At 44.3% G+C, this 143646-nt stretch overlaps 7 protein-coding genes and 1 pseudogene across 7 annotated transcripts; 2 read left to right on the plus strand and 6 right to left on the minus strand.

The window, feature by feature from the left end:
- Positions 1 to 6825: 6825 nt before the first annotated feature.
- On the minus strand, positions 6826 to 13464 carry LOC136519770 (V-type proton ATPase catalytic subunit A-like). The gene is made up of 19 exons (XM_066513138.1): positions 13257 to 13464; positions 12596 to 12722; positions 12431 to 12486; positions 12290 to 12346; positions 12096 to 12207; positions 11951 to 11988; positions 11728 to 11829; positions 11574 to 11630; positions 11408 to 11479; positions 11224 to 11325; positions 10912 to 11107; positions 10289 to 10395; positions 9846 to 10040; positions 9669 to 9755; positions 8953 to 9057; positions 7838 to 7935; positions 7662 to 7740; positions 7293 to 7381; positions 6826 to 7193 (listed from the first exon to the last, which is right to left on the minus strand). Exons 1-19 carry the CDS (start codon positions 13326 to 13328, stop codon positions 7079 to 7081), a joined length of 1866 nt encoding a protein of 621 aa, XP_066369235.1. The 5' UTR covers positions 13329 to 13464; the 3' UTR covers positions 6826 to 7078.
- A 3377-nt stretch (positions 13465 to 16841) lies between these two features.
- Positions 16842 to 17618, minus strand: LOC136524387 (uncharacterized). The gene has a single exon (XM_066517788.1). The coding sequence runs from the start codon at positions 17616 to 17618 to the stop codon at positions 16842 to 16844; it is 777 nt and encodes a 258-aa protein (XP_066373885.1).
- Positions 17619 to 42899: 25281 nt separating this feature from the next.
- On the minus strand, positions 42900 to 45314 carry LOC136520902 (bZIP transcription factor RISBZ5-like). The gene is made up of 6 exons (XM_066514580.1): positions 44997 to 45314; positions 44778 to 44859; positions 44276 to 44411; positions 44096 to 44171; positions 43876 to 44001; positions 42900 to 43776 (listed from the first exon to the last, which is right to left on the minus strand). Exons 1-6 carry the CDS (start codon positions 45174 to 45176, stop codon positions 43501 to 43503), a joined length of 876 nt encoding a protein of 291 aa, XP_066370677.1. The 5' UTR covers positions 45177 to 45314; the 3' UTR covers positions 42900 to 43500.
- A 3405-nt stretch (positions 45315 to 48719) lies between these two features.
- LOC136520820 (pollen receptor-like kinase 4) lies at positions 48720 to 61857 on the minus strand. Its single transcript, XM_066514480.1, has 4 exons — positions 60993 to 61857; positions 50247 to 50512; positions 49761 to 50154; positions 48720 to 49695 (listed from the first exon to the last, which is right to left on the minus strand). The coding sequence occupies exons 1-4, from the start codon at positions 61636 to 61638 to the stop codon at positions 49025 to 49027; spliced, it is 1977 nt and encodes a 658-aa protein (XP_066370577.1). The 5' UTR covers positions 61639 to 61857; the 3' UTR covers positions 48720 to 49024.
- An 18922-nt stretch (positions 61858 to 80779) lies between these two features.
- Positions 80780 to 85600, plus strand: LOC136519401 (GDSL esterase/lipase At3g14820-like). The gene is made up of 5 exons (XM_066512809.1): positions 80780 to 81097; positions 83920 to 84050; positions 84169 to 84402; positions 84768 to 85029; positions 85413 to 85600. Exons 1-5 carry the CDS (start codon positions 80791 to 80793, stop codon positions 85598 to 85600), a joined length of 1122 nt encoding a protein of 373 aa, XP_066368906.1. The 5' UTR covers positions 80780 to 80790.
- A 2857-nt stretch (positions 85601 to 88457) lies between these two features.
- LOC136519675 (SKP1-like protein 1) lies at positions 88458 to 89022 on the plus strand. The gene has a single exon (XM_066513053.1). The coding sequence runs from the start codon at positions 88458 to 88460 to the stop codon at positions 88947 to 88949; it is 492 nt and encodes a 163-aa protein (XP_066369150.1). The 3' UTR covers positions 88950 to 89022.
- Positions 89023 to 98173: 9151 nt separating this feature from the next.
- Positions 98174 to 101336, minus strand: LOC136521774 (uncharacterized; annotated as a pseudogene).
- Positions 101337 to 130429: 29093 nt separating this feature from the next.
- Positions 130430 to 135834, minus strand: LOC136521044 (probable serine/threonine-protein kinase PBL17). Its single transcript, XM_066514758.1, has 6 exons — positions 135407 to 135834; positions 134102 to 134418; positions 133673 to 133808; positions 132905 to 133041; positions 131577 to 131700; positions 130430 to 131440 (listed from the first exon to the last, which is right to left on the minus strand). The coding sequence occupies exons 1-6, from the start codon at positions 135453 to 135455 to the stop codon at positions 130800 to 130802; spliced, it is 1404 nt and encodes a 467-aa protein (XP_066370855.1). The 5' UTR covers positions 135456 to 135834; the 3' UTR covers positions 130430 to 130799.
- Between the last annotated feature and the right edge of the window lie 7812 nt (positions 135835 to 143646).

Here is a 143646-nt window from a genome sequence, read left to right on the forward strand (position 1 = left end):
TTTCCTTATAGAATCCGAAAGAGGAATACCTTTGCTTAAATACTCAACTTGCTGTACCTTTGGTAGAAAAGTACATGTGCTGGCTACAATACAAGCGATGAGTACGAAGATTGCAGGCACCGAAGAATATTCGCACGACGCCAAAGAGAAGAACCTTTGACCACTCACGGAGGGAGTCAGGGGGCACGAGAGAATGGAGAGGGAAAAACGGCTGGATCCACCTTGCAGCGAGGAGCTTCATTTCACTAGTGAAGTTATTTTTTTATTTGGCTTCAGCTTCATGAACAGCTTCACCAGTGGGGCTGAAGCGGTTTTGGTAAACTATTTGATAAAATGGCTTCCCTGTGAAAGCATGTTTTTAGGGGCCTGGAAGAGGAGCCGGGAGAAGCCACTTTTTTTGGCTCCATTCCACCCCAAATCATTGTGAGAGCATGTTTTTAGGGGCTTCACCAGTGAAGCTATTTCACTTTACCCTGTTTGGCAGAAAACAACTCCAAACGGCTCCTGAAGCCGGTGAAGAAACCCTGCCAAACGGGGCCTAACTTCTAACGGCCAAAAGAGAGAAACTGGATCTGCAGTGCATGACATCCGGGCACTAACAGAAAACGAAAGCCGTCTGAGGCTGTTCCACTTGCGAGCATGCGTCCATCCCATCCAGCAAGCGAAATTAGATGCGCTAGTGCAGGTATACTAGAGATAAAATTAGGTGGGCTGGCCTTTGGCCATGCATGCTTTCATTCTGTCTCCGGCTCTCCGCCCTCACAGCAGCTTCCGAGAGGATGCCATGCATCGGCATGCTTCCAGAGACTGATGATGCAGCAGATATCCCCTTGTCTGGCATATGATTTGTGTACGATCTACCCGCTACCCCTGCTGGTCGGAATCATCATGTGAAACAACGATCTACCCCGAACTATCATCTGACACAATTAGGCTCCGTTCGGTTACATGGGAACAATTCCCAGCGAATCAATTTCTTCACAATTAAGTTCAAAAAAAAATTCTTCACAAATTTGTATAACGCGGGACAGTTCCAGGCGTGCAACAGCCCGTTCTGGGAAAACGGAACGGAGCCTTATCCAGATAGATAGGAGATATATGCCCGTGCGTTGTATGGGGTAACGAATTTATATCATGTGTACAACGATGTACGTGTCTTATGGTTTAGACGAACATATTAGCAGATTTTTATCCATGTCTATGACGATGCACATGGCTGGCGATTTAGACAAACATATGAAGAAATGTACAAATTTGATTACATAAAGCATATTTTATGATCTTTATGACCAATATTGTGTGGATTTGGTTTTTAGAAACCTAATACAGTTGGTTTTATTTTTTAATTATTATTTGTGTGTTTTATTATTTTACATTTTTAGAAAATAATAAAAATCTAATAAATACTTTTGTATTTGGAACCCTTAACTATCTCTAAATTCTCCAGGTTTTCCTTCTTCTATGTGGATTAGGTAGACTAATGGGCCACATTATTACGTGCGGGCATGTAGCAAATCACCACGCAAGAGACTCGTCTGTTACATGCGGCCAGGAGGTCCGTCCGTTCGTCCCAGGGCACGGTGTTCCTTCGTTCCTGCTCTCGTAGGAGGGCGAGTGGGTTGCAGACGGCGAACACACACGCACAAGGCGAGCGGGGTGCAGACACACGGGCACATGTGCATGGGCATGTGCTAACGAGCGAGCGGGGCGAGCGTTTGCAGGTGCCCGTCACCGGCTAGAGCTAGGGCGCACGCGGGCGAGGGAAGTGGAGCACACCGCCAACACGTCGTAGAGCGTGGCGAGCACCGCAGCCGCCGCCAGCACATACTGGCATCGCATCGCTTGCATCCATGGCGAGACGCGCGCTACTGCGTATGCGTGACTACGCACGGCAGTAGGTCGCAGTTGCCCGCCGGCGCAGGCTGGAGGTAGGTCTCGTATGAGGCAGCCATCCAAGGTCGGAAAGCCGTCGTCCCTCCCCTTGGCATCGTCCACAGTCGGCTCGGGGTCCTTCCCATGCCCCCCTTGTTGAAGCCTCCGGACAAGAACCGCTTCATGAGGCCGTAGTCCTTGTATAGATGCTTCACAAGGAAAGCATGGTTCGGGCACGGCCCTTTGAGTAACTTCTCGAAGTGGTCCGGGGTACCCTCGGCGGGCTTTCGACCCCCATTGCGGTCGGCGGCGGCCACGAGCGAGCCCTCACGCCACTGCTTGTTCTTCTTATTGCTGGGACGGTTGGAGGCGCCTTCACCAGCGTCCTCGTCCTGCTTTGCCTTGCCCTTGAGACGGTCGAAGATCGCTCCGACCGCCTTCTCGCCCAAGGCGTGGCTGGTGGCGATGTCGAGAAGCTCCTTGGTGGTTCATGAACCCTTATGTCCCAGCTTATGAAATAGGGACTCGTAGGTGGTCCTAGACAGGAAGGCTCCTATGACGTCAGCATCGGTGACGTTGGGCAGCTCATTGTACTACTAGGAGAAGCACCGGATGTATCCACGAAGGGTTTCTCTGGCCTTCTGTCGATAATTTTTGAGATCCCATGAGTTTCTAGGACGCTTGTACATGCCCTGGAAGTTTCCCACGAAGATCTCTTTTAGGTCCGCCTAACTTTAGATTCTGTTGGGCGGAAGGTGTTCCAACCATGTTCGTGCCGAATCGGGCAGGAACAATGGAAGGTTGCGGATAATGAAATCATCATTATTCGCTCCACCGGTTTGGCAAGCAAGTCGATATTCCTCAAGCCACAGTCCAGGGTTCGTTTCTCTGGAGTATTTTGGGATGTTGGTTGGTGGTCGGTACCATGGCGGGAAGGCGGCGTTGAGGATGTGTCTGTCAAAGGCCTGAGGTCCTGGTGGGCCAGGGCTCAGGCTTCGGTTCTCACCGCCATCGTAGCGTCCGCCACGACGAGGGTGGTAGTCGTGGCTAGCTCCCTCCCTCGGATCATCGTGGACACGCCTACGGGCATCGAGGGTGTCACACGTGTCACGGTTGCGGTCGAGACACTCATGTACCAGGACCGCGGTGTGCAGCCTGCCACCTTGTGGCACCTGGTGGACTGATACGTCCTTGTTGGGTCGCTCTGAGGGTATGCGCTGGCTGGCGTCGAGCTCGCATCGTCGAGACAACAAGCTCTGGCCTGCTACGCCGCCGCACGCTCGAGTAGCGTGCGAATCTCGTGATGGGCCCAATGATCCTCGGGCATCGCGGGCCCTATAAGCCCCTAGAGTAAGGCTGCCGCAACAGCGATGTTCTGACTCGCCCGAGTGAAGTGTGGGAGGGCTTCATCATCCTCGATGACCCTCTAGTTCACATCGGGGGGCCATGGCGCATGCGCCCACCTGTCTCCGTGGTGCTCGATCTCTCGCTCGAGCTCCACGCGTTTCTACTCGAGCTAGAGTCGCGCTTCCTCGAGCTCTTGGTGCCGGGCCTTTAGCTACTCCACCCGTAGGCGGGGTGGGCCCCCCACGTACCCTTCGACTTCATCGTTGAGGTCGCTCATTTGGGTAGCCTCTTCCTCGTGGATGCCTTCGGCGTGTCCCTCGGGGGTACCTGCCATAAAACATTCACAAAAAGGGTGGTGGCTCCCCCCCGCTAGAGTCAGAGGTGGAGGATGACTCTGTTTCTTCCACGAGGAGGTCGTGGAAAGACTCTGCGACGTATTCGGTCATCTCCACGGACTCGTCGTTCGTAGGGGATGGAGGCACGCATTGTGCCACAAGGTGCCCAACGGTCTTTGCGGTGTTGTGGAGACCGAATGGGAGCGCTGTCGGGGCGCTCCGGATGAGATATGCCAGAGAGGGCGGCTCTTCTCCGGCAAGCTATGACATGACGTTGATGAACCAAAAGGTGAGGTGGCATAGGTCCTCCTGAGATGGTCGGGGTCCTAGGAAGGCACCGAGCTAGCGCTCTAACCTCCCGTAGTCGAAGCCAAGGAGCTGGTCGTTCTCGAGGGCGTAGGCCTCTGATGTGTGCAGCTGCAGCTCCTCTAGTGCCTCAGCGATCACGTCGAGGCCAGCGAAGTGAAGAGTCTGGACAGTGGCGGGAGCCTACGCCAACTCTCCTTCTGTCGTGACGATAAAGTCCAGGTCCCCAAAGCGCATGTGCATGCCCGAGACCTAGCTAACATTGTGACTAGCCATCCAAGGCCTATTGTGGATGTCGAGACGCGCCAAAGGTCCCTACCTGGCGTGTCAACTGTCGGTGTTTCGAGTTGCCACCAACGAGTAAATTTCTAATATTGCGCGTCTGGCTTGAATGGTGTGCTTAGAGGATACAAAGTTTATACTAGTTCGGGTAGAATGTCCATATGTCCAGTTCGTTGCTGCCGCTCATGTTACTAGCACTAAAAGTTCATAGTAGGGGTTACAAATGGACGAGAGAGGGACATGTCCCAAATCTCTGGTGAAAGGAGTAAACGGGTGCTGAGAGAGCTCGTTTGCTACTCAGCCGTGTGTTCAGGGTTTGATGGGTTTGTTTGGATCTGGCTTGAGTCGATCCAATGTGTTGTGATGTCCCTTATGGGACGCCCTGCTTTCTCTTTTATAGACTAAGGAAAAGCATGGGCTACAGTGGAGGAAAAAGAAGAACGAGAGAGAGAGAGCTGAAGGCCTTCAGGATTGTCGGGTCCTTCTTCTCCTTCATGCGGGTCCTGCCGACCCTGTAGATGTCAATAAGGATGGCTTCGCGTCGCGGTCCTATCCGTCACGAGCATCATGCGCCGGCGTCATATGCCAGTCATGGCGCTCCACTCCGTCCTAGCGAACGTCGTGGTGAACTGACACGCCCGTCAGTGTTTGTACGGGGGTTAGGCAGAACAACACTGGTATGCCCGATGCTGTTCTTGATGTGAATCCTTCGGTATGGCCCGTCAAGCCCACAGGTTACATCGGGGCATACCGGTCTCTTCCCTGGTGTCAGAGCTTTGACTTAGGCCCATACACTTGGACCTAGAGTGGTTGGCGGTGGTATGGGTCTCTGTTGGGCGAGGCGGATCCCATGGCCTCAGGGTCGGGCGAGGCGGAGTCTTCCCCTAGAGGCCGGGCGAGGCGGAGAGCAAACCCAAGGGTCGGGCGAGGCAGAGTCCTCCCCTAGAGGCCGGGCGAGACAGAGCGCAAACCCGAGGGTCGGGCGAGACGGAGCCCGCGGCCTCGGGGGCGGGCAAGGCGGAGTGCAGACCAAAGGGGCAGTCGAGACGGAGCGCAGACCCAAGGGTCGGGTGAGGTGGAGCGTAGACCCAAGGGTCGGGCGAGGCGGAGCGCAATCCCAAGGGTTAGGCGAGGCGGAGTCCTCCCCCAGAGGTCGAGCGAGGCAGAGCGCAGACCCAAGGGTCGGGCGAGGTGGAGTCCTCCTCCAGTGGCCGGGCGAGGTGGAGCGCAGACCCAAGGGTCGAGCGAGGTGGAACGCAGACCCAAAGGTCGGGCGAGATGGTGCCCTCTCCCAGAGGCGGGGCGAAGCGGAGCTTGCATGCTGGGGGGTCGGTTGGAGCTGTAGTCGCGCTCTTGACTACTCGGATGAGTCAATATTGATGGTCATTAGCTCCTGCTCTTCGGGTACCCTAGTATTGGTCCCCGACAGGTTGTGAAAAGAAATATGTAAGCTAATGCATGGTAGGGATGAAAACGAATCGGATCGAAGTTGATAATGGCTTCCCCATATCCTAATCCATCTTTTATCGAATTCGGAGCGGATCAGATATTATACGGATTCACATGCGAATACGGATTTTTTAGATGTCGGAAATGGTACGGATTTGGCCCGGTGATGGAGCGGAAGCGGACTTTTTTAAGTCGGATAATATCTGCTTACGTGTTGTTTTTTTATGATGAGAAACAATTCATTAACCAAAGTCATAAAGCGGCAATACAACACGAAATAATCATCATCAATCCACCAATTCGATTTAAGAGCTCACAAAATTAATACAAGTTCTCAATTTAAATTTAAGAGTATAAAACAAGTGTGTAAAAAATAAATATTCTTAATTTGGCAAAACTTTACCTTCACTCTTTGTCGTGTACTAGTCCTCCACTTTGGTAGATGATAATTCTTTCGTCTCCTGTAATTTCAATATACCAACCTATAGTTGACGAGCTTTGTTTGTGGACTTCAATATAATAATGCTTGTGTCATAGGTCAGGCTGACTTATATTCTTGCCGCTTGGGCTCCTTAAAATATTCCAATTATCCTATTATAACCGTCGCGTGTTCAATTATTGGTTAATCCATATCCGTCGGATTTCACCAATTCTATATCCTACACCGCATCCATATATAATCGGGTCGGATTATCCGTATCCACATGGATATTAAAAACACTTTCTATAGACCTAGCTAGGTCGCACGCGTATTTGTGTTTTCTAGAAATAGGGATGTGGAAGAGTTTGTTTCTAAAACAGTTTTTTTTGCCGTATATGTTTTTTTTTTTGAAAACAGTGTTTTAATCAAGCTTCTTGTTTTGCTAGAAAAAAACGAAAAAAAGGGGTCAGGCCACGACTCAGCCCAGTCTAGTGGCGCAAAAGACCCACTAGGCAGATTCCAGCCAGTAGTAGAAGACCTAACGTGGGTTGAACTTTTACATTAGGAATCCCCAAGTTTCTTAAATTCAATTTAGATCCATCTGCTTTTTTTTCTCTCTCTTGCACTTTTCCACCTAGAATCCTTCCTTCTCTTCTATTCTGCTCGGCAACCAAAATTAGGGGCCTGAGGCAGTCCATTTTTTTTACGCGGTCGCCGGGCGGAGCAGAGGCGTGGGCGCAAACGATTAGGTGGTAGTAGATATGTCTGCTCTTCGCTCCGCTGGTGACAAGATTACAAAAAAAAAGGTTGTACTGTTCAAGCTGATGGGCATCGCGCTTATTCAACTATGGACATGTACACCAGTATCTTACAATAAATAATGGTACATCAAAACAGTGCCCGTCGAGAACCCGGGGGAACAAGGTACAAAAATAACAGTGTTGGTGGGGGAAAATCTGATGCTTAATTTACATCTACAACCTCAGGCTGAGCAAAACAGACTGCTCCCGGAACCTTCCGGGGAATTTGGTCTTATTGTTGATGACACGGACTGTACAATAAATATTCACCGTGCTTCGTCTTCTAGGTTGCGGAATCCAGCCGTAAGGTCATCATACAGTTTCTTGAATTTTCCGACTAGAGCCTCTTCACCTTCAGCTGGATCCTCGAACTTTTGTGAACTGTTGTAAAGAGGGGGATATCATTAACAATCAATCGTCATAAATCATTGAGAAGAAAATCGCAACCAGTATCTTTGGATACGTGGCTCAAGTACTTACACTAGGCGATAGAAAAGATCACCGAGGCGATGCTTAATAACACTGTAGGTTATCTTTTGCCCATCAGAATTAGCAGCTCGTTCCACAGCCTGCAAAGATTATAGATTAAAAGGACTTCGATTTTAAGCTCTTTCATGAGCTATTTTTTTTTTTTAAAAGTTCCAGTAGATGCAAGTCATATTATGTAAATATGAAGTTATGAACCATTTCTGTCATGAGCCCATGGGCCATGGCTCAACATCAATATCCTTTAAAGACGGTGGAAAATTTTTAATTGAGAAAACACACATCCTTTAATAAAAACAAATCTGCTTGTGCTTGTGTGATATAAGACTGAAGGAATAGAAGGTAGAAGTAAAGAAGTATTACCTGGTTCGCTAATGTGTTGAAATGAATAATATTGCGCATCATCCAAACAGATTTGTAGAACGGGCAAAACTTATCATATCTGTTTTGAGAAGTGGAATCATGGTCAGAATTAACAACGTTATGCATTCCCAAGACAAACAATTCATACAGATCAGCCTACTTAGAGTAGCACTCACGGTGTGAATGCATTCTGCGCCAAGTAATCTTCCCTAAGGAGCTTTGCAGTCTCCAGAGTAATCTTGTCACTTTCTGCCAGTGCATCTTTGCCAACAAGCTGTTTGGTGAAAATATCAGTCCAAGTGAAGTCATAAATTACGCAATGCAAAGGACTCCAACCTTTCTATAGAACCTTTCAAGACTTGCATTAAACTAAGCATGCAAATCAAATTGACTTAAACAGATTCATTGTCTGTTCAAACAACAAATCCAGGAAAACAGAAGAGACTGCTTTTTTACTACTCTTAGAGAGACGGGGATATTGATGAAGATGTTAACCATAGAATCAAAGCAGGGTGGATGAAGTGGCGCCAAGCATCTGGTGTCCTATGTGACAAAAGGGTACCATAGAAGCTAAAAGGCAAGTTTTATAGGACGACGATTAGACCTGCTATATTGTATGGTGCAGAATGTTGGCCTATGAAAAGACGACATGTTCAACAGATAAGTATCGCGGAAATACGTATGTTGCGTTGGATTTGCGGTCATACAAGAAGGGATCGAGATCGGAACGATGATATACGTGATAGATTAGGGGTAGCACCAATTGAAGAAAAGCTTGTCCAACACCGGTTGAGATGGTTTGGACATGTCCAACGGAGACCTCCAGAGACACCGGTGCGTAGTGGAATCCTAAGCCAGGATAGTAACGTGAAGAGAGGCAGAGGAAGACCGAAGTTGACTTGGGTAGAGGCAATAAAAGGAGACTTGAAAGGATGGAATATACCCAGAGACTTAACCTTAGATAGGAGTGCTTGGAGAACAGCTATTCACGTGCCTGAACCTTGATTGCTTTTGCTGGGTTTCAACTCTAGCCTACCCCAACTTGTTTGGGACTTAAAGGCTTTGTTGTTGTTGTGTTGTTGTTCCGTGGCAATTATAGCAACATACACCCCAAAATAAGTGACTGGCTTCCATCAGATTCAGAAAAATCAGAGTTCGTACATATACATTTGCAACCCTATACCCAACATATCACCCTCAAACTGTGAGCAAATTAATTCTAAAACAGGATATGCCAACAAAACACCAGAATGGGATCCATGGCAACTGATGCATAGGAGAAAAAGGATACCTGCACAATTTCGTTAAGATCATCCTCTCGCTGTAACACTTCACGTGCTTTTGTCCTTATATCAATGAAGTCCGAATCAAACTTTTCATAGAAGGATTCCAGAGCCTTAAGAACAAAAGATAGTATGTCAGTATAACACAAAGGACCCAGGAACCATGAAGAAACCTCACTACTGATGACATGGAGAACCATATATACAGCAAAGGCAGTTAATAACTGCCTACTTATTTAGTTATTTGCCAGGTAGCAATGTCTAGTGTATACACTTATAATGCTATATTCATAGTTCATGTGATACATGATGTAAATACAAGGTGAACACAGCACCAGGAATCATTAGTTTTAGATGTTAGAGAAACATTGTGGAATAAAAATGCTAAACAAAATATCCAAAATAGCACAGTTTTCAATCTGTACTTTGAGTTATCACTCGATACTAAGGTACTAGTTCAAATCAGTTTGAAACACTAAACCACATTGTCGATATTTAAAACAATGATAATTCAAGTGAACCTAATCAATTGATGCAGTGACTTCAGATAACTCATAAAAACTACAGTTTATGGAACCATGTGATACAGGGAGCTCAATATATCTGGGGAAAGCGGTCATGGATCATGTTCCCGGTTTGCTTCTTTTCTTATTGGTTGTGCTTTCTCTTAGAGAATTCAAAGGACTGTGATTGGATTGACATCCTGGGGAAGTTAGGGAATAACCTTGGAGTACTTTGAATATGAAATGAGCCAATTCACAGACGGGAAATGCTTTCTTTGAGCCAGCTTCTTATCCAATCCCCAGAAGACCTGCACTCAAGGGCAGTTAGTGACATTAAAGTAATGAAGATGATGTCAGTAGATTGAACCGAAAGGGGAATAGTTGAACAGTTTTTTTACCTGTACAATACTAAGGGTTGCAGAGGTAACAGGATCTGAGAAATCACCACCGGGAGGAGAGACAGCACCTACAATTGTGACACTGCCAGTCCGATCTGGACTGCCAAGGCATTTCACCTTCCCAGCACGTTCATAAAACGATGCCAACCGTGAAGCCAAATATGCAGGGTAACCACTATCTGCAGGCATTTCAGCCTGGAGTATATTGATCACACTGTTAGTACAAGAAAATCACAATGCTATGCAGTAAAGCAGCATCAACTACAACTTGAATCAAGATGATGGAACAGAAATCAAACCCTCATGGTAAATAGTGTTGTCCATAAACTTACTACTAAAGCATTAAGCCATTCAGACACAACTTTTCCATTACAGCTGAGCAGACCATGGGATATAGAGAAGAAAAGAAAAGTGATAGCTGGAAGGAAGAAAAGCCATCATACCAAACGTCCTGAAATTTCACGCAATGCTTCAGCCCATCGGGAAGTAGAATCAGCCATCATACTGACATTATATCCCATATCACGGAAATACTCAGCTATCGTAATTCCTGGGTACAAAAAAAAAATGCACATCATCATTCTGTGGATACAGAAAACATCAGTCGATTCCTTTTAGCATGTTAGCATGAAATAGACATGCTCAACCACTTCAATAGCGTTAAATCACTACAAGATCTAGGGCCCTGGGCACCAAGTTCTGAACATAAACTGAACAGCAACAAGAACAGTTGGGGATATATCAAGTTATCAGCAGATGCTTATATCTGCATGTGTTAAGTTCATCTACTTTTCCAAACATTGTGTTGTTCCCATCTGTGCCAGATGGTGCTAGAAATTATTACTTACAAAAATAAACAGTGTGACAGTCACAGATAGATAATAGGTCACAAGTTGGCAAGTTATAAGCTTACAACAGAACTCATGCCTACGTAAGTGGAAAAAATCTGTTCAAGAAAAGCACTATGATCTGGTCAAGAAATGCACTACAACCTGGTCAAGAAAACAATCTAGAGACTGAACTCATGCCTATATAAGTGGCAAAAATCTCAAACACATAAGTGTACCTGTATAAATGGATGCTTCACGAGCAGCGACAGGCATGTTGGAGGTGTTAGCTACAAGAGTTGTTCTTTTCATGACAGACTCTTCACGTCCATCGGGCAATGTCATTGTCAATTGTGGGAAGTCCATAAGGACCTCAGCCATCTCATTCCCTCTTTCCCCACAACCCACGTAAACCACAGCTTCTGAATTGGAATACTGTTTTATAAGGCAATTTGGGTCAGTAAAAGAGTAGGCTTAAGGCACTTTAAAAGTCAGCATGCAGAATTGGACAACACTGGCAGCTATGGGGAAAAAGTAAATAGAAGTAAGACCTTTGAAAGTGCTTGGCTAATGACAGTTTTTCCACACCCAAATGCTCCAGGAATAGCACATGTTCCTCCAAGCACTGAGGGAAACAATGCATCGAGTACACGCTGAAACCAATTACAAAACATGTGAGACATACCAAGACTCAATAGAGCTGGACAGGAAAGTTTTACTTTATTGCTTCAATACCTGTCCTGTTAAGAGAGGTGTGTCAGCAGCAAGCTTTGATGAAACAGGCCTTGGTGAACGCACAGGCCATGTCTGCAGAGCACAAATATGATAATTATTAAGACATTTAAAACTATGGTAATATATTAACTTATTAAGACTTAAAAAAAAAGGGATAACGCTTCACCTGGAGCATAGTAAATTGCTTTTTGATGCCCTGGAATTCTAATTCCAGTACTGTATCCTGCATTTATAGGAAACAACAACAGCGAAAAATTGATCAAGGAAATTTAAGCAAAAATAAAGGAAAATGTAGCAGAAAAGGAATGATATATACTAACCTGCAAACTGTACTGACCAGCAGGGGCAATGTAGCTTATTTTCCCCATAGAACCAGGAGGAAGGGCAACATGGTGTTGCATCAGTGTATTCTCAAATACAATCTGCAAAATAGTCGCCAGTATTAGATTGTGCATGTTAGGCACTGTGTCAATGGACGGAATAATCAGAAAACTTCAGCAAGATAGTAAATTAAAAAAGGAAAACTGATATCTCTGTACTCACAGCATATAGATCTCCACCCGTGATGGCATCTCCTACACCTGAATGAAATGACTAAAATTAGTGCTCTTTCTGTACAGGATAAAACTTGAAACGAGGTATTTAGACACCGTGCTTAGCTTTTATAGACTATTCACACACAAATTACCTAGTTTCTTCGGCTGAAATTCCCACAGCTGATCTTTGTCAAGGGCAGGGACTGATACACCACGTGGTATGTACACGTCCCCGGATTTAATTGCAATTGTTTTTAGAGGGCGCTGCAAAGGGATGATAGGAGGCCATATCATCAGGAAGATGTACCCGAGTTAATACTACTATGTGTTTGTTACATTTATGTACCTGAATTCCATCAAAAATGTTCCCAAGAATGCCAGGCCCCAATTCAACTGAGAGAGGCTGCACGAAAAATAGCCATGACACATTTAGAGGAAAAAACAAGAAACCTACACAACTACGTGCAGAAATCAACACAAACAATACCTTTCTTGTTCTCAAAACTGGGTCATTAACCATCAGCCCAGCTGTTTCCTCATAAACTGCAAAAGAGTTGTCGCGATTGTGTAATTCATTGAGTGAACTTCTTTAGTGTTTTTCAGACCACATAATCAACATGGACAGGAGGATTGGGACTGCACTGTACAATACCTTGAATTGTAGCTGAGTCACCCTCAAGACGAATAATTTCCCCGATGAGGTTGTCATGGCCAACACGAACAAGTTCATACATGGCAGCACCACCCATTCCATCAGCCACAACGACAGGTCCAGAGACCTAGAGAAGGAGACACAGATACATCATGAGAGAGTCAGAATAATGATCAAAATATTGTCTAAACTAACTAAATCTCCAATTTAATTGCTAGGCTGTGTAACCTACACACTTTACCGCAAATTTCATAAATCATAATCCAACCCAACACGACCATGCTAGTTTCTCGATATGCAGGTTAACTAAGAACACAGCTGCAGCAGCCAACTCTAAGTAGCATAACAGTAATAATCCACAAAAAGAGACGGCACCTCTCCCGGTCCAAACTCCATTAGAACCTTCCAATAGAACGAATTCCCCGTGGATTCAATTTGACCCAAATATCATCACTAGAATCCCAGGAAAGTTGCATGACAAATACCGGGCAGAACATTCCCGCACCCAGATGCTCCAATGATCGGGACAACACTCAAATTCGCAGACAAGGCCGCTATGGTTCCGTGATCCAGAACCAACCTGGCAAGACATCACGCGAGCCGAGAGGTAGGGTCTAGTCTAATGATCTAGGGAGCAGGGACGGAAGAGGAGGACGCAAACCTTGCGGACGTAGCCGTACTCGCTCTCCTTCTCGCTGTCCTCGAAGGTGGTGACGCGCTCGGCGAACGCCATGGTCGCCGCCGGCTAGGGGTCGTCGGCCGGCGTCGGATCGAGAGAGGAGGGTCGCGCTCGATCTAGGCTGGACTGTGGTCTCTGGGCAAACGGAAACCGATCGATGGATAAGGGGGCCACGATTACAGAAACGGATTTTTCTTCCTTTTTCTTTTCCGAGTAAAAGTAATATTTATTGTTGCATTATTGTTTTTTTTCTTTTTGTCAACATAAGAAATAAACTAGCATATCGCAATGATTAGAAAAAGGATTGCTACCGGTACTCGTGAGTCGTGACACGTGGAGCTGGGAGCTATGCGCGATGCTTTATGGGCTTTGGCCCGACTACTTTCAGTCTCAGCTGTTAGCATATACGGGTATGAGCTACTCCCTCGTCCCATTCACTTTTAGTTTTAACTAAATATATATAAAATATTTAGTTTTATAGTCTATAATTAGTATTATTAGACGAACCGTTAAATATATATTTTCTAATAAATTTATTTAGAGATACAAATAACATTAACTCTAGTAGTTTTTGTATAGATTAATATTTTTTGTGCTTTAGACTTTTAGTAGACATCAATTTACCTTAGCATAGATCATTTGGTCCTACTAGAACAACTCTAAATACTCTCTATTTCCTTCCTAATTCCTAGGAACAGAGACTTTGATGAGAATACCCTCCAACAACTTCTTTATTTGGCTATCCAAATATACTATCTTATATTCTGGATTGTCACTACCTAAAGCTATAAAACGAGAATGACTCTCTAGAGTACACGTAAGATATAGAAAAACTGTTAGAGAACAGCAAGATATAAAAAACGACTTATTCAAATAATGATTCTGAGAATGAGCTTTACAAAGACTCCTGGAGATGCTTTAAAAAATAGTGAAGCCATATAAAACCATTAACACTGTTTGTTTTGCTAAAATTTAATTTATGTTAATACTTATCCTGAAAGGAAAACAACGTGCCTTCGCTGAAAAGTAGCGCCGTGGTAATTGTAATCCACGTAAGGATGAAAATGGAACGAAAATATCCCGAACCGAACCGCATCGTTTTCTATATTTAATCCGATTGAATTCGCATTTTCTTGTCCGACTTTACTGTTTTCGCTTTCGCATTTGAGATGTTTCGTATTTCAAATGTAAAAGTAGAAAACGGTTTAGACATTTTTCGACCGTTTTCTACTTTTCTACTTTTAATTTGAAATATTCCGAATTGAAAATTTGGTTTAAACCGAATTTGGCCAACTGCACAGGTCATACAGCCTAATTACAGGTTGTTCACCACGCAACTGCGTTCTTTCTACTGGTGGCCAGCTGCCCTCTCTTATAGACGGCGCTCAGCCTCATCTCTCTTCACCTCACGAGATGGTGCTAAATGTCATAAAACCAGCAGCATCTACACGAAAGCCCACCTGGGCCATAGCACATCAAGCTCATCGGTTTAACCCCCACCTGCAAAGTCAATCATTTGATAGTTTTTGCATCAGGCGAATAAATCTTTGTTACGCAAAAGAAAAATCTGAATAAATCTTTAAAATAAAATACTACATCTATTCTAAAAAGATTAATAAAATTATTCTGACTCGGTTCGAGTTCATGTTTCTATAATATGCACTTGTTAATTATTATATGCACTTGAACTTGATCATGTATGCACTTAGTCATGCACTTGGTCTACGGGTCGGTATTCCGTATTGAGTTTTCGTATATCGACCGTGTTCGACATAAATCCGCTCGAATTGGTTTGTTTTCGAAATTCTCGATAATTCGTAAGTTCGCGTTCGTTTTCGTGTCCGGTTTTTTCGTTTTCGTTTTCGTTTTCGTATTTCTAATATAAAAATAAAAAACAATTTAGAAGTTTTCCGACCGTTTCCGACCGTTTTCATCCTTAAATCCACGGTCCATGATCTCTGGGCCAGCTTATCCCCGCACAGCCCGGCTACAGTCGCAGGCCGCAGCTTTTATATACCGGCCCAGGTTAGCGTTTGTCGTATTCCCACTTCGCTGAACCAGAGGAAGCAGATGCAGAACCGTCTGCTTCAGCATTCTCCTCCTCCATGCTTGGGCGCGGCGGCGTAGCTACAGCCTACAGGGCTAGAAGGAAGCTCCGCAGCAACCGCGTAGCAGCCGGGAGGGAGAGCGCGCCTGTCCGCTGCTTGAGCGGATGCCACGAGGGGAAGAGGTATGGTGCTCCTTGCTTCTTAGGCCCCAACTCAAATTTGTTGGTTGTACTGCACGAACTTGCTGTGGCAGGAACAGCCATCAGTCTTGATAGCAGCCTACTGCTGGTGCGGGTCTGTTGACGGTTCAGCTTGCCCATATAACTTGTTTTGCGAACTTGTGAGTTTGTGACCGGATTCAAATTTCCAGTACACTTATTTGTCGAAGCAAGGCTAGTTTTAGGAAAGGTTAGCGCCTTATCAGCTAGCATAGTGCTGCTACCTCCATGGTGTTGATAAAGCTCAAGAGTCAAGGCCTAGTTGGAACAAGAAAACTGAAGATGAAATGTGATGCCGGTCAAAGGGAATGTAAACTGGAAATGACTAATACGTTGAATCTGCTCTAGATGGCTATGTATGAGCCAACACATGTACATGACATTCAGAGCAAAATAAGAACATCGTGTTATAATTCATCCCATCCATACAATGATATATGTATAATGGTATGTGTGCATTACCTTGCAGCTTAACTTAAACCATGTAAGTTATAAAATTAAACCCTGCAACGGCCTCACGTGAGAGAAAAAGAACAAGATGTCGCCAAGGACAACTTGCCGGGGGACAGACACCCTTGTAACAGGTTGCATATGCTCCCTTGTAACATGAATGCACATACCCGGCAAGTCATCCTTGGCTGCATTCCGCTCTCTTTCTCATTTCACGTAGGGCCGTTAGCAGTCACAACAAGCACCAAACTAAACCTCTCTAGGGTGTGCACCACAAGAAAGCCGATGTATGTATGTATGCCTAGTCATCGGCTGCTACTTGATACATATGTGAGGCTCAGTCATCTATATGACTCTATGCTTGTTTCTGTATGACCTGCTGAGGCTTCTATCTTGCTATATATAGACTTCCAAAAGTATTTGATGGAGATCTGATTTCCTCTTTTGTCATGAACTTTGTCAAAGTAGATGCCGTTTTATATTTTATATTGAGATGTTAGGTCTGATATGGCTCGATATTTTGACCATTTACACACAGATCAGTGAAGTTTACTTGTACTAGTATCATGCATTCATGCTATAGGTATGCACAACAGCACTAGTTAATTTCACTTCAACTTTCTCCAGGTGGTTATTTGCATAAGTTATGAAGTTGTTTCTTGTAATCGTATCTGAAGGTACAGAAAAGGTTAAGAGAATTTTAGAACTAATTTAGTTGAGCTTTTTATGTTTTCCTAAAGTTAATAGTTATTTGGAATTATAAGAAACACCAAAGCATTCACAATACTGTAAAAACTAATTTTAAATAGTTTATAAATACTAGGAAGTAGGAAGCCAATACAACAGAACCTCTACCTCTTATCACATTTTCTATGTCCACCTCTTATCGCATTTTCAAACCGAAAAGAATAGGCAGTACTATAGTAAGATTTTCTTGACCAAAAGCTGTATACTAAGATGGCGGCTGCCCCCTCCCCTCTCCTCCCCTCCCCTGCCGCGCCGCCGCTGGAGCAGGCCGCCGGCAAGGCCGTGTGGCTCGCCAGGATGGCGGCGGCGGGGCCTCTCATCCTCGCGCCTTGGCAGAGCAGCAGCGCAGGCTGCAGTGGGCCGGCTGGGCGCGGCCTTGCCTGAGCCGCGTGGGGCTCGGGGGAGCTGCCTGGCCACGGCTGCGGCAGCGCCGGCCGGAGCCTAGGCAGGCGCTCGGTGGTGGCGGAGGCGGGATCTCCTTCCCCTCCGCCGTCCCCTTCCTCCTCGTATGGCAGCGCCGGCGGCGACGTTCCCAGTTGCTCTTGGGCCTGGGCGGCTAGATCTGGTGCGCTGGAAGCCGGATCCGGCTCCCCCATGTCTAGGGGCGACAGCGCCGGCTTGGGGCACCGGGTTCTCTGCCCTAGCAGCTGGATGGGCTGGGGGTGCGCCCACGGTGGTGGGGCACTCGCGACCCGCAGCGGCCGGCGGTGACCGGCAGCATCGGCTACGGGTGCTAGAGCCGGCGACGTTGTGCCAGCAATGGCTTCGGTGTGCGGCAGTGTGACGCGCGCGACATTGTAAGCCCGATCCCGTGTTGCCCGGCCAGAGGGGGTGGTGACCGACGCAGCTATGCGGCTTGTCGACACGGAAGTTTGTCCCATGCCGAGGGCACACGGGCAAGCCGGAAGGGTCCGCTCGATGGAGCTGGAGATCCGTCTAGCTTCAGCGCAGGGGTGGTCGATCTTGCGCATTCCTCCCGAGACGTGCCAGTCAATTTGACCCTGCAATTGACAAGGAGAAAAAGTTTATCAGTAATTTAGGGCGGAACGTGCCGGTGTTGCCAGACAGTCCCGAATGTGCGGCTCTGAGAGCCGATATGAAAGGAGATCGACTAAATAGTCGATTCCAACATATTCATAAGAATAAATCAGTTAAAGCTCGTGGGGGTGGTGTAAGAAGAATCGGTTATTATTCAGGATGAATATCATTATTTAGACAAATATTGGTCAATGGCAATAAGATGTCAACAATAATTAGTTCATGCTAAGCCAATGACTGTGAGTAACCGAACCTCTTTTTATGTAAAAGAAACAACTCATCATCATTCAACCATTTAATAAAGATAAATCTAATGAACTTATTAGATCTCATCTATCGCTATGACCAGTGGGGCATGAGACAGAATCATGCAGGTCGTAGAAACAACAATAGACTCAACGACCCTAAATTATCACTAATATCAGTGGGACATGAGGCAGAATCATGCAGGCCGTAATAAACTAATAAGATCATGGGGGCTAACACATCTTTCAACATATCCCTACTTCAACGATTTCGTAATGTGAACTGTTCGTAAAAGCGTTCGATATCGGCTAAAATAGCCGATTCAGGCATAGCGCACAGTTAAGATCATGCCTTCTCAGAAACAGATCTACCAAACAACGATCCCTACTCCACGGTGCTAACAGTGGGGTGTGAGGTAGAATCACACAGGCCGTGATAACGGGCCATGGAACAATTTTCGCTAGCCAATAGATCTACTCAAGATCAGACATGCCTTAAACGCACGCTATGCACGATCAAGATTGATATAAAACAGCCGATAAAACATAACTCATCATTTAAAGTGCAGATTAGATCAGTTTAGATTAACCAACGATGGGCTAAACAAGATATAAAGCCGATCTAGATCAATCCCAATCGAGCGAAGTGATATTGCTGTAGTTAAATAAATAATAAAAGCAGCAAGCAATATCAGTAACTTAATGAATCTATCCGAAGGAACGTCGCCTTTGGATAGAGCCGATAACTTGACCTTAATCTAGTTCGAGAAGTGGAGGTCGACCGGGTCGATGCAGCCATACTTGAACTAGACAAGAATCGATAACTAGCTTATACCAGAGTCACTGTGGAGGTCGACCGGATCGATGCAGCCGTACGAACGGAGGTATAAGCCATGACGATACTTACAGACAAGCAGTGAAGGTCAACCGGATCGATATAGCCGTACTTGCTGAAGAACTCGCCGAGATCTACTCTACTCCTACTCCTAAGGGGTGGCTGGAGCCAAAAAAAGTAAGTAACTTGTATTTGATTGATTGTGTGTTTGATACAATAGTCGGGGGTTTATATTTATACCCTGGACTAATAAGAGTCCTAAACGATCATGACTAGATAAAAAAAAATACCAAGATACATGGACTCTAATTTCTCTTATGTAGAATCCTTACTGATGAAGCTTCCTTATTTGATACGTCCTTGTTTCTTTCATCCTAATATGCACCAGGACATCATGTCTCTCTCAAATTAATTAAATAATATTTTTTGGCTGGCTCATAAATATCCCTTAATTAGGAAACTTTCTCGCTTTTGACATCATCGGCTGATCTCATCCTTTCCAGGATAAGCTTACCAAATTTTGTTATAAACACAGGCCCCCCTAGTTCGAAGTATAAGTTTTCATGCTTCGAACTATTTTGATCCGATGGTCTTCTTTTCCCCAGCCGATGACATTTGATCGCAATCACTGAAAGCTGCATCGGCTCCATCTTCTTTTTGATCTTGATAACTTCAAAATTGATCTTTCTCTGCATCTCCGTTCATCTGCTTTAGGCGATTAGGAGTTGGCCCCCCGAGTTCGATCATAGCAATACAAGTTAATCGGTAGTACGGAAATATGTTGCATAAAAAGTTTAGGTATTATAGCCGATAGTCTTCTTCCAAGGAGCCAAGGAATTTATTGGCAACGATATTACCTTATTTCAAGCATCACCTACACATGTGAAATTTGAAGTGTCTACCATACCATCTTGGGTGGTTGAGAAATAGAACGGATTAGAATCAAGTCATCCTCGCTTCCCCTGCTCAGAAAACGTAGGTTTTTGAAAGATTTTCAAATTAAAACATAGCTTTGCTCCTCAAATGATTCTCTCAGATCGCTCAATGTGTATAGTTCCTCGTCAAAGCATTGTTTTGTCTCTTCTTATCCTACTTCTAAAAAGCTTGTGGAGTTTTAGGTAGGGATAAAATATGTAGCGTACTTACCTTGCATATATTGTAAGGTCAAATCCCGGATCTAAGGAGAGAAATGTCATACTCTTAGATCAAGATATGCATGTGCGTGGAATATTTAGTGGCTAACCTAATTTTACTATGCTCTTTGAAATACATTTCTCTCTTATGGAATATTTTTGCGAGAACATGGGCTATCTTTTCTCATCTTTTCCTTTTTCCCTTTTATTTATTTATTTATTTATTTTGGACTTCTTTTGTATCCATCTTTTATATATTTTTGCATAACCCATGTCTCTCTTTATAACAAATTTTTTGAGAGAAATATTATCAAGAACTTAGAGCATTCATTCTAATAAAACCTAATATTTTTTTTGTCTTCTCCCAGTATAGGAGCAGAACATTTTGAGGTGGATGAAGAACATATTTTTTGCGTACTTTCAGTATAGAAGTAGCACATATATGTGGCGTGTACATGATCTTGATCTTGGGAACATGATAAATCTCTCAACAAGGGTCAATAAAACTTGACAAAACTCAACACAGAGCAAGCATCTTATATGGAAGGTTTTTAATGAGACTAATATATGGCTCTGGTAAGAAATTCAACATCATTGAGAAGACAAGCTATTGATTTTGAATTTTTGTAAGAAAATTTTTCAAGTACTTTGCAAAAAGAAGCAAGGTTTCTTTCATCATATCATATCTCATTCATCAACTACTTAGATAGCATGTTTTCCCTATAATAGATTGTTTACAAGTGACAGAAAAGCATGAAATAAAGAATATGCGTACCTTCGCTTTGAACCAATGAATGCCTTTGCTTGAACTTTCTTCCAGTATGTACATATCAGCTAGACTTCGTCGGCCTTATGATCTCTGCGTTCTCAATCAAACATATGATATGGCATGATCGCACGTACTTCTAAGACCTGACTCATCCTTTTTGTGCCCACATACATCGTGTATATATATGCATGGAAATATGACTTGCATGCACTACATAAAGGGCTCTATCGGCTTGATGTCTTGATCTTCCAATCCTGAGCCAACTGCGAGCAATCTTTCATTTATTGATTCTAACTTTTAATAAGGCGATTGCCAGTTTCAGAAGTCCCGCAATCAGATCAAGTTGAGAACACAGAAAGAGCACTGTGAAAAATTAGCTTGCTGAAGCCACAAACTGCAACAAAGGTCAGGGCTGGCCAAGAGGCTTCCTGCGTTGGCCGCTGAGCGCGCTGTAGGTACATCATGGTAGTGAGACGCTCTTATTGTTGTCATGACTGTCTTTATTTTTGTTTTTGCTCTATATGCGATATGTATCGTATCAGCTTTTTCACATCTTTAGGCTTATTTTTTGAACTAGAGGCGATACCCTTCTGGTACCGTCTATTAGAGTCGATGACTAAACGAATCGGCTATCAAGTATTGATCAAATGTTAGGGTAATATTCCTTCAAATTTGTTTCATCGATTGCTATTGATAGGTTGCATCAGAACTCTTCAAACTAAAGGTTAAACGATCGATCGATTCAGAGCAAGCACCTCATCAAGTGCAACAAAACTTCGTTTAAGAAATCTATCAATTCTTATTCGCACTTAGGATTCCATTTAGTGTTCACATACGTTGACCTAAGCTCATCTCCAGGACCAGTGTTTATTCTTCTTTAATCCAATGGCCGACGTGGAGCCGTGACTATTTACTAAAACAAACTCTTAGAGTCGATCACTTGCATCGGATGTTGGCTTTCATTGCTAATTTTAATGAAGTCTCCTTCCCATAACTTGCTAGAAAAGCGTTCAAAGTCTCCTAGCTCCCAAAAGATTGGATCGGTTGTTGTGATACTTACAGACTCATTAGCACGAACCAGTTCGACATCATTTCCATGCAACTAAATCAAACACTGATGCATGGTCGATGGTACACAACAGTTCACATGAATCCAATCACGACCAAGGAGTAAACTGTATGACCATTTTTCATTGATGACGAAGAACATGGTGAGCAGAGTCTTAGACGCATTACCTCTAAAGTCCTTAAGCATCATGTCAGTCTCCATCAGATCTCCTGATCCTCTGCTAAGTTTACGAAAAGTGGTGTAAGGCATTAGATTGACAGAAGCACCTCCGTCCACCAACATCTTGTTCATCGGCTTTCCATCAATAAAACCTTTCATATATAAAGCCTTTAAGTGTCGATGCTTGACTGGTTTATCAAATATTGCTTGTTGTACAACCATCAACTTGGCAACTATCTCCTCATACTCTGATTCATCGAAATCTGAATAAACTTCTTGATCTGCCGGAGCTCTGAATTTTGATGGCAACAGAAAAGCTATTTAGATATTAGTCGATGGTTGCTTTCTATCGGCTGTTTGCTTAGTACGCCATACTTGAGGTTTACCGGATGTCTGAGCTTGTTCTAACTCTTTGTTCCTTAAGCGTTGCACCCTTCTCTTCTGGCTCCTTGTCAAACCTCCTAGACATCATTGGCCTTTCTGCTAAACATATTTTCTTTCATTGCCTTTGAAAGCATCTAGGCCCCTAGTTGGGTTTCGGTGATTAATGACAATACGTGATTACTGTGACTAAAGTGTGTTTTGCAGAGGCAATTAAGTTAGGTCACGATAATAGAGATCGATTAGGCAATCATGGTGGTCATGCCCCTACGATGGAAATCATTTCAGTTTTCAAAGGATGGACGATAAGGTTAAGGATGGACTAGTTCTAAGTGTCGTTTGAAGTTGAAGAGACACTTAAAGTAGTTTAGAACTTTATTTTTCCTTTGGCCGTACTATTAAGGGGGGTATGGATGGATAGCTTAACCTAGGTGAGTCTAGTGGGTTAGGTGTGGTGCACACTTGCTAAATCTAGCACTAGGTAGCTCCAAAATAGCCCTTAGATCCAATGGAGCAAACTTCATTCACGTATGATCGAGAGTTGGAAGTGAATAGAGGGTCAAATACTGATCGGATGCTAGCTTTGGTGTGACCAGACGCTGGCTTAGGGTCCGGTCAGTTCATTTGACCAAGGTGATATCGTCTAATGTGACCGGACGCTGAGAGGTGAAGTGATCGGATGCTGAGGGCCAGCGTCCGGTCGACTCCAGTAAGGTTCCAGAGAGGGAAAATCACGACCAGACACGTCCGGTCACACTTTAAACACTAGAGTTTGGGGTGAACTGACCGGAGCGTCCGGTCAACATGATCGGAGCGTCCGATCACCCCGCAGAGGCATATAATGGTTCGTTTTTCAGCCGGTGTTATAAATACCACCTCCACTCGTGTGTGGGGGTACTTTTGCTCATTCCAACAGCTGAGAAACACCTTTGAGAGTGCCAAGAAGAGCAAGGTCCTAGTGAGATGATTGAGATTTGAGAATCCCAAAGAGAGCCCTCATTAGTAAGATCAAGAGTAGCAAAGTGTGCATTCACCCTTCTCATTAGGCTTGTCGTGGTCAAGTGAGAGTCCGTGCTTGTTACTCTTGGTGATCGCCATCACCTAGACAGCTTGGTGGTGATTGGGAGCTTAGTGATTATCCGGAGAGCTTGTGGATGACCCAACTCAAGTTGTGAGCGGTTGTAGGTGATTCACCGTGACGGAGAGTCAAAGAATCAACCCGTAGAGAGCACTTGATCCTTATGCGGATCAAGGGGGAGCTACACCCTTGTGCGGGTGCTCCAACGAGGACTAGTAGGGAGTGGCGACTCTCTGATACCTCGGCAAAACATCGCCGCGTTCCTCCTTCTCTCTTTACTTTGAGCATTTACTTGGAGCAATTCAATTCTTGTTATTTATATTCCTAGAATTGCCATGCTAGAGTAAGATTGGAACTTAGGGTGCTAAACTTTTGTGTGTTAGATCAATAGAAACACTTTCTAGGCACAATGGGTTAATTGGGCTAACCGTAGAGTTTAATTATTGCAAAGAAATTTATAATTAGCCTAATTCACCCCTCTCCCTGGCATCTTGATCCTTTCAATTGGTATCGGAGCCTCATGCTCATGTATTTAGGCTTAACCGTCTAGTGAAAGATGTCTTACAGGGATGGACCTCCTCCTATCTTTGAGGGGGGTGTTTTTTCATATTAGAAAATCCGCATAGAGGCGTATCTAGAAGCTCTAGATGTTGGAATACTTAGACCTGCCTCACAAGGTTTTCCAAAACCTCGGGATGCCGCACACCCACAAGGCGATGAGTTGAATTACGAAAAATGGAATGCAAAGGCTAGAAACACTATATTTAGAGGTTTTTGTAAAGATGTGTTCAACTGGGTGAGGAACCACAAAGACGCACATGCACTATGGTCGGACGTTTATGCGCTCCATGAGGGAATAAAGAGTGAGTGTGAGGAATGCTATCATCTTGTCATGAAAAAGCTTAACTCTTTTGAAATGCTTCCTAAAGAATGTGCTAATGAAATGTATTCACGTTTGAATGTTCTTGTAGAGAAAGTCAATGGGCTTGGACTTACTCAAATGCAACCATTTGATGTTATAAGAAAGATCTTGAGTTTCCTCCCCATTGATAAATATAGGCATATTGTGACCGTGCTTTATCAAGGTGATCTTTCCACCGCTACACCGATACTAATCTTAGGAAAGATCAATGCTCATGAGATGTACATGCATATCACACCTCAAGATGACTCATCCTCTAACAAGAAGAAAGAAAAGGACTTAGCATTCAAAGCTAGTCAAGAGAAGGGCAAAACAAGGCTTGAGTATGAGAGCTCAAGTGATGATGAAGTTGATGATGCAAGTCTTGCTCTCATGGTGACAAAAACCACCAAGATGCTAAAGAAGCTCAACAAGAGTGGCATCAAGTTTGATGGCAAGAAGAAGAAGTTCTTCACTAGCTCTAGAAGGAAGCCAATCTTCGAGATGGATTACTACAATTATGGAGAACTTGGTCATCTAGTCACCAATACACAAAGTCCAAGAAAGACAAGTTCAAGAACAAGAACAAGGGTAAGAAAGATGACTCAAGTGATGAAGATAAGAAGAAGAAAGACAAGCCATACAAGAAGAGAGATGGAAAGAAGGACTTCCACAAGAAGAAAAAGAGTGGAAAGGCATACATCGTTGGTGATTGGCTCACGGATATTGATTCATCTAGTGGCTCATCTGATGTTGATAGTGATAACGAGAAGGTGGCCGTCATTGTTATTGACTCTTCATCATCTTTACCGCCACCATCGCCATCATCCTCTACACGCCTGTGTCTTATGGCCAAGGGTGAACGCAAGGTATCAAATGATGATGAGAGTAGTGGTGATGAACATGCTAGTAATGATGATAGCGATAGTGATGATGATGAATATGAATCACCTTCTTATGATGATCTTGTTAAATTGCTAAATAAATACTCCATAATCATTATAAAGACTAGGGCTAAGAATGATAAGCTATAAGCTAAAAATGATTCTCTTTTAGCTAAATGTGATATAGCTGAAAAGGCTAGTGTTGAGCTTAGAGAAGCAAATGAAGCTATGTCATCCAAACTCAAGGAGCTCAAATCTTCTAAGAAAGAGCTTAAACATAAACATGATAAACTTGAGAGGATGCATAAAGAGCTCATCACTAGCCATAATATGCTAAAAGATGAATATACTACTCTTAAGATTAATCATGATAATCTTGTTATTGCTCAAAAATATTTATCCAGTGAGCCATATGATGCTACTAACAATGCTGTTAAGATTGATATAGCTACATCATATGATGATTTGATCATTGAGAGCATTGAGCAAAGTTCTAGTAGCAAGGACAAGCAAGTGGTTGAGGCCGATGATTATGATGAGTTTGTTAAGCAAAAGAATAATAATGAAAAGCTCAAGAAAGATCTTGAAGAGATAAAAAATCACAACACTATTGTGCTAAAAACTCTTGATCACGATGGTGAGTTGATTCTTGAGAATGAGAAGCTCAAAGAAGAAAACAAGAAGCTCAAGGAAGATAAAAACAATGATGCTCTTAAGGAAGAGAATAAGAAGCTCAAGTTGGAGAAAGAGCATCTCAAAATTAGATTGAGCAAGTTCACTAGAGGCAAGTATCTTTAAAGTGAGCTACTAATGAACATCATCATGAAGATAGATAGAAGTGGCATTGGGTACATGGCAAACAAAGAGAAGAATGCTCAAGCTCAACAACAACAAAAGCCAAAGCTAAAGAAGTGTTTTGAGTGTGGATAAGAAGGCCACTTTGCTCATGAGTGTTAAACTCCACCATCACAACCCTTGCCTAAGCATGCTAGACCTTTTGCCTTCAATGCTCACTACATGCTTAGAAAGGATTCTAGTAGAAAGATAAAAGTCATGTTCTTAGGACTCCCAAACAAGAATAGGCCTAAAAAAATTTGGGTTGCTAAGTCACTTATTGGGAAGGTGAAGGGCCCTCAACAAGTTTGGGTTCCTAAAGCTTGATCTCTTGTGTGTAGGTGAACTACAAGATCGGTGGAAGTCATTGGGTTATTGATAGTGGTTGCATACAATATATGACCGGTAATCCTTGTATGTTCACCTCACTAGATAAAGAAATAGATGAACAAGAAAGAATTACATTTGGAGATAACTCAAAGAGCAAGGTTAAAGGATTGGGCAAAGTGGTAATATCAAATGATCATTCTATCTCAAATGTGCTACATGTTGCTTCATTGAGCTTCAACTTGTTATCCGTTGGACAATTGTGTGATCTTGGCTTCTAATGCTTGTTTACCGAGAAGAAAGTTGTTCTATCTAAGAAGGATGATGATCAAGTGATATTCAAAGGATTTAGATACAACAACCTATATCTAATGGACTTCACCTCCGAAGATACAAATTTGAAGACTTGCCTATTCACCAAAACAACACTTGGGTGGCTATGGCATAGAAGACTTGCTCATGTTGGGATGAGCTCACTCAAGAAGCTAATAAAGAATGATTTGGTGAGAGGGTTGAAGGATGTAAAGTTTGAGAAGGACAAGCTTTGCAGTGCATGTCAAGCCAGCAAGCAAGTTGCAAATACTCATCAAACCAAAGCTTTTATGTCAACCACAAGAGTGCTAGAACTCCTTCATATGGACTTATTTGGACCAACAACATACAAGAGTTTGTGAGGAAATATTTATTGTCTTGTGATTGTTGATGACTATTCAAGGTATACATGGGTATTCTTCTTTCATGACAAATATGAAGTTGCATCTTACTTCAAGAAGTTTGCCAAGAGAGCACAAAATGAATTTGAAGTGAAGCTCAAGATGATAAGAAGTGACAATGGGAAGAAATTTGATAACACAAACATAGAAGCCTATTGTGATGAAGTTGGAATCAAACATGAGGTCTCCGCAACATATACTACTTAACAAAATGGTGTAATTGACAGAAAGAACCAGACATTGATCACTCTTGCAAGAACAATGCTTGATGAGTATAACACCCCCGAAGCTCTATGGGTGGAAGCTATCAACACCGCATGCTACGCATCCAACCGCCTGTTCCTTCAAAAGTTACTTGGCAAGACACCTTATAAGTTTCTCAATGGGAAGAAGCCGGATGTCTCCTTCTTTAGAGTGTTTGGTTGTAAATGCTACATCTACAAGAAGCGGCAACACCTAGGGAAGTTTCAAAGACGTTGTGATATTGATTTTCTTATTGGTTACTCATCAAAGTCCAAAGCATATAGAGTATTTAATCATACCACCGGCTTGGTTGAAGAAACATATGATGTGGAATTTGATAAATCTAACGGCTCCCAAGGAGTATATGAGAATCTTGATGATGTAGGTGATGAATCATTGAGGGAGGCTATGAAGAGTTGAACAACTTCACCCGCAATAAAGTTTGGACTCTTTGAAGTGCAGCCAAAAGGTGAAAGAGTCATTGGAACAAAGTGGGTGTTCCAAAACAAGCAAGATGATCAAAGCGTAGTTGTGAGGAACAAGATAAGACTAGTTGTAAAGGGGTTTTTATCAAGTTGAAGGTTTGGATTTTGGAGAGACCATTGCACCGGTTGCAAGACTAGAAGCCATTCGTATCCTTCTTGCATATGCATCACATCATGAAATAAAATTATATCAAATCAATGTGAAAAGTGCATTTTTAAATGGCTTTATTAATGAACTAGTCTATGTTGATCAATCTCCCGGGTTTGAAGACCCTAGATATCCTAATCATGTTTATAGGTTGTCCAAGGCATTATATAGGCTTAAACAAGCCCCAAGAGCTTGGTATGAGCGCCTTCGGGACTTCCTCATTGAGAAGGGCTTCACCATTGGGAAGGTTGATACCACACTATTCACCAAGAAGCTTGATGGGCATATCTTTATTTGTCAAGTGTATGTTGATGATATCATCTTTGGATCATCAAATGAAGATTCTTACAAAGAGTTTGATGAATTGATGTCGAAAGAGTTCGAGATGTCAATGATTGGTGAGCTTACATTCTTTCTTGGTTTTCAAGTCAAGCAAATGAGAGAAGGAATTTTCATCTCTCAAGAGAAATATACAAATGATCTTCTCAAGAGATTCAAGATGGATGAATGTAAGCCAATCAAGACACCAATGCCAACTAATGGACATCTCGACCTAGATGAGAGAGGTAACACGGTTGATCAAACTCTCTACCGCTCTATGATTGGTAGCTTATTATATTTAACCGTATTTAGGCCCGACATCATGTTTAGTATGTGTATGTGTGCTAGATTTCAAGCTAATTCTAAGAAAACTCATTTGATTGCCGTTAAAAGAATCGTTAGGTATCTTAAGCACACACCAAGCATTGGCCTTTGGTATCTTAAAGGAGCTAGATTTAAATTAATTGGCTATTCCAATTCGGATTATGCTGGTTGCAAAGTGGATAGAAAAAGCACATCCAGATGATGCCATTTGCTTGATAGATCACTTGTGTCTTGGTCCTCCAAAAAACAAAATAGTGTGGCTTTATCCACCGCTGAAGCGAAATACATTGCCGCGGGTGCTTGTTGTGCATAAATACTTTATATGAAACAAACTTTGGTAGACTATGGTGTAGTTCTAAAAAAAGTACCTCTTTTGTACGACAATGAAAGTACGATAAAACTTGCAAATAATCCGGTTCAACACTCTCGCACCAAGCACATAGATATCTGCCATCACTTTCTTAGAGATCATATTGCAAAGAATGATATATCATTAGAAGGTGTAAGGACCGAAGATCAATTGGTGGATATCTTCACTAAACCGCTAGATGAGGTAACATTTTATAGATTGCGGAATGAGTTCAATGTTCTTGATTTTAGCAACTTTACTAAAAGATGAGCTTGTGTTGTCCCTTCCATTGCATTGTAATATACAACATGTTTAATGTTTGGTAATGCATATAGGGCTTATCTAACATGGTTAAGATTACCGTCGTAAAGCATATGAAGAAGCTTAACCTTGGATCAAACTTGATAAGCAACTAGATTTACTTTCAAGTATTGCATTGCATATGCATGAATGTTGTTTTGTTGTTTATCTTCAATTGCCCTCTTATTGCCTATTTTCTTAAAAAGAATTATAGCCTAAAGCAAAATATTTTTGAAAAACATGAGGGTTTGAGAGAGGTCACTCATATCAGTCCCAATTAGTGTTTATTTGGATCTTATTGAAGTTGGGACTTGATTGGGAACATGCAGCACGAAGGACATTGAAGATTTGCTGAAGAAAGAGTGATCGGACGCTGCACTAGACTCTGAAGTCCAGCGTCCGACCAGTTCATAGGAGGTGAATTGCTGCTGAGAAGGAGTGGCCGGATGCTGAAATTGTGTTCTCCTAGCGTCCGGTCAGAAGGCGATCCAGCGTTCGGTCAAGTGAAGAAGAAATGGTCAGGATCCACCGGACTCTGGCTGCGTCCGGTCAGTTGGGATCGGACGCGTCTGGTCGCAATTCTAGGGGATTTGGACCTCTCTGGAACTGATTGAACGCTGGGTGGCAGCGTTCGGTCACTGCCACCAGAGCGTTCGATCAGTAGAAATCGAGCGGGATTCCAACTCTTCTCTGTTTCCTTTCCTGTCACGTTGGGGGCCACTATTTAATCACGCCGTGTTCTGATCTTGACCCGTAAATCCATCGCCTCCACGCCATCATCGCCTCAAGCTCGCCTCTGCCCGCGCTTGCCTCTGCCCACACCACCGTGCTGCCTAGCTCCACGCCACCGCACAGCCTCGTCCTCTTACGCTAGAGCCGCCGCGCCAGCCTCCCCATGATTCCACTGCCCGAGCCACCGCCGAGCTCCATAGCCGTAGCACCGCCCCCGTGCCCTAGTGCTAGCGCCGCTGTGCTCTCTGCTCCTGTGCCCCAGTGCCAGCACCGCCGTGCCGTAGCTCTGTCGAAACCCTAGCCATCGAATCACTACGCACCGTGAACCCTAACCCTAGGATTCCTGGTGGTTCCCCGCGTGTCGTTTCTCTTCTTGTCGGATCGCCGGTTCATCAGGTAGCAAGCCCTCGATTCAATTTTGTACCTAATTGCTTGCTTTCTTAGGGTTTTGTATCTCTAGATGAATAATTAAAATTATTTGTATATCCTATCTATTCTATCGTGCAGCGAGTCGGTGCTGTTGAGGTCTTATTTGCAGTTGTCAGTCAACTCGGGGCCAAGCTCGCGAGTATGGATCGAGGCCAAGCCTCGGAAGTGACAGTTGGCAGTTGTTTCTTGTCAGCGGCAGTTGTTGTCTTCAGATCCTTCAGATGGCTCATGTGAAAAACACCGGAGGTAGTCCAGGTGATGAGGATCCGAGGCGTCTGCCTCGCTTGCCTACAGATCAAAAAGGCAAGGCGACAAAGAAGCTGGCAACAAGGAAGCACAAGTATCTAGATGTAGATACAGCTAGAGCAGCCGTAGTTGCAGAGGCCACAGAGCGTGTCGAGAGAGGAGGTGCTTGCAGTGGTGTTGTTATTGTAGATCAGCTTCCACCAGCGACAAGAGATGCACTTGAGCAGGTTGAGCGCCGTCATGGTGGTATAGCTGGGACTGTCATGGTTGCGGGGCAGCGAGTTGTCTTGGATGAGAGTCAACCTCAGGGGGAGTCACAGCAAGAGCCACAGCCAGCAGAGCAGACTTAGGAGGGAGAGCAGACCGAGGAGATAGAGCAGGCACCTCAGCCACAGCTATGTCGCTCTAGTCGTACCCGTGCTCCAGTCACACCGAAGTTAGATACACAGCGGAGGGGTTCTCATCCACCGCCTAGACCACAGGGTCCACCTCTAGTGACACATCTAGATCTGAGGGCCGCTATGGCCAAGCAGGTGCAGCAGCTCAGGTTTGTGGACTTTGAGCAGTGGTTCCCGTCGATGAGGGATGACAGAGCCTCAGAGGGCTTCTACACACCACTGTAGGAAGACTTCTATAATGCATATCTTAATAGTGGTGCACTATTTAGGTCACAGAGGGTGTGCAACATTGAGTCCATAGTTGCAGCAGCCGGAGAGCATATTCGCCCCTATCTTGCATATCTACCAGGGCTAACAGATTTACTTGGACAGACAGGCTTATATGTCCCATCTTGGGTCCGTCAGTTCTATGCTACTCTCTGGATTGACCCGCAATATAGATATATTCACTTTACATTGAGAGGCAGAGATTACAGGCTGACAAGCACTAGGGTCAAGGAGATTCTCCGTCAGGCTACATGAGGTTTGCTATGGACATACAATGCCTCCCAGACGCCCTCATGGTGGTATGGTACCTCCTACAGATCTAGTCCGCCACTGCTTCAAGGATCCTTTTGGCGAGGGGTTGAGCAGGACTCCCAGTGATCTCACTCCTACAACTAGAGTGCTGGATGCTATTTTGAGGCAGACCCTGATTCCGAGGATGGGGTATTGTGAGGGCCTAACTCGCATTCAGTTGTGGCTTCTCAACTCTCTAATGCAGCAGACGGTATTTGATATTTGGGATCTCCTTCTATCAGAGATGGAGGATACTATTGTAGAGGGGTTCAGAGGTCATCGACAGTTGCTCTATGCCCATTGGATCACATTTCTTATTCACAGGGCAGTTACAGTGAGGCCGCCTGAGATGCTAGCTGAGTACAGTGGTGCCACTACAGAGTTCTCTACATACAACCTGACTTAGATGATCCGCCATAGTACACCGACTATACCTAGCCAGCCACGCCGTTATCCAAATGTGCCAGAGACTGCAGCCCAGTAGGATGATACTATCAGGGGCATAGCAGCTATTGGGGAGGAGCAGTTAGATGCTCAGCAGGAGGGGATGGTCGAGAGCGACCCCAGTGACAGCTCTGACGAGGACTATGGGACATTCCTCAGATGCCTGCACATCGACATGACCATGAGGCCGGCAGCTCTAGTTTAGCTCCACCTGTACCATAGACAGACCCCGCTCTACTTGCTACCCTTGCTACAGGAGACCACTGCCACTTTTGCACAATTCCAGACTCGACAGGATAAGTTCTAGTGACAGCAGCTGGCTATGCAGCAACAAACGCATGCTCTACAGCAGCAGCAGGCCATGCATCAGCAGCAGCTCCTCATGCAGCAGCAGCTACTTGGGTTCATGCAGCATGTTGTGACAGCTATTAGGGCTCCACCGCCATAGCCTTCGCCCCAGCTTGGTCAGACTGCCACCATTTCTATGACTCCAACGTTATAGCCTAGTGGGCTTCAGAATTAGGGACACCACCAGCATAGTTTGCTTCTCGTATAGAGTAGGTGTCCTAGTGGTTTGCCTCGCCAGTGTTAGCCCCGTAGTTCACACCTTTTTAGATGGGCTTCACACCGGCTCAGACTTCCTCGCTGCTAGTGCCAGAGACTATAGTGTTTAGGAGCCTTGGTGCTTCCATCAGTGAGTTAACAGGGCAACCTACTCCTCCATATCTACATGTCCCAGGTCCTTCTACAGTTGCACCTATTACCGGGACTACAGAGACGCTCACTTCCTTAGTGGCATCATCAGAGCCAGCTGCTACAGTCATACCAGCACAGCCTACAGCAGCACCAGTTGTTGATCTGACCCAGACTGCTTCAGCATCGTTTCCAGCTATAGAGGGTCAAACTGCTTAGAGCTCAGGGCTAGATGATAATGGCACTCAGTTCCAGCTCGCTCCTCGTACCTCAGCGCCCGACTCGTCCGCTATAGCCCCGCCGACCGACCCTTATGTTTTAGTGTTTGACGCCAAAGGGGGAGAGGGATCGAGTATGTTAAACTTAGGGGGGCGACATATCTAGGGGGAGTTTAGTTTATCTATTAGTTTATCTATTATATTTTGAGTTTTTATGTGTGATACACTATTATGCATTCATCGTGTGTTTACTTTTTATGCATCAAACTTGTGATAGTGATATCTATGTGATTATGATATATGACATGTGTGCTCTTTACTTTGAATTATTTATGTCATATCACTTGTGTTATGCTCATTTGCTTTTGCTTCCACGTTTTACTCTGATGCAAATGAGCTTTATTACTTGTACTTATGCTTATTTCATATCTTTTGAGTACATCATGTTGGCTTGGGTCATATAAGCTTGTCTAACACTTTTGTTCTTATTGCCAAAAGCTTATATGAACCAAGCATGTTAAAAACATCATCTCTTTCACATACTCGAGGTGGTATTATCATCAATCACCAAAAAGGGGGAGATTGAAAGCATCTAGGCCCCTAGTTGAGTTTTGGTGATTAATGACAATACGTGATTACTGTGACTAACGTGTGTTTTGCAGAGGCAATTAAGTTAGGTCACGGTAATGGAGATCGATTGGGCAATTATGGTGCTCATGCCCATACAATGGAAATCATTTTGGTTTTCAAAGGATGGACAACAAGGTTAAGGATGGACTAGTTCTAAGTGTCGTTTGGAGTTGAAGAGACACTTAGAGTAGTTTAGGACTTTGTTTTTCCTTTGGCCATACTATTAATGGGGGTATGGATGGATAGCTTGACCTAGGTGAGTCTAGTGGGTTAGGTGTGGTGCACACTTTCTAAATCTAGCACTAGGTAGCTTCAAAATAGCCCTTAGATCCAATGAAGCAAGTTTCATTCACGTATGATCGAGAGTTGGAAGTGAATGGAGGGTCAAATACTGACCGAATGCGGGCTCCAGTGTGACCGGATGCTGGCTCAGGGTCCGATCAGTTCATTTGACCAAGGTGATATCATCTGGTGCGACCGAACGCTGAGAGGTGAAGTGATCGAACACTGAGGGCCAGCGTCCGGTCGACTCCAGTAAGGTTCCAGAGAGGGAAAATCACGACCGGACCGGATGCTGTCTAGCATCCGGTCACACTTTAAACACTAGAGTTCAGGGTGAACTGACCAGAGCATCCAATCAACATGATCGGAGTGTCCAGTCACCACGCAGAGGCATATAACGGTTCGTTTTTCAGCCGGTGTTATAAATACCACCTCCACTCATGTGTGGAGGTACTTTTGCACATTCTAACAGCTAAGAAACATCTTTGAGAGTGCCAATAAGAGCAAGGTCCTAGTGAGGTGATTGAGATTTGAGAATCCTAAAGAGAGCCCTCATTAGTGAGATCAAGGGTAGCAAAGTGTGCATCCACCCTTCTTATTAGGCTTGTCGTGGTCAAGTGAGAGTCCGTGCTTGTTACTCTTGGTGATCGCCATCATCTAGACGGTTTGGTGGTGATTGGGAGCTTGGTGATCATTCGGAGAGCTTGTGGATGACCCAACTCAAGTTATGAGCGGTTGTGGGTGATTCACCACGACGGAGAGTCAAAGAATCAACCCATAGAGAGCATTTGATCCTTGCGCGGATCAAGGGGGAGCTACACCCTTACGCGGGTGCTCCAACGAGGACTAGTGGGGAGTGGAGACTCTCCGATACCTCGGCAAAACATCGCCGCGTTTCTCCTTCTCTCTTTACTTTGAGCATTTACTTTGAGCAATTCAATTCTTGTCATTTACATTCCTAGAATTGCCATGCTATAGTAGGATTGAAACTTAGGGTGCTAAACTTTTGTGCGTTAGATCAATAGAAACACTTTCTAGGCACAATGGGTTAATTGGGTTAACCGCAGATTTTAATTATTGCAAAGAAATTTAGAATTAGCCCAATTCACCCCCCTCTTGGGCATCTTTATCCTTTCAACCTTCTTCTTCATAATCAGCCCAGTCTTGGTCAATAACTCTTTTTCCCAGCCGATTATGTACACTTCCATTTTTAAGCGTCGATCCATGTTATTATGATGGTATGCATCTTGAGCATGGATAGACCGGCGGTTGGTTTGAGATTGCTTAAACTTCCAATATTGATTGCTGCATTCTAGACAATCATATCTGATAGACAACTTCAAACATTCATTCTAGCAATGTCTAAAGAAAGGACAATTCTAATGCGATTCGGCTTGTTTCCTTTCATACGTCTCCTTTTTCAGTTGACGCTGTTATTCTTGATCCTTTAACCAACGCTGATAATCTTTTTCCTTCTGCTGCTGTCACTTATTCAATAGGATCCGAGATGTAACTCGTGGCTTTGTCGTCCCATCTTTTTACGTTTCCCCCTGCTCATATCGGCTCTTTTACTTATCGCGACGTCTTTTAATTTTCCTATATTCATTGGCCGATATTTGCATCTTGGGATCGACTGTTCTAGCTTATCTTGATTTGGTTGATGTTAGGACCTTAGTCTTTCCTTTGAGTAGCCTAGCATCAACCATGTTTTGATCACCTGGGAAAGGATTATCATCAACTTTTATTTTTTAGCCTTCCTTGCTGAATAGCCCTCTGTATATGCTGCCGAAAAATTCTGCATTCATTTATGAGAAGTAGCGTTATGGAACTTGCAAAACTTTTTATTCTTCAATTGATCAGGGGACAACATAACATGATTATCGGGCAACTTGATCTGTCCCTTCTCAAGCAAGAAATCGAAGAGCTTATCTAATTTTGTGACATCAAAGTCATAGCTCTCCTCGACTCCTTTTCCCCAAGGATTTGACGCCATTACTGTCTTTTTACCCCAATTCCATTCAGCCGCAGCAACCTCTTCCTCTTCATCTTCATAGTCGTCATCGACTGAGTATGGATTATAAGCTTCGGCCATTGTGGTACTCTTCTAAAATTGGGTATCTCTGCGTATACTCTAGAATTGGTTATTAAGTGCTGCCACTCGTTGAGCCAATTGACCTAAGTTGTTAAATTCTTATCCCAACAGCTTTTCTTTCCACATTAGCAGCATTACCTGAACGGCTAAAGCAGCTAGCTGATCATCAGCCAAGTTTAATGAGAAGCATAAGTTCCTAGTCTCTCGGAACCTTTGAAGAAACTCAGTGCCCAATTCATTAGTCTTCTGCCTTATAGTTGTCAGATCGGTAATCTTCTTTTCTCCAGTCCCAGTATAAAAATATGTATGAAATTTTTTTCCAGATCAGCCCAATTGGCAATAGAGTTGACTGGCAGCGACGAGAACCAAGTGAAGGCTGGTCCTGATAGGGATAAGGAGAAGAAACGAACTCGATGGGCCTCCTCAACTGATGCCTCGCCCAATTGTGTAAGATACCGACTGACATGTTCTATCGTGCTTGTACTGTCTTAGCCAGTGAACTTAGCGAACTCTAGTAGCCTGTAATTTGCAGAAAGAATGACCAAATCATACCATTCTGGATATGAGCGTTTATACGAAAAGGTCAGCCCTTTTGGCTTCAGACCGAACTGATTCATCATCATCTCGATCACCTTTAGCAACAACTCGTCAGCATGTGAATTTGGATTTCTCTACACCTGCTGACCCATCTGTGGATTAAAATCCCGTGTGCCTTGATACCCTGAATTTGGAATCATGTGAAGGGTGTTATAATCTATACCATAATGATACCCCTGTGGAATCTCTATCTATTGGGTCCTTTGCTGGTTTGCTGCTTGAAGTCTCTGATTGTAGACATGAGGATCTATATCTCTACGAATCCTTTGAATGGATGGTGCTATTTTTTGAGCCGACGACGATATGTGGCCTGATGTGCCAAAATTAATCACTTGGTTCTGACCTTGCTCCGTCAGCTGTTGCACATGCTGTACTAATGGTCTAGGATTATACTGTATCTGATTCGTAGTAGTACCTTGAGCTTGTTCAGATGAACCCTGAACTGTCTAGACATCATCATTACCAGCTGGTGCTGCTTCTTGATGACCGGTACCGACTTGATTAGTCCCTTGGGTCCACGGATCTAGAATGTTGTAATAAGCCAGCCCAGCTCGACCAACTGAAACCCCATGAATCGCCTCTTTCATGGCGTTGTGGAATGTGTCCAAGAAAGCTTCATTATGGCTTGATATGGCATCGCGAACAGATTTGTCTATAACTTTCATAAAGAAACGTCTATCTTTAGCTTCAACTGTATTTGTCTGTCCGCGTAATAGAACTCTTGGTAGCGGATATTTCTGAACAATTGTGTTCTCACGTGTTTTGGTGTAGGACAACAAACATTTGTTCTGAAATTATTCTATAGCTTTGCTGACGACACATTTATCTCCATCAGGTAGGTCTTCGTAATGTACCATAAGGATGTCGTTGTTGTTGTGACCCGCCGTGACGATTGTGGGGTCCCACAGGGTGTGCCAGGAACGTGTGTCGACATGGAATTTCGTCCCGTGCCAAGGGCACACGAGCAAGCCGGAAGGGTCTGCGCAATGGAGCTGGAGATCCGCCTAGCTTCAGCGCAGGGGTGGTCGATCCTGCTCACTCCTCCCGAGACATGTCAGTCAATTTAACCCTGCAATTGACAAGGAGAAAAAGTTTATCAATAATTTAGGGCGAAACGTGCCGGTGTTGCCAGACAGTCCCGAATGTGCGGCTCTGAGAGCTGATATGAAAGGAGATCGACTAAATAGTCGATTCCAACATATTCATAAGAATAAATCAGTTAAAGCTCATGGGGGTGGTGTAAGAAGAATCTGTTATTATTCAGGATGAATATCATTATTTAGACAAATATTGGTCAATGGCAATAAGATGTCAACAGTAATTAGTTCATGCTAAGCCAATGACTGTGAGTAACCGAACCTTTTTTATGTAAAAGAAACAACTCATCATCATTCAACCATTTAATAAAGATAAATCTAATGAACATATTAGATCTCATCTATCGCTATGACCAGTGGGGGCATGAGACAGAATCATGCAGGCCGTAGAAACAACAATAGACTCAACGACCCTAAATTATCACTAATATCAGTGGGCCATGAGGCAGAATCATGCAGGCCATAATACACTAATAAGATCATGGGGGCTAACACATCTTTCAACATATCCCTACTTCAACGATCTCGTAATGTGAATTGTTCGTGAAAGCGTTCGATATCGGCTAAAACAACCGATTCAGGCATAGCGCACAGTTAAGGTCATGCCTTCTCAGGAACAGATCTACCAAACAACGATCCCTACTCCATGGTGCTAACAGTGGGGTGTGAGGCAGAATCACACAGACCGTGATAACGGGCCATGGAACAATTTTCGCTAGCCAATAGATCTACTCAAGATCAGACATGCCTTAAACGTACGCTATGCACAATCAAGATTGATATAAAACAGCCGATAAAACATAACTCATCATTTAAAGTGCAGATTAGATCAGTTTAGATTAACCAACGATGGGCTAAACAAGATATAAGGCCGATCTAGATCAATCCTAATCGAGCGAAGTGATATTGCTGTAATTAAATAAATAATAAACGCAACAAGCAATATCGATAACTTAAAGAATCTATCTGAAGGAACGTCACCTTTGGATAGAGCCGATAACTTGACCTTAATCTAGTTCGAGAAGTGGAGGTCGACCGGGTCGATACAGCCATACTTAAACTAGACAAGAATCGATAACTAGCTTATACCAGAGTCACTGTGGAGGTCGACCGGATCGATGCAGCCGTACGAACGGAGGTATAAGCCATGACGGTACTTACAGACAAGCAGTGAAGGTCGACCGGATCGATATAGCCGTACTTGCTGAAGAATTCACCGAGATCTACTCTACTCCTACTCCTAAGGGGTGGCCAGAGCCAAAAAAGTAAGTAACTTGTATTTGATTGATTGTGTGTTTGATACAATAGCCGTGGGTTTATATTTATACCCTGGGCTGATAAGAGTCCTAAACGATCATGACTAGATAAAAAGAAATACCAAGATACATGGACTCTAATTTCTCTTATGTAGAATCCTTGCTGATGAAGCTTCCTTATTTGATACGTGTCCTTGTTTCTTTCATCCTAATATGCACCAGGACATCATGTCTCTCTCAAATTAATTAAATAATATTTTTTGGCCGGCTCATAAATATCCCTTAATTAGGAAACTTTCTCGCTTTTGACATCATCAGCTGATCTGATCCTTTTCAGGATAAGCTTACCAAATTTTGTTGTAAACACAGGCCCCCCTAGTTCAAAGTATGAGTTTTCATGCTTCGAACTATTTTGATCCGATGGTCTTCTTTTTCCCAGCCAATGACATTTGATCGCAATCACTGAAAGCTGCATCGGCTCCATCTTCTTTTTAATCTTGATAACTTCAAAATTGATCTTTCTTTGCATCTCCGTTCATCTGCTTTAGTCGATTAGGAGCTGGCCCCCCGAGTTCGATCATAGCAATACAAGTTAATCGGTAGTACAGAAATATGTTGCATAAAAAGTTTAAGTATTGTAGCCGATAGTCTTCTTCCAAGGAGCCGAGGAATTTACTGACAGCGATATTACCTTATTTCAAGCCTCACCTACACATGTGAAATTTGAAGTGTCTACCATACCATCTTGGGTGGTTGAGAAATGGAACGGATTAGAATCAAGTCATCCTCGCTTCCCCTGCTCAGAAAACGTAGGTTTTTGAAAGATTTTCAAATTAAAACATAGCTTTGCTCCTCAAATGATTCTCTCAGATCGCTCAATGTGTATAGTTCCTCGTCAAAGCATTGTTTTGTCTCTTCTTATCCTACTTCTAAAAAGCTTGTGGAGTTTTAGGTAGGGATAAAATATGTAGCGTACTTACCTTGCATATATTGTAAGGTCAAATCCCGGATCCAAGGAGAGAAATGTCATACTCTTAGATCAAGATATGCATGTGCGTAGAATATTTAGTGGCTAACCTAATTCTACTATGCTCTTTAAAATACATTTCTCTCTTATGGAATATTTTTGCGAGAACATGGGCTATCTTTTCCCATCTTTTGCTTTTTCCCTTTTATTTATTTATTTATTTATTTATTTTGGACTTCTTTTGTATCCATCTTTTATATATTTTTGCAAAACCCATGTCTCTCTTTATAACAAATTTTTGAGAGAAATATTATCAAGAACTTAGAGCATTTATTCTAATAAAACCTAATATTTTTTTTTGTCTTCTCCCAGTGTAGGAGCAGAACATTTTGAGGTGGATAAAGAACATATTTTTTGCGTAGTTCTAGTATTGAAGCAGCACATATATATGGCGTGTACATGATCTTGATCTTGGGAACATGATAAATCTCTCAACAAGGGTCAACAAAACTTGACAAAACTCAACACAGAGCAAGCATCTTATGTGGAAGGTTTTTAATGAGACTAATATATGGCTCTGGTAGGAAATTCTACATCATTGAGGAGACAAGCTATTGATTTTGAATTTTTGTAAGAAAATTTCCCAAGTACTTTGCAAAAAAAAGCAAGGTTTCTTTCATCATATAATATCTCATTCATCAACTATTTAGATAGCATGTTTTCCCTATGATATATTATTCACAAGTGACAGGAAAAGCATGAAATAAAGAATATGCGTACCTCCACTTTGAACCAATGAATGCCTTTACTCGAACTTTCTCCCAGTATGTACATATCAGCTAGACTTCGTGATAACGGGCCATGGAACAATTTTCGCTAGCCAATAGATCTACTCAAGATCAGACATGCCTTAAACACACGCTATGTACGATCAAGATTGATATAAAACAGCCGATAAAACATAACTCATCGTTTAAAGTGTAGATTAGATCAGTTTAGATTAACAAACAATGGGTTAAACAAGATATAAGGCCGATCTAGATCAATCCCAATCGGGTGAAGTGATATTACTGTAATTAAATAAATAATAAAAGCAACAAGCAATATCGGTAACTTAATGAATCTATCCAAAGGAACGCCACCCTTGGATAGAGCCGATAACTTGACCTTAATCTAGTTCGAGCAGTGGAGGTCGACCAGATCGATACAGCCGTATTTGAACTAGACAAGAATCGATAACTAGCTTATACCAGAGTCGCAGTGGAAGTCGATCGGATCGATACAGCCGTACGAGCGGAAGTATAAGCCATGACAGACAAGCAGTGGAGGTCGACTGGATCGATGCAGCCGTACTTGCTGAAGAACTCGCCGAGATCTACTCTACTCCTACTCCTAAGGGGTGGCTAGAGCCGAAAAAGTAAGTAACTTGTATTTGATTGATTGTGTGTTTGATACAATAGCTGGGGATTTATATTTATACCCTGGGCTGATAAGAGTCCTAAACGAACATGACTAAATAAAAAGAAATACCAAGATACATGGACTCTAATTTCCCTTATGTAGAATCCTTGCTGATGAAGCTTCCTTATTTGATACATGTCCTTGTTTCTTTCATACTAATATGCACCTGGACGTCATGTCTCTCTCAAATTAATTAAATAATATTTCTTGGCTGGCTCATAAATATCCCTTAATTAGAAAACTTTCTCGCTTTTGACATCATCGGCCGATCTCTTCCTTTACAGGATAAGCTTACCAAATTTTGGTGTAAACACGGCTGCTGCGTGCAGCCGGCACGTCAATGCCTCTCTGGAAGGGTTTCGTTGGGATGGCGGGGCAGTGACGACGGTGGCGACAACAGGATAGGGTCCGGATCTTGGTCGGATGTTTATGCTGGGGAACCCTTTGGGCGAAAGCCTTGACGACGGCGACGTCTTTGGGCGCCGCATCCCCTGCTGAGGGCGTCGTGTTCCCTAGCATTGCCTTCCACGGGTGAAAACCCGGTCCATCTTGGATGAGCGACGGTGGCGTTTTGTCGACGTCATGCCCTTCTTGAAGGCATCGTTGATTGGATCTTGTCTCAACCACGACGTTGCCTTCGGTTGATGCTCTTAGCTTCTCGGCGCCTGGTCTGCGTGTGGAGGGAGGACTTGCAGCGTGAAGTCGGAGCTGCTGCGTCAAGGGATGTGGCTCGGCAACGATGACATGAGGCAAACCACCCCCTCTTTCGTCTACTGGGAGGCTTTGAAGGTGTGGCAAATGCCGGGGGTGGGGCGGAGGGTCAAGATAGGAAGTCAGAGCTGCTCTTTGTTTTGAGCTTGGCAACGATGACCTGTTGCGGCCTCTCGCTTTGGGCCATCTTTTTTTTCTTCATTAGGCTGGTCCGTGTTTGCCATGGGAAGTCGGAGCTGCTGGTTGTTTTGTAACCACGCTCGGCAACGATGACTCATGACAGTTTTGTTTCCATTCCGCGTCGCGTGGGTGGGTCAGCCATTCGTGTGGCATGTGTTGGCACCACGTTTGGCTACCCTTCTTGTACATAATTTTCTTTTGTCTTAATTGAGCGGCAGAGCTCCTGCCTTTGTTTCAAAAAAAAAAGTGATGCCATACCTTTTTTCAAGGAGAGAGACAGGGAGAGAGAGGAAGAGAATAATATTATCATGTCCTTTTGCTGGGGGGAAAGGTGCTGTGGCTGGTGGCCCTTGGTTTCTGAAGAGGCAATTAACTTTCCTTTTGAGAATTTTATTCGGTCAACCCTTTTTGTATGATTCCTGTCATTCTCATTCTTCCATTACCCTCATGTATTTTTAGGTCTTAGGAAATGTTCTGAATTACATTCTTGAAGTAAACCAGATACAGGGGAAAGATGATATGTCTACAAATGTTCCTGTTCTATGAAAAATTATAACGTGTACGAAATCCTCATTTTTCAGTTCTCCAGATGCCTGGAACTTTTATGAGATGTATGTAGAAGTGACAATGCCGGAAGGTTTTAAATCACAGAAGAACCTCCCTAGTTAATAGTTATGCATTTTACATCATGATGTACAGCTGTAATCCCAGCAAAAAGTAGTGAAAACATGCTTGAATCTACTTGAGCTAGTGCTGCAAACCTACTAGAGGAGTAGTACTGGATTGAACATTCCTATGTATTATAAATTTATAATGGTTTCTAAACAAAATGTATCACTATTTGTTGTAAACATAACTGTCTCACCTGACCTGGAAATGGATCCTAAGTATCATTCCTACTTCACACGTTTATTCAGGACGTTCATTTACTTCTAACGTTTGCATTTGCAGCTTTGTACAAAGACAGCTTCATTTTCTAGTTGAAACTATACTGGTGCCTTGTTTGGATCCCCCTATCTGCCAAGGCAACTGCCAGTAAATGATACTTTCCCACTGGAGACATGGTTACATCAAAAGAGTTACATCAAAAGAGTGATGCATCCTATAAAGCTTCTATGGAAATATGGTTCAAGGGAATTTGTGCCAGAAGCTCTGCTCAAGCCAGCAGTTATTTGAGTTGACAAACTGTTATTTTTTTGGTGAAGCAAGCTTTGAATCTGATCAATGGCTTGAAGCTCAAGGCCAAATGTCCGCCCCGTAACTGGTCACCTCGTTGGACTTTCGATTATCCAGACTCTCTAGGCTTGCAGTGCTTTGTACAGGTGAGTTTTGTACTTGTGGAGCTGCGGTTGGACCTCCGAACGCATCACTCCCTAGTAAATCCAACCCTGTGGTTGTGAGCATATTCAAAGCTTGGCACATCTTTCTTGAGTTCAGATATGGTGCCAGGCCAAGGTCGCCTAGGCCACAAGATATAGCACTTCTCGCTACCATATCCTCTGCCATCTTTACCTGCAATTCAAACGGATTGGTTAGACTGATAGAGAGTCGCAACATTTGTGATGGTTCAGTTGTTGTGGCAACTGTTTCTGCGAGAAGCGAACTGCTCACCTTGACTCTTAACGCTTCTACATCAGATTTGAGGATTCTGTTGTCTGTGACTGCAGTACTGAACTGCTGGTTGGCCTCTGAAAGTTGCTGGAACAATGTTGCATTTTCACCTTTAAGTCGTTCAACCTGATTATGAGGGAACATATCAGTGTGCATCCCATAAAACTCACAGCATCACATCCTTAGTTGGAAGTCATTCCTGGCCAAGTGGTTATGGTACCTGTGACTCAAGTTCAGACATTTGCGCCTGTTTTCTCCGCCTAGACCGTCGCGCAGACTCCCTGTTGGACACCATCCTGAAATTTACAAGAACAATGCATCCACAACAAGACGTAAGCTCTCTGTTCAGACATTTGTTGGAAACTTGCATGATTTCTCTGCAGGCTTGATCTATTCATACCTTCTAATTCGCTTCGTTTCAATGGGTTTGTTGCCTCGCTCATATGGAACTCCCTCTGCCTCATAGAGTGATTCGCTGTCGGAGTCTGACTCGCTTTCAAGAGCATGGTTCGCTGAGGTGGTTGCCCCGAGGCTGGCTGTGACCAGGACAATGCGGCAGGTGAGCAATACTTATCATGAGCCTAATTGGATGTTTTTTAGAATTCCGCATAATTCGGATGTGATCATACTCTAAATCGATTGGACTAGCTGTTAACATATATTCAAATAGGCCTGTTTAGCAGGCAGGAATTTCCATAGAAGTTTGGACAGATGAAAACACTGAGCTGTTTAAAATCCCATAGGATTCATGTGCAAATTGTAAACGGTTGTGGTTCACATATCCAATCAACAAATGATCACAATTATCTATCATTCGTACAGAGATCAGAGCATTTGACGACATAGTTAAATTCGAGTTTGTATAGATTGCAGTTGAAGGAGCAGGGCTGTATATCCCTTACCGGAGATGGACGCCGTCCGCGACATGTCTGGGTTCATCGTGCGGACGCTCCCATACCACCAACTGCTTTCATCCATGGTGTTCTGCTCGGGCACAAGCAGATCTTTGGTTAGTAATGAAACCACAGGCAAGCGTAGCGAACTCTACCTATCTTCTTTGGAAACAGAGATGAATTTTCAGTTGCGCTGCAATCACATTGCTCGTGGCTGTCAGCGCTCACCGAGTCGGCGAAACCGACGCCGGGCAGGGCGCCGCCGGCGCCGGGCGAGAACACGCCGCTCCCTCCGGGCTCGCCTGGTCCGCCGCACCCGGGATTGCCACGCCCGGCGGCGGCGCGGGCGTCGTCGCCGCTCTCGCGGATGAACGCCTCCAGCTGCAGCTCCGACGCGCACTTCTTCATCCCGCCAGCCGGTGTACCGCGAGAGTTGACGCCGACCGCACCTGTGCCTCCCGTCCCGGCGTGGTGGTGTCGCTCGCCGTCGTGCCGTGCCGACGGTTTTTGAAGGGGTGGGGCGCGGACAGAAATCTGGTGGTACGTGGAAAGGTTAGCTGGGGTGCTGGGGGATAAACCGCCTCGTCAAATGGATGGTGACGCGGGATGACTCGGATCCGCGTCGGCCTTGGCGAGGCAACGACGCCGATGCGGGGGCACGCGCGCGCGCCCGTGGCCGCCGACAGGGGGGCCCCGCGTCCGGTGGGCCGTGGCTGTCACGGTACGGGGGTCGGATGGGACGAGGCGGCGGCGACTGTCAGCGGGGCGCGGGCGCGTATCTCGCGATGAAAGCGAGGGAGAGGGAGGCGCGTGCGTCCGAGTCGGCACGGGGCTCGGGATCTGCCTCGTGGGCCGTGGGGGGCGGGCCCCGGCCCGGCCGCCGCGTCCGCGCGGCCACACGATCCGCGCGGCCTGGTGAGTGGGCGATGATGTGGCGCGGTTGACCGGGGAAAGGGACAAGGGACGGAGACGCACTCGTGGAGCTGCGTCGGACGGGACAGCGGTTGCCGGGCTTTTCGAAGCGATCCTGCTCTAGCGGCGTGACTGAGGGTGGCCTCGGTGGTCAGGCTCTTTTTTCCGAAAGGCGGTAGTGGCTCGATTGTTTTCGTTATCCGGAGGGTGATCAGATCAGGGTTTACCGACTTACGGTCTGTTCGCTTTGCTCATATATGATCGCGAATTATAAGCTGAAATATTATTTTTTTCTCGCACCAAACTAGCCAGCAGTAAATAATCCACGATCGGCCTGCCGAACAGGCTGTTGATGTGCGATGTTAAGTGGCAGTGAAGCCGTGGCCATTAGCAACCAGGCATGCACGGGTGACACGCCATAGGGAGGTCGGTCGGTTGCATAATTCGAATGCTTCTGTTGTACTCGCTCGGTTTCAAAATATAAGTGGTTTTAACTTTTTCTGGTTCATCCATTTTATTATGTATCTACATATATTATTACTCTCTCCGTTCTAAAGTATAAGTCGCTTTGACTTTTTTTGTTCATTTATTTTGCTATGTATCTAGACATATTATTATATCTAGATATATAACGAAATTGATATACTAAAAAAAAAAGTCAAAACGACTTATAATTTGGAACGGAGTGAGTATATCTAAATGCATAGCAAAATGAACGCACTAAAAAAATTAAAGCGACTTATAATTTGGAACAGATGGAGTAGTACATTAGTAGTTAGAATATTTCCATATGCTAAAACACCTAATTAGGGTACAGATCCTAAGAGTCGTGTGTTTGCGTATATAGTTGACCCCGGGGGATTTAGGATCTCGTTTGTCAACCGAGATTGGAAGAAACTTGTAGCTATAAGCAATCTAAAAAAGTATTTCTCAGTTTCGTGTCGAATGAAATGTTGTACAGTACTTTATATATGCAAGTGTTTTTTATAGGTTACGTATTCAGATATTCAGTGTCTTATGGGTTATCTAAATATTTTATGTAATATAACAGCTCTTTCCTCATTTTGTTCGGTATATATGCACCATGCGCTCCAAGCTGGGCCGTGGTCTCTGCTCACCGCTCGGCCGAGCTGCTCGCCGGCCTCTCTGTGCTAGGCGTAATGTTCGGCGATATGGCAGTCACTTTGGGCCAGGATGGGCTTAAGATCCTGTTTAGTTGGGCTTTTAAATCTGTTTTTTTGCTTTTGCAAAAGCCAACAAAAGGGTTCAAAAGCCACGACTGCTTTAGGCCAAAAGCAACTTTTAGGCCTCGTTTGGCAGGGCTTCACTTCACTAGTGAAGCCAATTTTTTTTTTGCTTCAGCTCTACGAATAGTTCCACCGGTGGAGCTGAAGCGGTTTTGGTAAACCGTTTGGCAAAATGGCTTCCCTGTGAGAGCATGTTTTTAGGGGCCTGGAGGAGGAGTCGGGAGAAGCCACTTTTTTTGCTCCATCCCACCCCAAATCACTGTAGAGTCTCAAACGGCTCCTGAAGACGGTGGAGAAGCCCTGCCAAACGGGGCCTTACTCTAGTACAAAACTGAAAACACCTCACCTCCTACTTTCAGCTGCTTTTGGGCCAAAAAATACCCACCCGCCACTGGTTATGAGATACCAGTTTGTTTTTTTTTGTTTTCTTTTCCTCTCAGCGCCAGCTACGGCGGTGGTCGCGAGACAGAGACGCACGAGGGCTGCCCTGGCCCCTTCAACCATATAATAATTAGTTCACCATAAAAATTTCACCACAATTAGACCATAGAAGCTGCAGCTTTGAATTAATTACAAAAAAGTATAGATCTAAAGCTATAACAAAAACTTTGTACTAAAGCATACCATATTATATTTTCCTTTTAGAACCACCTATAACTGGGTCAGGGAGGTAAAATGAACGGTTTTAAAAGTTGAGAGAGGTGGTTTACCCGATTTTGAAGTTTAGGGAGGAAAACTAGACTTTGAGGATAGTTCAGAGAGATAAAATGGACTTTTTCCTTTTAAAAACCTTGGGAATTCCATTCCACGCGCACGATTTCTGACTTACTAGACTTTAGCGAAATTGGAAATCTAACTTATACAATATAAGTTATATACAACCTGTCCGCTTATTGGTTCAGTCAGGGCTTATCAGCCAGCCAATAGTGTTTTCCTCTCACGGCAAACCAACACTCGTCGGGCTTATCAGTCCAAAAACCAACCAGCAAACAGGCCGATAACCATTTTTATACGGTACAGATTCAGTGTCAAGATTCTTAGCCATGGAGGGATGTCGTGCACATTCCTTGATCAGACAACCTTTCCTCAAATGAGCTTCAAATCGACCATACTTAGAGCAAGTATAATAGCAGGCTGTAAGCTGACTAAATGCTGAGGTGGAGGAGAGAGGGGAGGAGAGAGAGGAGAAGCGGACTGTAAGCTTACAGCCGGCTTGGGCACAAGAACCAAGAAAGTCTGTGAGAGAGACAAGTGGGCCATGTATTAACTGTACAGAGCTAACTACTATATGAGTGGGCTGAGAGAAGGCTACAAAAAACCTTACAGCCAGCAAGCCGACTGTATTATTAGCCTTCTCTTATGCTATGTGTGGAGGAAGCCGGCCATTGCGGCATGGTAAGAAGAAAACAAGGATTTTCTTTCTGGAACAACGCTTCATTAATTAAGCAGCAATATTATAATCAAACTGCAGACAAGGCTGCAAGAAGGTAGGGGCCTCGGCCCAAACAAAAGAGGCTAAACAAGAAGCAGCATGTTGAGCGCATAATAAGTGTGCTACAAAATTCGCTCATCTTTTAGTGTGGACTGTGGAGAATCTGAAACGAGGTGTTTGACTCATGAGAGAACGCCCCATCAGCATTGATCTTCAAGTGCCCGAGATCCGGCAACCACCAGCGCATCACCTGCATCGCCTCCCCTCCACTCCAGTGTCCGCCTTGTATCCACTGACGAGTTCACTGTAGGAAGAAAACATGAATTTTTGTCATCACACACTTATGATTTTTGTTTGGTTCAACCATGGTAACAGGGCGGACAGGAGCGCAATGGGTTACCGATCAAATCAAACGGCCTTATTATCCTATACCACGACACCTCCCCTTTTTGTTCAACAAAATTTAACATTCAATTTACACACGCTGGAAGATGGTCCGACAAGCTTGCACTTGCACACCCCGACAATCTCCGGCCGTCACACACGTCTCTGAAGAAATTAATAAACGACGCCGCCCGCGCCTCCCACAAACGTATGCCACCATGGCACACGGACATCACACACACACACACAACGTTTGCACCGAAACCACACTGTGTTTGTCTCTATTCGGAGTGCGACAGCGGCTCGCCTGGTGGCCGCGACGCCGCCGCCGGCTCTCCGTCGCTCAGGAACGACGAGGCGGTGCTGCTGTCGTCGGCGGTGTCGCGCTCCCGGAGCTCCTCGATGCGCGCGAGCGCCTCCTCGAGGCCCCAGCGCCGGCCCACGTCGGGCTCGCAGCAGCCGAGCCCGACCTGGAGCAGCTTCACCATCTGGCCCTCGCCGCTCCGCGTCCCCCGCATGTCGTTGTCGAACACCTCGCCGGTCCACTCCTCCCGCACCACCGAGTTGACCCACCCGGCGAGGTCGGTGCCCGCGCGGCCCTGCCGGAGGTAGTTGGTGGGGAACTTGCCCGTCAGCACCTCCAGGATGAGGATGCCCAGGCTCCACACGTCGCTCTTCCGGCCCGGCCGCCCGCCCTGCGCCGCGCACTCGGGGGATTTGTACGCCACCATCACCTGCGCCGCGTGCTGCGGCGTCACCATGGGCGCCAGCGCGTAGTCGCTCAGCAGTGGCTCGCAGGTGGCGTCCAGCAGGACGTTGGAGGACTTGAGGTGCCCGTGCGGCACCATCAGCATCGGCAGCTCCTCGTACAGGTGCGCCAGCCCGCGCGCCACGCCCTTGATGATCTTCAGACGCTTCGCCCAGTCCAGCGGCGGCAGGCTCGACCTCGTACCTGCAGTTCCACCATCAGTCAGGCCGCAGCGACAATTCAGTGTATGTCTCGCGTTGCTTGCTTACCGCCATGGAGCACGTGAGCCAGGCTGCCGTTCACCATGTAGTCCGTGACGAGCAGCTTCTCCTCCTTCTTGTAGAGGTAGGCGATGACGGGGAGGAGGTTGGGGTGGACGAGCTGCCCCAGCCGGCGCATGTGCTCCGAGAAGTCCTCGCGCCCGACGCCGTTCATGTCCTTGAACCGCTTCACCACCAGGGACGGCCCGTCCAGCAGGGTCGCCTTGTACGACGCGCCGAAGTTGCCGCTGCCCAGCACCTCGGCGGAGGCACGGAGCAGGTCCTCCAGCTCGAACCGCGCCCGCCCCTCCTGGATGAACACCAGCTTCCCGTGGTCGTCGCGCCGACCGCCACGCTTCCCGGCCGCGGGCGTCACCACGCCGCCGTGCTGATCCATGCCACCCTGCAGTCACGAACGTTACTTGCATCGATATATACGGAAACGTCAACAGCAGTTTGAACCGGGCTGGCAGGTACATGCTGCCGTGTGCGTACCTTCTCGATCTTGACGGCCGGAGCAGAGGTGACCTTGGCGGCGTCGGGGCTACCGCCTTGTGTTTCGGCGCCTCCAGCATAGCGTGCCTCGTTGCGGCGGGCCTGGACCGCTGCGATGACGCCGGCAACGGCCAGGACTGCACCGATCGCGACCACCACGATGGCGATGGTTATCAGTATATTCATGCTCCCGGATGACGATTTCGAGGACTTGGAAGGGGAAGGGCATGGAGTGCCGACCAAGTCGCCACAGAGAAGTTTGTTCCCTGAAGATTCCAATGACAAGGTTTGGATCAGAGGGCATGTGAGACAAGGACCAAAGATGAACACTTTAAGAATTAGCTACATGCTAGCGGTAATATTCTGAGCTCAATTGCTCCTCTCTCGTTGTAAAATGAAATGAAATTTCAGTAGCGTTTCAGTGGGCAGTGGAAGCACCAACAGATTCACATGCTACTTCCTCGCTTCAAAATACTGTATAGGATGTACTAGGATTTTTTTTTAAAAAAATCCAACTTCATAAATTTTGACCAATATTCAGATTATATGCATCATTAGTTAATAAAAGTTACATGAGTTGATTCACATTACATGTATCTTCTATTATGATTTGATTTTGTAGCAATTGATGATACTTGCTCCGACAGGGAAAAATGCGAGTCTAAAATTCCAATGAGGAATTAATCAGAAGTGGAAAAGTCACATATCCCTACTACTGTCATGCTTGTGGGAACCAACAAGAATGGTAGATTAGTACTACCTCTTTCCTGGAATATAAGCCATCTTACAAATTCTAGAACGTATGTGATGTGACCCATCCTGGTTACCATTTTTGGGTTGGTAATAGAAATTAATGGTAGATATCTATATAAATGCTACCTTTTTAAAACTGAGTTCGAGGGTTAGTTCATTTTGATTTCCTTATAATTTGAGAGGAATTTTGAACGCTCAGATATTTCAGGAAAGAGGGAGTAGGAAACACAGGAATGCCGACTAGTGGGGGAAGAAGCGGTTTTGTGGAAATTTTCTAGATAGTCGAACACATATAAAGATGATCCATAATACCCACACTACCCACCTACAATGCCTACATTTGCATTCTTTTTGGGACATAACTTGGACCATAGAATTGCATGTTTTTTTTTTGGGGCAGAGGGAATATATTGCAGGAGTAGTTGATAGTCAAAGTATGCTTCTAAAGACTTCTCCCGACACTAACAATAGACCTTATAATAGGAAATGGGGTTATTAGCAATGAATATTACAAGCTTTAAGTACCACAAATATTCCATTTTTTTCCTCAATTGTGCTATGTTACATTCCATATATATATATATATATATATATATATAAACTACCGCTGGTAGAGAAAATTTTAAGCAAATTATGTTTATAACCACATAACTGATTTAACTATTTGGAGCTCCTTTTCTATTATCACACCAAAGGTAAGACTAGACACGGAATGAGTTGTACCATGTTGATTCTAAAGGGTGAGTTCAAGACACATATTCTTAGGCCTAGCACGAATCCAGTTTCTTGAACGAACGTTTCTAAGGAGAAATCGATTTTGACTCTGCTATGAAATAGGGGGTTTAGGCTTCTGGTCTCTAAGATGTATAGTCTGAAAAATGCTTCTAACTATGACTCCAGATCCTGGAACAATTTGCTATGAATTCTTTTGTTTCTGGAGCAAATTAGTTCGGAGAATTCTATCAAACACAAGCTTAATGTCTTTGGCCTGGGTATTTTTACTAATCCAACAACTGATTTATGGTCCATCGACCAACTGATGCAATGGTTCGCCTCACTACATAACCCTAACAATCCTTCACATCCTCGTCCTAACTCTAGAATCATGTAGAGCGACAAACATGATGCTTCTTATGCTCACAACTCGCCTATTATTGCCTTCACCAAGAGGCAATCAAGCCCCCATTCTCACTCCAACATCTCATAACCTCAAGTTGCTTTCGCCACTGTGCCTTCTTGCCACCCGCGATCCTTCCTCATCTCTAGACGCTCCTTGCCACCTGACCCATTGCTAAGACTAATCCTAGTTCGGTAGGTTGTTGTTGTGATGCCTCCACCTCTAGTGGCGAAGACACCAGCCGACGACCCAAGGCTGCCGCTTGGGCTCATCACCGAAGTGCAAAGGGATTTTTTGTTTGTATCAAAGAGAGACACTATATGTCTGTAGGTAATTATTTCTGCATAATAAGAATCGTCTGGGCTCTTAGAAGTTTCTGGCTCTGTACCTGTCCAACTCCCATGCTCAATTGGCATCGCTTAAACACTAAACACTCATTATTGTGTAGAAGAAAAACATCATAATCATCTTCCCATAAAAGTGTTCCAATGTTCAACTTATATTATTATAGTTAGGATTCCCCTTTGTAAGGAAAATGGACCCTAGGCCCATTTACTTTGGATTTTGGTGTTTGATGACCAACACAACCAAATTGGACTAATGAATTTGCAAGTGATTGTTGTGTAGTCCAATAGGGTGCAAGACGTGACTTGGACGAAGGCGACGTGATGATCCGATGATCAACACCATAAGCAAGACCCTCGAAGCACAAGAGAAGACCCAAGATATCAAGCATAGTCCAAGGACAAAGATAGGAACCAAGCCGGACGCAAGATCACGAAGAAACATGCTCGGCAGAGTGACCGAACGCAGCCCTTATAGCGACCGGACGCTCCGATCAGTTGCGCGGCAACAGAAGACGTCTGTAGCAGCAACCGGACACTGAGTACTGAAAGTGATCAGATGCACCGATGACACTGTTCATCATCCCGGCAACACACTTAGTATTGACCGGACGCTGGCGGCAAATTGACCGGACGCAGAACTGCAGCGTCCGATCGAGTACAGAGAGGTTCCAGAGCGGCAAAATTGCGACCGGACACGTCCAGTGGCATGTGGCCGGACGCCATCAGCATCCGATTAGTTGATCGCGCTCTAACGGTTGGGACGACCTGACACGTCCGGTCAGGACGACAGCAACGTCCGGTCAGTAGCAGAAAAGCAGAATTTCATCTCCAACGGCTACTTTCTCCATGGGGCTTATAAATACACCCCCAACCGGCCATTTGGTATGAGTGGAGCTGAGGAAACATATCTAGGGTGTTGATACACCATTTTAGTGATCTCCACTTGAATAGTGCTTAGTGATTCATTAGGTGATTAGCGTAGGTGCTTTGCAAAGTGCTTAGGTTGATTAGACCACCACTTATGCGCTTGCTCTAGGTTTAGGCCTAGTGTTTAGTGAGGTTTGCATACCTCTTACCATTCGGTGCTTGCGCTCACCATTGTTGTACATTGGAGGGGCTTGTAGTCCCGCGAGATCACACCAACCGCGTTTGTGGTGTGGCCGCCACCGTGTATTGAAGGGAATAAGGCCCGCGGCGTTTCGGCCGGAAGCTTGATAGTGAAGACGGCGGGGAGCATCCGGGAGAGGCTTGCCGGAAGGTACGTCGGAGACCCACTTGCGCGTGGGGAAGGCCCAAGGCTATCCATGATGTTACCCGACTGGGAGCTTGGCCCTTGCGAGGAGCTCCAACGAGGACTAGGAGAAAGCTTACGCGCTTCTTGATACATCGGTAAAAATACTAGAGTCATCGACGGGAGTTTGCATATCTCTACCTTGCTCTTTAGCTCCCGCATTTACATTGTTTGTATTACTCCTTTTACGGTAGAGATATCAACACACTAGCAAAACCATAGTTGCACATTTAGATAGTTTATCTTTTGCATAGGTTTTGCTAAGGGTAGAAAAAAAGGCCATAGTTTAGAAGTTGAATTTTAAGTTGCCTAATTCACCCCCCTCTTAGGTGTCACAGTCCCCTTCAAGTGGTATCAGAGCCGGTTGGCTCAATTTGGACCTTTAGCTTAATCGCCGTTGAGCCGACGCTATTTAGAGTGGTTGTGATGGATACCTCTAGGCCTCCGCACTTTGACGACACTTACTTCTCCTACTATAGAGCTAGAATGGCTTGTCTTCTTGAGGCGGTAGATTTGGGTATTTGGAGAGTCACTCGTGACGGGATGAAATCCATTAAGAATTCCGATAAACCCACAAAGAGTGAAGAAAAAGAAATGCATTTCAATGCTAGAGCCAAAAATTGCTTGTTTGAATCTTTTAGCATTGATGTGTTTAACCAAGTGTTCACTTTAAATGCGGCATATGAAATTTGGTTAAAACTCCAAGAGCTCCATGATGGCACAACTAATGTCCATGAGCAAAAATATTGTCTAGCTAAACAAAATTATGATTCCTTTGAAATGAATGATGATGAGCTTGTTCGTGATATATATTCACGTTTGAATCTAATTATCAATGAGCTCCATTCAATAGGATTAACAAAGCTAGATGATGTGGACATCGTGAGGAAGATCATCTCCGTGCTACCACAAAAGAAATATGCAAGCATCATCACCATCCTTCATAACATGGAGGACTTGAGCACTATGACCCCGCCCATAATCATTGGCAAGATAGTGGCATTTAAAATGTCATGCAAGATGAGTCAAGAAGAAGCCTCTTCATCAAGCAAAGGCAAAGCTCTTGCATGTAGCAAGAAAAAGAAGATGAAGGGCAAGAAAGTTGAGACAAGCTCAAGCTCAAGCTCCTCAAGTGAAGAAGAAGAAGAAGAAGATGATGATGATGATTCAAGTGATGATAATCAATCTTCCTCCTCCACCTCCAACCTTGATGAAGAATCAATCAAACTTATCAATAAGGTGGAGAAGATGATCCAAAGGCTCAATGTTAGGGGTGTGTCCATCCAAATTCAAGATTTCATCTTCACCAATCAAAGAAATGAGCAAAGAAAGAGATGATGCTATGGATGCGGTGAGTTGGGGCACTTTGTGGAAGTTTGTCCAAACAAGCCCACACCCAAGACAAAGAAGAAGGCGTGCAAGGACAAAGCCCTCACATCAATAAGATCATGGGATGATTCTTCAAGCGAAGAAGAAGACCATCACAAGAGGCGAAGTCACAAGCACTCATCATCAAGCTCTTCACATGTGTGCCTTATGGCATGAGGTAACAAAAAATCTATCCCTAGTGATAGTGACAATGATAGTGATGATGAGCTACCTTCTTATGATGAAGTTGTACAAGAAAATCTTAACTTTGCTAAAGTGTGCACTAGTCAACAAAAGAAGCTTGAAAAATTGAAAGAAAAACTAGATAGCTCACAACAAGCTTATGCTACTTTGCTTGAACAATATAAAACTTTTGCCAATCTTAATATGGAGCTATCTACTAAAATTGAGCAACTTGAGACTAGTGCAAACATAAATAATTGCACAATCAATGATGAGCAACTTGTAAAGAAAAATAAAAAACTAAAAGAAAAGTTAGCTAGCTCACAAGATGCTTATAAAAGTTTGCTTGCTAAAATGGAAACTATGTGCAAACATTGTGATGAGCTAACTAATAAAGTTGCTAATCTTAAAGCCGTCGGTTCTACCCCCACGGAGGCACCTAAAAAGAAAAGTTATATCTTTGACATGCCTAAAAAGGATGGCTTTACTTCTTGCAATGATTTATATTTAGACTCACCCTTGTGCAACCAAGTTTGTGTTGAGAAAGTTGTTGTAGATACATGCACACAAGAGATTGCAATGGAGAATGAGCAACTCAAGCAAGAAGTGGCTCGCCTCACCAAGGACTTAACTCAAGTGAAAGGCAAGACGAAGCAAGCCCAACTTCATCAAGATAACACCGTTAAGGGAGTGAAGAAGCTTGATGAGGGACAAATCATGGTTTGCTATGTATGCCACAAAGAAGGACACAAGTCCTATGAGTGCAAGGTGAAGAATGGGAGAGGAGCAAAGAAGAAAGAGAAAAAGCAAACAAGCAAGCTCTCCAACACCTACACCAACAAGGTGGACAAGAAGGCCTCCATACCATACTTGTTAAAGAAGAAGAAAAATGACAAGGTGGTGGCTATCAAGGTGAACAAGCAAGCCAATAATGGGGTCAAATGCTTTTGGGTGCCAAAGGAAATCATTTCAAACATGAAGAGCACCAAGAAGGTTTGGATCCTAAAAGGAAAGTGAGAAGTACAATGGACTTCGAAGAATTTGGAGACTTGGCAAAGTATGGGTGCATTTCATGGGGTGCATTATTATGGACAAAGTCATTGCCAAGTGGGTTAGTGAATACTATGGACCCAAATTCCCCTTCCCATATTAGGTAACTAGATGTAATTTCTTTCAATTTGTATTTCCTACAAGTGGTATTTCTTACATTTGGTATCTTTTAGCATCTAGTTACTTTTTGATGCCTAGGTTTGCATTTGCATACTTATATCTTTTGTCATGCATACATTAGGTATATCTTATGGTAGGCTTGCTCGGTTTCACTTCTAACCCTTGGAGCAAACCTACATGGCTTAAATTGTTTAGGAGCACGACACATAGCTTGTTTTACAATTGTTCATCTAATATGTGCCAAAGTCTAAATTGTAGATAATTTCTCTCGAATATCACATTCGAAAATGATTCTCACATTCATGTGATGTCATCTTTCAGAGTGGTATTTTTTATTCTAAATCAATGTGCATGTCTCCTATAAGTATTCCATACTTGTGTGCATAAATTTAGGGGGAGGTTACTCTACAAGTTAGATGCTTTGAGACTAACACCTTTTCAAGCTTATCATGTGTGTAGTAGTCTCATTGTAAGGAAAATGGAGTCCTCGGAGTTAAGCATCATACTTCAAAATATCCACCACCTATTGCAAGTGGTAGAAATCAAATTGGTTTCCACATGTGGTATTTCTAAACCGATATCATCATGTTGATTTCACTTTGGTATTTATATGCTTTCTCCATACATTATATAGATTAAACTCCCTAAAGCATTAATTTGCCAATTATGCATAAACTACATTCTCTATCATATGTATGCATATATTTAGGGGGAGCTTAGTCTATGTAATGTGAGAGTCAAATTTTGTGACCTATTCCACTCCACATACAAGGGATCACAAAGTTTGACCCTCCCTTGTGCTACTAATGTCTTCCTTTTCGGTGTTTGATTTCAAAGGGGGAGAATTTAGAGGACCAAAAGCAAGCATTAATTTATAGAACCAAAAGCAAGATCATAATAATTTACAAGTGATAATGGTCTACAAGTGGTAATAGTCTGAGAAAGGGAGGATAGTTGATTATGGATTAGTCTATGTAATGAGGAGAATTTGTAGGATAAAAAGCAAGGCTTAAATCCATAATGCCACATGGGGACATTTACAAGGGCAAGATAAGTTTTCAAAAGATGTTTACATGTGGTACCTTTTAGCTTTACAATTGGTATCTTCAATTAGTATCTTTTAGTCTTACAAGTGGTATCTTTTAGCATCATATAACATTGCCCTTTGCATTGCATCCTAGCAAGTAGATAGTTTTTAAATTCCAAATTATTATTATTTGCTTGCTTTGGTCGTGTTGTCATCAATCACCAAAAAGGGGGAGATTGTAAGGAGAATGGACCCTAGGTCTATTTACTTTGGATTTTGGTGTTTGATGACCAACACAACTAAATTGGACTAATGAATTTGCAAGTGATTGTTGTGTAGTCCAATAGGGTGCAAGACGTGACTTGGATGAAGGCGACGTGATGATCCAATCATCGACACCGTAAGCAAGACCCTAGAAGCACAAGAGAAGACCCAAGATATCAAGCATAGTCCAAGCACGGAGATAGGAACCAAGCCAGATGCAAGATCACGAAGAAACATGCTCGACAGAGTGACTAGACGCAACCCTTATAGCGACCGGACGCTCCGATCAGTTGCACGGCAACATAAGGCGTCTGCAGCAGCGACCGGACGCACCGATGGCACTGTTCATCATCCCGGCAACACACTCAGTACTGACCGGACACTGGCGGCAAATCGTCCGGACGTAGAACTGCAGCGTCTGATCGAGTATAGAGAGGTTCCAGAGCGGCGAAATTACGATCGGACGTGTCCGGTGGCATGTGACCGGACGCCATCAGCGTCTGATCAGTGGATCACGCTCTAACAATCGGGATGACCGGACGCATCCGGTCAGGATGACAGCAGCGTCTGGTCAGTAGCAGAAAAAGCGGGATTTCATCCCCAACGGCTACTTTCTCTATGGGGTTTATAAATAGACCTCCCAACAGGCCATTTGGTATGAGTGGAGCTGAGGAAACATATCTAGGGTGTTGATACACCATTTTAGTGATCTCCACTTGCATAGTACTTAGTGATTCATTAGGTGATTAGCGTAGGTGCTTTTGCGAAGTGCTTATGTTGATTAGACCACCGCTTATATGTTTGCTCTAGGTTTAAGCATAGTGTTTAGTGATGTTTGCATACCACTTACCATTCGGTGCTTGCGCGCATCATTGTTGTACATCGGAGGGGCTTGTAGTCGTGCGAGATCACACCAACCGCGTTTGTGGTGTGACCGCCACCGTGTACCGGAGGGAACAAGGCCCGCGGCGTTTTGGCCGGAAGCTTGATAGTGAAGACAGCGGGGAGCATTCGGGAGAGACTTGCCGGAAGGTACGTCGGAGACCCACTTGCGCGTGGGGAAGGCCCAAGGCTATCCATGATGTTACCCGACTGGGAGCTTGGCCCTTGCGAGGAGCTCCAACGAGGACTAGGAGAAAGCTTGCGCGCTTCTCGATACATCGGTAAAAATACTAGAGTCATCGACGGGAGTTTGCATATCTCTACTTTGCTCTTTAGCTCCCGCATTTACATTGTTTGTATTACTCCTTTTGCGGTAGAAATAGCAACACACTAGCAAAACCGTAGTTACACATTTGGATAATTTATCTTTTGCATATGTTTTGCTTAGTGTAGAAAAAGGGGCCATAGTTTAGAAGTTGAATTTTAAGTTGCCTAATTTACCCTCCCTCTTAGCCATCACGGTCCCCTTCACCCTTCTTAAAAGGGTTAATTGGAACGATGCCATTACAACTTTCATGGGTTTGAGAAACGCCATTACAATTCACCTAATATGAAATATGTTATTATAATTTTGTTGCTCCACCAAATATGCCATGTTCTACGTATAACGCAGTCTTGGGCCCAGCTGCAGGGTGACACAGTTTTGTATGGACCCAAAATAACCTTTCTTCCTCCTCTGGCCTTTCTCCGTGGCCTCTATGCTCGCCGGTTCTCCTCACCGCACTTGGGGAAGAGAGGACGGCTGCTACTGCCAGTGACTCCGTGGGCTTTGAGTCGGACCACACACCCGGGCAACTCCCACGCAGCGGTCGTCGGCGAGAGACGAGAGACGAGTGACGAGCGTAAGTGTGCTGCTTGAAGGGGGCGGAGGGGGCTCGGAGCGCAACGGCGAGCTCGGTCATCGGAGAGCGACGAGCGCACGCATGCTGCCTGGATGGCTCGGCACGCGACGGCGAGCTCCGTCACCGGCAAACTTGGTCACCAGTGAGCGACGAGCTCAGGAATGCTACTGGGGGGCTCGAAGCACGCGATGGCAAGCTCAGTCACCAGCAAGTGGCAAGCGCAGGCGTGCTGCCCGCCTGCCCAGGTGGCTCGACGCGCGCGACGGCGAGCGCAGGCATGGGCGGCACGGTCGCGTGGCCGCAATGCGAGCGTCACGCATGAGGCCGTGGTGCGGCACGAGAGTGGGGCGTGCGACACTCACTGTCCCTGGGCGAGCTGCTCCCCTTCCACGACACACGACCTTCCATGGCGGCGATGGACGAGTCCTCCTTGACCAGCTCCTCCCCCATCTGGTCCCTTCGCCAAGCTCCTCCCTAGGCGAGCTCCTAGATGCATGGGATCACGGGGGTGGAGATGAGGGTGGTGGTTGGCATGTGGGAGCTCCGTGGAGGCATGGACGCCACTGGAGCATGCAAGCACGAGAGGGAGGGAGAAGGAAGAGGAAAGGGCATCACGGTCTATACAAAAATACTGTATGCAGTTGTCCCCCTGCAGCTGGGTCCAGGGCTGCATCATACGTATAGCATGGTGTATTATAAGGAATGATATAATTATAATGGTATATTTCAAAATAGATGAATTATAATGGCGTTTCTCAGAAACACGAAAGTTGTAATGGCACCATTCCGATTAACCCTTCTTAAAACATCTAACGTTGATTCTATAAAATTATAAGCTATGCTTGATTCTGTTCAGAGTCAGGTTCGATTTAACCGATACGTTTGGCCATGTTCGATCTTTGACTTAGTGAGACGCAAAGCAACCCCGTTCGCTTCGCTGAAAAAACAAGCTGAAACATTGTTCCGTCTGATTTGTTGTGAGAGAAAAACACTGTTCCGGCTGAAAAAATAAGCTGGAAAAGACGGATTTGTTGCAATATATTCGTCTTTGGATGATGCACCATGACCTTAGAAACAACTTTATTTTTCTCAAACTTTTTTGGAGCCCATGGTTTTCTTGGTTTCTTGAGGCATCAACCTACCCACCCAGGTTTTGCTAAAACACAATTTAAATTAAAATCAGGTACCTATGGACCACAGGGCATGCATATAAATAGCAACTTAAACCCAAAGTAGTTTCCAATATTACAAACTCCTAATAAATTAATAAATCCTAGTACTAAAGTACTAATTGCACATCCCATCAGTAACACAGAGAACTCTTCAAAACTACTCCACCATGGCAAAATTTGCCAAACAATAAACAGAGAAAACATAACCATTGCATGCATCAAAGAGAAACTCATGTCAACGACTGGAAAAAGCCATGACGAATAACTCACCTTGGAGTTGGACATTGGCGCCCAACTTCCGGAGCCCTTCCGGGACGGGCCCGGAGAAGTTGTTGTTGGAGAGGTCGACGGACAGCAGATGGCCGGACGAGGCGATGGAGCTCGGTATCGGCCCGGTGAAGGCGTTCCCGGAGAGGTTGACCTTCTGAAGCCCCCTCAGCGCCGCGAACGCGCCGTCGGGTATCTCCCCGGCGAGCCTGTTCTGGTACAGGAAGAGGAACCTGAGCGCGGGGAGCGCGGACACGTCCGGGAACGCGCCAGTGAGGCTGTTGTTGCTGAGGCTGAGCGATCGCAGGCCCTGGAGCGGCACCAGCAGCGCGAGGTCCGGGGGGGCGCCCTGCAGCCGGTGGCCCTCCAGCTGCAGGACTACCACTCGGCCATTGATGCAGCGCTTCACCCCAGGCCACTGCGTCGCGTTGACGACGCAGGGCGCGCCCCGGGAGGTCGCCCACTGGTTCAGCTCCCTCGGCGGGCCGCCGTCCGCCCCCCGCAGCGCCGCCCTGAACTCGTTCAGCACGTCAGCCTCCGACTTGGCCTGAGCCGCCACGGGGACGGTGCACGCCGCGAGGACGAGCGCCGCGGCTAGGAGGAGCCGCCCGGCCGCCGCCGCGGCGGCCTCGCCGGCCTCGCCGGCCATGGACACGGCAGGCGGAGACGATGTGTGGGCGTGCGTGGAAGCGTGCGGCGCACTAGCGCTGGCAGCGACGTGCTCAAGGGGTGGAGAGGGTGCGCATGGCGCAGAGGCGGGCGGACAGCGGACACGGCTCCCGCGCCGGCCTCGTGGCGAGCTAAGAATAGGGGCGCGGGCTGTGTTACCGATGCGGGTGCGTTTGGGAGTCGCCGCTGCGACCGCAACGTCTTTCTTGTTGCCGTCGTTCGCTCGCGCAGGCTGTCAGTATACTAGTATTCGAAGCTTCTGATTTCATCAGTTGGTTCCCGACGCAAGTCTGGTGCCAGTGCCAGCTGACGAACTTGAAACCCAGCTCAACTTTTTTGGATTGGACCCTAAATTTTCACTGTCATTTACAGCGTGGAAATGGGGTACAATTTTTTACAAGCGGTTTGGAACTAGCTCACGCAAATATTAGTACTTTTCATTCAAGCAGCTGTTGTGCCCGTAGCACTGCGAATCGAGCGGTGAAACCGACGTCTACTCTGAAAGAGAAATGTAAGCATAAAGTTAAAGAAGTCGCTATATTCTAGGTGTCTGAACTTTTATGATTTTTTGGATAATAATTTTACACAATCAAATAGTACAATTAAAAAACAACTTACAAGAGATACTTTATAGTTTTTTTTTTCTATAGCCAAACAGCGACCGACAGTGGTGTGGAAATTGCCACACGAGCTGTGCAGACAACTTCTGTGTGACACGTTGTTCAGTCGGTCCTTACAGAGCTATAAAGAGTCGTCTGACCTGTGGAGACGTTTCACTTGGTGTCCGTGCATTCGCACTCGTTTTTTCAACCGATGCACACTCACCGTCTGCTACCTACCAAGCCAGTAGTAACCGACGCTAAGGTAAACGAGGACCGTACAGCACTGCACCGCACCTGCAGCCCTGCACCCATCTATAGCCCTATAGCCCGTTTAGTTGGCCGAATGGAATTTAGGTTACTGTAATACTTTTGTTTTCATTTGACAATTAGTGTTCAATCATAGACCAATTAGACTCAAAACGTCCGTCTCGCGATTTTCAACCAAACTGTACAATTAGTTTTTTTTTTGTCTACATTTAATGCTCCATATACTATCGTAAGATTCGATATGATAGCTACTGTAGCACTTTTTGGAAATTTGGGTTTGTAACTAAACCCGCCCATAGCTATTTTTAGTGTGTCCTGGTGATGGAATAAACGAGACGCGTGCACGACGGCACGGTGGCCTCACGTTTCAGGCTTTCAGATAAGCCAGGGCTTCGAGCATCGTGCGCCCGAGTCGCGGCCACGATCTCGGCGACGCGAGCGAGAGCATGCCATCCGTGAAGTCGTTATCTGCAAATCTGCATTCTGCATTCTGCATCCGGGTTAACAAGAATGCACGATGAGAACGAGGGGTGTGTCCTTGTGTTATGCGATGTATGGGAGCCGAAGCAGATGTTTTTGCCGGGATATGCCGCGAATAAAATGCTTTGTTCCCTCGCTACTATCACGACTAGCTATGCATGTTCCGGCGACATATTTATTCTACAAGGATATGCCGCGTGTACCTTGGTTTCGATCACGGTGTGCTGACGTTCTGCTAGCAAATAATATTCGTGTATACGCATTTTGTTGGAAATATCTAGGCTTAGCTCAATTCTCTGGTTGAATATGTCAAACATGTCTCCAAGGAAATTTTACGGTACATGCAAAAACAATAACAGTCTTTCGTGTAGTAAGATCTAATAGTTGAAAAATACGGTACTTGAAAAAAGGCAACAGTAGTTCCCAAAAAAAAAGAAAAAAAAGGCTAGTTTAGTAAAATCTAATAGTTGAAAAATAAGAGGAACTAATTAAAAGAAACTTAATTATGGTCCGAAAACGGTTTGTTTTCATTTATAATTAGATTATCGGTGAAAGAGCGAGAATCCTGCTAAACTCTTTGATTACTTCTGATTTTTCTAGCTGCCGTTTCAAAACTTTAAACTACCACAACCGAGAATCAAGAAAATTCTCGTGGTACGATGATTATAAGCGAAAACAAACAGGAAAGGCACTGATGATTTCACGGTTGTTTACTGAATTTGTCATCCAAGTTCACTTTGAAAGGCCCTTGTAGGCGGGCAACGCCGAGCCTCGCCCAATGGCGAGCGAGCGCTGGCATCTTAACGGTGTCTCCCTCAAAGTGGTCAGGTTGGCGTCTGGCGCTCGTGTTTTTGTCATGGCGTATCGCGTCGTGAGCGGCAGAACTAGGCAAGCGGACGACTGGGCTGCAGGCGGGTAGGCAGGGGCCACGGTCACATCACACGTGGATATGGCCTTCATGTTAGTACCAAGGAGGTATGCAGCCGACGGTCACTAGTAGATACTAAACCGTCAAATATCTCGGAAATAGGGGTGTAGCTAAGTTTCAGGCGACGGACTGTGACTGTCGATTTCTAATACAATGGCTGCCCTCTTTTCAGGTGCTATTCATCTTCCACCTCGCGGCATCACATCCACACCAGCAGCTCCTCGCCCCCGCTGCCGCCCACCGTCCCGCAGCGGCGTGGTAGGGTCTCGCTAGAGCTCCGGCGAGATCCTACCGCTCCCGTGGCGGCCTCCCTCTTCCCCTCCCCCTCCCGCCACCGCTTTCTTCTCTAACTCCGGCGAGAATGGCCACGACGCCCCCGCCCCGACTTGGCCCACCACCTCCAGGACCCAAAGCCGCCCGGCCCCATCCCCACCGCCTGGTCGGCTTGCCTCCCCCCAGAACCCCTTCTATGCCGACCGGATTTGGGGAAGAAAGAGGGGAAGAGGCCAGAGAGGGAGGCCACCACCGCCCGCCGCTATCGTCGTTGGCTTCATCTTCGGTGGAGTGGCGGGGGTAGCGCGGGCGTGAGGCACGGGCGCAGCGGCGGCGCGACTGAAAAGTGACACTAGAACAGAGGTCACGTTTCAGGCGTCTGCTCTATATGAAATGTGCGGAAATAAAGAAAAACTTATATTTCTTACATGCATATTTAGTTTCAAATGACATGTTTCCACTTGTACTTGGAGTTTATGTGTATACCGAAGCTTTTCCACGAAAGCACAAAGAATACATGTGCAAATTGCGAAGATGCTCAACTCCGATCAAACGATCACTGCACAGGCACATACAAAGACCAAAAGGCCAAAATCACTACTATCTGGCCCAACATGAGGTGGCACAACAAGATCTACAAGCGAGGCCCATAGGAGAACTGACACAACGAAGTTGGGCCCGAGAGGACCTAGGCCAGGCGACCAAACTTGGGCCTCCAAGGGGTTCGGCCAAAACCCAAGGTCTAGCTCTCAGGCCCAAACTTCGCGAGGAACTCACAACCGAGTGTCCAAGCCAAGGTGGTGCATCTGAGGGTTCAGCCGAACCCCCTGGCGCGAGCTTCCACTACAAGAAATATGGGCTTCTGTGACAGTTAGATAATGACGAGTACAACATGTTTTATGTCACTGCCTGCAAGGGAATCTTCCCAACAACATCTTCATACAATCACCTCCAAAGGTCTCCCTTAGCTATAAAAGGACAATAAGGCCCCCTCATTCCACACACACCATGCAAAAGCTCCTCTATGCTATCACATATAATCCTAGCGTTGAGTATTAGTGGAGATAGGCTTATTGAGATAGTCCTCAGCTCCCGAGTAGCTTTAGTGAATTGGCATATAGTTTGCATCTCATTTTCCCTTGTAAGACTTTGCTCTAGTTTAATGGAATATTCATCTTTGATGTATACCGTGCATAAGGTTTACAAGCATCTTATGTGTAGGCTAAATATGTCCAAGAAGCATAGAGGCAAAAAGAATTGGTGATAGTAGAGAAAATTTACCTTTCAATATATAACATGAGGAAACGAAGTTGTATCAAGTAAATTGGTGAATGCCCATTCTTAGCTTAAGTTCTTTTAATGGCTAAAACTATGACAAAAGACAATATCCATGAACGTAATCAAAGAAGATTTATCATTAAGTGTTATAACTTTTGAACAATCAATAAATGATAGAAAGAAAGTCTTATAATTCTCAAAAGAGAGTAAATGGTAGAAATGTTCATTGTTATCATCTTGTTCATGACAGAAGATGAATAAGGATCATAAGGCAATAGTGGTGGGAAACCCTTATCGATGAAGACCTAGCTTTTTAATCAATACTAGCAAATATGCACGTGCGACACACACGTGTTTCTAAAAACCATTTGAAATGCAATGAAAATGTTAATTGAATTGTCGATATACAATAAAGATAGATGCCAAGTGCTTGTTCGATTTGATCGGGTCGTATAGAACAAGGTTTAAATATGAGGCAAACAATCACCAGTACACAAAAGTTTGGGCATGGTGCATGTGCATGAACGTGTCGTGCAAGACACGTGAAGTTTAGGTGTTGGCTTCAGGTACGGCTTATGACGTGAACGCAAAATCACAGTTGGGCCCTGTTACGTCGCATGTGGCTATTGGACCAAACGACTTAAGACTTGGACACATTGGATTCATCCGAATTAGATTAGATTTACGTATGCATATAGAAAGGCCATGCATGATAACTGGGTAGGACACGATTAAGGGCTAGCTGTGACCGAGAGGGAGTCGAGCTGTGTGATTAAGTCCATTGCGCAGGCGTACGTGATCGAGAGGGAGTTGAGCCATGGGATTGAGGGGGCGTGAGTAAGATCTCGGACAACGGAAGGCTCATATGACACGGCGTCTAGATCGAACAGTTATCAATGAGGGAGAGTTGTCAAGATCAGACGGTTATGAAAGAGGGATAGCTCCCCATAAATTACTCGTTCTTTTATAGTGTGATGATATATTGCAGTTGAATAGCCTGTCATATAGTCTGTAATCATTGAATTGATTAACTGTAGATCCAAGCAAAAAAATTATTTTAGGTTCCTACCATGTACACAGATCGTCTAGAGATGTAAATTTAAAAAAAATTGTTAAGAAAAATAGGGGATATGAACTATTGTTTCATTTTCTTTCATAGAGGCATGTATGTTGTCACCAAGCACCTAGATACCACATAGAAGAGATCAACATGGAGGTGTAACACTCTAAAATTTGCTTTTTTTGAAATAGAGATGAAATGATTTAGTTATGTATTTTGTGCTCATGAAAACATAGGTAAATAATAAATTTTCATCCAATTAAAATTTATCATAAGGTAGCAATATGTTTGAGCATACATGTCGTTGCATTTGATTTATTGTGATGAGTGGTTTTGATCTAAAACTCAAAAGAGAATTCAAAACTCATTTGAAAATTGGTTTGGAAATTTAGAAAAAGAAAAATGATTTCTCTCTCTCCCCCTCTCATTTTGGCCCGTTCGGCCTGCCCCGTTCCCTCTCCACTAAGGCCGAAAGGCCCAGCCTGACCTCCACTCCCTCCATCTCGTAGGCCAACAAGCGGCCCAGCAGCCCAAGCCACGAGCGCGACCACTTCCCTCTCTCCCTTCGGCTGACAATCGGGTCCCATTCTCTCTCTCGCTGCCACCTCGGGCCCGCTTGTCAGCACCGTCCCCTACCTCTCGTGCTTGATACGGACACTGTCGGGATGGAATCTACCGCCACCCCGATCTTCTCGAGATTTGGCGTGCGCCCCACGCCTCTCCGCCCCATAAATCGGAGCCCTCGCCTCGAGCCGCAGCGCCATCACAAACCCTAGCGCAAGCCGCCTCCTCACCATAGCTTCCAGCGCCGCCGCAACCCTAAGCCGCTGCCGCCGAGCTCGCTTCGCCGCTCCGCTGTTTCTCCATCGCCGCGACAACCTCCCTGAGCGCCGCACATAGGTAAGGAACCTGTAGGTACCTCGCCTGCTCTCCCTCTCGCTCTCTATCTCATGCTTCGCATCGCCGGGGGTTCATCGGACAACCCGAGCCGCTCGGGCGAGCCCCGAGCCGTCTCCATGCTCTCGCGATAGTCTCCAACCCCATAGTCGAGTTCGCCATCTCCCTCTCTATCTCCTCGAGCTTCTTCCATGTGAAACCATGGCCTCTAGGGCCCTATCCATGTGCGTCGGCGAGCTCGTTCATCGCTGGTAATTTAGCTCCACCGTGCCCTCTACTGTTGATGGCCGGCAGCTTCTCCCTCCCTCTCTCCGATCTAATCTAGATCGTCCAATCTTGATCCGACGGCCTAGATTCACCCATACCCCTTCGTCGACCATCTTGCTAAAGAGCCCCTATCCTTCTTCTTATTTGTACCCGCAGTCCCTAGTCTGTTTTAAAAACCGTATTTTGATTTGTTTTAATTCAAAAATAAGTTCCAGAAATCACAGTTTTATCACTACCTTGTTTTCATCATATCTTCTACCTTTAAACTCCATTTTGACCCGTTCAAGTTGCGTTAGATTCGTAATTGCATAATCTACATGTTTATCCTACTGTTAAATATGTTTTCAACTTTTGAAATTCGAAGTTAGATTTAATTTATTATTTTATTAAAGGAAATCTTGTTTAATTCAGAACTTTTTTGTTATAGCTCCGATTAGCGTGCTTTTCGCGTCTATGTGTTCGTAGCGAGACATAGATTCATTTTACAAGCTTTTCGTCTTGATTTTATGGTTGGTGTAATGTTCTAATTTAGTTATATTGTTTGCTTCGTGTATGATTGCATAGATGCTTGTGTGGTACTTTATGATCATGTCCAGTCGGTGAGCTTTGCGTTGGTGATATAGAAGAAGTTGGTGATCCAGAAGAAGTCTTTTGGAGGTTACAATTCAGTAGAAGAAGGATCTGAGTTTAAGGCAAGTATAGCATGGGATCTTCCTTGTTGACCTATACACCTTTAATCGTTTAATTCATACTGCATGTGTCTACCTTGATTACCACTAAGAATTTCCTAGTATTTTGTTACTGTGTACCTTGATTCCTATGGGGTATTGCATTGGGTAGTATGATGCTAGTGCTCAACTGCAACCATGATCTTGTAACTTGACTAATGATATATGCAATACACACTAAAAGATGCTTTTTAGCAACATGGAATCAGGGGGCTAGAGCATTGGGCTATTATTATGGTGCTCTAGATTCCTCTCTGTAAGGACTTATCTGTAAGTGATCATCCAGGACTTACAGTACAACTGTGAGGGTCACATGGCTCTGGCTTTAGTCAAGTATGAGGACCTTTTCTAGCTTGTTAGTGGTTACCTTTATGGCGTAAGAAGGGCTTCGACAGGTATGACCTTTGCCTGCCAGATTGAGTGCATTTTGGTTTCTTGGTCTTTTGTCAGTCACTCCTTGGAGGGGAGTTCATGCTTATTGATGGGGAAACCTAGCACCCCTAACTTGTTAGACAAACCTTTAAAAGGCTTCATAGTGAACCCTGCTGACCTTCCTAGGTTGTGGATTAAGAGGCTAGCTACCTCGGGCGAAAGGGTAAATCACGACTCACAGTGAAAGTGTACAACCTCTGCAGAGTGTAAAACTGGTATATCAGCCGTGTTCACGGTCACGAGCGGCCTTGGAACCCTTATGGAATAGATGATGACCACTAATGATACTGATGATAAAGATGCTCATTAATGGTTAATTGTTTATGCTATTTATTATTCATGTTTACCTGATCATGTGTTTACATGGGCTTGTGAATAAATTTGTTGCCACCCAATTGCTAAAAGATAACTCACTAAAAGCTAATCGTAGTTAAACCAGTGTCAACCTCTTGAGCTTCTTGAACCCCATGTTATATTTGTTGAGTACGACATGTACTTACGCTTGCTATATTTTTCAATTATTTGGATTAAAATTCTGAATGGGTACCAGATTACTAGAGTTTGGAGGAGTTAGGCTTATAATCAACCAGTCAGTTGTCCCTGTGGAATTGGAGTCTTCACTCGAAGATTGGAGTTGTCTTTCTGCTGTTTGCTGTCTAAGGTTACATCCTTTATACTAAGTATATTATATATTAAGCATTGTCTATTGATATTACCTCTATTTGTAGCTATATGTGAGATTTGACTTCCTGGGCTCACATATGGTGTGTATCTGGTTTTGTTTTTAAAACCGGGTGCTACAGGAGGTCTGAGGCTGAGATCAGAGAAGTAACTCTAACCCAAATGACTTCTTTAGACCTATCAAATTAACAAAAACTTGTGAAGAAAATTGAAGAGAATGAGAGGGAATGTAACTGGTTTGGGGATTCTTGATTCAACTTAGGTCAAAATGGTATGGGCACATGAGAATCTGTCGTGGTGGGCTCAATTTGGGAGGAGGGGAGCAGATGAGGAAGAAGGACGATATGAAAGAATAGGCTTACACTATCGAGCCGTCCATGTGAGAAGAACGCGAGTGGCTTTTGCATAGGCAAAACATATCACACACTGGTGGGGACAAGCGTCGTGCAGGCGAGGCGGTCATAGAACCAGTAGGGCCAGTCACACAAACGCTGGCCGAGGGAAGAACGACCGATGCAACCGAACACATGCACGTTCATCAAAGGCGTAGAACGGCAGATGAGCTCTCCGACCTCCACTTATTTACTGTTGAGGAATCTTATTATGCTAGTAGACGTTTGCTCTAGTATGATCTTATTAGTATGTTGGTTAAATAGTTTACTCATGTGTTATATACAAAGCATGTTTAGTCTAGTCGATCCATGCATGTTACGACATCAGTTTAACATATCGCTGTACTGCTCTTATTTCTTTCTGGGAGAGTATGAGTAGTGTTATTTTTAGTGTAACCGTAAGCATGGTGCTTAGCCTAGTCGGCACCGTTAAATGCGGATATACCGCATGAGTTCTAGAGTAGGCGATAGTTGGTGATAGCCATGCCTATCCTTTGTAATAATCTTCCATGTTCAGGTATGACATAGGTAATTAGTAAGACTATTGAACTTAAGCATAGATGATTGTAGGAGCCTTAGCTTTCTTTTGTTAATGTCGACCTAGCTTAGTCTTATTCTTTGTAGAGGTAGAAGCTTTGTGTGTGTCACACTACCATCATTATATCTTTACCTCTATTTAGACTCTGATGCTTAGTTATGATTGAAAGCCCTAGCTTGGTTTTGAATAATTTATAAAATCTATTGGACTAACCCCTTTTCTAAGTGAATATATTGAGTTAGGGTGGTCCAAGTCCAAGTGATGGAGTAAGATGGCACTCATGATGATGGAGGTGGCGCAAAGATGAGATCAAGCGCTCCAACTTGAAAAAAAAGAAAGAGAAAAACAAAAATGGGCTCAAGGCAAAGGTATACTTGATAGGGCCATTTTTGTTTCGCTAATCAAGACACCATAGAGGGTATGATTGGGTTTAGGATAGATAGCCGTACTATTAAGAGAGGACATCTTACGGTTAATACGGTTATCTAGTGCCACTAGGTGAATTGTGTAACACCCTCGGTGTTACACCTTAAATCAATTATTAAAACATGTCATGAACATCATATTTATGTGTTAATGCATGTAATAAAGTGTGTAGATCAATTTCTGTAACTCAAAATAATCACTAAAAATGTTAAACGAAAGTTAATTCGATAGTTCATGCATATCAAGTAGGGTTTAAAACCAATTTTTATTAAGCAAAAATACTATAGAACATGTGTGTGATACTTAAATAAAGTTAGAAGTGCAAACTTTGTAGATGACAATAAAATGCTTGCTGATGAAAAAATAATATTGCTTAGTAATATTTTCAATAGCTTAGAAATGCAATTTGAAATAGAGTTCAACTCAAAAAACTTAGGAAAATTTCAAGCTTGTGCACAGCTAGACATTGCTATGTTTAGCAAATTATTTTAAGAGATTGGGTTAAAGGGTGGTGTAGTGCTATGATTCGATTTAGTAGTTCCATATGCCATCTTGAGTGTAGTGAAGCCGGTTTAGGTTTAGGAGCAATGGTTTGGTCGTGATCAGTGCTTTAAAATTTATGCGTGTCACATGTCTCGGGTTGGTTGGCGCCATGTGCGTGGTCTTAGCGTGGCCTCCCCACGGTGTGCACATGGCCGTGTCTCGTGCTGTCACCCTGTGCTGTCACGTTGGCTCGGTCGGGCCACCTAGGCTTGGCGGAGGCCGGCCGCAGCGAGCCGTTGGCCCCGTGCCCTGTTGCCCTGCCTTGCGCTGCCGCCATTGGTGCCGCCATGGCCGCGCTGCGCTGCTATCGCATCGTCATACTGATGACCAGCCACGCATCGTGACACTACCGCTGCCGTCGCATCGTCGTCGTGTCCGTACCTATCCGCTGTAACCTGCGCCGCTGTCGGCCTAGTACAAGGCCGCCACTGCTACGCGCATGTGGCCGAGTCACCGTCGCCATGTCATTTAAGGCACTGCGGCCGCGTGGGCCACGGCGATCGGATGCGCACCCACCTTGTCTGTAGCACCTGCGTGTGGGTGTCCTGATTGCACCCGCTCGCGTCCCGCCAAGGCGAGGACTAGCCAAGCCCACCTGCCGCGCCTCGTCTCTCTCTGTTCTTGTCTCCTTGCCGTTGTTGAATCACACCAGTGCCACAGCTGCGAGGGGTCACCTCTCATCAATCCCTCTTGTCCACGCCTTCGCCCTCGCATCCCCTCTCTAGCCCCCCCACCTCGCTTGATTGCGGCTCAGCCGAGCCTCAATTTTGGAGCTTCGCCCACCACTGTGCCGTTAAGACCTGTCACCACCCACGCCATGGCTAGCCTCCACCACTTCACCCCGCATAAATTCCTCTGCACAACTAGCATCGCCTTGACTCCCTCTCCACCTTGCGCTCCTTAGTCAAACCACTACTGCCTCCCCTTCATCGCTTATGCGATTGTGCCACCGCGGTGCACCACTGCATGGCTCGGCCACGCGTGGTCAGCCTTCCTCCATAATCTTCTGCCCCAACTGTCGCCTAGGCCTGGTCCATGGTAGCCTCCTGACGCTCATGCACTAATCAATTAGGCATGTAGCTACCCTATCCCACCGGAACAGTGGCGTTGCTGTCGTGGATGGCCGCGTGCCGCTGCAGCCTTCCCCATCCAGTTGTGTCACCCTACACCGCCGCTTAGCGTAGCCGCTCGGGTCAGAGATGGTGATTGACCCATTAGGTGGGCCCATGAAGGTCCTAGGTGGCCGACGTAGGCACTCAGTGCCGCTGCTCGCCGTGTCGTCGTGCACTGAGTCACCGGGGGTACGCGCGGGTGAATTAGGAAAAGACCAGGGGGTTAAGTGAGAAGTTATGAGAGATGGGGAAATAGTGTTAGTACTTAGTTGTAATTTGGAAGAAGTGCGAGGTCTATTTTGCAAAAACATCAGCGCGCGCGGGGTTTCCCCATCGTGGGCTGTCTCCGCGTGGGCCGGCGCCGCATGGGCCGCACCGCGGGCCACCGCGCTCTCACGCGCACGCTGCGTCACGTGGGCCCCATGGGAGAATTTGTTTTTCTTATTCATAAGGAATTAGAAATAGTTTTCTAATATAATTTTTGAGGTGATATTTGGTAAATCATATAAAATAATGTAGGCATTCAAAAATTATGAAACAAATTTTGTTAAGTTTCTAAAATTGCACTCTATCTGTTAGTGTACTTAGTTCATATATATGCATGTTGATACCAGGAGATATTAAATCACTTGAAAATGTTTAATATTGTTAGGAGAATTATTGTAGGAATTTTTGCGATAAATTGATGATAGATTTGGCCCTAAAAATTTTATAGCAGCATCGTGGTATTGTTATATGCTCACTGTAATTTTTGTAGCTTTAGAATAGATTAGACATAAGGGTAGTTAAATGCTCTTTGTTTCAAATATACATTAAATCATTAGTATAAATAAAGATATATCCTTCATTTGTAAAGCTATGTGTTTGTTAGTTGAACCCAACACTTTACTTGGTAAAGATGATAGTTAGCTTAGTGCCTTAGTCATTAGAGCTAGCTTAGTATCTTAGTATGCGTATTCTTATTTTAAGAGTTGCTGTTGCATAAATGCTAAGTGTTGCATCGTCATGGCATGCATGTAGAGAACGAGTTGGTGGATTTCGTGACCACCGGAGAGCAGGAGTACGAGGAGGTGATCGAGGAGTAGGAGGAGGAGGTTCTCATACAGGAGGAAGCCTCGGACCAACCGGCGACTGACTTAGCTGACACCCCGCCTGCCCAAGGCTAGCCCTGGTACATAACCCTTATTTTGAATAATCACTAGATATATATATGTGATGTGCATTTACATTACAGGATTTATATTGAAACTACATACATAGATAAACCTACCTATGAGTCCTACTAGTATAGGTCGAGTAGCTGCTATGCTTAGGCTATCGGTAGCGTGAGTAACCTGCTGTTACTCACAATATGTGACTATTATTATTACTGTCATGATAAAATGGTGAAAAGAAATGGACATTGGGCAGGGATATGGTACGGGTATTGGTGGGTGTAATAGGTTATGCCCTATGGCCAACGGGGCATAGCTTGGTTACACTATTTTTCCTGTTCGTGTCAGTTAAGGGTCGTCTGTTGCTGTGGATGGTAGTCAGGTCATAGACTTATTATCCTGAGCACATACTTGCTTATGGGAGGGGAAAGGCTCATTGCTCTCTTATCGTGGGTTCTGGCTCTTTCCGGGCTGACTAATTGGAGGCGGGGATGGTGGAGGCCTAAGCACCACACTGAGTCTTGGACTCAGGAGTAGGGGCTTAGAGTCCAAGTTTGGACGGAGACCTGGACCCATTGACAGGAGAGTGGTGGGTTGGTCTTGCTTGTGTCTGGGGTACAAGCGGGGCGTGTGTTTCGGGGTACCCAACTAGGATACATTGGTTCGCGAATCGCCATGTGATACGGTACAACTTAGCTATGGTCTAGCACCGTAGTAAGAATAGGAAGATGAAAGGGGATGAATGAATCTAATTGCTCAACTCTTGCTTGAAAGTAGAATAGGTGCTTACATAGAATGGTTAGCTAATGAACTAATCATGACTGCTAATAAAACACATACATAAGGATTCACTACTAGTAATGCTTTTCACAAAAAGGAAACCCAGCAAACCATAAAGCTTATCATATCCTTGGGAGTCAGAAAATTATTCCCACTAGTCGGGTAAGTCTTGCGAGTACATTGTGTACTCAAGGTTTATTTACCCCTGTTGCAGGTGCAGCTTGAGGAGTGGCTGTTGTGTGGTGGATTCTTCTGGTGGGCACAGACAGATCCTTGTATGTTGTCGTTAGATGTTTATTTCAATTCCGCTGTTTAAATTCCGTACTCTGAACTTGGTATTGTAATAATGTATTTTCGAGAACTCTTGTTGTATGAAATGGACTAAGTATTGTAAACTTGTTCTTATTATTGGATTCTAGATGAAAAACGTGGATTGTTTGAGTTCTCCCTTGGGGTGTGCTCTACGGAACTATCCAATGTAGCCAACTTTCGGGGTGCTTAATGTGTAGCGGAAGACGAGCGCTTCCGAAGGTGTGTTATTTTGGGCGGTTCTACCATAAATTGGCTCCATGCATTTGCGTTAGGACCCAGTGTGTGCTAACATCCCTTGGAAAACATATTTGTGAAATGCTAACTCATGTACACAAGTGTTGGAAACTTGGTGGAGTTAACACATTTGCACAAGGGATGAAGAAAGGAAGAGAAGGGGTTCTCTGGACTAGAACCGGATGGTGGTGCTGTGGGCACCGGATGCATCCGGTAGCTAACCCTAGGTGCGGGCCAGAATGCTAGCTGCACCGGACACTGGCTTAGGGAGCAACCGGACACACATGCGTCACTGTTCACCATCAGGCAAACAGAGGCAGGCTGACCAGACGCTGCTTCCGGATGCACCCTGTGTAGTTTTGGCTGCTCTCTGTCTTGAGAAATAATTCTTTGGACGCGACGCAAAGTCCGGTTGTGGTGACTGGACATGTTCGGTCAAGCTTGAGCGGCTTTGGGAGCTCTCTGCTTAGTGACCGAACGCTGGGAGCGGTGAGTCCGGTCAGTGACCGGACGCTAAGCTATAGTGGTAGCCGTTGGACGCCAACAACTTCTTTCAATTGGCTAGTGACACATGTCCATAGGCAATACACTAGATGCGGCTGGGTAGCATCCGATGCCCCTTGTAGTGCATCCGATGTGAGCGCAGATTGTTGGGGTAAGTTGGCAACGTCTCTTTGAGCCTTGGGGGCTCTATCAAAACGTGTTGACCGGCTCTTGCTCACTCTTTGGCTCTCTAACTCATTGATACATCTTGTGAGCATACTCCAACACCTCCCACTCATCTAGACTTTGATTTGTTCATCCAAAGTGAGATTGGGAGTGATCTTAGTGCATTTGCTTAGAGTTTGAGCATCTAGTGGCACTAGAGATCATGTGAGCTGCGGGATTGCTTGTTACTCTTGGTGGTTGCCGCCACCTAGATGGCTTGTAGCAGTAGAGGAGCTTTAGCACGAGTTGGTGATTGTTCGTGACCACTCCCGGTGACATTGTGAGGGGTTCTTGGGCTTATTCCCCGGTGGAGCGCCAAAAGTCACTCTAGCAAATTGCTCGTGTCAGTGAGTACCCTCATTTATGTAGGTTCTTGCAGTGCCTTTGTGTAAGGCTAGGCTTGTGACGCCTATTAGCTCGCGAACCACCAAGTGAATGGTTGACATAACGGGAACTAGCTTGCCGGCAAGCAAGTGAACCTCGAGAGAAAAATTATGTGTCAATTGGCACTTTGGTTTTCACTTGGTATTATTTGATTGTCACTTGTCGGATCGGTATATATCCATTCTATCCCTTGCGTTTACATTATTTGATATACTTGTATAGCTAGTTAACTAGAGTAGAATTTAGTTGAGTAGCTAGTTGTTTTAGTTGTTTAGTTACTTAGCTAGCTCAACTAGTTTAGTTGTAGTGACATAACGATCATAATTCATTAGTGGTGATTGGATAGGTGGCTTGGAACCTTATTAGAGCTAGAGCAAAACTTGTATTTCGCTATTTAGTTATCTAACCAAGTGCTCTAGTGTTTTTTAGAAATTTTTATTAGGCTATTCACCCCCTCTAGCCATTTTTATTAGTCAATTATCAAATCTAGTCATTTGAATATTAACAGCAGGTTGACCCTTTCTCTAGTGCCTCCCCGATGGGCAACATCGGATAAATCTATAGCCCTAAAAACCTTTCTGTATAAGCAACCCGAGAGCTCCAGGGCACCACCGGATAAGTGCGGCGAGTCCCTAGGACCAGCACTGGAGCAAGCTTTGCTCCTTTTTAATTTTCATGCATATGCATCGATGATTGCCACATGTCCCCTGGTGGAGCGCATTCTCTGGTGTTGCTAAACATCCAAGCAATGGAAAATACGGCACAATGCCCGTTCGACAACAGTGAACAGTTAGACCAACAGGGTTTGCCCTTAGCCTATTCTCCGGTGACCCCACTCTTGGGGCACCGAATAAATCCGATGAGGGTAAAAACCCTGTCCAAGTCTTCTCTCAAATGCTTTTCAAATATACTAACTCCAATTGTGTTCCAACTTGAACAGAACTCCTTTAAGCATTGAGTTAGCTTTTCAAAGACAGTTTTCAAAGCATTTTCACTTAAGCCAAGCCCATGGCACACATTCAAGCGTGTATCTCACCTTCCATCTTTTCTTAAACTAACAACAACATGTACACACAATAGCCACCTATTTAAGCCGAGTCAATTTCCTATCAATTTTTCATACAAGATCAATCCTTTATTGCACTAGCATTTGTATGGGTATAATTCATTTGCTTTAAGGTTGAACTAAGCCCAATTAAATCCAATGAAAATAGCTAGCTCATTATCATTGCCATGAGGATTACACAATAAATTATGTGTCCCATTGCAACACACGGGTATGTTTGCTAGTAATATTAAAAGCGGTCAATTTCTTTCTTTGATCTCCCACTCTCTCTCCCCGTCTGTCCATTCCTCACTCCTCTTTTGTCCATCCGTCGTCCTTCACTGTCATTCTTCTCACTTTGAGTTTTGAGGTGCAAAGCCTTCGTTGGTACCTTACCACTCATGTAATGGAGTGGAAATCCAATCCCATGTGCATCGCATCATGCATGTGGGCATGTGACTCGCTTTATATATTTCTTAAACTTACAATAAGTGTATACAGTAGACAACCATTTAAGTTGAGTCAATCTAGCTACTACCAATTTCCCATATGCAAGATTAATCCTTTATTGCAATAGCATTAACCATGGGCCTAGAAAATTATATATTATTTTTAAAGTTTAATTTGGCCAAGTCTAATTAAATACAATAAAAATAGTTAGCTCTCATTATCATTGGCGGGAGCACTAGTGCAACAAATTGCACTTACTTTCTCACCGCATCACTAGATCTAACACATATGCATTGTTAGCTCTCACCTAATGGCACTAGATAACCATATTTACCAAAGACTTCCCCTCTTTATATAGTATGACTACCTATCCTAAACTCGGGAATTCTCTTCTCTACAACACCTTGGCCGGTAAAAGCAAAGCCCTACTAGGTTATGCCTTTGCCTTCGGGCTTGCCTCCATTTTCATCAATCCGTCATCTCCATCTCCATGTTGAGTACTTTACCTCCATGGTCCTTGTCACCACTTCTCATGGCCCAACTTCACTTGTGGACTAAGTATCTATTCATCTCACATTAAAATCATTAGTCCACCTGATATTATCACTCAATTACCAAAATCAAATTAGGACTTTCGCTAGAGTTTCTAACAGCTAGTAGCCTCTTCACCCTCTATATAAGTGCTACCCCTGGTTCATTTGAAGCTGCTCTTTAGCCCAAACTAGCTAGCACTTAGAGAGAGAGGTCTGTGAAGCAATTGGAGAGCTATACCCAAACCAAGAAGTGAGATCAAGTGTTAGCTCGGAGTGTTATTGGTGTTCTTGCTTGAGTTTTCTAGAGTTGAAGCTTAATTGAAGACTTGTTACTCTTAGATGGCCTGGAGAAGCACTTGGTGACCTTCCTCGAAGGAGCTATTGTGAGGAGATAATATATACATCGTCATTGAAGTATAGACAACGAAACTTAAAATAACTCGTCAGAGATAAGAGAAAATACATATAGAGAGAGAATATTCATGCGATGGTTCTCTGAATAAAAGTATAGAGTTTAAAGTTTAGAGTGACCCTTGAACTAGACCTGATCAAATATCGGGTCGAACTAGAAAAAATGGTCAGGTAAATATATTTGTTCTAAGTCTGACCAAAAATTTTTTTTTCTACTTTTGGTCGCGTTTTTCGAGCTTCCCCATTAGGTACTTGGGTCTACCTTTGTCTGCGACTCGTCTAAGAAAGGTAGGCTTTCAGCCTCTTGCGGACAAGGCAGCCGGAAGCTTGGTAGGATGGCGTGGCCGGAACCTAACAAATGCAGGCAGGGTAACTTTGACAAAAATTGTCCTCTCATCGCAACCGGTATATTTTCTCACGGTCACTAATGCTCGTAAGGAGGTTCTACAGACCATTCATGGTTATAGGAAGCGCTTCTTGTGGGCCGGAGATGAGAGCTTAACTGGGGCAAATGCAAAGTTAATTGGCCCACGGTTGGATGACCAACGGATCTTCGTGGCCTTGGGGTTCTAGATCTTGAGAAATTTGCAAGAGCCCTGCAGCTTCGTTGGCTATGGCAAGGTGGGCATGTCCTGAGAAGCCCTGGGTCGGCTTGGGAAACCCCTGTTCAGACACAGATCGTCTCTTGTTCACGGCATCCACAACGATATCTATTGGGGACGGGGCAAAGACTTCCTTCTGGCATGCAGCCTGGGTTCAGTGTCGGCATCCTAAGGATATTGCCCATGCTATTTTTGACATCTCGAGGAAGAAATATAGGACAGTGAACGAAGCATTTGATGACCACATATGGATAAAAGGCATCAACCTGCATGCACCAATTACAATTGTCCATCTGAAACAATTTGTAGAGCTATGGTCCATTGTGCACGCAACAGTTCTCCGGCAAGGAACAGAGGACAAAATAACATGGAGGCTCACTGTGTCAGGAGAATACTCATCGAGATCGGCATATCACGCGCAATGCATTTTTTTCTTGGCTCAACATACACAATCGTGTTTGGACGTCCGATCAACTAGAGGTCCGAGATTGGCCAAGAAATGCTTCCAACACCCTTTGTCGGCATGCACCAGAGACGATGCATCACATCCTTGTTGAATGTCGTTATTCGAGGCGCGTCTGGAGCTATATCGCCAGTTGGCTATCTCTGCCTCACCTTGAGCCACAGGGATGGCTCCCTTCCACCACCGTCAAGGATTGGTGGATGTCCGTTGGGTCTTTGCCTGGGGTCCCTCAGCAGGGCCTCCGCTCTCTCTTACTTCTAGTAAATTGGGAGATTTAGAGAGAGAGGAAATTCACGTACTTTTCAGCGGAAAGAGACGTTGGCGCTGGACCTCGCCCAAAAGATCAAAGAAGAGGCAAGGACTTGGGGTTTGGCTGGTGCAAAGTTTTTGACCGCCTTGATTGTGGGCACCTAGTTTCACTCTCTTGTGATTAATCAACCTGTTCGGCAGGCCGTAAACGATCGTGGATTATTTACTGCTGGCTGGTTTGGTGTGAGAGAAGAATACTATTCCAGCTGAAAATTTACAATCGTATACGAGCAAGCCCAACCTACCGAACAGGCTGAATATGTGTTGATTAGTGTCTGTTGGCCTCTGTAAAAAGCCTGTCAGGGCTCCCTCCTTGTACTCTCCTTCTATATCAATAGAATTGGTGCACAGTCTCGTGGCCATTCCTTCAAAAAAAAAGTTAGATTGAACCATGGGGCGAAAATCATGGCCTCACCCCGACGCTGGGCCAAGCTTTTATTTTTGGACGTGTCAGGTCGGCTGGTCAGGTCAGATGGCACGTGAACATATCTATCTTGAATGTATGAGCCGTGAGACAACTAGTTTGGTCACACGTCTCCTCCAGATCGCCTAAAATAGCAACATCGTATCGCAGTACGTAATTTCATACTCTCCTTCCCACCTGCATGCATGCACACATAAATGTAACCGCTTGACCGACGGTCATCGCAAACAGCAAAAAGTCATTGGCCGGAGGGACCCACACATTAATAGCTGAAGCATCAAGCGACGGTGGATGCAACGCGCAACCACCACGGACAGCTGTTGCCCGGACATCTCTCTTCACAGCGAGCTATATATATAGCCGCTGCGACTGCGAGTGAGAGAAACAAGCTAGGTCAACAAGGTGCAAGGCAGTCAATAATGGCGTCTCCTCTGGCCTGCATGGGTCGCGATGGCTATGGTCGCTGCCAGGTCCTGCTGCTGCTCCTGGCGCTGGCGGTGGTGGTGCTTTTGCCGCCGTCGTCTGCAGTCCATGGATCAGGCAGATCCGGTGGGTACGAGGACATCTCGGCCATCTTCATGTTTGGCGACTCCATCGTCGATCCTGGCAACAACAACCACCGGCTGACGGAGGCGAAGGCCAACTTCCCTCCGTACGGGCAGGACTTCCCCGGCCGGGTTGCCACCGGGAGGTTCTCCAATGGTCTTGTCCCCGGAGACCTATTAGGTATGTTGGCGTCGGTCATATAGTGTTTAAATCTTTTCACGCATGATACTTGTTGGCTGGAGTTACTGCATGGAGTGGAAGAGGTTAAAATGGCAAATCTACCAAGAGGACACAGGACGTCGTATAGAGTTATGTGGTGTTTCAGAGGGTGCCTATCATCATCTAATCGCTATATACATGCATGGAGCATACTTAATTAATTAAGTACTCCCCTGTTTCAAATTATAAGTCGTTTCTGAATTTTCTAGATGCATAGCAATTGCGTATTTACTAGTCGTAGTCTACATCTAGGTCGTAGTGGAAACAATGTACCTAGAAAAAAGTTAGAACAAACTAATGATTTGGAATAGAGGGAGTATTTAAGAATATTGTCAAAACTTTAAAAGATGCTCAAACTAACTTTCTAAATGAATGCTATATAATGAGTCTAATTGCTGCATTTGGTGGAGCTCCGGCTCCTTCGTACACTGCAATAAAGAATTATTTTTATTTCTCTTCCTAAAATAAACTAAAATCCAAGCCTACTCGCTTCAACGTTTTCGCAGCCTAAAACAGCAATTCTACAATGCTAGTAGAGAGGCATTACAGCTGTTCCGGCCGCAAATAAGCTAGCATACTTGCATCCAAACAACTTAAATGAAGTCACTGTTTTTGGCAGGCCATGATAGAAACCTTGGATTATTAGGAGCAATTCTTCGATCTCATGATGAGGACGAGCTCGAATGTACTCCTGAAAATATTCCTATCATTCCTATGCTTCGGGAAGCTTGAACCCATGATATATTAGCCTAAAAATGATGTCTTTTCTTTTTGAAATGATTTATTTAAATTAGACTCACCTTTTTACGACCAAGTTCGTTTTGAGAATGTGTTTATAGAAACATGCATGTACCCAAGAAGTCGCAATAGAGAACGAGCACAGCGGCTCTAGCCTGCAACTACTGGGTACATATATATGAGCCTGGCCCTTAAACTAGTTTGATAAGTTCGTATATTTGTCATTTTTTCTAAAGAAAAAAAAATTAATATCAAGAGTGGGCTAGATTCAGAGTGTTGGTTACAGTTTTTCCTGGCTGCGGCTGCAGTTTCTTCAGTTCTCGGTACAGTGAAACATAGGTAGAGCTGCAGCCACAGCCACGGTAAGTGCAGCCGAACACATTCATTATTACGAATGGCCATACTGGCGCCCAAGTATGGGACACAGGGCATTAAACATAAGTTATTAGTTATTTGATGAGTCTTCAAATGATTCTAGGAAATATTTGACAAAAAAAACAGCAGAAATGTATATATAGGAATATTGTAAGGAACAAAATACCATTCCGCGTTAAGAAAAAAATGTCACGTGTTCCATACTGTCATATCTTATATTAGCATGAATAATTCTGGCTTCTGCAGTCCTGCCGTAGCTCTGTCTTCACCAAACTTTAAACGCATGATAACATGATGCGGAGGAGGTTCGAGATGATATGGCTACTAAAAGCAAATGGGCGGCATTTACTCCCGCCGGAAAAGAACCCAATTTTAAAATAGTAACTATTTTGAGTTAACTGAATTTAGATTAAAAAATATCAATATATATTACAAAAATAAGCCTCCTGTCATTAGATATATTTAATAGTATACCATTTTTGTGTTACAAATATTTATACTCTTTTTCTATAAATTCAGTCAAGCTTTAGAAAATTTGGCTAGAGATAGATTTAAAATTGCATCATTTTTCAAATAATAGAGGTCAGCCAAGAATTATGGCCGCTATGCTTATTTACATGAAATTTGAAAAGGAGGTGTCTAGGGGGATAGGCCTCTTCGGATAAAGACTGGACAATGCACGAGCCCCCACACCACCAACCTCTTAAAAATCCAAATCATGTCATTGTATCCCACCCTATCCACGTGTTCTTTTCTTCTTCCTCACAACCATGCCATCCCCGCCTCCCGCCCTATCGTGGCCGCCTTAGATGTCAACAAGCATCGTCCCCTTTTTCCCATCCCTTCCCCCTCCTCCTCCTTCGCCATAACTTGCTTGAATTTGATCCTCAGGCCTCTACCATCGCAGTTTCGGGCTTTGAAAGCGCCACAACCACGACCACTAAATGTTGTAGTGATGCTGATGAAGACCACTTTTACCTTCCCCTTCCTCGGCTTCCGCCGCCTCCACCATCCCCTCCTGATCCGACGACACTATCGCCCCTATATCTGTAGCCCTCCACCGTGCCACCATAATGGCTTCGGATCTGATGCTCCACTGACCCTCCCCAACAGGCCTCCAACACCATCTTAGCAGCGGCGCTGCCACTGCCCACCACTCCGCCGACACATCATCACCATCTGCGATCTGGCTACCTCCTTAGGCATCCCTTTAGACCTAGAAGCCAATGATTCCTTCCCCAACCCCAAAACCCAATTATGTAACCCTAACCCGAGCTAGATTCTTCACTAGAGAAGACAAGATGGTCATAAGAGAAGAAGAGGAGGCTGCCGGAGTTGGAGCTGTCAAAGTTGATCCATCAGATTTTGATTTCATATTTCTTCTTTATTCCCTCCTCTTCATCTCATTTTCTTTCCTTTTCTAGATAATCTTGATTCCAATGGTGATTTGATTTCCATATTTGCCAATAGTACTTTGTGAATACCTATGTGTACAGCACGAACTAGAAAAAAGGAGCTAATAAGGCATCTGTAGTTTTAGTTTGATCCTGAAGCATATGATTGATTTCTTAAATATACATTTTCAGAGTTAGCTCCATTTATATCCTTAATAAAACTTCGTTCTTTCTTATTATATATATATATTATTTATTATAATTATTTGTGAGCAGCTTCTAAGTTGGGTGTTAAGGAACTACTGCCTCCTTACCTTGCTGACGACCTTCAACCAAATGACCTACTCACCGGTGTGGCCTTTGCTTCTGGAGGCAGTGGATATGATCCACTCACATCTACGTTCTCGGTACCATTTCTTTTCTTTTCACATATCAAGTAATTACAATCTGAAAATAGAATTAATTGTTTCTATGAATAATATCATCACTCCATATCCATAAATCAAGGAATACAAATGCATGTAGACTGCCAGGTCGAGTGCGGAGCAACTTGAATTATTCCATGACTACAAGGAGAAGGTAGCAGCTATTGTTGGAGAGGAGAAGATGACACGTGTTATCTCTAAAGCCATCTTCTTTACAATCATGGGGGCCAATGATATTGTAAATAACTATTTTGCAGTTCCTTTAAGACGCCATGAATATGACCTTCCTTCTTATATTGACTTTCTTGTCTCTTCGGCTATCAACTTCACAATGGTAATTGCTACAATTTTGAATATCTAAATTCTTTGAGAATGAGTTATATGAAACTTTTTAATATGTCTTTTCTATGTTCCATTGTCTCTATATTCATAAAAGCTTCATCACACTTTGACAATTTATTTGTGCATTTAGACATTTTTTAATTCCCTTATGTTTTCAGTAGAATTTATCCCTGCATGCACTACACATGTTTTTATTACAACATGAACTGTGCTACACAAAACATGCAAAACATAGACTTTTTTAATCTTTGGCAAACAAAAGATTATATTTAATTTATAAGTTCAATGTGGCATGCAATTATATTAGTAAAATCCATTTTCTCAGTACACAAACGTTCATGCTCCATTTCTGTACAGACTCTGAACAATATGGGAGCTAAGAAAATTGGAGTTGTTGGTGTTCCACCATTAGGCTGCTGTCCTTCTCAAATAATACTTGGAGGAAGTCCATCAAGGGAATGCGAGCCACTAAGGAATCAAGCATCAGTATTATTTAATTCAAAGATCTCAAAGGAAATAGATCGACTAAATGCAGAATGGAATGGTTATGGGTCAAAGTTTGTTTATATTGATATATACTACAATTTACTTGACCTTATTCAGAATCCAGTTTTTTATGGTGAGTTTTATGTTTTCATTTGTTTTAATAACATGATATTCTCGCATTTACAATTTTAAATTATAAATTTAGACAACAAATCTTCTAATTGGCATATACCATCTAAAAATTGACTGCTAAAAGGATGTAGATACTTTTAGGTGAAGGAAGGTTTATTCTAACATGAAATAAGGTTCTACTCTTTGTATTAAGTAGGTATACACGCACTTAGTTTAGTTGGAGAATATATGACAAATAATAATCTTTGCAGTTGCATGATCTATGTAATAAAAATCATGTGTAATATGATGATAGTTGGTCTTTTCTCTTCTTCCTAAAGAGATGTTATGACATATTGTCATTAGAATCATTTCTGTACTGAATATAGTGTCACAATTATGTAGGTTTCAAGGAGGTCAAAGAAGGTTGTTGTGGTAGCACAGTGTTAAGTGCTGCCGTATTCATTGCATATCACAATGCATGTCCAAATGCAATCGATTATATTTTCTGGGACGGCTTCCATCCTACCGAGAAGGCCTACAACATTGTAGTCGACAAGCTCATCCAACAGAATAGGAAGTACTTAGTGTGAGGAAAAGGTCTTTGTATACGACTACTACAGAATTGTAATTGCACACTGTCAACATTGTTCTATTAATCGAATGTTTGATGTCGGTTTGACACTATTAAAACATTGTTCTCACTTGCGTATTTTCTCTATGATGTTTAAGCTTCCATGTCCTTTGGTTGGTAGATCCGTTTGGGTCTGGATCTAACCGTGCATTCTAACAGTAACATCGCCTTAGGCCCCGATGACAAATCCCACCGCCACTTCCCCAGGCGCTGACCATTAACCTGGAATTTCTGCATGTACCCCGACATGACTAACAACGCATCCATCCAGACACCACCAAGAGACAACCAACGATCACCGGACTAAGACTAACAAACCTAGCTATTGTCGACTGCACCACCACGGAGATTAGGCAGTATGCACTCTCAAGTGATCCTGGGGGAAAGTGGAGACGAGCAACACAATGGCAGATCGGGGGTCACCGGGCTAAGACTAACAAACCATGGCTATTGTCGACTTCACCACCAAGGAGATTAGGCAGTATGCACCATGCCAGTAGAGGCGACAGATCAGTAGCTAGGGCGCGGAATCTATTCCCAGCGCCCTGAGCAAGCACTAAAGTCAAGACCGCCATAACACCTAATGGAGAGAAGGGTTCTCTAGGTGAGGATAAAATCCTCCTTGCCACCACATCACCGCCAAATAGATTTGTTTACCGACTGAGGGCTTAGGTGCATAGTTATTAGAAACAGGCCGAATCGGTGGTCCGACCAGAAAAAATCGGAACCAGAACGACAGAACCCCAATCGTTCGATTCACTTAAAAGATCGATATACAATAAAACTACCAATAGACCGATGGAACCACCGTTTTTTTCCTCAAAAACCAATAAAAACCACCCCAATGAGTTGCTAACAAACCGAATGTGACACGCCGAGCGGAGCAAGTCATGCGTGGGAAGTGAAAATACACAAAAAAAAGGTAGGCCACCAAGTGCAAAGAAGAGTTCCCACCACTGAGCTACACAATCTTTTGTGTTTTGCATACATGTATTATTATTATTAAAGGCTTTGAGCGGGCGGTTCAACGGTTTGAACCAATCAAACCGTAAATTGAGATCTCAACCAGTTTGATATCTAGTCCGGTCCTAATAACTATGCTTAGGTGGCGGCAATGAGCAGGAACCAAATGGGGCAACAGGGTTGGACAGTGTCTAGGCTATATTTTCTCTAGCTCGGCAGCTATCTTCTAGATTCAAACTAGCACTAAATCTATGTGCTAGTGACAAACATTTTGTTAGGAACTTTGGTGCATAAGTAACGATGGGGTGTTGAAGTACGAAGTTTTAAATAGCGGGCTAAGCCTTTTAGTGTCGGTCTCCTCCAAAAGCTATAAAAAAAACTATAGTAAGCTATAGCAGGAACTATTTCATTTACACTGCGTTTGGATGTAGATATTTAACCACGGAATTTGGAATTGGTATTGGCTACCACTGAATGCAGCTGATTGGATGGTTTGGAATTTGAAAGTAGAAATCAAGTTCAATATGAACTGGTATTCGCAGCACCTCCATGCCTTGTTCCTCTATACGAAGCCTCACCCCAAAGTCCACGGGAGGACATGGACCGAGCTCCTCCGTCTTTCACACCAGTGATTGAGCTTCTTCGCTCTAGTCCTCCTCCGTCTCCGACGCCGAAGAACCAAGCTCTGCCACATCTTCCACCCTCGTCTCTGAAGTTAGCAAACCGAGCTCCTCCATCTCTATCGATCTGCCGGTGGTAGACGTCGATCCGGTGGTCTCCTCCTCCTCCTCCTTCAGCTCTAGCGTGTCGTCGAGGGGCCTAGCTCCTCCCCGTCGTGGCCTCCATCATCGCACTCTGCCTGAGCTCCACCCCGCCATGGCCTCCGTTGAGCTCCACCTAGCTCCAACCTGCCATGGCCATCGTAGAGGTGCCCAACTACTCCCCGCCATGGCCTCCATCACACTCTGCCCGAGCTCCGCCCAGCTCTGACCCGCCATGGCCATCGTCGAGGGGACTCCACCCCGCCATGGCCGTCGCCAGGCATCGCCCTACCATAGCCGCCGTTGACCTCCGCCCGAGCTACGCCCAACTCCACCCGCCACAGAGATCCTCGGGCGTGTGAGAGAGAGGAGAGGATTTTCAAGTCCATGCTTTTGCATCAAACAGGAAATGGATTTGACCTACTTCATAGAATTCCAAAAGTTGATTCAATTGCCATCCAAACAACAATATTTGAATTGGGGCTATTCCAATACTATGGATAATTTTGTATTGAACCCAATTCAATTCTATGGTCTCCAATGTCTACATCCAAACGAACCATTAGAGATCTTAATTACTTATGCACAGAAAACATGTAATTAAGAAAAATTCATGAACATATATATACTCAAATACATATACAGGGCTCTTGAAGAACATTCTCCTAATCCATTTTTTAGTATTCATTCAACATTCATCAACAATCAATAATTAGTCTATCGTCCATTACCTCATTTTTTAAGTAAAGAATTACCTTGATCAACATTAACAGCGCTAAAATTATTTTGCGGTCAGCCCGTCTTTCGCGTTTCGCCTTTCGCGTGGGGCGTGGCTCGAAGAAAATCTTTTACCTGACACGACTTCAAGATTTTAGCAGGGGCCGTCAGCCCGTCACGACCTGATTTCCAAATTTCGCTTCACGAGCCTCTTTTCGCTTCCCCGAGGCACGTCCTGATTTCCAATAATCCAATCTACTACTAAATCTGATTTCCAATCTTCTACTAAATCTCAGGAGAGACCAGACCACCAACTCACCAAGCCACCTATCCGGCGACCCAGGGTGACTCTGACGAGGCAACGCAGCGGCGGCGATGGCTGCCGCGGCGGACTCTGGCGGCGACGGCGGCACCAGCAGCGGGGAGAAGACGATCGTGCTCGTTAGCTCAGACAACAGCGCGCGCTTCGAGGTGAGGGAGGCGGCGGCGTTGCTGTCGCAGACCGTGCGCCGCAAGATCAATGAGGCCGGAGCCGTCGCTAGCGGCGACGGCATCCCACTCGCCAACGTCGACGCGAGGACCCTCGCCAAGGTGCTCGAGTACTGCAACAAGCACGCCCCCGCGAGCTCGAGCTCTTCCGCGGCGGAGGCCGCCCCGCCGGCCGAGGGCGAGGAGGACCTAGAGAGCTTCGACAGGGAGTTCGTGCGCGTCGACATGGGCACGCTTTACTCTCTCGTCACGGCCGCTAGTTACCTCAAGATCGAGGGCCTGCTGAACCTCACCTGCCAGCCCATTGCCGACATGATCAAGGGCAAGACGCCGGAGCAGATAAGAAAGGATCACGAGCGAGTTCACGCCCGAGGATGAGGACGAGGTGCGCCGCGAGCATGCCTGGGCCTTTTAGTGTGGTTGCCGTGGCCTCTGCTCTATGGAAGATCGATGATCCTGCACGTCTATCATCACAGTATAATTAAACCTGACTTATTCACTTCTTTTTTCATTCGGAACAGTATTTTTCTCTCACAAATTTCTCCAGCGTTCCTCCAAATCATCTAAATTCCTCCAGAATTCGTCTAGGCCCAATTTAGACGAATTCTGGAGGGATTTAGATGGTCTGGAGGAACACTGGAGGAATTTGTGAGAGAAAAACACTGTTTCGGACGAAAAAAAGAAACGGATCAAGTCGGGTTTAAGAGCACGCGAACGGGAAATATAGGAGTAAGTAGATGGCTTGTTCAGCTAGTCCGTTCGATTTGCTTTTTTGACGCAAATTCTAGTTCGTTCACACATACTGTTTCAAATTTAAAGCCGTAAGTTCTGCTTGTAACTGCTTCTCAGTCGACAATTAAGGTTGATTTAATCAAATTAGGTATCCCTTTCGAAGTTCGTTTGGCACAGTTTTGTCAAAACATATTTGTAATCTGTCGTTTTCAAATTTGTATCACATCTGTTTTCCTAATTTGCTTGTCGATTTCTGTCTTTTTGCGATTTAGTTGTCCATCACCTTGTTTTGCAGTTTCATCTCAGTTGTCCATTAGTTGAAGATAACAGACATGTAGAGCCAGTGCTGGTGTGTTGGGGGATGTTTGGATCCGGGGCTAAAGTTTAGTCCGTGACATATCGAACGTCCGGATGCTAACTAGAAGGACTAAATATAAACTAATTATAAAACTAATTACAAAGGAATAGCAGACTAATTAGCGAGACAAATCTATTAAGCCTAATTAATTTATGATTAGCACATCTACCCCACCTTATAATACACCAGTTACAATAAATCTACAGTCACACAACAAATATCTGCTCCACAGTCATAACCTATGCTACATCCACACCCATAAATGTACCCAGAAAATATAACACCATCAAAACAGATGCACCAGATTATCTCTTAGTCATTCTCTCTCAACCAAATCCAAAGCATCATGTTTAGTGTGTCTGCCCTCCCGCCAACCTCCCACCCGCATGCCCCGCAGCTCAGGCTCGCGTTGATTTCCTGGTTGCCCCCGTCGTGCGCGGTGGGGGAGAGGATGAGGTTGCGAGAGGCGTGGCTGTGATGCCGTGCCGGATCTGGGTGCCGCGATGGAGGGCGAGGGCTACGTCGTCGGCAAGGCGGCCGCCGCGGACGGGGAGAGGGACCCAGCCGCTGGCAGCGGCGATCATCAGGATCTCGCCACCCCACCGAGGACGTGGCGCTGGTCGGATCTGAGGACGCCCCAGCCTCGACGGTGACGGCAGACAAGGCCACGACACCGACCTAGGCGCCGACCAAGATGAGTTCCGTCTACTGAGTTCGGATGGGAGGAGCTACGGCTGGAGGCACGCAAGGTGGAGGGCGACGTCGATGTGAAGCTCTCCTCCTACGCGCGCCTCGCCCGTGACGAGCTGGACGCCCTGGGAAGCGAGATAGGCTTCGGGGCGGCCCACCGGCTCGCGCCCCACGGCCTCCACATCGTTCTATCCTCCCGCGACGACACCAAGGGCCAGGACGCGGCAGGGAGGATCCTGGCGGAGGCTCCTAATGACGCGGCCGTCACCGCGGAATCCCGGCAGCGCCGACGTGATGATGGCGCATCGGTGGAGGCCTTTGCGGCCTGGGTGGTGGAAAACAATGGACGACGCGCCGTCCTCGCCGCTTCCACCATGGTATGTGTCTGAACCCGCCCGCTCAAGAATCTCCAATCCATTCAATCAGTTTTTCTCGAACCTAGATTTCCTCTTCCAGCAGCCACGACACGGACCATGGTGGTGACCATGCGGCCGGTGCAGCATGCTGGATGCCACCATGAAGCAACGTGATGCAGATCAGAGCTGCCAGTAGGAGTGAATTTAAGTTGTAGGGCCGTCGCAAGCACACAAGGATCTGACTTTGCCAGGGTAGTCACTGGTAAGCAAAGCGGGCTGCTTGACCAGCCAATAGCGCACACCACTTGCTCGACAAAAGTCCTCAACGGCAACAGTTGGGTGGGAAATTGTCTCTGAGTTTCAATGGTTCTCTTCTTTATTTCACTTTGTTAGTTTTGAATGCTTTGACATTGTGTTGATCTGTTATATATTTTTTCGTTAACGATTATATTTGAACTGCTTACTTATTTAGGTTCTTGGTGAAGATAGAATCTTGGAAGAGCAGATTTTAAATGTTCTGGGGGTCCAGTAAGACTTGCTTGTCCTCCTCCCTCAACAGAAACACACATACACCAGTCAGTTCCATGTGATGCTACTCTTACCAGTTCTTTTTGGTCTTCAAATGAACTCAGGTAGTGTGATTATATTGATAGATTATATTGACTGTATCTTAGCTAAGTTCTCATATGGGCTATATCACTGCATATATATCATAGGGAAGAGGAAATAGTGGCAGATCACCACTGATAGAGCATTGTTGCCTCCATTGCAGAGGAACAACGAAACTCTTTCGCATTTACAGACCAGGTATTTGTTTTGCCAGCTGTCATTATTTTAAATCCATCAATAGAATTGGTTACTCTGTTGCTGAACCCATCGTGATATGTTTCAAATTGTGAGTTTAATAAGTGCAGTTGTGTACTCGTGGTTGGTGTCCCTTATGCTCTGAAATAACTTACACGAGAAAACCAAATGGTGGTCGTCCCCCATTGATGACTTCCACGAAAAAAAACAAATGCTCATAAACAACATGTCAATATAATCCGGAAATTAACCTATATTTTTATTATTAGAACTATTTCTGGAGATTAATTTTTTTGTGGCGTCTAACATGGCTGTAGCGTTCAATGTTACCCAAAGGTACTATAATTTTTATAGGTACTATAATTTTCATATTCTTATACATAATACATGTGCAACTGAATGCACCCAATATTGTGACATGCAAAGGAAATGCTACAAGAGGCACCATTAATAATTTCAAACTATTCATGGCCCAAGTTAATTTTTTCCCTTCTTGTGTAGGTAGATCCATAGATGCAGATGCTATCTCCTCTTGCATTCTTGTTCTTAATGGAGAAAACTAGCTGTGGGGGAAAGAATCCTTATAGACATCGAAACACACTGTAGGAAGGTAAGGAACTAGCAATGCATCCGTTATCATTCCCGGTTTCTTTTCATATTCACTGCATTACTGTTGCGCAAAAATATTAATTGTTTCCTTTCACACTATTTCTCTTAGAGAAGTTCTGTATATTTAATGAGGTTTGATTGTTAAAATTTTGGTCAAAAAAGCTCAATCTTGATGAAATTTGAGTAAATACAATCCTGGTTAGAAGCTTATATCATATATTTGACGCACAGATTTTGCAGCATATGTATGGCGCCCTCCAACAAGTGTGTGGCGCTGGGTACTTGAAATTTGGTAGGGGATTGGATGATTTAGATGGTTTTTTCAGCAATTTCTTATGTGCTCCTATCTTAACCACCTATTTTTTCATGTTCTGGTGTACTTGCAGGCGTCCGAGTTGAAGTACTCGGTGTTGACCTGGGAAGGAGCAGAAGCCACAAGAAAGTGATTAAAACCGAAATTTAGGTGTCTATAAATATTTCACATGAGATTTCCTGTTACACCGCATGAGATTTTTCATGAAATAATATAATAATCCTGTAAGTTTGAATTGCTCCTTTTTCTGTGAATCTTGAATCTATCTTATTTTAGACTGTGTTTGGTTGTTACTTTGCGTCACCTAAAATGTCACTATGACGTTAGCACGGGCAGTATACTATTCAATTAGATGAGAAAATTTGTGTTTTATTGTGTGCAGTCAGTCAAATGGATAACAAGCAGAGGTTTAGTCTGTTGGAGGATGATGGCAAGGTGTTGATCCAGGCAAACTAGGGGCACAGTATGTTCTCTGCCCGAAATTTACTCCACTAAATACTATAGTTGTTTCTACAAAGCAGCATGCATTTCGCATGTCCACTTTTTCCTTTTTAACTTTGCGTAAGATGGAAATGTTTTCTGTAGAATATTACAACATGCATTCCTATAATTTTAAGAGATGTAATATTCTTCCAAACTGGAAGACCTTCAGTGCTTAGAGTTCAGACTATGTCTATGATGGTTTGCTATGTATTTATTTGTTCAACTACTTTATGTTTCAAATTTCTTTCACATATGGGTTGAATGCTTTAAGCATAAAAATTGATATTGATATTTGATACTATCCGTACCATACACAATTATGTTTCCATGTTGTATCAGTACCATACACAGTTATGTTTCCATGTTGGACTTTTCCATACTCTGACATAACCTTCTTTAAGTGATCCTTTATAAGTTTTGTTTTCTCCTAACATTATGAGAACAACAAGGCAAGATAAACAAATGTTCAAAAACTGAGTTAGGCAAGGTAAATATCTCATGTCTGTGGTGTTGACTGCTCTGCTTGGATGTTATCGGATTCAACTTAATCCACATGTGTTGGGAAACACTCCTATCCACCCCAACACATGTGGATTCATAAGGGTCCAACTACATCCAAACAAGGCCTTAGGAATATCTCGCCCAGTGGCATCCAGGTCAGTCAATTCCATTAGTTTATTCCTTGCTGGGAATTTGAGAAGCTTCAGGGTGATGGTTAATGACGCCTATTGTGCTGCTCGGAGATTTGAAGATGGAACTACAGTGTTTAGGGAAATGTGGGAATTGATGGGAGATTTGAAGATGCAACTGCAGTGTTTAGAAAAATGTGGGGATCTACAGATGCAGTTGAACCATTGACATTTATATTTATCACATCAAAACTTGAATTTTATATTCTAATTGTTTATGCTTTGTGAAAACTCATGTAATATCGATGATTGGTTACAAACGGAGTGCTGTGAATATCATGTTCAAAGTATAATTTTTTTTGCTAGCCTGAGCCTCTCCATGGCTCGCTTCAGAGGATGGCCACGCCGTGGAGCCCCACATCACAGCTGTCGGCTGCGAGCGTCGTAGCTGACATGGGGATGCAGCGCCGGGGCCGTCAGCTTGTCGTGATTGTGGCCTTGCAGAGCGGCGCCGGCCCCTCGGAGCCACGCGTCTCTGTTGCAGCGACACCTCCACCCACGAGCAAAACTCATGGCACCGAGAGCAGAACCCCCCGCACCGAGATGTGTGATAGTGTAGATGTGATGAGTGTTTTCAGCAGTTTTGCAAGCATGGGGTGTAGAGACAAGGAAAATAACTATACAAATGATAATTATTTGCAATGACGTGAATACACCAGTGATACAAATAATTATGTGCATAGGAAAATACTATTTTTAGGTTTTTATCGTAGCGTAACACGGGCACTATACTATTTCTATAATATATTGAAAATGATGCAATAAATTGGAATCTCTCTTAATTCTTGTTGTACTCTATTTATATCACGAAATACCACCGGAGTTTGATTGTTTTTATGTGTATCCCTCAAATGAAGCCGTGGCGTTAGCACGGGCACTATACTAGTGTTTACTAATTAGCGAGACAAATCCATTAAGCCTAATTAATCCATGATTAGCACATGTTGCAAAAACCTGCTCATCCACTTATTTCTATTCTCTCGTTCCTCTTCTTGTCACTCTTATCCGCTCGTTGCCGCCTCTGAGCACATGGCCGTTGGCCCTCGGAGGCAGTCCGAGGCGCATCGCTTAGCTGCTGGCCTTGCTAGGCATGGTGTGCGCCTGCCTCTGAGTAGTGGTGCTCGGCTGCCGGCCTTGCCAAGCGCGGCGCGCTACTGCCTTCTCCAAGTCACGCGACCACGACCTCCCCACCACTTGTGCGGCCAATGCCTCCCTTCCGCGATGTGTAGCCACTGTCGTCGGCCCACCGCCTACAAGCGCCACCAGGCCACTGCCTCCGATGAACACCATACACCGACAAGCCTCCATTCTACCGAGCAGCAAGGAGATGTTGCATTGAAAGCGTATGTTGCAAGAGTATGTTTCAATTGTTTAAGATATTTTAGACGTATGTTGCAAGTATTTTATTTGGATGTTGTAAAAATAGATCGTGATGTTGCACATGTTGTAATGGTTGTACACGTATGTTGCAAACGTCCATTCCAAATGTTTCATCAACTTTTTTAGACGTATGTTGCAAGTGTGCTTATTTAGATGTTGCATATGTTTCACACATATGTTGCAAGAGTATGCTCAAAATGTTTCAGTTGTTTCAGTATTATGTTGCAATAAGTGTTTTCATGTTGCAAGTTGCAAGTGTTTTATCCGGATGTTGCGTATGTTTCACACATGTTGCAAGTGTATGTTCCAAATGTTTCATCTGCTTCAGACTTATGTTGCATTCAAGTATTTCATGTTGCAAGTGTTTTGTGTTTCATATGTATGTTCAGAGAGTGATGGGGGCACAGTCCGGGGCTAGGTGCAAGCTCTAGTTTGGTTTTGGTTAATTGATGAAACCCTAAGTACTAACCTTTGGCTCTAAGTGAATATGAAATAGGTTAGTACGCACCAAGTGATGGAGCAAAGATGAAGTCCATAGAGGTGATGATGGACATGTGTTGATGATGATCAAGCTCCAAACTTGGAAAAGAAGAAAGAGAAAAATAAAATGGCTCAAGGCAAATGTATATTTGACAGGAGCATTTTGTTTTGCAACTCAAGATAACAAGTGGGTGTGAGTGGGTTTATGATAGATAGTCATACTATGAAGAGTAGCGAAATTCATATGTGAAATGAGGTTATCAAAGTGCCACTAGATGTTCTAACTCATTGCATATGTATTTAGATTCTAATGAGTGCTAACACCCTTGAAAATGCTTTATGAAAATGCTAACACAAGTGCACAATGGTGATATAGTTGGTGGTTAGCACTTGGGAGCAAGGGTGGAGAAGTTGGAGTTGAAAAGGTGAAGTTTCAAGTGATCGGACCCTGGCCTCGGTAGGGACCGGACCCTGCTCGGCGCGTCCGGTCAGGATGAGCGGAGGTGGCGCTGGTTAGGGTTCTTGACCGGACCCTGGTGAAGAGAAGGGACCGGAGTCGTTGCTAGTACTGTTCACAGGTTGAAAACAAGTGGCAGTGAGGATTGGACTCTGGCCGAGTCCGGCCACCACCGAGCGGACGCGTCCGGTCGTGAAAATCATGTGCTGGAACCTCTCTGTGTAAAAATCACCTCGACCAGACCCAGCTCGGGGGCGAATCCGGTCGATCAACTTCGAGTCCGGTCGGTGCGCTATGCTTGCACGGGGGCTTGCGAGCGGACACAGGGCCGGTGCATTTGGTCTGCCTCGGGCATGTCTGGTCTGAACTAACTGAGCTGGTGCAGCTTACTAGCCGTTGGAGATCAACACACGACGTTGAACGAGGGCGAGACGTGGCTGCATCGGGGCGACCGGACGCTGCTGTAGCACGTCCGGTCATTATGAAGAGGCTCGTTCGGACGACGCGCAGACAACCTAGTGAGGGACATAACGACTCTATTTCATTTGGGGTCTATAAATAGGACTTGGTTGACTTGGGCTCACTTTCTTGGCCATTTCTATTGAGAATACAATCTTGTGAGCCTAGTCATTCCTCTCTAACTCATCTTGCTTGATTGATTCATTATTTGGTGAGATTAGAGAGCATCTAAATGCATTGTTTGGGTGATTGCATCTAGAGGCACTTGGTGATTGTGTTTCGCTGCGGATTTCTCTTGTTACTCTTAGTGTTTGTCGACACCTAGACGTCTTGAAGCAGCAAGGATCGTTGAGCGAAGGGTGGTGCTTGTCTCCGGCTCCGATCATGGTGATTGTGAGGGGTTCTTATGCCTTTCACGTGGGAGATCACGAAAGGCAACTCTAGTGTACTGCTCATGGCTTGTGGATCCCCATCTTGTGTTGGTTGTGCGGCACCCAGTTGTGGGTTAGGCATGTGATGTCTATTAGCGCGTGAACCTTCAAGTGGGTGAACCGCCACAATGGGGACTAGCTTGCCGACAAGTGAACATCGGTGAAAAAATCATTGTGTCAACTGGTATTCATTGTGATTGATTTTTTCGCTTGCCCGGCTTCGATATAACCACTCTATCACTCTCTTGCATTTACATTCATACTTACTTGTGTAGTGGTAGTTGTAGTTGCTAGAGTAGCTCACTTGTTTAGCTAGTTGTTTAGCTTGCTAGTTAGTTGCTTAGTTGTATTAGTTTCTAGCTAGCTCAACTAGTGTAGAGTGTAGCAACCTAGCCATTCTGTGCATAAAGATCGTAGATAACTAGAATTGTTGGTAGGTTGCTTGCCTTTTGACTAGAGCTAGAGCAAAACGTCATTTCACCATTTAGTGTATTAACCACTTGCTCTAGTGTATTTGTAGAAAATTTTATAGGCTATTCACCTCTTCTAGCCATTTAAGACCTTTCACCGGAGGAAGGGGCAGCGTGCCTGGGGCCCTGTGGACGGGGTGTCCTCGTCCTCATCCCGGGTCCCGCCTGCGTAGAGAGAGAGGAGGGGGTCAGGGGAAGGAGTGGTGGGCGTAGGACGACGGGGGTGGGTATGCATGTGTGGTGGGACGAGGCGAACGGAGAAGGACTGCAGCGATACGATGGAAGTACGGTGTGTTTGTTCGGTACCATCAGATGAAAGGGCGCTAGCAATTCCCTTTCAGAACTGCCCTATGTTCGCATCACACACCATTTACCGAATGTACAACTGCTCATGTAGCACAATACTAGTCAGGTGGGAAAACACTGAGAGAACCAAAAAAAAAATACAGCGGAAGGAGCTTCTGACAAAAAAAAAACACAGCAGGTTATGCAACTATTTGCTCTAAGTGGGAACACTTAAGACATCCCTCTATGTTTCAATTTGATTCTCACCTCAGCGTGGGCCCAACTTTTCTGCTCTCTCCAGCCAGCTTCAAAAATTCGATGGGTGGATACAAGAATGGTGTGGAATTGATCATGTTCGGAGTGAACAAATAAGCATGTAGATAGTGAACAAATAAGCATGTAGATAGGGCCAAAATCTAAACCGTATCTTGTCAGCAACCTGGAGTAACCAAGCGACTGCTTGGTTGGCTTCCAAATAAGCCAAAGATTTGACAAATCATAATTTTAGCTGTTATTTGGTTTGCTGTCACAACCTCTCACATTTGGCTTGCCAAATCGATGGCAAACTTTTTTTTACCCAACTGTTTCTTGCCAAATCTTTGGCGTGGCAAATTTTGGTCGCAAACCAAGCAGACTCCAAATTCCTCAATTGTTCAATCATGCATCTTGTATCTCTCTAACAAAAAGTACATAAGAACTTTTTTTTTTTTTGTCCCTTTTCCGAGAAACGGCACGGACACAAAAACCCAAACGCACACACTCACCCCTACAAGGAATATTTTCTTTAATCAACTATGAAGCACCTCTGTTTACTAAAATCTTCGTAACCAACATCTACCAGGCAAAAGGCCCTCTGGCGGTGCCGGAGGTGCAGTGGCACACCTGTCGGTGGCTTCCATTAACTTCAGCAAATCATCGTCACCAGCACCAGCAGCAGCCTCTCTTATGGCAGTGGCGACAAGAACCCTGACCATCTGTACATTGAAATATAGTGAGAACTAGTAGTCATATGATGATCGAGCGTAGGCCGAAGGTCACATCATAGCTTGCTGTATTACCTTGCGTAGAAATCTGTTCGCAACTAGCTCAACACACATGACCATCATACCTTCTTTATAATCCTGAGCAGAAAGGGGAAACAAAAATCAAACATAATATTTTCAGTTGAAACCATAAATATGTAGATGGTATGGAAAGTATTAGATCAAAGTATTTGATAGTGGTAACTAACAATCCATCTTTAGTCAGATATTCGTTTGTTCTGGGATCAGCAAAAAAAATAAATTTATCGCAGCAGTATTACACTGCAACATATTTGTAGAGTAACTCACAGCAGCAAACACTACATAGCTCTTCATTTGATAACTGCATTCCAAACAACAATTAGAGACAAAATAATCTGCTCTCACCTCATTAGCAGAACGTAGTTTGGCCACTGCAGCTCGGGAATGGAACATGAAACATTCTGTAGGTGGACCACTGAAAAAAACAATAGAACATCGAGAGAAGTGGTGACTTTAGTGACCTTTAGAACAAGTGCCAACATAGAGACTTGCATTTCACTAAAAGGAGCATACTGCCAGGTAGTGATGACTATGGTAGACAATTTCAGAAAAGGGTACAAATGCTGTCTCATAAACATGGGTGTGGGTGTGTGTCGTAAGGGTTCTTGCCCCTTTTTCTTCTTAATATAAGGATACATAACTCTCTTTCGAGAAAAAAAATATTGTCAATTTTCAGACAGTTCTGATGAACATCTATGTCAGGGTTAGGAAATAAAGCCTCTAGAGATTAATCTGTAAGAACCCATTTTTGTACTTATAAATGCACATGTTATGAACTTGTGATTGTAAGAAACTTACACACTTCGTGAAGCTTGCGTATCACGTGCAAACATCTTGTAGGATAATGTCTTTCCAGCAAGTGTTTTAAGAATTTCGTCAACCTTAGCCACATCAAAGCTTTGAGGTTTTACGTTGTGTTCAGATTTCTCTACTATTTTTTAGGACTGTGCTTCCCCTAAGATCAAGTTAGCATCCTCATCAAGAGGAAAAATATACATGTACCTCCTCCATTTCGCTGCAAAATTAGGATGAAACTCACGTGCAACCTGCAAATTGTATCATAAGTTAATACAGGAGCATGGCATCATTTACGGTTGAGGTCCTGGCATTCTCAGAACTTTCACCAACAAAAATAAACTGCTCTAACACTGTTGTATGATTAAATGACACAATAGAATGCATCACTAACAGCATCAATATTAAGTGCATTGGTATATTCGGCAAAAGATGAAAATATACCTCTGACACATGCAAAGGTTTTAGTTTATCTGGAGCAGCCTCATTTATTGCATCTTTTATATCTCCCGATTTGACATCCTTTCTCCATGTATCTAATTAAAAAAAAAGGAAGTGACAAATAAAGAAATGTCAACCCATAGATGTTGGATATGCTGCATAATAAATTTAATAATGTGACAAAATTAGGAAAAATAACAATGATAGTGACAGTATATGTATTCTCAAGGTTAACTAACAAAATGAGCAAACTTGCTGAAGAGCAGTCACCCCTTTGTCAGTGCGCCCAGCAACAACTGCACAGCCTTCTATTGGCAAAGATCTTGCTTCAAGTTGTTTAGCTTTTCGCTCATCAACAAATTGTCCAAGATGTTTCTCTACTAACCTGCAAATCAATAAGAAGTTTAAAAAACAGTACCCATTGATTGTTTTCCATTACCACATGCGAATGAAGTGAAGAGTAATAGGTTGAACAAAGTTACCCTTGAACAGTATTAAGGCCAGGCTGTTTCTGCCAGCCATCGAACGACCCCCCATGGTATGAAATAACAACTTTAAATGTTACTCTCTCCCATCTTCCTCCACGGTCTTTGGAGGAAGTAGTTGCCGTTGATTTTCCTGATGGTGTTAGATAATTTTTTCCAGCAGTATAAAGGGTGTAATCTTTCTGTGAAGTAAAATCTAAATGAGTTTCTCAGAATCAAAATATGTGAATAATAGGCCAACCCTAACATTTTTTCCTAGAAAAATCTGGCCTACACAGCAATCTAAATCCCAGTTGATCCTGGCGCTTCTTTAGCTATTCCAGTATAGGTACATCTAGAGTACCAGGCCATGCATTCAAATTTTAATCGTGCAATACTGGTATGGCTTGATTCAATCATCAGTCTGCTTAAAAGAGAAGATCTATTTACTGGACGACATTACAATTCGGCATAATATAGATAATTGTCAGAAAAAAACGACATTTCTCTTCCTTCATCCCTATCGAGAAAGTAAGAAAAATCACAACCTTATCATAGGGTGGCTGGTGGCAATGACAAAATGTTTGTTCTTACCTCATCTTTCCCAAATAGCTTGGCGAGCCCCGCGGCGCCGGCGCCGGCGCGCACGAGCTCGGCATAAAAGTCGACCACCCTGCTCCACGGCCGCGCGTACATGTACTCATAGCTTTCCCTGACAAACCAATCAACCAACAAAGCTTTATGGATCAGGCTCAAAGCCCTAAGTGCTAGAGGAGAAAACGAAGCGAGATGCAAGAGAAACGAGAAAGGAGAAAGGAGAAAGGAAGGGGCCATTACTTGGCTGTCCACCGGAGTTGGTGGCACGCATCAGTGTGCTTGTAGTGCACGTGCTCCTCCCGCTCCACCGCTGCCGCCGCCGCTGTGGAAGCCGTCACGGCCGGCGGCGCCCTTGCCTTCGCCGCCGTCGCCATGAGGGGACGGAACTTGGCGAGAATGTGCTGAAAGTTTGAGCCGATGTGTTCTTTCCTCTCGCAAAATGGCCCACATGTCAGTTTTTTTTTTCACTTTTCCTACCACGCCAAAATAGGACAAAAGAAGAATCGCAGAAAACTTGAGTTCTTTACAGCTCTCGCCCGGTTGATCCCTATACATAATAATAATAACTATTTACTAATAGTTATCTCTTTTAGCTGAATTTTAGCTAATAATCCCTATAGATAATAATAATAACTCATAGGCCCCGTTCGGCTAATAGAATTTTAGCTGAAACTGGCTGAAAAATACTGTTATGACTGAATTGTTGTGAGAGAAAAACACCATTCCAGCTGAAAAAAAAAGCCGAACAAGTTGAATATGGGGTAAGCCGAATGGAGCCTTGTCGATGTTTGACCACCGATAACCTGCCACAGGGGTACCCGGGATAGTATGTTCGGGCTTCAGCGTATGCGGAATTCGACGGTTAACGCAAGAGACAGTCGATTTATCCTGGTTCGGACCCTCGATCGTAGATCGAGTAATAGCCATACGTCCCGTCGGCGTTAGCCTTTGCGTTGGATTGATTGTGAAGTGTTCTGTTGCGTTGTGTCTCTAGGAACCCTGCCCTCCTTTATATAGTCAGGAGGTCAGAATCCTAGTCGGTTTACAATGAGAGTTCCTAGTAGGATTATAGAATAATACTACTACTAAGATTACGTGGGAAGAATCATAATTAGACTAGATCTTCTCCCTTCCTTACGGGGTATCCCGTGGGTCCCGTATTGACAAGCCCCCGAGCACTTCATGGTTGAGCTCTGAAAGCATCGTCTTATTCTTTCAGGTCTTGCCGAGCAGAAATAAGCGTCGTCCGAGTGCTTTCTTGAGCGAAACCGTATAGCGCTTCTTGGGATCTTCGAGTGGTGTGTGCTTTTTTGAAGAAAAAAAGTACCCCCATCTGAGTGTAGCCCCCGAGCCTCTTACTGTTTGGAACAATGAGCTGAAGAGTCTTGTCTTGAAATTACTCTGATTCTTCATCGAAGGGCTTCTGAGCATGTACCCGGGTTCTTTATCAAAAAGAACTTAGATATAGCTCGTTCCGGGTTGTTTTTGTCTTGAGGCCTTAAGGTGGTCTGTTGAGTGTAGCCCCCGAGCCTCTTGCTGTTTGGAACAAAAAGTTAGAGGGTCTTGAATTTTATGTTGTTTGAGAACTCCTGTCTTGAAAAAGCCTTCTGAGTGATGTGCGCTGTTTGAAAGAAAAAGTGCACTCACTGAGTGTAGCCGTCGAGCCTCTTGCTATTTGACACAAAAAGTTGGAGAGTCTTGAATCTGAGTTGTTCAAAGGACTGAAAGCCTTTCCTATTGCAGCCCCCGAGCATATACATGTGTTCTTTTATTCGAAAAGAACTCGGATACAAGATCTTGGCATATTCTCTGGTAGTCTGCTATTGTCAGATGTAGTTGTATGGTAGTGGTTGAGAGTAAATGTTGTTTGTTCATGAGTTGTACAGTGTTGGTATATTCTTCCGAATATGCTCATTCTAGAGTACTGCTCCTTCACGTCTGAGTCATCTTTCATTGAATTCTATCTTTTCACTGTGTCCTTTGTTAGGTTTGTTCCGTTGGTGCTCCCGGTCCATGTGCACCGCTTCTTTGGTCTATAAATACCCTCCTGGTGTGCTGTTTTGATTTATCGAGCATTTAGTTGCGTGGTCTAAAATCTCCGTAGCCATGAATGTGATAGTTTGCGAAGTAGAGCAGCCCCCGGACGTATTTTGTAGTTCTTGTGTATCTTGTCGTAGCTGGAGGGAGTCTTGTGATAGGGATTAGAGGTAGACTAATCCCGCAGCGGCATTGTACCGGGAAGTACGTGGTGGTAGTTGGAGGGAGTCTTATGATGTGGGATACGTTCCTTCATCCAGCAGTTCTAGGTTGATCCTCGTCGCCTACTCTGAGACTGTTCGATGTAGATCAACACCATATCCAGCATCACATCGAACTTGGGTAGACAGATGCTCGTCGGCCTTCTCTGCTCCATGTTGTCCCGTGCGTGCTGCTGATTTTCACCTTGGATACACTGCGTCCGTCTTTTGAAGAAAACAGTGTAGCCGAGTGCGGTTTGTTCTACCGAGTAGCAATTTGGAACACGTAGTCGTTCCAGAGCCTAGCTGTGTCCGGGTTCCTCTTTGCTACCTTGCTTGTCGTAGTACCGAGTTCGTTGGGTCTTGTAAGATGTGTAATCTTCTATCTTTGAAACCATTTATAATGGAAAGAATCTTGTCTTCTGAGTTGTCTTTCTTTTTTTTCTGTTGAAGTCCTGGTTGTTTATGAGATTTCCGAGTTCTTTCTATAAGAACCAGGTTCTTGTGTTTATTGTGAGGTAACCCTTCGTTGCTTCATAGTTGATGAGTTCTTTTTGTAGCAATATGATAACTCTGCCATGTTGCTAGATGGATAAATTCAAAATCTGGCCGTTGAACTGTACCGTTGTGTGAATTTATGTCGTCCGTCATTTTAGCTGTGTTAGTAAATAGACCGTTGCGTTCTCATGCCGTGTTTAAACGGCCTGGTGGACCGCATTTTACTATTGTAAAATCTATTTAAAGGCCTTTCTTCTTCTTTTTCTTTACTGTCTTGCTTTTGCCTTGAAACCCTAGTCCTCAAAACTCCGCCACCGCCATTGCCACCGTCATCTGAGCGCCGTCGTCTGAGCATCACCTTTTCTTAGTGCTATATTGCTTTCGCTAGTATATGGGTAGGAAGAAATCAGCGAGCAAGTCCTAGATAGCCTTTGTGGATGAGGAGGCCTTGCTTTCTGTGATTGAGAATCAAGAATTCATGGCCATGACGGCTGCTCAGAAGATCTGGCCAGCTTCGACTACAACTGAGGATCAGTTGCGCGAGCTTGTTAGCGATGGTCTGATCCAGAGCAAGGACATTGCTGATTGGAAAGCTCCGGGCGAGCATCGGGTCCCAACTCCAGGTCTGGGTGAGATTGTTCTTTTTGTCTCCTTTATCCGTGCTGGACTCTGTCTTCCTGCTTCTGCTTTTCTTCATCGATTCCTTGGTTATTTTGGGATTAGCTTGAACCATCTTGCTCCCAATGCTGTCCTCCATCTTTCTATTTTTGTTCATCTTTGTGAAACTTTTCTTGGAATTCCTCCTTCTCTTTCTCTCTTTCGTTACTTCTTCTGTCTGAAGCCTCATCCCCGCCGCGATGACACCCATGTTCTTGGTGGCTGTAGGATTCAGTTTCGCTAAGGTTTTAAGAATGAATTCTTTGATTATGACTTGGTTGATTCTGCGAGGGATTGGCGTACCGACTGTGTTGACACCGTTTTTTGCACGTGTCAAAATAATCGGAGTGGACTAATCGGCAAGGGGAAAGTTATTGAATACTTTGATAGCCGATGAAAGCCAGTTTGTAAAGATGGTTGCCGATAGCTGGTGATGGTCGATGGAAAGGTTGATTTGGACTCGGGCGTTGCCGATGAGGTTGGAGGTGTTATTGTCGATGCCGATGAAGGGAGGCTTGAGGACTACTGTCGATGAAACATGGAGTATGCCGATGAAGGGAGGCTTGAAGACTACTGCCGATGAAACAGGGAGTATGCCGATGAAGGAAGACTTGAAGACTACTGCCGATGAAATAGGGAGTATGCCGATGGGAAGGAGGACGGTGAGATTTCCATCGTAATTGAGGCGGACAGGGAAATAGATAGGAGTTGATTTCCTTTTCTATATTTGTTAGGGTATGATTCATGTAAGAGTCACGTGTTTCCTTAGATATGAGATTGGTGTCCTAGTTGTGTTTGGTTGTGTCTCTTTAGATCAGGGTATAAATATGGAGTAAGGGGCAATGTAATATATATATCAATCAATATCAAAACCAATTTTTACTCCTATTTGCATCTACTTACTTTTCGGCGACTTCGTCAATTTGCATATTTTTTCCTTTTTTACGAGTTCTCATTGATTCGGCGAGCTGCATCGTTTCAGTGCGACCTTCGGCGATTCTCGAGTTCCGCGTGAGCACCTCTTGGCCGTGACTTCCGGGCGTATCGCTGTTGTCAAGACCAAAGTGTTCGTATCTTCATCCTTGTCGATTAGCAGGTCAAATCGACTGGCACACTTTGGATATCGATTCGGGTATTAGCCCTTTGTGTTTGCAGATCCACTTTTGCATCAACAGACTGGTTTTATACCGCCAATATGATTTCTCCTCTTGCTGTTCATTCTGGATCTGGTCCCGTGGTTAATGACCGGTGGAAAAAGATTTCTCTGACGACGGCTGAGCTCTAGGGGATCAAACCGTTTCTTGAGAGGATATGTACTCTGAAACACCAAGGCTTGACCGGCTTCGGGATTATTTCCAGTTTTCTTCGCCGCCGTGTTCAACCTCTGAAGGAGCGAGAGAATTTTGGGTTTGAGTACTCTGGGGCGGAGAACCCTTCTCATATGGTCCCTGCCCTTGAGTTGACTGATGAGGAGGTGCTCGAGCGTCTTTAGAAGATGCTGAAAGGAGTAAGCACCGTCCCGCTTGTTGTTCCTGAGTATTGTGCTAACAACCCACCTCCTGCTGTGAGTTGTTTTTTCTTATACGGGTACTTTTTGTATTTCTTTTGCTGTATCCACTTTTTGCTTAATCTTCCTTGTCTTGTTGTTTTACTCTTTTATAAGAATTGGGGCATAACTTCGTTGATCTGATCCCCCTTGATGTCTGTCCTGCCACTGTGGAGAATAGGGATGGTCTTGCTGGGGCTTCTTTAACCAGTAAGTTTCAAACCACCATGATATTTTCTGGTGTTTCTTCCATAATTTTTGATGTATATGTGGAGTATGTTCCTCGTCCAGTTCCTCGAGGCCCTCGTAGTGTCGGAAAGAGGGGGTGAGCTGAAGGTTCTTCTTCTGGTTTGTCCGCTGCTAAGAAGTCTCACCAGTCGAGTACTCATCCAGGTACTCTAGTTGTAGGTAGCATGCTCCTAGGTGAGCATATTAATATGTTTTGTCTTTGTGTGGTTTGTCTGTGCCTTTAACCAAGTTCTTTTTTCCTTTTTTAGATGGCGCTATGGCTGCCTTGCTTGAGAGTGAGGAAGAGGAGGATGATGATGCACCCCTTGTCACGCGCTGGTGAGTTGCTTTCCTATTTTTCTTTTGTTGAATACCTCTTTTTGTTATGACTTTGGACTTGTTCTCTTATAGTAAGCGGCCGTCGAGCTTGAGTTCTTCTGGGGCTCCGGTATCGGCCATGCCGCTCTTGTCACAGAGCGGTGTTGATGTTTTTGCTGCCATAGTTCCTCCTGTAAGGTCTTCTTTTGGTTTCATGAAGAAGAAGATAGCTGAGTGAGTGATTCCTCGTTATGTTTCTTTGTTTCTGTTTTCCTTTTTCCTGACTCATATTCTTATCGTTGAGTTTCTTTATCATCTTGCAGACCCTCACCTTCCCTTAACCCTCCACCGACCTCTTGTCAGTCCTCTGATGCGCCTCTGTGTGCTGAGTCTAGGGAGTTGGCATGTACGGTCGGCGAGGTGGCTGTGAGGGAGACATGGTTCCCTAATGACCACACTGCTGCTGACTCAGTGGCTCCGAAAGTGACCGTGGCCACGGTAGTGGGTTCTTCTGAGGAGGTAGCCAAGGGCTTCTTAGGATATGGCCCTGGCCTTGCCTTCTTTGCATCAGGCGGCTTCTCCCTCTGCTCCTCTTGGTACCAGTGCTCGGTCCTTGGATGATGATGTGTTGCGGTAGTTCAATGCCACTCATCGTTTGTTAGAGCTGACTGCCGCCTGAGGAACCCTTGCTACTTCTTTTAGGGAAAAGCTCCAGGTAAGTTTTTCTAGAGTTCTTTCTTTGGATGTTCGTCTTTGTTTTGTTCTTATGCCTTTTTTTCTCTCTCTTTGTTCAGTCTTTTTCTCGAGATCATACCGGCTTCTTTTTCTCGTCTAAAACTGAGAAGAAGTTGTCTTCTAAAGTAAGTGCCTTAAAAGCAGAGCTTGATCTCTGTCGGGTCGAGCTGGAGACTGAGCGTCAGACGCATCAAAAGGAGGAAAAGGCTCTTCGTGCCCGGGTTGTAAAGGCCGAGAAGCGAAGGGATGCTGCGGTGGAGGCCATTAAGAATGAGTGCAATGGTATTACAGGTTCTTCTTGTCTCCTTTTGTAATCCGATTTCCCTTTCTGCTGACTTCTTTTTTTGTGCTTGTTCTAGCTCTCCAAGTTGAAAAGCAGAAGCTCTCGGAGGGTATTCAGGAAATAAAGATAACTGTTCGCAATAGTCACAACAGGGCTGAGGAGGTAATTACTCATGCTGAAGAAGAACTCACGCTTGCCAAGTTGATTAGGCGTGGAGCTGATAGGGATCTTGTGCAAGTCCAAAAAACTGTTGAAGATTTGACTGGTAAGTTGGCGACGGCTACTAAGAACTAGAATGCTTTGTGGAAATCATTTCGGTCAGTAGCCGGTCTTCTTCGGACTTCAGCGGATGATGGTCAATCTTGGGTTCAGTTCATGCCTCAAACCAGTTATAATTATCCAACAATATCAGCAAATTACCAGCCATCGGTAAGTTTTGTACCGATGAGTTCTAATAATGATTGGTCAGGACAGTTACCTGTTCAACATACAGTTCAGCGAAATCAGCAGGTTGCAGGGATTCAACAAGGTCATATGCAAGCTGGTTTCCAGAATCAAGCATCGGCAGCCCAGCCGATGAATCCTTTCCAACAGGCTAATGGACCACAAGTAACGGCAAATATGCCGATTGCTGGAGATCGTGGGCCACAAAGATATGTGGAGGGATGTCAGCAGGCACCTCCTGTAGAAATTCAACCAGTTCGTCAGCAGGAGGCTGATGCTTTTTGGGCCGATAAGATAGCAGAAATTATGAAGGATCAGTTTGGGATAAAGCCCAAGGTCAATACTTATTCTTATCGGACTCCATACCCTCCTGCATACGATTTAATTCCTCTCCCAAATCGGTACAAGGTACCGGATTTCACTAAATTCTCTGGGCAAGATGATACATCAACAATGGAACATGTCAATCGCTTCATTATTCAATGTGGAGAGGCAGCTAACAGAGATGAATTAAGAGTTCGATTATTTTCATCATCTTTGTCTGGATCAGCATTTACATGGTTCATTTCATTACCACCAAATTCTATTATTACTTGGGTTGATCTAGAAAAACAATTCCATAAGTATTTCTTTGCTGGAATCCATGAAAAGAAGCTTACCGATTTAGTAAAATTGAAACAGCGTAATGATGAATCGGTAGAGAGCTTTGTACAAAGGCTACGAGATGTAAAAAATAAGTGTTACAGCCTGGTGCTGGATGATCGGCAGCTTGCCGATCTGGCTTTCCAAGGGTTATTGCCACATCTTAAACACAGATATGCTTCTCAGGAGTTTGAAAGCCTCAGTCATCTTGTGCAAAGGATCTCTGATTAAGATACTAGGGTTTTTGAACCTAAAAAGAACTGGAGTAAAAATGTATCATTTGTTGAAGAAGTAGGAAATTCTGACTCTGATGAAGAACCAGTTATCGGCTTAGCTGAGTGGGTTAAGAACAAAAAGCCGATATCATGTCCCTTTGGTCAAAAAGAGCCAGAAAAGTTTACCTTTGATATCACCAAGGCCGATAAAATATTTGATCTTCTGCTTCAAGAGGGCCAAATTAAGCTGTCACCTAATCATGTGATCCCATCGGTAGAAGAGTTGAAGAAGATTTTGTACTGCAAATGGCACAATGCAACTTCACACAGTACAAATGAGTGCAAGGTATTCAGGCAACAGTTACAATCGGCTATTGAATCTGGGAGAATTAAGTTTGGTACTTCCAAGGCCCAGAAGCCGATGAAAATTGATCAACGCCCTTTTCCAGCAAATATGTTGGATGCCAAAGGAAAGACCAAGGTATTGACGTCAGAGGCTGCTGAGAAAAACGCGTCAGTGGACCCCCAACATCGGATAACTACCGATGATGCAAAGAGTAAGGGTTTGCTAGGAGAAAGCAGTAGTTCCAAAAATCCTCCTCGACCTAGCATTGTGATTACTCATCGAAGGCAGCAGGAGGGTTGGCGTCAACGTATTGACCGATATCAACAACAGCAAGAAGTGAGACGTCAGGAAGAATGGAATCGACATAAAGATCATTGGAGATGTCCGTTTTTCATCCATTGCTGGGAAGAAGGTATTAAATTGCCAACTGTTGAAAATTGCCCTGAGTGTAATGGTTATTACGGAGTCAATCGCTCAGAAAGAAGGTTTCAACTTGGTAATCAGGGTTTGTCTATCAATGAGCCGATCAGAGGCAGAGCATCAGTGCATGATCGGCTGGGGGGCAGACTTAGTGTACATGAGAGGCTTGGTAAATGCGCTGGATATTTTCCAAGGAATCAAGAGGAGCTTGAGGAGATGGCAAACGCAAGAGTTCCCGATGAGGAAATATTCTACAGGGACCCTAATATACGTCGTGTAGAACCAACTAGGACTTGTTATCAGCCGGTTTGGAAAACCAAGTTTCCTCGATGGTGCCCAGAGGGTCTGACAAAGACGCAGAGAAGGAGGATGCAACGTGAGCGTCAGGAGGATTTATACCAAGAGGAAAATTCCTCCAATGAAAGGCCTGGTCATCAGCAGTGGCAGGTAAAACACAAAAATAAGGGTCCATCGGCAGATGTTAATATGGTATTCATGTTGCCGATGGAGTTTTTGACACTATCTGATAATGAGGAAGAAGTTGTTCTCTCTGATCAAGTAGCTCAGTTAACACTAGATCCAATGATGGCTGTTTTTGAGAAACCTACCGATGACGAGAGACAGCATCTTAAGGCTTTATTTGTGAAGGGCAGAGTTGATGGGCAGCCTGTGTCTAAGGTACTTATTGATGGAGGGGCTGCGATTAATATTATGCCTTACGTGATGTATCGGAAACTTGGTAAGGGAGATCAAGACTTGACCAAAACCGATATGATGTTGAAAGATTTTGAAGGCAATGTGTCACCGGCTAAAGGGGCAGTGTGCGTTGAATTGACCATCGGCAGCAAAACCTTGCCAACGACGTTCTTTGTTATCAACGGCAAGGGTGCATATAATCTGCTTCTAGGGAGGGATTGGATTCATGCTAATTGTTGTGTTCCTTCTACAATGCATCAATGCCTCGTACAGTGGATTGGGGATAAGATTGAGGTCGTCCCTGGTGATTCTTTTTATATCATCGCATCGGCAGAATCAGATACTTATGAGCGAACTAAATGCATATCAGGAGAAGCTTGGGAAAAAGAGTTCCTTAGAGTTGCTGATTATGAAATTCCACCGATCCAAGCAGTCGGTTCTGAAGAGGAGTTTTAATGGATAGGTTTGCCGATGATGGAAAATTAGGTCAAGGGTTCACATCGGCAGATGATTTAGTAGAAGTAGATATCGGTGATGGTGATAGGTCAAGACCTACTTTTATTAGTGCTAAGTTAGATTCCAAGTGTAAGCAGTGAATAACAGATTTGTTAAAAGAGTATAAAGATTGTTTTGCTTGGGATTATACTGAGATGCCTAGATTAGACCGATCGATAGTTGAACATCGGTTACCTATCAAATCTGGATTTCGGCCACATCAGCAGCCAGCGCGCCGATGCAACCCTAATGTACTTCCTGACATTAAGGCCGAAATAACTAAATTAATTGAAGCAAAGTTTATTCAGCAATGTCGATACGCAGAGTGGATCTCTAATGTGGTTCCTGTTTATAAGAAAAATGGAAAACTTCGTGTCTGTATTGATTTCAGGAATCTCAACAAAGCCACACCGATGGATGGCTATCCAATGCCGATTGCTGATTTGTTGATTGATGCTGCGGCTGGACATCAAATTATCAGCTTCATGGATGGTAATGCAGGTTACAATCAAATATTCATGGCTGAGGAAGATATTCCCAAGACTGCTTTCAGATGTCCAGGTCATGTGGGGTTGTTCGAGTGGATAGTCATGACGTTTGGTTTGAAAAATGCCGGTGCTACTTATCAAAGGGCTATGAACTTTATTTTTCATGAGTACATCGGCACATTAGTGGAGATCTACATTGATGATGTAGTGATTAAGTCTGGAGATATCACAGCACATTTAGCCGATCTGCGAAAGATACTGGAGTGCACAAGGAAGCATGGATTGAAGATGAATCCTAATAAATGTGCATTCGGTGTATCGGCAGGACAATTCTTGGGTTTTATGGTGCATCAGCGGGGCATTGAAATCAGTAGGAAGTCTATTGATGCAATTAACAAGGTGATTGCTCCTGCCAATAAGACTGAATTGCAATCTTTGATCGGTAAGATTAATTTCATTAGAAGATTCATATCTAATCTGTCGGGTAAGATCAAGGCTTTCAGCCCACTACTTAAATTGAAAGCTGATCAGGAATTTGTATGGGGAGTTGAACAGCAATTAGCCCTTGATGAAATTAAGAAATATTTATCAAATCCTCCAGTGCTAGTTCCACCTCAACATAGGAAGCCTTTCAGGTTATATTTGTCAGCTGATGATACAGTTATCAGTTCAGCTCTTATTCAAGAATTTGAAGGGAAAGAACGTGTTATTTATTATTTGAGCAGAAGATTAGTGGATGCTGAGACGAGGTATTCGGCCATCGAAAAATTGTGTCTGTGTTTATACTTTTCTTGTGTCAAATTAAGGCATTATTTGTTATCTGCCGAATGTACGGTCATATGCAAAGACGATGTGGTCAAGTATATGCTGTCGATGCCGATATTAAGTGGTAGAATCGGCAAATGGATTTTAGCATTATCAGAATTTGAACTACGCTACAAATCAACTAAGGCAGTTAAAGGGCAAGTGATAGCTGATTTTGTCACTCAGCATTGTAATACAGTGGACTCTCTGGGGATTGCTCCCTGGACACTTTTCTTCGATGGGTCCACATGTGGTGAAGGAGCAGGTATCGGCGTTGTGTTAATTTCACCTCAAGGAAGGAAGTATGAGTTTTCATTGCCGATTGTTGCTACAGCGACAAACAATCAAGCTGAATACCAAGCCTTGATAAAAGGGTTAGAATTGCTGAAGGAGATACGTGCCGATGTTGTTGAAATCTTTGGTGATTCTATGCTAGTTATAAATCAATTGGCTGGAATTTATGAATGCCGAAGTGAAGCTTTGATTTCGTATTATGAAAGATGTTTGCAATTGTTGAAAGGATTTAGAGATTTTCGTCTTGAATATATCTCTCGATTGCATAATGAGGAAGCTAATCGACTAGCTCAGCATGCTTCAGGGTATCAGCCTATTCAGGAAGTGCTAACATCGGCAGTTGATACCGATGACTGGAGGAAAGAGATTGTCGATTATTTAAAGGATCCATATAGAAAGGTTGAGAGACGTATAAGGTTCCAAGCTACCAAATATGTGCTCCTCGATGATGAATTATATTATCGAACTATAGATGGAGTTTTACTTAGATGTGTTAGCAATGATGAATCGAAAAGCTTGATGGGTGAAATTCATGAAGGAGTATGTGGGGCACATCAATCGGCTTTCAAGATGAAATGGATGATCAGAAGGAATAGGTACTATTGACCGACTATTCTTGAAAATTGTTTTAAATATTTTAAGGGATGCCAGGGGTGTCAAAAGTTTGGTAATATTCAAAGAGCGCCTGCATCGGCTATGAATCCTATAATCAAACCATGGCCGTTCCGGGGATGGGCTATTGATCTCATTGGTCAGATTTATCCGCCATCGAGTAAAGGACATAAATTTATTCTGGTTGCTACCAATTATTTCACAAAGTGGGTTGAGGCAATTCCTTTAAAAAAGGTGACATCGGTCAATATGATTGATTTTGTGAAAGAGCATATTGTTTACCGATTTGGTATTCCTCAGACTATCACTACCGATCAGGGCACTATGTTTACATCAGGAGAATTTGATGAGTTTGCTGTAGGTATGGGAATTAAAATTTTAAATTCTTCTCCATATTATGCTCAAGCTAATGGTCAAGCTGAGGCTTCTAACAAAGGGATCATCAAACTCATTAAGTGCAAAATTGAAGAAAATCCTAGGAGGTGGCATACAGTATTAAATGAAGCCTTGTGGTCATATCGGATGTCATGTCATGGTGCAACCAAAGTAACGCCTTATCAGTTAGTATATGGACACGATGCAGTATTGCCTTGGGAAATTAAGGTTGGCTCTAGACGAATACGTTCTCAAAATCAGCTGACAGCCGATGATTATAATACTCTTATGAAGGATGAGTTGGAAGATGTGGCGGGTCATCGGTTAAGGGCTTTAGTTAGTATCGAAGAAAATAAGAAAAGAGTAGCTAGATGGTATGACAAGAAGGTGAAAGTAAAAGAGTTTGCCGATGGAGATCTGGTCTGGAAATTGATTTTACCGATTGGGACTAAAAGTTCAAAGTTTGGAAAGTGGTCTCCTAATTGGGAAGGTCCATATCGGATAAATCAGTCTGTTCCTGGTAATGCATATATTTTAGAAACCCTCGAAGGGGTTGTGTTTCCCAGAGCGTTAAATGGAAAATATTTAAAGAAATATTACCCTAGTATCTGGATAGATGCATAAAAGTATAAATGCCGATAACAGTACTATCGGCTAGAATTATGCAAGGATGTCAATGTCTCATAAAGTGCCGATACAATAAATAAGATTACACGTTCAACAAGGATTGGATAGCTAATATCGCACGCAGGCGAATCTGGTCGGCTTCCTCCATTTCTTTGATATCGTCATCGGCAGCACCCTCCACAGGCTTGAGTTTTTTCTTTATGGCTAAAGCTTTGCGAGCTTGGATATCTCTTTCTTGCTGAAGGGCTTTGACGGCATTGGGTAGCTGGCTTTCTTCTTGTTGAGCATGAGTTAAGGCTGCATCGATTTCTTTCAATTCAGCCAATAGAGCTATCTTCCTTGCTGATAGATCCAAGATTTTCTGTTTAAGTGCAGCACCCGAAGTCTGCAAGTTGACGATGCCCTTGTGTTTCTCATCAGCGATTTGTTTCAGTTGTAGCATCTCTTCTTTGAGTTGAGCTTGAGCTGCTCTATCAGCAATGCGCTGAGCAGCCCGTTGATATTGCAGTTGGCGGCTTTCTAAGTGAGCTGCTGGGAAGAGTACTTCTTCAACATCGGCAGGGACCTGGCCACGAATTGTTTTGAAAATTGCCTTTGCGGGGTCCGAGTCATCTACCAGTTGGGCGGTACCTTGCTGTAGCAAGTTCAGGAGGGTTTCCAACTTGGATTTAGTCTCGGCCGATATTGTTCCCAGTGCAAGGGAAGAACTTGTCTCCTCTCCATCGTCGTCAGAAATGTCAATGGCAAAGGAAAATAGGCTGTTCGGGGAATCTTGTTCCTGAGAGAGAGAAAAGGAGATCAGTTAGGGGTAAGTATGAGTATTGTAAAATCAGCTAGGTTGATCGGTTTACCTGTTTCAAGGTAATTTCCTGTGCTTGACTGGAGGAAGCAACCTGGAGTATGTCGTGTGAGGGATCGGCTGAGCTTGCCGATGGGATATCCTCTGTGACTTCATCGGTGGTGGGCTCTTGAGGTATGATGACCGATGACATTGGGGCAGATGTAGGGATCGGCATAGACCTTTGTCGTTTTGGCTGTGCTTCAGTATCTGTTAAAGCTTTGCGCTTTGCTTGGGCATCGGCAACGATTGGCTGGGGGGCATCGACACTTGTTGGTTGTGAAGCTTGGACATCTGGTACGTTTGCCGATGTACCCAATTGTTGCTGCAAAACAAGTGTAAGATATGATATTTAACAGATAAAATGTAAAGTCAAGAAGCTACCTCTGAAGGTTCATCGAAAGAAGTGGTGCTTGATATCGGCGGAATTGCCGATGACGATCCAGTAGCAGCTCTTACCCCCTGATGATTAAGGTTAATACAGTTTGTGATCGGCATAAGTGAAAATAAACAAGGTTGTTACCTTAAATGCTTTGACCAAGGTTGTAGCAGCGGCCGATGGAGTAGCCCTGGATGTAGCCAATTTGGACTTAGAAGTGATGGTCTTGGTACGAATCTTCTGGTGGGTCAAAGCGGCTAAGGTGGGAGCGTTGTAGCTGATCGGCGATGTTGGGGAAACAGGCCGGAGATTGAAGGGTTTCCCACTTTTGCTCACCGATGGTGCTGGGTTGTTAACCTGTTACAAGAGAATCAGTTACTGATATATGAAGGGAAAAGCAGAAGGGAGTTAAAGGAAACTTACCGCGTCGTCAGGGATGGCATATTCAGGGTCGATCATGTGCCGATATGTGTGAGCAGAAGTTGCGAACAATTGTTCTTTCCACTCTCGCCACCATTGCTTATATGACTCGGTGATGAAAGATATTGGTGTCCAGGTGGATATATCAACATCTATAGTATCGGCATCGGGGAAGAGTTGTACTACCTTGTTCCAATCTGTTCCGCAGGTGATTGTTTCCCTGGGTTTGATCACATCGGCAAAGCAGAGTTTGATTGGCAGTTGCCCAAAAGCCAATTGGCGGGATACTGCCGATGGGTTGTAAAATTCATATGTAATGTTGGTGTTTTTCCCGCTGCCGAATGTGTTTACTGGAATTGCCCTGGGAGTGATGATAGCCATCATGAGCTCATTATCTTGATTCAGAGTGTCATCGGCAAAGTTGAAAAGAAGGGGGAATCTGTTTTCTTCGTCAATATAAGGCACCCAGGCCCTATGATCACGAGAAAGACCATTGTAGAAGCTTTGAAAGAATCTGCCGATTTGGTCTTCGTTGGCTTCTGTTCCAGGAAGGACAATTATGGCTTCACCAAAATTGAGGGGTGAGCGTGTTGCCGATTCATCATCCCCAAGCACATAGTCTTCAGCAATTTCTCATGGGAATTGTTGAGCAAAAAAGTCCCATTGCAAACGTTTGTGCATATGGGCATTCAGCCACATGTTGATAAACCACCACGGGCCTCCCAGGTTGCCGATGGGTTCGCCAAGCAAAAGTTTCTGAGACACTTGATGAAGAAGATGATAAGTGGAGCTCAGAAGGTATCGGCCAAGAGGAAACCTTACGCCATTAGCCAAAAGTTCAGCTGCAGGGAGGAAGGCGTTGGTTGGTCCTACTGATCGACCACAGAAGATAAATTTTTCTAACCACATATTCAGGAATGTGGCATGTTCCCTCTGGCTAAGTGTCCCAGTTTTCTGGTATTCTTGAATATATCCTGTCCAACCGCCGATGTTGCGGGTATTCACCCTATATTCAGACTTTCTACCATAGATGGAGCCTTCATCGGCAGTTGAGATGTCCAAGCCAGTAAGCATGTGGATATCGGCAAGGGTAGGAGTAGCTGGGCCATGTCCAAACATAAAAGTATTGGTCGTGTCTGACCAGAAATAAGCAGCTGCAATTATCATTGATTCATTTTTCTGCATATCGGCAATAGAGAGCCTAATGCATTGGTCTAACCTTCGTTCTGCCCAGTATACTTGCATCGATCTATTAACCCTCAAGTACCAATCTTTCCACCCTTTGGTGGTTTTGGGCCAAGATCGGAATGTGTCTTTCCACAAATTCAGAGAGAAATTTTGGGCTCTAAAGGGGATTCTATTAACCTCTGCATTGATCAGATCGGTTGGATCTGGGTTGCCCATTGGTCCAAGGCATTGGACGTGCGGCTGATCGGTTGGGATAACTAATTTGTTGCGCAGTTCCTAAGGTTATGGAATCCAGAAGACAGAAGAAAGGAAAAATCACCAACTGAATGAATTTGCAAAAAGATCAAAGTAAAAGGTAATGGAAGTGGAGCGAACCGCGGGGACGTCGAAGTTGATGGCCATTGTCTTGAGGAAGGTGGAGGTACGAGCCGGAAACTTGAAGTTAGCGCCGGAGAAGGGTTCTTGTTGGTTGAGGTCGCGCGGTTGTTCGTCGGAGTCGCCGCCGGAGAGAGAGAATGCCAAGGATTGGAGGCTGAAGGTAGAAAATGAGGGTTCCGGAGAAATCTATTTATAAGCCGCCCAGAATAAGGGTATTTTGGACTTATCTCTATGTCGCGCGCATATAGGTCAAGGCGGTTCAGAGGGATATGGTAACTGTTCGCGCGATAATCAGGGGATTGTACAGATGAGTTGATGACAAGTAATCATGACTTGGAGGGGATATCGATACATGATATTTTAATTCTGAAAATGGCAGCATTATCATGTTAAGATCTTGCCGATGGGTTATTGTTTCGGTATCTTAACCATAATCAAGGCAAGAGTGCTTGGCGATTGTGCGATATTTACTGAAGTGCGTGAATCAAGATTAGATTTGATTGGATTTGATAACAAATCAAGTTTTGGCTTGGAGAATGAGTTACGGTAATCGGGCAAAGGCAAGCGTTATCTGGAGTAAATTTCGGAGCATTAATGGTTTTATACTCCGAAATTGGGGGGCATGTGTTGACACCATTTTTTGCACGTGTCAAAATAATCGGAGTGGACTAATCGGCAAGGGGAAAGTTATTGAATACTTTGATAGCCGATGAAAGCCAGTTTGTAAAGATGGTTGCCGATAGCTGGTGATGGTCGATGGAAAGGTTGATTTGGACTCGGGCGTTGCCGATGAGGTTGGAGGTGTTATTGTCGATGCCGATGAAGGGAGGCTTGAGGACTACTGCCGATGAAACATGGAGTATGCCGATGAAGGGAGGCTTGAAGACTACTGCCGATGAAACAGGGAGTATGCCGATGAAGGAAGACTTGAAGACTACTGCCGATGAAATAGGGAGTATGCCGATGGGAAGGAGGACGGTGAGATTTCCATCGTAATTGAGGCGGACAGGGAAATAGATAGGAGTTGATTTCCTTTTCTATATTTGTTAGGGTATGATTCATGTAAGAGTCACGTGTTTCCTTAGATATGGGATTGGTGTCCTAGTTGTGTTTGGTTGTGTCTCTTTAGATCAGGGTATAAATATGGAGTAAGGGGCAATGTAATATATATATCAATCAATATCAAAACCAATTTTTACTCCTATTTGCATCTACTTACTTTTCGGCGACTTCGTCAATTTGCATATTTTTTCCTTTTTTACGAGTTCTCATTGATTCGGCGAGCTGCATCATTTCAGTGCGACCTTCGGCGATTCTCGAGTTCCGCGTGAGCACCTCTTGGCCGTGACTTCCGGGCGTATCGCTGTTGTCAAGACCAAAGTGTTCGTATCTTCATCCTTGTCGATTAGCAGGTCAAATCGACTGGCACGCTTTGGATATCGATTCGGGTATTAGCCCTTTGTGTTTGCAGATCCACTTTTGCATCAACAGACTGGTTTTATACCGCCAATATGATTTCTCCTCTTGCTGTTCATTCTGGATCTGGTCCCGTGGTTAATGACCGGTGGAAAAAGATTTCTCTGACGACGGCTGAGCTCCAGGGGATCAAACCGTTTCTTGAGAGGATATGTACTCTGAAACACCAAGGCTTGACCGGCTTCGGGATTATTTCCAGTTTTCTTCGCCGCCGTGTTCAACCTCTGAAGGAGCGAGAGAATTTTGGGTTTGAGTACTCTGGGGCGGAGAACCCTTCTCATATGGTCCCTGCCCTTGAGTTGACTGATGAGGAGGTGCTCGAGCGTCTTTAGAAGATGCTGAAAGGAGTAAGCACCGTCCCGCTTGTTGTTCCTGAGTATTGTGCTAACAACCCACCTCCTGCTGTGAGTTGTTTTTTCTTATACGGGTACTTTTTGTATTTCTTTTGCTGTATCCACTTTTTGCTTAATCTTCCTTGTCTTGTTGTTTTACTCTTTTATAGGAATTGGGGCATAACTTCGTTGATCTGATCCCCCTTGATGTCTGTCCTGCCACTGTGGAGAATAGGGATGGTCTTGCTGGGGCTTCTTTAACCAGTAAGTTTCAAACCACCATGATATTTTCTGGTGTTTCTTCCATAATTTTTGATGTATATGTGGAGTATGTTCCTCGTCCAGTTCCTCGAGGCCCTCGTAGTGTCGGAAAGAGGGGGCGAGCTGAAGGTTCTTCTTCTGGTTTGTCCGCTGCTAAGAAGTCTCACCAGTCGAGTACTCATCCAGGTACTCTAGTTGTAGGTAGCATGCTCCTAGGTGAGCATATTAATATGTTTTGTCTTTGTGTGGTTTGTCTGTGCCTTTAACCAAGTTCTTTTTTCCTTTTTTAGATGGCGCTATGGCTGCCTTGCTTGAGAGTGAGGAAGAGGAGGATGATGATGCACCCCTTGTCACGCGCTGGTGAGTTGCTTTCCTATTTTTCTTTTGTTGAATACCTCTTTTTGTTATGACTTTGGACTTGTTCTCTTATAGTAAGCGGCCGTCGAGCTTGAGTTCTTCTGGGGCTCCGGTATCGGCCATGCCGCTCTTGTCACAGAGCGGTGTTGATGTTTTTGCTGCCATAGTTCCTCCTATAAGGTCTTCTTTTGGTTTCATGAAGAAGAAGATAGCTGAGTGAGTGATTCCTCGTTATGTTTCTTTGTTTCTGTTTTCCTTTTTCCTGACTCATATTCTTATCGTTGAGTTTCTTTATCATCTTGCAGACCCTTGCCTTCCCTTAACCCTCCACCGACCTCTTGTCAGTCCTCTGATGCGCCTCTGTGTGCTGAGTCTAGGGAGTTGGCATGTACGGTCGGCGAGGTGGCTGTGAAGGAGACATGGTTCCCTAATGACCACACTGCTGCTGACTCAGTGGCTCCGAAAGTGACCGTGGCCACGGTAGTGGGTTCTTCTGAGGAGGTAGCCAAGGGCTTCTTAGGATATGGCCCTGGCCTTGCCTTCTTTGCATCAGGCGGCTTCTCCCTCTGCTCCTCTTGGTACCAGTGCTCGGTGCTTGGATGATGATGTGTTGCGGTAGTTCAATGCCACTCATCGTTTGTTAGAGCTGACTGCCGCCTGAGGAACCCTTGCTACTTCTTTTAGGGAAAAGCTCCAGGTAAGTTTTTCTAGAGTTCTTTCTTTGGATGTTCGTCTTTGTTTTGTTCTTATGCCTTTTTTTCTCTCTCTTTGTTCAGTCTTTTTCTCGAGATCATACCGGCTTCTTTTTCTCGTCTAAAACCGAGAAGAAGTTGTCTTCTAAAGTAAGTGCCTTAAAAGCAGAGCTTGATCTCTGTCGGGTCGAGCTGGAGACTGAGCGTCAGACGCATCAAAAGGAGGAAAAGGCTCTTCGTGCCCGGGTTGTAAAGGCCGAGAAGCGAAGGGATGCTGCGGTGGAGGCCATTAAGAATGAGTGCAATGGTATTACAGGTTCTTCTTGTCTCCTTTTGTAATCCGATTTCCCTTTCTGCTGACTTCTTTTTTTGTGCTTGTTCTAGCTCTCCAAGTTGAAAAGCAGAAGCTCTCGGAGGGTATTCAGGAAATGAAGATAACTGTTCGCAATAGTCACAACAGGGCTGAGGAGGTAATTACTCATGCTAAAGAAGAACTCACGCTTGCCAAGTTGATTAGGCGTGGAGCTGATAGGGATCTTGTGCAAGTCCAAAAAACTGTTGAAGATTTGACTGGTAAGTTGGCGACGGCTACTAAGAACTAGAATGCTTCGTGGAAATCATTTTGGTCAGTAGCCGGTCTTCTTTGGACTTCAGCGGATGATGGTCAATCTTGGGCTCAGTTTATTCCCCATGTTCCGACCCATTTCCAAGAGTTCGTGAAGAGGTGCGCCCAACTGTGTACTAGAAATGTTCTTGCCCAGGTTCGGGTTCTTTCTCTGGAGTTTCCTTTGTCTAAGGTTGCTGATGAAGCCGAGAGTCAAGAATATCTGGATGCTGTTGAGAAGGTGGAGCCTAAGGTCAAAGATTTAGCCAGGAGGATTGTTGATAATCTTAACATTGATATTTCTTCTCCTAATGACAATGCTTGATGTAATTGACCTTTGTACTTCAGCTTCTGTAGTAGAACACTATACTTCTTTTTGAATGGAGATTCTTTATTTTTGTTGATGTCTTCTTTGCCTGGATGTCTTTGTCTTGTAAACAACTCGGTTTAGGTAGATCATTGTCTTGACAAACTTTCTTGATCTGTCGAGTGCTTGTCTGGCTTTCGTCTACGTTGTGTAAACAACCCGGTAGATGTAGATCGTTGTCTTGACAAACTTTCTGTTCTTGTTAGTACTAAAAGGACTTAGGGCAGGGGATCTCAAGTATCTTCAGCTTCTTCTTTTTAGCTTTTTTGCTTAACTCAAGATGTGGCCAACATCTTGCTCTTTCCCTGGTTATAAAAACATCTTAGGATCGGTTCGGGTGTTAGCTTATTAGCTACCCTCATCGGCGAGCTCAAGCATGTTTTTAGCTCTTTTGCTCTCGGCCGATATGCTCAGGCAAAATTTCTGTCATTTTTCTTTTTTGGTTCAGGTGTTAGCTTGTTAGCTAGCCTCATCAGTGGGCTCAAGCATATTTTCAGCTCTTTTGCTCTCGGCCAGGATGCTCAGGCATAATTTCAGCTATTTTGCTTTTTTGGTTCGGGTGTTAGCTTGTTAGCTACCCTCGTCAGCAGGCTCAAGCATCTTTTCAGCTCTTTTGCTCTCGGCTGGTATGCTCAGGCATAATTTCAGTCATTTTGCTTTTTTGGTTCGGGTGTTAGCTTGTTAGCTACCTTCATCGGCAGGCTCAAGTATCTTTTCAGCTCTTTTGCTCTTGGCCGGTATGCTTAGGCATAATTTCAGCCATTTTGCTTTTTTTGGTTCGGGTGTTAGCTTGTTAGCTACCCTCATCGGTGGGCTCAAGCATCTTTTCAGCTCTTTTGCTTTTGGCCGGTATGCTCAGGCATAATTTCAGCCATTTTGCTTTTTTGGTTCGGGTGTTAGCTTGTTAGCTACCCTCATCGGCGGGCTCAAGCATCTTTTTAGCTCTTTTGCTCTCGGCCGATATGCTCAGGCATAATTTCAGCCATTTTGCTTTTTTGGTTCGGGTGTTAGCTTGTTAGCTGCCCTCATCGGCGGGCTTAAGCATCTTTTCAGCTCTTTTGCTGTCGGCCGATATGCTCAGGCATAATTTCAGCCATTTTGCTTTTTTTGTTCGAGTGTTAGCTTGTTAGCTACCCTCATCGGTGGGCTCAAGCATCTTTTTAGCTCTTTTGCTCTCGGTCGGTACGCTCATTGGAAACAACTCGAGGAAAGCCATAATAAGACATGCATTGTCGAGAAAAACCATCTTTATTGATCATGAACGTTGATAAGCCGTAATAAGACATATGTTGTCGAGGAACCCTATCTTTATTGATCATGAAGGTTGATCTCTTGTGGTTTGTACATGTATTCTTCCTTGAGTTGTTTTCATGCGTAGAATCTTCTTAGTTGGCTGATGTGCCATGTATTATTGACTTCTTTCCCATCTTTAGTTATCAACTTGTACGTTCCTGGTCCGGTGACTTTTGTGACAATAAAAGGACCTTTCCACGGACTGAGTAGTTTATGACGTCCGTCAGTTTTTTGTATTCTTCTTAATACTAGGTCTCCGATTTGTAGTGATTGAGGCTGAGTATTCTTGTTGTAGTGGCGTCTTAATCCTTGGAGGTATCTTACTGATTGAAGGGTAGCGTTTACTCTGACTTCTTCTGTATTGTCAAGTTCTAATCTTCGGGTGTGTTCTACTTCTCCTTCGTCATATTGTTCTATCCTTGGTGACGTCCAGATCAAGTCGGCGGTAGTACGGCTTCTGATCCATAAACTAGGAAGAAAGGTGAATATCCGGTGGCTCTGCTTATTTGAGTTCGTAGCCCCCATACGACCTTGGGTAATTCTTCAATCCATTTTGATCCATAGTCCACTAGTTCTTCATACAATCTTGGTTTTAATCTGGCTAGTATGAGTCCATTAGCCCTTTCTACCTGTCCGTTGGCTTCTGGATGTGCGACTGATGCATAATCTATGCTGAAGCCACAATCCTATGCCCAACTTTTGAATTCTGTAGCTGTGAAAGGAGAACCTAAATCTGTGATGATTCGATTGGGCATGCCGAAGTGGTGTATAATGTCGTGGATGAACTCGACTGCTTTGGTGGCGCTGTATTTTGTGAGTGGTTTATATTCAATCCACTTGGTGAACTTGTCAATTGCTACAAATATGTACTCAAAACCGCCTTTTGCTTTCTTGAGAGGTCCTACTTGATCCAGTCCCTAGCAGGAGAAAGGCCAAGCGGGTGGGATGCATATGAGATTGTGAGCTGGCACATGAGCTTGTCTTGCGAATATTTGACAACCTTTGCATTTTCTGACAAGTTCTTCTACGTCTTTCAAAGCGGTAGACCAGTAGAATCTGGTGTGGAATGCTTTATCGTCTAGTGTTCTTGAAGCGGCATGATTTCCACAGTAACCTGAGTGTATTTCATCTAGGATCTCTTTGCCCTCTTTAAATGAAACACATTTTAGGAGTACTCCTGATGATGTGGCTCTTCTATAGAGCTTTTCCCCTACTAGAACGTAGTTCTTGCTTCTGCGAACAACTCGGGTGGCTTCCTCTTTATCTGCTGGCAACTTATTCTCTTTGATGTAATCAATAAAAATCTGGATCCATGAAGTGGTGATTACCAAAATCTAGGTGCCTTTAGTTGTGATTTCAGGGGTTATCTCACTGGGTTATTTGATAGAGAGAGCTGATAATTCCTCTATGAATACACCAGGTGGGACCTTCGCCCTGTCCGATCCGAGCTTGGCAAGGATGTCTACTGCAATATTAGAATCGCGTAGGACGTGTAGAATTTCTAATCCTTGAAAATGTTTTTTGAGTTTTCGTATTTCAGCACAGTAAGCTCCTATGTTTTCTTTGGTGCAGTCCCAATCTTTATTGACTTGATTGATGACTACTGCTGAATCGCCGTATACGAGTAAACGCTTGATTTCAAGGGTAATTGCCACTCATAGCCCATGGATGAGGGCTTCGTATTCTGCTTCATTGTTTGTAGCTTGCCATAATATCTGAAGGACATACTTGAGTTGTTTTCCGTCTGGAGAAATGAGGAGAACACCTGCACTGGCTCCGCCTAGCTTGAGTGATCCATCAAAGTATATCTTCCAATGATCAAGGATGGTATTTGACATAGGTTGTTGAGTTTCTGTCCACTCGGCAACAAAATTAGCAAGGGCTTGAGATTTAATTGCCTTCCGTGGGGTGAAATCGATATTGAGAGCACCAAGTTCAACTACCCACTTAGATATGTGGCCTGTTGCGTCTATGTTGTGTAGAATGTCTTCGAGTGGGAAATCTATCACCATGGTAATCTTGTGGCTTTCAAAATAGTGGCGAAGCTTACGTGAAGTGATCAAGAGGGCGTAGAGTAGTTTTTGCACATGCAGGTACCGGATTTTTTATTTTGACAGTACTTCGCAGATGTAGTATACGGGTCGTTGTACTTTATATACACGCCCTTCTTCCTCTCTTTCTACGACAATTGCCATGCTAATCATAGTAGAAGTTGTCGCAATGTACAACATCATGTCTTCATATTTCTTTGGAGGTGTGAGAATAGGCGAGGAGGTGAGGTATGCCTTGAGCTTTTTGAAAGCTTCATTGCCTTCTTCTGTCCACTCAAACTTATCTTTCTTCTTTAGTAGTTTAAAAAAAGGTAACCCTTTTTCGCCGAGTCTTGATATGAAGCGATTGAGGGCCGCCATGCAGCCTGTTAGTTTCTGCACATCTTTGACACTTCGAGGAGGGCCCATCTCTGTTATGGCTCGAATTTGCTTGGCGCTTGCTTTGATTCCACGATGACTGACCAAGAATCCGAGTAGTTGTCCTGAAGGAACCCCGAATACACACTTATTTGGATTCAATTTCCACCTCCATCTTTTTAGGTTTTCGAAGGTTTGCTTCAAGTCTTCAATTAGTGTGTCTGGGTTCTTTGTTTTTACTACTACGTCATCCACGTATGCCTCTATGTTTTCTCCAATCTGTTCATCGAGGCATGTTTGTATAGCTCTTTGATAAGTGGCACCGGCATTCTTTAGTGCCAAACAACATTGTCTTGTAGCAGTAGGCACCAAACGGAGTGATGAAAGATGTCTTGCTCTGGTCTTGTTCCTTTAATACGATCTGGTGATATCCTGAATAGCAATCGAGAAAGGATAATAGGGCAGATCCTGCTGTTGAATCAACTATCTGATCAATGCGTGGTAGCCCGAACAGATCTTTCGGGCAGTGTGTGTTGAGTTCTGTGTAGTCGACGCATATGCGCCACTCGTCCGTATTCTTTTTCTGTACTAGAACTGGGTTTACTAGCCAATTTGGATGAAGGATCTCTCTGATGAACCCAGCCGCCATTAGCTTTGTGATTTCTTTTTTAATTGTTGCCTTCTTGTCGGTGAGAATCGTCATAGCCGTTGCTTCACAGGCTTGGAGCCTTCATTGGTATTAATTTTGTGCTCAGCCAACTCTCTCAGGACACCTGGCATGTCGGCCGGCTTCCAAGCGAAGATATTTTTGTTATCCTGAAGAAAGTTGGTGAGCACGAGTTCCTATTTTGCCAAGATGTGGGCGCTGATGGTTGCCGTTTTGGAGGAATCACCGGTGCCTAGGTCGATTTGCTTGACGTTGGCTTCTTTTTGTGGTGCGAGGATGCTGGGGTTTTTAGCTGGTATCTCTAGCTCTTCTGGGCTTATTTCTGCTGCAATAGTGGCTATTTCTTTTCTACCATTGTCGGCTTATGCTTTTGCTGCAATTTGGATTGCCTGAACGTCGCAGTCAAAAACGCGCTTCAAATCACTTCGAAGAGAAAGGACACCGTTGGGCCCTGGCATCTTAAGCAACAAGTACGGATAATGCGGTATCGCCATGAATTTTGCTAGTGCTGGGCGTCCGAGGATTGCGTGATATGATGAATCGAAGTCTGCAACTTCAAACTTGATGAATTCTGTACGGTAGTTCGAGGGAGTTCCAAAAGTAACCGGTAGAGTGATTTGTCCAAGTGGCATTGCTGCCTTGCCGGGTACTATGCCATAAAAAGGAGTGCTCATTGGTGTAATCATTCCATCGAGTTGTAGTCCCATCTTCCTTAGAGTTTCTGAAAAAATGATGTTGAGTCTGGCTCCCCCATCGATTAGTATTTTTGTGACAGTCATTCCGGCAATAGTTGGATCTAGAACCAGTGGGTAATAGCCCGCGTTTTCTACGCTAGTCCATTGGTCTTCTCTTGAAAATTGGATTGGATACTGTGACCAATTGAGATATCTTGGAGTAGCCGGTTCTGCTACCATGATGGTTCGTAGTGCTAGCTTTTCTTGATGTTTGCTTCTAGAATCTGGAACCCCAACGAAGATCACTGCTACTGTCCCTCTGGATTTTTGAAATCCCTTGTCTTCGTGGTTGTCTTCTTTTTTTTCTGATTGTCTTCTTTAGTGTTCTCCTTACTATCTTTTCTACTGTTCATCTAAATTCTTCATTGTTTCTTGGGTTTTCTTTACAGAAGTCCTAAAATTGCTTCCTAGCCATGATTCTGTGAGAGAAAGCTTCAATTACTTCTCGTTCGGTGATGTCATGTACTTGAGCACGTAGTTCGCCAAATCGTCAATAGTAATTTCTGAGACTTTCACCTCCTTTCTGCTTGAGTCCTTTTAACTCTGCGTGGGTGATTGGGTGTGTAATGATACCCGCGAAATTTTCACAGAAAGCTCTTTGCAAGTCCTCCCAATTTCTGATTGATCCTAGATTCAATTTGTCGAACCATTGGAGGGGCATGGTCTCTAGGGCCATGGGAAAGAACAGGGTCTTGATATCATCGTCTCCTCCGGCCAGTTCAATCGATTGCGAGTAAATCCTTAGCCACTGCCTTAGTTCGGTCTTGCCATCATATTTAGAGTGGTTGGACGGCTTGAACTTGTGAGGTAGTCGTATTGAAGCAAGTCTATTTGCAAAGTAGGGGAATCTATCATGTGTTCTGGCTTCTATGTATTCTGATTCAGCACCCCCTTCTTGCCAACTGTTGTCTTGGTGAGAGTAGTTCTGCGTGGCTGTCTGAATAGGTGCTTTGCTTCTGACCTTTCTTGGTTGTTCGACTCGGTCATTTTGAGTATGGTCTCTTCTATTTTTTTTGTTGTGACTTCCACTTGGTCCAAGTCTCAAAAGCGGACTTCCTTTGATTTTGATCTTCCTGCTCATGAGATGTTGACCTGGCAGGTAGTCTTGAGCGGATCCTTCCATCGTGTGTTCTTAGGACCGTTGATCGGAGAAATTCTCGGAGCTGTTCTTATTTTTCACTGGGATGTGAGGTCGCTCTGAGTTCTTCTAGTGCTTCTCGGATCTTATCATATGGAGTATTTGTTGTGCGTCTTTCTTCGACTTCTTGTTCTGATTTTCTTCTATTGTACTCGGCCAGATCTGACTCATATCTGATCCAAGCTTCCTTGCGCTGCCTAGCACGGTGTTGACGTCCCTGTTTCAATTTGTTCTTTCTTTCCCTAGCTTGCTTCTGATTCTCGGTCTCACCATCGTGCCCCTAGGTAAAAGGTGATATGTTGGACTCAAATTCATCTGATGACCTGACGTCGGGCGCTTCTAGGGGGACCAATGGTGATCGAGGGCGGCGAACCATGAGTATTTCTCGTGCGTGAATTGCTCTGCTATCAGCGTCGGTCTCCACACTGTCGGAGCAGTTGATAACTTTAGTAGAGGCTTTGAGATCACAGATCGAGTCTCCTTCTTGGTAGGGTAGATTTGTTATTGTCGTAGTGCCGACTAGTTGGGTGTCATTGTCCTTAGGAACGGAACCTGGCCAGTGGACGATGCAGTCTTGAGATGTTATAGTTAGTATGAGACCTTCCTGAGATCCTTTCAATGGCATTCTAAGCACCGGATCGAGGGATCCTTCGGGCCATGTCTGATAAGACGTTGCCATGTTGTGGAGTCCGAACGGAAAAGGACCCGACTTCTTAAAAAGACTCTGAGTGTACTCCGAGTTGTATTCTTGATAGGCCAATGCTGCATTCTTAAGCCCTATCGAAAAAGAACTCGGTTTCTCAGAAGAACTCGGGTAAGACTTCATTTTGGATGCGGAACCTGAGTTTGAGTCAGATGCGCAAAGTCATAAATCTGAGTTGGATCGGACATCGTGAGCTGCGCGAATCTTCCAGCAAGTTGATATGTCGTAGTCGCCGAAATAGAATGGTCTTCATGGTGATTTGAATCTTCGAGGAGACGGCTTTGGAGCCTGCCATTGTCACCTGCCTCGTAGATCCATGAACCAAAGATGAAGGTTGATCCTGTCGGGAAGATCATGTTGTTGAGGTCCGTCGAGCTCTCGGATGCAAAGTCGCCGAAAAGCCCCTACCTGGCGCGCGCAGCTGTCGATGTTTGACCACCGATAGCCTGCCACGGGGGTACCCAGGGCAGTATGTTCGGGTTTCAGCGTATGCGGAACTCGACGGTTAACGCAAGAGACAGTCGATTTATCTTGATTCGGACCCTTGATCGTAGATCGAGTAATAGCCCTACGTTCAGTCGGCGTTAGCCTTTGCGTTGGATTGATTGTGAAGTGTTATGTTGCATTGTGTCTCTAGGAACCCTGCCCTCCTTTATATAGTCAGGAGGTCAGAATCCTAGTCAGTTTACAATGAGAGTTCCTAGTAGGATTACAGAATAATACTATTACTAAAATTACATGGGAAGAATCATAGTTAGACTAGATCTTCTCCCTTCCTTGTGGAATATCCCATGGGTCCCGTATCAATAGGCCTATGTCCAGACATAGCTAGCTAATAAAAAAGCTAATTATTAGCTGAACTTCTAGATAATAACTAACTCACTAGTTAGATCAAACGAGATAATAGCAGCTAATAGGTATCTTAGTATCATTTTTCATTATTTATGCATCTAAACACCCTTCAGCTAATAATTAGCTAAATAATATTATATATGAGCTATTAGCAGATAATAAATCTAAATTCTCTATAGATAGTAGCTAATTGATAATAATTATCTCTTTTAGATCCAAATAGTTATAGGTAATAGGTAGGTAGCCAACAGTTAGCTAGCTAATATTAGCTATGTGCTATTAGCTAGCTAACTACTAACAGCTAAATAACCTAGTCGTCTGATCAGGTTATCTTTTATGTAATTGCTTGTCTAGGTTAATCTAGGTTAATGCATCGACTTACATGGACGCTTATATTTTTTATGATTTATTTCATGAGCCAACGAGGGTGTTTTTTGGGTACTCGACTTGCGCATCGATCGTAAAGGTTGTAATGATTTTGTTAATTTTAAGATCTATCAACTTTGTTTTTTTAGATATTTCTCCTAGGGTAGTGAGCGTCCAGTCAGCGTCCGTGTATTTATAAAAATAAGTATGTGTGTTCATGTAGGTATATCAATCTCGAGATTAGGATATATATGTATGTTCAAAGAGGTTGAAAAATCATGGTTCTCCGGTCAGCATCGGCGGCATCTGTGGGTGTCGTTTTTCTCCTTGGAGGCGTCGCGTTTACTTTGTTTGTTCTTGGCGTGCAGGGTGGTGTCTTGGCCGGAGGTTCGCTGGTGTTGTATTTCTTATGGTGGTAGTTCTGTTGTCGCCTCCTTCGCGAGTTTTTTTGTTTTGTTTTGTTTTTTAAGTCTCTTATCTGTTAATACATATATGCTCTTGTCGCTGGTTCTTCGAAAAAAAAGTATGTTCATAGAACTAAGTATGCTTGCATGTATATGGCCATTCACATTTGTACTCTGATTCTAAAAAAAAAGAGAGAAAAAACTACTCCATTCATTTCGAATTATAAACAGTTTTATCTTTCCTAAATATATATTATATATGCTATATCTGAATACATAGCAAATAGACAAAACCAAAAAGACATAATAGAATAACCATAAGGCCATTATAAACCGTTTTGTCTTTTCTATATATATATTATATGCGCTATGTCTAGACACATAGCAAATAAGGAAGCCGAAGCGACAAGAAAAAAAAACAAAAGGCTCCATTTGTTTTTACTTAGGTCTGTTTGGTAGGACTTCTTCTCTACTCCGGCTACTCCAAATGAGCCCTACCAAACATTTTAGAGAAAAGAGCCGTTTTTTTTTTGGTGAAAACAAAGAAACCGGACCCGTTTTAGAGGAGCCAGTCCCGCTCCTCCGGAGAATCCCCTTATTTGATGAGCTTACCACTCTGGCCGTGCACCGAAAAAGAAGACGACTTCACCGCTCTTGATTTGAACAAATTGACAACACAGTGACTAATCTATCAATTTCCATGGTGGTGTTGATTTCCCGCAGGACTGTTCAAGATTACAACGAAAGAACAAGCATCTTTACAAGTAACTCAACAGACGGGTAACGGCACCAATTGTCAGGACACATCTCTCCACTTCCATTTTTGGAGTGGAAATCCCCCCAGAAAGAAGTGCATCAGGTTGGCAGGCACTCACACATGCTTTCCATCACAACTCTCCTCTACATACAATTGCTAATCGGAAGAATAAGAACCCTAGCGTGGCCGGTGGCCATCAGAGAAAAATTTATAACTGACTGATCTTTGAGAACAAGGGTGAAGGCGCAAAAGGCGAGCAACGAGGGCTCACGTTGTTGAAAAAAAACTGCTCTGGTGTTATATCTTGTACAAATCCTCATCAGGAGGGTCCTTTATGCTTCCATTTGGGGATGCGAGTGCCTCCAGGCCGAGCTGCTGTCTGTCAGAGTCTGGTGACGGGATGTACATCTTACACTCCAACGATGGCTCGCTCTTGCTCCGGCCATTCCCAGGCCGTGTTCGCCTGCTCTGGGGGACTGGCTTTCCATTCACGGGCGGCATTGCAGCAGTCTTTACTGCCGGTTCCTGCTTGGCCTTCTCCAACTCAATTCTGTCCACAGACTCCTTTGGGACCTCATAGAGCGTCACGGCACCTGTGATACAGTTCTGGAGGAGTATGTCTTGGCATTCAGGCATGTTCTGCACCGCCTCAAAGGTCTCAACAACTTGGCTCATGGTTGGTCGTCCTTTGGGGTTCTGGCTCAGGCAGCGGTATGCAAGGCTTGCCACCTCAATGGCAGCCTTGGTGGAGTATTGCCCTTCCATTCTTGGATCGATTATTCGGAACAGCTTCCTGTTATGGACGAGGAGGGGCCGTGCCCAATCAACTAGGTTATGCTCGCGGCTTGGCCGGCTCTTGTCCACAGCCCTTCTTCCAATAATCATCTCTAGAAGCACAACTCCAAAGCCATAAACATCACTTCGTGCCGTCAGATGGCCTGCATCAAGTTAATTGGTGATTGAGGATTAACATATTTGGACTAAGTCAAGTACCATGAGTGTCTATTCATTCCCAGGAACAAGTTCATTTTTATGCTCAAATCGTTAGCTTGATGATAGGAAATCCTTTCTTACCAGTCATGACATATTCTGGAGCTGCATATCCATAAGTTCCCATGACCCGAGTTGACACATGGGTTTGGTCTCCACTAGGACCTGTTCTTGCGAGACCGAAGTCTGAAAGCTTAGCATTGTAATCCTGCAACAGCGGTAAAGAGTGGCAATGAGAAGCTATCAGAAGTTTATATTAATACATAACATATCAAGATCTGCAGTGAGAAACTTAGATCAGCATTCCTTGTGCAACATTTTGTTGAAAAGCAGAAGTCGGAAGTGGGTTTTTTTTCAAAGCTTTGTATCAAATCGATGTATTGCTCTTGAGAAAGTAATAAAAGTTTCCTTTATAAAAAAAAACATTTCGTTTCTACAAGATGGGCAAGGCAAAAGTAATTAAGTGTCTTTATTAGCCTCAAAATACATGGATGCATTTTGGAGGCACGGTAAATTGCATGTGCGGGGGACTTAGTACAATGTATACACACTTACAGAGTAGTTCCTCTAGATGTTGAGATAAACACATTGTGATATATAGACATAATGTGTCACAGGCTCACAGCCTCCCACAGCATTGTTCAGCGGTGAAAATTATCATGATTATCAGGGCAGAAAGGCGAGGCGTGGCGACTCAATACCGCCTTACCGCTTTGGCAAGTGAGGCATGAGGCAAGGCGACGCCATACCAAGGTAAGGAAATGCAAGACATCAGCGTGAAGGAGGAAGGAAAGGAGAAAAGAAAAGAAAGCGGAGGAAGGAGTAAGAAGTGGGGCTGGCCAGCCCACTAGGCAGCCCATGTGCCCCTCCCCTACATATACATCACCATCCAGAAGCATCTAGCTCCGTCACCCTGCTTCTTGCATCTCTCGCGCTCTCATTCTCAGAGCCGTTGTTCCACCTCCGCCTCCACACCCACCCTGTCTCTTGCTTCCGTCTGTCCTTCTCCAGATGTGCCGCCGCCGCTCACAACCTCTCCGCTTCCTTTCATTTCCCTCACTGTCCTGCGCCCTCAGACCAACTACTACCACAGTCCCCTTCTTGATTGAGCGATTGGCAAGCAGGGATGGAAGAAATCAAGCGAACAGCAGTGGAATCGAGCAGAAGGCAGAATTGAGTGGGAGATGCACAATCAAGTGGGCGGCGGCATGTGTGTAAGGCGGCAGGGCGACACCTAACAGCTTCGGCACTTAAGCAAGGCCTTAATAACCTTGGAAAATATGTTACAAAATATAATTTGGTAGGTCATGAAAGAAGTTTTATACAGAAACAACCTTAAACATGTAGTTGAAATACAGCATAAATACAGCAATACTATCAACACATTAAAAGTTAATATATGAAACACGAACCGCATCTAGCAAGATGTTTGATGTCTTGAAATCTCGATAAATGATGGATCTCTCAGCTCCGTGAAGGTACTCGAGCCCCCTTGCAGCACCCAATGCAATCTTCATGCGTGTTGACCATGGCATATTAAGGCAAACCCCTGAAATATTACAGGCAAGATAAAATCAATGGGAACGCCCTCTCCAAATGGAAATATAGATATAACTATAACAATCAAATATGTGAAACTTGATTAGCATATTTTCCTGTCACCACTTGAATAAGAACATCCCTTACAGGGGAAAATAGCAAGTGTGATTTTCAGATCAATCAATGATGTTGAAAATTAAACTCAGCACATACAAGACTACCATCCACTGTAATGATGGTGCAGTAACTATTGACATTCATCTACTAATGTATATTAATTTCATTTTCTTAATAATCAGGTTACCATAAGAACTCCAATCACATAAGATCACCTGGCCAACTTTGCTACAGGGTTTAGTACATAAATTGAAGTGCTAGTTGGATCCAAAGACTTCCACAAGTTCAAACAAATACTACCCACTATCATTTCAAAAACAAACCCTAACATTTGGAGATTACATTAGTAGTGTAGATGGCTGGTTAAGCGAACATGCACAATAGTCACTGATGAGATTAAACTGAAACTAATACTAATTTCCTTCCTACTGATGATTTGTCCCAAGGCAAAAAATGATACACCCCTACACTATGAGGAACAATGAATGTTAAAGAGGTACTGCAAATAGCTGGTTAGAGCTTACGGCGAAAAAGGTGCTTTTCGAGGCTTCCACAAGCCATGTACTCATAGACAAGCAGTCTATGCGAACCCTCACAGCAATAGCCAATCAGTTCAACAAGATTTGGATGACTAAGTTGCCCAAGATAGTTGACTTCTGCCTGGAAACACATCAGAAAACCATTAGTGCTCCAACAATCGCAAGTAGATTTTCAGCCTAGTTTTCACTCTTCTACCTCTAGTGCGATGTGAAAGTTATTTCTTAAAAAATAAGCAAGGAAAATGGCTATCCAATACAGATTACAAAGAAAAATGTTATCACTAAGTAGGTCTTCAAAGATACGATCAGCTAACCTCATGAAGATTTCACATGGGCAAGAAATAAAAAAGGATTCTTTTCAATGTACATTACCAAAGAAAGGTTTAGAAACAGGAACAGAGCAATGAGACTTACCAGCCACTCCTTGTCCCCTTGAAAGCCCTCTGGATTTAGTTCTTTCACAGCAACCTGTCTGGATGAGAAACCTGCTCTAACATTTTCATCAATTACACCTTTGTAAACAACTCCAAACCCACCCTCTCCAAGAATTTGATCTGGTCGGAAGTTTTTTGTGGCTGCTCTCAATTCATCATATGTGAAAATATTCACATTTCCATATCCTTCTACTTGCAGGTCCACCACATCTTTTGGAGGAGCAAGAACACTTGCTATAGCTTTAGAATCAGATTTAGACTTCCGCAGTCCGTCTGGTCCAGCACCAGCAGCTTCAGCTGATAGAAATTTTAGAAGTAACTTCATCAGAAGAGGATCAAAGCTTGTACATATATAGTCAATGCATTTCTTTAAGATGCAATCATCAATCCTTCAGTCCCTGTAGACAATTCCTTTTTTTATTCACATTAGTCCATGACATGCATGCAAATGCTCTGTATTGTGCATCATGGCCAATAAGAAGGCCTTTCGGAACAACTGCGAAGGCATAATCATACTGCACAGTCGTAATGATCTTAACGGAAGATTAAAATGGTTTTAAGAGAGCATTTATGGTAACAAGATAGCATAAGCAGGATGCAATTTCTACTAAAACTCATGAAGATATCAGCACAACTGCGGAACTACCCATTATCAAAGTTTGCTTTATCCATTAATTGTCTTCAGGATTAATTTGAGACACATGTTTGACTAACTTGTCAATAATCAATTGAAGGTCAAGTGACCAGAATTGTTCAAGCACCGCCTGCGCAGGTACCAAATTATCTGAGAACTTTGCTGATATTGTTTGTACATCAAAATATGAGCTGAAGTTGACTTACTCTTCCCCTAGACTAGGCCTTGCCCCAGAATGCAATTCTATAAGCAATACATGGGTCTATTATGGTAATCACATGTCTCCCACAGGACATCAATGAGCAAAATTACACCATGCAAAGTTTGCGCGAACAGAAGAAATTGGGCACTATAGAGCATGAAAATACAACATTGAATAGGAAAAATTTGCGCCAAAAAGGCTATGCATGGCACATCCCATCACTTGTTACATGAGCTCACAAGCACAGATAGCAACATGCTACAATCGGGCATTCCAAACAATCAAAATCCATTATTTCCCCCCTTCTCAAAGTGATTCTACCAGAAACCATAAGCAACTGATAGCTAATCCACGACCAAATTACACAGGTAGCCACGCCTAACCTGGACTCACGGATATATACAGTAAAATATACATGAAGGGGAGTAGGACAAGCATGGAGCCCGAACCTGGCCTGCTCTGGAGCCGGTGCTCCTCCTGCGAGAAGCATCCGCCCATGGGAACCCCCAAGATCGCGTCTTTCCCTCCAATCGAGCCCTAGTCCCTCCTTCCCATCGCCCGCCGCCGGCCAGATCCACGCCCCCAGCAACACCTTCGCTCACTCACCAACCGGAACCGCCCTACTCGCAAACTCCCGCCGCACCAACAGGCCACCTCGTCTGCCACAATTCCACCGGCGGCGGCCGCCTGAACAGACGCACTCGCGGCCCGAATTCGCCGCAGGAGCTCCTGCTGCTCTCCACCCCGGGTGCGCGTCCTCCACCAAACCGGGCGCGTGGTTTTACTCCACTACCATCACTTTCTTGGCCTTTATGTTCCGTGGCCGTGGGGGCGTTGGAACGGCGAAGCGAAAGCGAGGAGATGAGAAAAGGGAGAGGAGGCGGAACTAGCTGTGCCAGAGCTTAGAGGGTTGGAATAAGTAAAAGGAAGCCGCGTAACAACAAAACGCGCCTAGGGGTTGAGCCGTTGAGGTTGAGGCGTTTTTTTCTTTTTTGTTTGATCATCATCTTTTTTGTTGCCATTGAGGCTGGGGCTTTTGGTTGATGAATAGGATTAGAACGACAATAGACAATGAGTGGGATCGAGGCTGTGTTTGGTTTGTTACCTCCGCTCGCCACAACACGTCACCACTAACCTTAGCTACCGTTTGCTTCATGACCCAAGTTAGGGTGCACCGAACTTTACTTATGTGTTGTTAGTTTATTTTGGCGCCGTGGCTCGCCAAAAGCTCGGTGTTGTTTTTCTTTGCCATACTTGCAGCGCACCCACAGTTGTGGCGGACGCGAGTAGCGGCGAGAACCAAACAGGCCCTTAATTTCGAAGAAACGAGCATGGTTTCCTTACTGCTTCAGATATACATATACTAATTGACTATGATGATTATTGATTCAATATTATTAACTGTTTTAGAAAATATGATTTAAAAAACAAAACCCATTTTACTCACTTTTTTTGCTTCACTATAGTTTAGTTAAAACTGATTTCATGGAATTAGATTAATCCTCATATTTTACATTCTATGTTTGTCTACTTGAATTATCATGCGAGCAAATTGGAGTGAATTAGGGGCTAGAGAATCCATGAGTGGAGCTCTGCAAATAGGCCCTTAATGTATTTTTTGGCTTCATCTTCTAAATTTTTGCCTCTATGTGTGTGTCTCTCTCACTTAAGACTTGATCATAGGGTGGCATAGATATGGCCATAGAGCATTGCCTACTACTTGGCCATAGAACCAGTGCTGAAGTAAATCAAAGCAAAATTTATGAGGTTTAATGAGACTTGAGGAATACCGTACGAGAGTAAAATAGAGTTATTTCTATCTTTATATTTTACATCATAGTTAAAACAAAGTTTTACTATAATTGAAGCACCATGACATTGCATCGTGTTGAGACAAAAGCATGTTACAGTATCTTTCATTTTTGTTGTCTTTAAAAATAGGGAAATGGAATCCATGTTACCACCAAGAGAATTTACTTTTGTCTAGTCGACATTCCAGAAAAAAAAAATCAACTCAATTTATTATCCATATTTTGTTTGAATTGGTCCAATCCGATAGAATTCATTTTTCTCTCTCTCTCCTAGCACCACACCTTGAGTTTTAGGTCCAAATCTTTCCAGGTAATAGTTGGCATCACATCGCATGTTACAAAAACAAAAATTATTTTGAGACTTTTCCGAGCATTCGGTAATCATGGAGATTAAAAATAGTAGGAAATAATCATGAAAAGTCCCTACAAAGTTTTGTGACGTAGTTCATAATGCCATCTCAATTCTCACAAAAATTTGAGCTTAACACCCATCGTGAACTTGGAGAATTATGAAAGGCACAATATTTATTATGGTGCAGAGATTAGAGCAATTTAAATAATTTGAACAGGTAAGGCTAACATTTGTTGGTGGCGATGTTTTTCAAAAGTCGCAGATGAGAAGCTACTTTTAAAAACACTAAAACCTATGGGTTCACTTGCTTTTGCTTTTTCTCATACGGTAGCTGATGAAATGGCTTGTTGTACGCACAATTGAACAAAATCTATGTTTTGGAATGACTTTTTTCATGACCCAGTGTATTATACGCTAAGAGACCCAGCAATATATAGAGCCTCTCAATACAAGCTTCTGCCTTCCAATAGGGATACATGTTTTACTTCTTACATGCATGCCAGTCTAAAAAAATACGATTGTTTTAGTTTCTACTTCTAAAATTAAAGAAGAAAACGCATGAGATGGTTGAAACAACACGGGGCCAATCAAGTCGAAATTGTGTTTGGGAGGGTGGAGGTTGAATATGGACAAAGTGAATGAATCATTCAATGTAGTAAAATATATTCTACTTTGAGCTTCAGACGGTTCCTTGTGGAGTCAGCCCGCAAAGAATAAAAACACAAACCGATCAAGTTGGAGAAGGAAAAGAATCGTCGAGGACTATACACATGGCGGCCAATTGGGTCTAGCTCTAGCAATGGATTGAGCATCGCTTGCAACTGCGGTCGGGTAGGTTCGGTTCGGTTGTCTCCTAGTTGTTGGACCTAACCCGGGGCACGGCGGCGGGCGATTAGTGCCGGTGAGCACAGGATAATGCCTGAGGAGGCAGGCAGAGGTCGCGAAACAAGGGGCCCGGCATATCCTGGCGGTGTCGCTAATCCCAGGTGCCCTGCCGATTAATCATTTGGCACCAGTGGAACGAAGAACCCCACGGGCTGCCAGTGCCACCACGTACCACCACCCGGGATTAGTTCGTTCGTGGGCGATGCATCAGTGGGATGATGGTGGTTTGGTAGAGCAACCAACAACGTGATTGGTGTGGTTTCCGGCCACAGGCCACCCCCAATTGGCACCGGGAAATCTGAACCAAATCCAAGACGGCACATGCCGCGGCGACGCCTCCACATGGCCGCCCGCCCGAATCGGGCACGCCTCTGCGCGCGACTACGAATGCGTGGCGTGGGTGCGAGTGTTGTTGTTTCCGCTTCGGCTTGGAAGCTTCCAACGACCACATTGTTAATGTTGGAGATAGTAGTGGAGGTGGAGGGCCTCTGTGGGTGGCTGCAGGCCGCCGTCCATCGGTCCATGCCTCGATTCCTTGTGGTTCCTGAAGAACCAGGTGACGTTCACGTCCCTGTTGCCGGCGCCGAGCTCCTGATCCTGGCAACAGGAACACAGCAGGCCGGTGCTCGAAAATCAAAACCAACTGTCGGTGCAGAAAGTGACCAACCAGTGAATATTTATAGTTTTGTTGTACGTTGTGATCGAAGGTGGCCTAGCACTCAATGACACAGGATTTATACTGGTTCGGGTAACATGCCCTACGTCCAGTCGGGGTCGGTCGGTGACTTTATTCCTGAGCCCAGGTGCTCGAAGTTTGCACTGGGGTTACAAACGAGAAGAAGAAAAATATGGTGTGCAAGAGATCCGGTCGGCTTCGATCGGAAGGGCCGAGAGTGACAGAAACTTCGCTGTGAGCTAAGTGCTCAAGCGGGTGCTTGAGGTCCGAACCTGATGGTTCTGTGGTTGTGAGCTATCGATCTAAGGAACTCTGATCTATTGGGATCGGTCTCCTTTGTTGGAGGAAACGTACCCCTTTTATAGATGAAGGTGATGACTTTACAAGTGAGAGGGTGAGGGTATGTATGCTGCCGAGTCTTCTTACCCACGCCTACCGAGCCTTGTTGTCCACATCAGCGGGTACATGATAGTGGTAGGCGCCTACAACACTGTTGCTGTCACTGTAGAATGTCAGATACACACGGGAGGTTGTGCTGCCTTTTTCAGTGATGGTGGACGTTGGTACCTGCAAATACTGTTTGTTGCCTAGAGGCATATGAGGAGTCTCGCTATGTTCACCCGGTACGGTAAATCCTAGTGCCCATACCGCTATCGATGTCCAGAGACACGCGGGGGGCCTTACCGTATGGGAGTTTTAGCGGGTCCTACAACTGTAGATGGATATGTCGATGCCTACAATACTGTAGATGGATATGTCGGCGCCTACAATACTGTTTGTGTCATGGTGGCTGCAGAGTACTGTTCCGTGCAGGGTATGGTTTCTAGTACAGTGGTTTTGACTTGTGAGCCTTGCCTTGTCTTTCTCCGTATGTCTTCTAGTTCCTACCGAACGGGCGTCCCGATCGGACGTGATGAGGACATGGCACCTTCGGATATGAACAATGATTATAAGGTGCGCTCGTTCCTACATTTGCATAGTGGCTTTGGTTATAATTCACTTGGTTCCACATGTACATGTCACTATTTGATTGTAGGTTCAAATGAGTTTCATAATGGAAGTTCATCAAAGTTGAACTTTCGGTTCGTCGACAGCCCGACAGTGTCTCATTGGGAAGGCCATAACTCATCCATCTGGAGTGCGATCGAGGTTAATGAGCACTTGATGGAAAGCTTGTTTGATAAGCTTTCAAATAGATCTGGTCTCATCTCAATATCACGTCGGCAAGGCCTCCAAATCACCAATATATTCTGTCGCTATTTCTGGCGAGAGCTATAATGTCGTCATGGGTTTGTTAGACATCCTTGGGACCCAGGTTCAAGTTGGAGCACGTCCCAAGAAGATGAAGAACACCTAAGAGATGGCCTTGGACGTCCTCCTCCTTGGCCACCACCTTAGGAGGCCAGCAAGGACGTCCAAGCCAAGCCAGAGGCCCAGTCCAATCCGAGTTCGAGTCTGCCTCGGCAGTTAGGACCAGTCTGCAATAAAATGGACGCCCAGGACACATCCAAACTCCGTTTTCGATGATCCACATATGGATGGAAAGCTAATTTGATAAGGAAGCCAATCCAAGTAGTTTCACGTCAAAACCTCTTCGGAATCAACAGGAATCATCAAAACAAGTTGATGTTCAGAATATGTTACGGTGCTGCGTCGTCGTCTTTTGGGCCGTTGGGCCTTGTAACGTATTGGGGCACCTTTAGGACGTGAAGAGGGATCCTTGGACGTCCCTTAGGCTATATAATCAGTATGATGAGGACATGGCACCTTCGGATATGAACAATGATTATAAGGTACGCTTGTTCCTATATTTGCATAGTGGCTTTGGTTATAATTTACTTGGTTCCACATGTACATGTCACTATTTGATTATAGGTTCAAATGTGTTTCATAATGAAAGTTCATCAAAGTTGAACTTTTGGTTCGTCGGTAGCCCGACAGTGCCTCATTGGGAAGGCCATAACTCATTCATCCGGAGTGTGATCGAGGTCAATGAGCACTTGATGGAAAGCTTGTTTGATAAGCTTTCAAATAGATCTGGTCCTATCTCAATATCACGTCGGCAAGGCCTCCAAATCACTAATATATTATGTCGTTATTTCTGGCGAGAGCTATAATATCGTCATGGGCTTGTTAGACATCCTTGGGACCCAGACCCAAGTTGGAGCATGCCCCAAGAAGATGGAGAACACCTAAGAGATGGCCTTGGACATCCTCCTCCTTGGCCACCACCTTAGGAAGCTAGCAAGAATGTCCAAGCCAAGCCAGAGGCCCAGTCTAATCCAAGTTCGAGTCTGCCTCGGCAGTCAGGATCAGTCTGCAATAAAACAGACGCCCAGGACGCATTCGAACTCCATTTTCGATGATCCACATATGGATGGAAAGCTAATTTGATAAGGAACCCAATACAAGTGGTTTCACATCAAAACCTCTTCGGAATCAACAGGAATCGTTGAAACAAGTTGACATCCACAATCTATCACGGCGATACGTCGTCGTCTTTTGGGCCGTTGGGCCTTGTAACGTGTTGGGGCACCTTTAGGACGTGAAGAGGGATCCTTGGATGTCCTTTAGGCTATATAATCAGTAGCCACCACCTACTTTAGAGTTTGGGTTTTGCTTAGATTATTCTGTCAAGAACAGTTTCACCGTTCATCGGTTTGTGAGACCCCAACTTCATGAGATAATCATTCAACTGCAATTTGGTTGCGTTCTTTCTTGTTCTTGCTTATGTTCTTCGTTGCGCAGGCAGGGATTAGCCTTCTTGGCGAGGTCAACCTAGTCCGAGACTCGGTTGATAACCAGAGGAGCTGTGGTGCTAAGATTGCAGGGTTTGGGTCTTTATGATCTGAAGCCGGATCGGTGTGTCATTCTCCGCTACAATGATAGTTACCATCACCTGACAGAAGATCGGGATTCCCATCTCCATTAAGTGGTAATCAAAGCTTCAGGTATACCGTCAAGTTCGCATCTTACCCTTAGTTCGAGTGTTTTTTCTTTTATTCCATAGTCCAATGCCATATTTATTTCCTGTCCTATAACCATCCGCGCCATAGCCTTTGCATGATTTAGTTTCAGAGTCCGCTTTGTTGAGTTTGTGTCCTAGGTCAAAGTCTTGTTGCTGGTTTAGATTGCGTTCTTTTCTAGTTTGTGTTGATACCTCCACCCGCCGCTATTCCGTATCACCATCCGTTTGCATCTTGTGTCCACTAAATCCCTGATTCGAGCAGCTTACTTAAAACAGTCATAACTTTTGCATCCGAACTCGAAACGGGGAAAATTTTATATCTACGAAGAACGCCAGAAAATTTTAGATCTATTTCATCCTAGCATTGCTGGGTTCGCAAAAATTAGATTTGTGAAATTCGATTAGGAAAATTGAGTTTCTGAGCCCAGAAGTTTTGGTATGCTTTTTAGCACAGTCCTAATTTTCTATAGGCCACATCTTTTATTCAATTGAGCTCAATTTTTTTGTGGTTTATTCTTGTGTGCTCCTTGCTGAGAAAAAATTATCAAAAGAGCAAAAGCAAGAAAAAAAATTAGACAAAAAAATAAAAGAAAAAAATAGTAAAAGAGAATAGAAGATATCGAAAAGGAGCACATAAGGAACACTCAATAGCTCTATTGTTTGTGGTATCTTTTGCCTTGTTCATATCCATTGCTACCTTTAATATTTATTTCCTTTCATCCTTGTTTCCTCTCTTGTTTATCACAACTAGTGATAGAAACACGTATAGGCTAGTAACTAGAACAAGTGCTCTGGATATTTATTCAATATTGCTGTCTGTCACTGACTTGTGTGCCACATATACATATTTGTTCTTTTGCGTGCCTCCTAAGCTCCACATATACTTTAGATCGGTATAGAAAAAGACCCTTGCAATCTCGGTACCACTGCCTCATAGGTATCACGAACCAGCCGCCGGTTGTACCGTCACTGCTTGCGTTGGTAAGAACTTTGTAAGAGCTTAGTAAGACGCTTCCACTTGCTGTGAAAAGTGACACCACTGCAACCATGTAGTCATTTGGTAGGGATAACTTTCACCATTTGTTCCTTGTTTTTGTGTTTACAATGACAGGTTGTTCGTATCCACCGACTTATGATGGTATAGGTGCTGATGAGTACATGGAGTGGGAAATTGCCATCGATAATATATTTGCTACTCGCTTTATGTGTCCAAGGAGGAAGGTAAAAAATGCAGCTAGTGTTTTGCGATATTCTGCTTTATCTTGGTGGGAGTCTTTAGATCCTTCTGATAAACCTCAAACTTGGAATGATATGAAACTTCTTATGCGAGAAACCTTTGTTAATCCACCTCCTGTTTTGACTTCGTATGCTGAGGTGCACCATTTAGAGGAAGAGTCTGTTGTTATTCCTCTTACTATGACTAACCTTCTGCAGAATAATGTACATAAGTGAGAGGATGACGTGGAAGAAAATGAGGAGCTCACAACCTCATATGCAAATTCAGAACCATCACTTCACCATGCACCTATTACTCCTGCTGAGAACATAGGTAATGCCCATGGTCCTACACTCACGGATGGTGAAAATTGTCTTAATGTACTAAATTTTTCCACAAACCATGCTGTCATAGAGCAATTGTTAGTGGAACCCTCTCTTGATTTATCTTTGTCCCATGATAATTTGCTTGATATTCCTTGTGACAAAGATGAATTGGTTGAAGATGCTTTAGTTTTACATGTTTTGGAACCAATTACTTATGCTGAACATAAAAATTTGCTTCCCATTGCTACCGAAAAAGATGAAAAGAAATTATTGTATTCTTCAAATACTTTGGGTTATATTGAGTTTGATACTTTATATGCTCTCAGTAGTTTAGAAGAGAAACTTAAATGTGTTGAATTGTCATGGTTGTCTACTTGTACATATCACTTTATTGGCAAATATAATTGTAAACGAGAGTATATGGTGCATCGTGTTTATATTTGTTCAACTCTGAA

Source organism: Miscanthus floridulus, chromosome 18, assembly GCF_019320115.1.
Source record: "Miscanthus floridulus cultivar M001 chromosome 18, ASM1932011v1, whole genome shotgun sequence".
Lineage (NCBI taxonomy): Eukaryota > Viridiplantae > Streptophyta > Magnoliopsida > Poales > Poaceae > Miscanthus > Miscanthus floridulus.

Coding starts and splice junctions, on each gene's coding strand:
- LOC136519401 (XM_066512809.1), top strand. CDS start 80,791: ATGGCGTCTCCTCTGGCCTGCATGGGTCGCGATGGCTATGGTCGCTGC. Junction 81,098..83,919: donor TGTCCCCGGAGACCTATTAG/GTATGTTGGCGT, acceptor ATTTGTGAGCAG/CTTCTAAGTTGGGTGTTAAG. Junction 84,051..84,168: donor CACTCACATCTACGTTCTCG/GTACCATTTCTT, acceptor AAATGCATGTAG/ACTGCCAGGTCGAGTGCGGA.
- LOC136521044 (XM_066514758.1), bottom strand. CDS start 135,455: ATGGGCGGATGCTTCTCGCAGGAGGAGCACCGGCTCCAGAGCAGGCCA. Junction 133,042..133,672: donor CGAAAAGCACCTTTTTCGCC/GTAAGCTCTAAC, acceptor GTAATATTTCAG/GGGTTTGCCTTAATATGCCA. Junction 131,701..132,904: donor CAAACATCTTGCTAGATGCG/GTTCGTGTTTCA, acceptor CCGCTGTTGCAG/GATTACAATGCTAAGCTTTC.
- LOC136520820 (XM_066514480.1), bottom strand. CDS start 61,638: ATGGCCGGCGAGGCCGGCGAGGCCGCCGCGGCGGCGGCCGGGCGGCTC. Junction 50,155..50,246: donor CGGCCGTCAAGATCGAGAAG/GTACGCACACGG, acceptor TCGTGACTGCAG/GGTGGCATGGATCAGCACGG. Junction 49,696..49,760: donor GGCTCACGTGCTCCATGGCG/GTAAGCAAGCAA, acceptor GTGGAACTGCAG/GTACGAGGTCGAGCCTGCCG.
- LOC136520902 (XM_066514580.1), bottom strand. CDS start 45,176: ATGAAGAAGTGCGCGTCGGAGCTGCAGCTGGAGGCGTTCATCCGCGAG. Junction 44,002..44,095: donor TGTCTGAACTTGAGTCACAG/GTACCATAACCA, acceptor CCTCATAATCAG/GTTGAACGACTTAAAGGTGA. Junction 43,777..43,875: donor TAGAAGCGTTAAGAGTCAAG/GTGAGCAGTTCG, acceptor TTTGAATTGCAG/GTAAAGATGGCAGAGGATAT.
- LOC136519770 (XM_066513138.1), bottom strand. CDS start 13,328: ATGGCGTTCGCCGAGCGCGTCACCACCTTCGAGGACAGCGAGAAGGAG. Junction 12,487..12,595: donor TGACTCAGCTACAATTCAAG/GTATTGTACAGT, acceptor ACTCTTTTGCAG/TTTATGAGGAAACAGCTGGG. Junction 12,347..12,430: donor CAGTTTTGAGAACAAGAAAG/GTATTGTTTGTG, acceptor TTTTTCGTGCAG/CCTCTCTCAGTTGAATTGGG.
- LOC136519675 (XM_066513053.1), top strand. CDS start 88,458: ATGGCTGCCGCGGCGGACTCTGGCGGCGACGGCGGCACCAGCAGCGGG.
- LOC136524387 (XM_066517788.1), bottom strand. CDS start 17,618: ATGGGACAAACTTCCGTGTCGACAAGCCGCATAGCTGCGTCGGTCACC.